Raw genomic sequence first — 107271 nt, forward strand, 5'->3', positions numbered from 1 at the left:
TAAGACTGAATGAGGTTGGACCGCAAGTGATGTGGTGTGCCCTTCTCCTTATGATTTCCCTGCTGTGCAATATTATGTTATTTTAATCAAATACCGCGGTGCCTTTAAACATATTAAAATACACTCATATGACAGCTCCTCAAGTGGCCTGTTCATGAAGAGAGACGATGCATTCTATGGTCAGAGTGCAGACATTAGGACCACTCTTTAAGATTTGCTTTATAATTTGTTGCTCTTGTTGTTTGTAACAACTGAACGTTGCTAACAGATGCTCTACATCTCTTATATCAATCAACAGGTGTCAGTTGTGCTGTAGAGAAATAGATACATTAGAGAAATAGATAAACTAACTTTACTTTACTAACCTTACTTAAAATTATGATTATTGTTTTTTAAATAAAAAGTAAAATGCAGGTGTAATTAAGAAAATGGTTTGTCCATAATTATACCTGTTTACCACTAAGAGTGTGTTGGTGTGCCTGGTCAGACTAAATGTGATAACATTTTAAAGCACAAACATAATTGAATGAATCATGTTTTATCCATAGAAATAAGTGTATGCATGTTTTAAGCACAAAACTGACTGTGCACACATCAAGGAGGCCGCAGGTTTCACATTTTTTATGGAAATCTTTTATGAGGAAGGATAGGGGTTCCACACTTGTTCGGTCGAATGTTTTGTTGAGAAACACCAAATGTGAAGCAGCCTTAATGCCAACGTTAAAGTTTTTACAATGTCTTCTCTATACAATAGGTGCACATGTTAGCTATGGGATGGTTATAGTGTTAAGTAACTAAATATAACTGAAAAGCACAGAAGAAAATGGTAAATGATGTTTTTCATGTTGTTCAGACTGTGTTTTGGCACCATTTTCTGAGTGGTGGATTCTTCCAGAGGAACGTTCATTTTGTCAGCTCATTTAATTTATGGTGCTGACTTTGATTTATTTAATCGACAATTTTGGTTTGCTTGTGTCATTTACATATGCATTGAATACATGAATCAAATCAAAATCAACTCTCCCCAAAATTGGATTATCAATATAACTCAGCCTTTCAAATCATATCAAACACATCACGCACAGCAGATAGAGAGAGAGAGGAATAGAGAAAAGGGCAAACGGAACAGACGGAAAACAAAAGGGCTGAGAGGAGTTGCAGCGCAGACGCTCAGTGGAACGACTGAGCCACTGGATGCAAACCCACTTAGGATTGATCACAAATAGGAGATAATCAATTCAACCCCAATTGAATTCACATCAAGCAGAAGGGAAAGGCATTTCAACAGAGCAGCAGAGGCATGTTTCTCCTCCACCATTGATGGTGTGTTTGACTCACATTTGTCATGTCAAGACCTTGTGGAGAATTCCTACCGATTATGCAGTAAAAATCCATAGCTTTCTGCTCCCCTGCCGTTTCTTGAAAATCTCTGCTGTCATTTTTTTTTTCTTGTCGTTTCTCATCTGCAGGGCTTTGTCCTCGGTGCAGTGCGGAGTCACCTGGGGTATCGGGCATTTATGATGACTATACAATCAGTAGTGGACTTAACACACACACACACACACACACACAGGCATCTCCTGATGGACACACAAGCGCTGTTCCATTGATCCACTAATCTAGTGGGGTGGGGAAACGCAGACTCTCATTTAGTTAAAATCATTACCCCTCCCATAAGATAGATAGAGATGAAGGGATTTAGAGAGAAGGGAGAAAACAGTGAGGTGGGAAAAGAGGAGAGGGCAGATGAGGTGACAGGAAAATATGAGAAAAGGAGGGAGGGAGGGGATGAAGGATGAAGAGTTAGAATAGCATGACAGGCAGTCCTAAATTTAGCATTTGCCATTTCTGCTGCACAGAACATCACTTTCTGTTTCTCCCTCTAACTATATTCTGCTGTTCTCTCTGTCCCTTTCCCTCATTCCTAGTTCAGATCACACACATACAAACACACACACACACACACACACACACACACACACACACACACACACACACACACACACACACACACTCCTGCACACACTGCAAAGAGATGTGTTCAAGGGAAGTCTTTTTGGCGGTCGATAGCACTTGGCGAGTGATCTATCGACGGAGTGGGAGCGTGTGAGAGATGAGTTCAATATACTTCAATTTAGGTCCACTTGCTTTAATTACTTCCACCCTGTGTGTGTGTGTGTGTGTGTGTGTGTGTGTGTGTGTGTGTGTACCCCTAGAGGCTGAGTGGTGTTAGACTACCCGTGACGGCTGATAATAAAAATACAGCTTTGGCCATTATTGAATTCAGGGTCTGCTGAGTATTTAGGAGCGTCCTGGGGTTTGTGACCCCTCGAGGTGTGAATTTATTTCAAGAATATGGTAATTTTTTTAATCATATATGTCCATTTCATACTGTTTGTGACAGCTTTATTCTGTGGCGTTCCTCCAGTCATGAAGAACATGGACTAGGTCCAGGCTGGCCGTCCTAAATAAATGGCCGCTTTCATGCTGTTGATGACTCCTGAAGGACTACGATATATGAAATGCTGGAATGGCCAAGTTGTAAAGGCATTGTGCTCAAGTCCATCAAGAGACAGGTGTTTTTTTGTTCTTGTCCATTATCCAAACCGCTTATCATTTTCAGGGTTGCGGGAGCACTGACGTTGGGTGAAGGCAGGGTTCACCCTGGACAGGTTGCCAGTTTATCCCATTCACACATATAGGGACAGACAACCTATCACGCTCACATTCACACAGAGGGGAGTCTCCAATTGTCTTTGTAGGAGGAAGCCGGAGAACCCAGAGGGAACCCACGCTGCCATGGGGAGAAGAAGCAAACTCCAGAAGAAGGAGACCCCATATGAGCTCACAGTGCTAGCCACTCCACCGCTGTGCAGCCCCTGTTTATTGTTCCAGTTGGCTGTTGTGCCCAAGCCCTATGACCATTGTGTCTCTCAGAACCAAAGACAGAAGTAATGGGACATTTTTGACTTTGTCCCAAAGCCTCTGAGACATAGGGTTGCTGTAGCAGTTTGTAAGGCGGATCAACCGTAAGAAAAAGTTCCAAATTGCATCTCACGCTTACTGACACAGGCAACAATTATGTCCTCTACATTTCTGTTTCTGTAGAGTTAAATAAATACATTATATTGTGTTGACTTGAGTTGAAAGGTAGTCCTGACTTTTGTATTATTACAGAAACAAATCCAGGCTCTACATATTAGTGTTGACCACGTTAAATTCAATATAATATAGTACACCGTGTACATATTCTTCCCTATTTTATCTCTCACGGTATCTATCAAACTCCTTCACCGTACCTCTCCTCATCTGGCATGTTTATGGATGTTTCTGCTCCTATTAAGAATTTAAGAGTGAATTTGTCCGTGAATCCATAGCATTGAGCGAACATGTCGGCTGTGAAGCAGCACAAATGATTTTTCACTGCAAGGGTTGGTGAACCACAGGGGAATAAGGGTCTGCTGTCGCATCTCTAAACCCATCAGTTCCCTCTACCTCTTTCTCTGCACTTTCACTCACTCTCAAATTGTCGTTTCACTGCCAGTGATCTCGTAAGAATCACAGGAAGTTTGAAAAGAAAAAGCTGCTAAAACAGTTGAATGCAGAAATGTGGGCAATATCCATAACGTTATCTTTTCAAGTTCCACAATGCTGATCGCATGTTAGCTAGCTGATGTTCGCATGTTAACATGCTGATGTTCGCATGTGATCAAGTCACTGCAGTGCTAAAGTGGAGCCTCAGAAAGCTGCAAGCGTGTCTGTAGATTCTTGGTATTGTTTCATTATGAACAGGTCTAATTCATTATCATTTATTATACTGCGATATTAAATAATATACAAAAAAATGTGTGCATCTTACTTGACATCTTTTCTTCCCTCAATCATGTGTCGTTCTGGAATGAGAGGCCAGAGATTTCACTCAGTGCAACTAGAGGAAATGAAAGTCTCTCTCCACGTCAAGAGGAAGCCCAGCTCTATCAGCTTAAGTGGATTCATTCTGCTTGAGTTCAACGTCACAATGAGCATTTCCTGAGCAGGTTTTTTTTTTTTCAAACAATCTCAACACCTGCAGGTTCAACTGAGTTTGCTGTCGCACCCAACATAATTCAGTCAGCTAAATTAATTAAAGTTATAACTGCAGTTCATGTAAAACCCTTGCACCACCAATTATGGACTGTTGATATGTTTACACGACTTAAAAGGGAATTCTTTTTTTAGTGCTGGCACTGTTTTGTGACCTTAGGCCAATGAAAATCTTAATTGCAACACACATTAGAAACTAAACTAAACTCGTGACTGTTATGATCATCTAAGAAACAAACTTTGTTGTTTTTTTAAAGAAAAATACAACATTATCCTGGAATATGAAAGAACTAGCTTTCGTTCTCTGCCCAATTTGATTCCATGTTGTTTGTAATTTGTGGTTTGTGGATTTAAGCTGAAGACAGTGGTTAGATGGGTATTTGACATGGACTCCGTACGGTGCCTTCTGCTCAACAACATGCAGTACGGCAGCTTCTGAACTGTCGATGATAACAGGGTTGAAAATATGTGCACCGGTGTGAATCTTTCATCTGCAATATGTCAGGTAACACTCTTTCATTGAAACAGACCAAGAGAAAATAGCAAGAGGGTTTGGAGGTGCACTTGATTTATTCTAGCCCGTGGTGTGGTTTGACTTGTACATGGTTGTGTCTTCTGGATAATGTAACCCTAATCTAACCCTAACCCTAACCCTGGTCAACTAGGTAAGAACAAGTTAGAAACACATTAACTCAGAATCACTTTATTAAGCTGCAAAATTTATTTTTACTTTGTCTACAGGGCATTTTGGGTTGGGCGACCAGCAAACAGTGGTTTGAGCTAAAAGAAACTGCGTGCTGCAGGTTGATGAGAGAGAGCAACACATTCTCATTCCAACCGACTTTGTCCGACCCATCGACGTCACTTTCTAGTGAACACGTGGTTGAAGTTGTAAATTAAAACACTTGTGTACATTTCGACAAAAAATGGTTCAGGGAAAATATAATAGCCTATAAATTATCTTCATAACTGTTTGGAAAACACGCCATAAACATCCATAACGTCAAAATAACTCTAAACTCTCAGATACTTACCTCCTGCTGTTTGTTTGACCGAGTTAACACTGCAAAGCTGTTGATAGCTCTGTGGTACATTTCCACAAGCGGTATATTTCATCCATTGTTGACGTAAAATATTGTTTAAAAAAAAACATTTTAATATATTTTAAGCAGCAAAATGTGGAAGTACAAACGTGGTACATTATATTGCTGCAAACGAGGGGGATGCTTTGTCATACAATGCATTTGACTCACGAAGAGACTTCATGTGGTGCCAACAGTCGACATCAAGTTTTTTAAGGTGATCCTTCCCTTCAAGTTCAAGTGCACTCATGACCCATGAGCTTTCTTAAAACAAAGCACACATGGATTATCTTCAAAGGCATTGGGCGTGTACTGTAGGGAAGTTTTTTAATTGACATATTTGATCTCTGTGTATTGGTATTGTCGTGTGCAACTCCAAGATTCTAGTAGGTTGAAATGTTCATTGTGTGTGTTTGAACAGTGTCTCGCTGCATAACATGGATAGGTTCAAGAGGTTAAGTCATTTGTTTGTCAGTCCAAAGTTGGACGAGTTCATAGCTGTCTAATATGTCTAAGAATTTGGAAAGGACACATAGTTTTCTTTTTGTCTGAATTCACCACAGCTGAGTCATTCACACAGCACCATTAATCTCATGCACAGAATAGTGATGACAGACTGGGCGCGCATGTCTTAAGTGTGTGTCTGTGTGTGTGTGCGCGTGTGTGTGTGTCTGCGTGTGTTGACGACGGCAGGAAGAACACCTGTGTGGACGTAGATAGGTACCAGCAGAGATCACTAACTTCTCCACCTGCCTGTTGAGGAAAGCACTCACACACTTTATGGCACATAAAAGGGACAGTGGCTAAACATTGTTGAAATAGTTTTTGAACGGATAAAACCAATTAGTGAATTTAAAAGGGCCTTCACTGTTGCTTGTGTAGCATTTGACTATAATGTTCTTGCTAATTGAGAGGTTGAATACTTATCATGGAGCTATTATTGGACTTCAAATGAACAGGAAAGATGCAACAAAGAGGTGAAATGATTAAAAGAGAAGATGGTATTTTCCCTCATCTACTTCTTTTGCTCTGGTTATCTCTGCATGGACCCTTACCTGCTGGATCCAAAAGTGGAGATCTAACCAGTCGATGGAAAACCCCACTGAGGACAGACAGAGAGTGAAGAGAGGGGGTGGATGGTGGAGATACAACAACACACGCGCGCACACACACACACACACACACACACACACACACACACACACACACACACACACACACACACACACACACACACGCAAGCCTTCACACATCAGTCAGACAGCCCTCTAGTCAGGAGAACCCCTGGCTCACCTTCACACAGATTCACAGATCACACACACACACACACACACACACACACACACACACACACACACACACACACACACACACACACACACACACACAGAGAAGTTGTACTGACATGAATCTACGCAGTCACTTTGACTCACATAAACATGCCTCCCCCTCCCTGCAAACACACATACACACACACACACGCGCACACACACACACACACACACACACACACACACACACACACACACACACACACACACACACACACACACACACACACACTTCAAAGGAAGATTGTAACCTGACAGGCCAGTAACACTAAGAACCCACATGCAGCTTTTTTTTTCTAATTCTTCCTCTCAGAAACCCACCTGTTTCTTACAAACTTTCAAGTCATACCTCTCTCCTTCTCTTGCCTGGCTTTAAGATCACTGTGTTTGTGTGTGTGTGTGTGTGTGTGCGTATGTGTGTGTGTGTGTGTCTGACATACACTCAGTCAGAGTATGCATGCTGGTACTCAAGCGCTGTCTGTCTGATGTTCTCTCTGGCTCATCCTGCACTATACGCCCTTATCAGAGGATAGCACACACACGCTGACCCATGTCTTAACGAGACACAATGTAGCCATGCTCCTGCCTGCACAACTGGGCAGATGTGAACCGCAGCTCTCTGTCATCTTATCTGAAACATGTTGCCAAGCGGATGAGCCTATATGCTGGCACCGACCTGGCAGTAGCTCCTTGATGTGAAATGCAGCTGGAGACATGAAACAATTTGAGACAAATCTGACAGAGCTGGTGTTTCCCCAGTGTCAGGCAAACACAGGCCAGATGTTGACGAGTAGAGGCTGACAGATAACACCGAGATCTGCGTCAGTACTCTGTGAGGTCAGTCTTTGTTTTTCGCTCCAATCCCCAGTATGCAGGGGTTCTTTGGGTGTCACAGTAGGGGGTCCAAGCATTGTGCTTCACTCACGTAACCCCATGAAGCCTGTTAGAGCACTTATCCTGTGCAAAGGAGAAAGTAGAACAAAGGTTACTTCACATTTCGTGGGGGTGAATTCCTACATCACACATGGTCCCCAGGTAATTCTAGTGCTTTTGGTGCGCCAAAGTAATTCAAAAGATTGACAAGTTACTGAGCTCTGGTAACTGAATCATGCTTACTCCGGTTTCACTCCGGTTTCACTCCGCTTTACCTTAATCTGATTGTTAGAATACCGACAAACGGATGCACTGACAAATAGACACGCACACACAGACACACACAAATCAAGCCCCGTTTAGTAGCTTTAGTTCTGCAACTTCTGATCATACCACTGGCTTATTATCAGCAGATTGAGTTTGCGCAGTTGTCAAAGAATGATCTTTTCCCATGTAGTTAAGGTTTCAACGTCTTTCAAGCTTTCAGTTCTCGCAACGCAGATATGGAGTTAACTGTATAATGACACTTTGTCGTACTTTTTCAAACAATGGGTCCATAATTCCCCACATTTGTAGTGGCAGCATTGTTTATTTACTACATCGCTGGCCCATACAGTGAAGTATTTGACATAGCTTTGTTTGGATGCTAAATTTACAGAAGTAAAGTTTCACTTTCAGCCTTGAACTTGGACTTGGACATAAAACATTGCAGATATCAGCTCTGCAGTCCCAATCCTAAATGAGGCTTTTACTAATGCAACTTGTAACTACATAAAATGGTGTACTTCACTAGTAATATTATTATTGGTTTTGGAAGTAACTCAACATATTGCTATTGCTCTTACAACAGCACCATGCATACATCCAAATGGAAAAAAAAATCCAAAGCTTGACAGCCCTCAGTTACATTTGCTAAACTGTGATTGGAAAATCACTGCAAGAGGGAATGTTTAGTGAATTCTAGATGATTCTCCCCATTTTATCTGTTGCGTCTAGATGGTAATCTTAATGTCCAACCGCGAACGTCTCAGCAGAGTTTAACAGATCAGAGGCCGCCATCGAGACATGACTGAATTACCAAGTTTCCTTAAATGATCAAAAGCTGCTAACTGGACCTCATGAGATTGTTTTCAACTGCTGTTAACGTAACACAGAGCTGCCTTCGGCAGGCTGCAAAACTATTATCCTCTTGTTTCTCGTACTGTGGTGTCTTTTTTGGCCTTAATCATTTCCTAACTCTAGCGCCCCGCTTTCTGTCCCTGTAGACGTTTTTCTCTCACCTATGTTAGAGTGACATCTGATCATTTCAGTCTCAGTTGTCATAAGAAGACGGGATGACTCACCTACGGCAGGCGGGTGAAGAGCAAGATGAAGGGATTGTAAAGGGGAGGATGAAAGAGTGTAGTGCACTCGGCCTGCCAGTCACTTTTCTAATTGCAGTGTCTGTCGTAGGAAGCGCGAGCTGTCTCTTTACGTTGATGACTTCATGTTATTTTTCTCCACCTTTCCCATGACTGCCGTCATATCTCTTTCAGTTGGAGCATACTTTTAAGTATTTGTCACCTCTCCCTCAGTCTTTATTTGCAGAAGTCTCTCTTTCTCCTCCCTGTGTTTGAGTGAGACGTTCTGACAGTCATTCAGTTCAAATTAGTTATAAAGATTCCCCATGATAACCCTGGAAACACGCCCTCTTTTTAGAATTAAACCAATTTTTGTTTATTCTTGAAAGTATTCAGTGAAACTAAGCTTTTAGTAACACAGTCAGTGTTTGTCTCTCACTAAAAGTATTTATTAAAGGACAGTTTGATCTAAAATTCATAGTTTCAGTGTCACAGAATTCCAGATCATGGGGGAATTTGTATTTTATGTTTGTAGTTTTTTTTCTTTTTCATTCAGTATGATGGTTCATAAACCAACTTTACAACAAGGATGAGGCTACCGTCACAAATGGATGGTAATTTAGGCATTGTTGCTATAGTAGAGTGAGAAAAGGCTAAACTTACTACCCTAGACATTTATTCTTATTGTTGTTTTTTTTACTATAGGAGCCCTGAATTACAACATGATGCTGTCGAAACCTTGTAACATCTAACTTTATTAAGGCATATTGGTGGTCCACAGTCCATGTCAGCAATAGCTAAAGAAAGTTACTCTGTGAGCAGAATTGGACAGAAACATTCAGAAACATTACTTATTTACCCTTTGAATCCAGGCTGTTGCCGTACAAAAAATAGGTGAAGTGCACTGACTCTATTCTTTAGACTTTATGAGTATTGTCACCGGGACAAGTACGACAATCTTATCTCAGTAACATCATACATGGAGCCTGCAATGTGCAGATTAGTGCAGTGTATACTACTATATGTGTCTGCATACATAAAGGGGAACTAAAGTGGTGTAGCTTGTTTACTGAGCTGGTATAAACTATTGACGCTTGACTAAAGTTAGAGTATCTCTATCTCTACAGCTTTAAGGTTAAAGGCTTGTTGGTCCAACAACAGCTTCAATTAAGCAGACAACCAGATAAAATAATCAGCCCGGATATCCATATGATGAATGGACATATTGCAATAGTGTCCTAGTTTTCTTCATCGCTGACCCATATGAGTTTTTTCTTCATTGAACATAAACTCTGGGAACTGATATGATATACTGGGAGGATGGAAAACAGCAGTTTATACTATAAAGACACAACAAAGAAGAAACATTTCATGGCTTGTTCTGGATATCTTTTTTTATTTGATCTCATACCTGTAAAAATATATTCTTAAAATAAATAAATATATGAAATAAATATATGTATGTCCTAGGAAACAAAAACTTATAAATAAGAATACAATCTCTCAACAGGTTTGTAAAGGTGTCCCGTGCTCGTTTGACCGCAGGCATTGGAAGAACAACAGAAACCCTCCACTGGGTTCTAGAATGCATCTCAGAGTTCCAACAGAACACGCAGTATTCCGCCAAAGGACACCACCGAAGAAGTCCTTACAAAACTCCATTGGATCCGCTATTTTTTTTTTTTTTACTTGTTCCTCACACGCTTCGTAGAAAAGTCATATGTTCTGAGCAGCATCTCTCTTTGGAGCAGTTTCAAAGGAGAATCCTTCTGAGCCATTCCCTAGCTCTTAGATTTGTTTCCCACAACAAACGTGGCTGATTTCCAGTGCATGAAACTACCTTTTAGTGTAAACCAGCCAGTGGATTAAACATCTCATTTACTTAGCAGCTACAGTAGTGTTTTGAATCAAATTAACTGAAAACAGTGGAATGGACAAGACTCAGCCACAGCGGTAAAAAGCAATGTACTAGCAGCCAGTTGTTTATCTCGCTTATTAATTCCCACACTTTTGTCCTCTTGAACATGCATTTTTGGACTTGCAGGAAAACTTAAACAAATCCAAAACTCATCTGTTTACCCGTTGCCTCTGCATATAGCCAATAAAGGGGCTATATTAGGGGCCCAGATGTCTGTTGGGCCTTCACATCTTCCACAGAAGATCCCTGGTGCTAACTCCCCGGCTAGTGTGGTTCATAGAGGGTCTATTTCCTTCCTCCATGCCATTGATGCGGAGTGTTGATTTGGCACACTTTTCATGATCCCCAGATCAACAGGATCTTCCAGCTTCCTCAAGAAGGGGTTAGGAGCGCTTGGGTTGCCTTTCAGCTCAGAGTGTCTCTGACCGGGTCATGTGACGCCCCGTCAGTCTCAGCTCTGTCCCAGTATGTCCCGGTATAGCTCCGGTACTCTATCCGGGTCTACAGGCCTGGGTAGGAAGTGTGTGAACCTCTGATGTCGCCTCGATCTCGTTCCATCCCGGGACGACCCATCTTTGTTCAACGCAACAAAGTAAAATGCCCCTTTTTCTCCATGCCGGTAGATGTTGGAGGCGTAGGTGTTGTACCAGTTTTCTTCAAATTGCTCCTTAAAAACGGATTCTGCAGACAGCTTCTCCTGCAGAAAGAAAAACAAGCAGAGGAAAATCTGAGTATAGTGAAGCAAAATATGTCACCTTTTGGCAATGGATTACAAATCGGATATGTTGAGAATTGGTACAATACAGTCTAATTTGTGTGTAGTCAACAGTGTGTGTACTCACCGATCCATACAGTTCTCCTTTGCTGTTCATGGCGAGGTAGAGGCTGCTGTCCACCCCTCTGATGCTAACCAGTCCCACAGCTAGACTGATGAACTCCAAAATACCTGCACACACACATTATTCGACATTACATGACCTTGTCACACCGTTATCACAATAAACACATAACATGGCTTTCGTCCAGCAAAGATTTGCTCCATTGCTGTTTGTGCAATACCATGTATTTGTAAGATCATAATGGTAAAAGGCGTGCGTGAAATTTAACATATTTGAGGAAGGATCGACTGACTAAGACTCAACAATACAGTAAATAGGTCTATGTGTATCCACACCAGCTGACTCTGACAAGCGAGGCTGGATGTCTGGAATGGCCTCTGGCATGAAGTTCCACCAAGTGTCAATTGGAATAAATCAAGTGCCAGAAGTGCTACAGTCTGCTGCACTAAAATAAATCTCTCTCAATCTAATTTTAAGGAGGAAAAGTGGTAAAAAAATAAATAAAAAAGTAAGTGCAAACATGAAATGCTCAAAGCAATGTCCCATCTGGAAAGCTTATCTTGCATTATAACATCCACTGTTAGCATATACTACAGTTCAGGGTTATAGCAGCAGCTGCCATCACAGTGGGCTACTCCATGTGCTATCAGCATTTGATATAGTAACCTGGATGGATTTTTAATCTCTCTCTCTCTCTCTCTCTCTCTCTCTCTCTCTCTCTCTCTCTCTCTCTCTCTCTCTCTCTCTCTCTCTCTCTCTCTATTCAGTGCCTCTACTACATGGGTACCCGTCAGTCTGCTGCATCTTACAAATAACCTCTGAATTCTACAGCAGGTTATCACTACAAATAATACAATAATAATAATAGTAGTAGTAGTAGGTTTATTTGTGAAGGGCTGTGTACCGAATCGGCTGTGGTCCTTCCTGGTGCCCTGCACGGTGCCGTCGGGACGGATCTCCAGGTGGAAGCCGGTCCTGCAGTAAAGCTGCCGCCTCCTCAGAATCCCCTGCAGATGACTTAGGTCCGTCAGGCTGCGGGACAGCCTTTCCGCGGACACCAAGTGGTCCGCCTGCTGCCCCTGTGCCCCCATCATCAGTCCGGTCACCGAGTTGTAGTCCATCGCCCCGGCTGGCGTGAGAACGAAATGAGAGCCAACGGGAGCCGGAGCGGCGCCCGCGGGGCCAAAGCTGTCCACAAATCCGTTGACGAAGCCCCCAACCTGCGCCGCTGCCCCCATCACAGATGAGACAGCCGATCGGATTCACAGCACGGGAGCTTTCCAAGTCGAGATCCAAGTGATGAGCAGAGAGGAGAACCTCGGTACGAACCAGCGAACGAGGGGACAGCCCGTGATGGGAAGGAAAAGAAAAGTTGGACGTGCTGGCAGAGAAAATACCCAATGAGTGCGCGTTTTGGCGCAGTCAGAACCGTTTGGTCATCTAATTGAGATTTAAGTCCTGCGCTGTATCTTGATGTATCTCCGGTTGCAGCAGCCAGTCCCCTTCTCCCCTCTTCTACTCTGCTATTTATCCCTCTCCTCTCTCCGCTGCCTCTATCCTCCTCACCTCGGGATACTCCCCTTTGCTCCGGAGCACTTCAGGGTTTCCTCTCTCTCTCTCTCTCTCTCTCTCTCTCTCTCTCTCTCTCTCTCTCTCTCTCTCTCTCTCTCTCTCTCTCTCTCTCTCTCTCTCTCCACTTCAGCCCTTTATTTCTGCAGTACCCTCCGCTCTCTCCTCCAGCGGCAGCATGTTGCGCAGTGAAATCAGCACGCTGCACTCAACACCTACAGCATAGCATATCGCGCAGTTCTCTCCCTTGCGAAATTCCCCCCCGAGTTGCTTTTTTTTTTAATGCAAATGCCACCCGTTCTGTACTCTCTTTACGGCTCATGCGTTCACGGTTCTCAGTGCCCCATCATCAGCCCTCTGCTCACCGTTCCCCTGTCTCACCTTTGATGTTCAGTCTCAGTGCACAGAGCGCAGGGACTTGGAGAGGAAAGGAAAAACTACTTATACAAATTAGCATCAGAGGCGTGTGTGTGTGTGCGTGCGTGTGTGTGTGTGTGCGCGCGCGCGTGTGTCAAACAGCATGAAAGTGATATTGCCATTACCCTAAACGCTTTACAGCCCCACGCCTCCTTAACGAAATGACTCAGGTGCGGCTAGAGAGAGAGGAAAGCCCCCATTTGCGTAATTTTCGCACTCGGCTGTTGATTTATTGCCCCCTCGTTTTATGTAAGCCAGCCGCACGTTAACAGCGCCCGCACAGACACAAACATACACACGCACCCACACACACCTGTGCAAACGACATCACTTGACTGTCAATCCCTTCATTGATCTTTCCACATGGGCTTTGAACAGCGCAGGAGCCCATATATCCTTAATTGTGGTCTTAAAAAGACGAATCAAAGACACAGAGGCTTCAAAGTACAGAGATCTTGTAAGGGGATCAGGCAATAGCAACCAGAAGAAGGGAATATACCTGTTTGAACTGCGAGCTGAGATAATACCCCAACACTTGACACTTGAAGGGCTTCAGAATTTCTTTATTCAAATAAATTGATTTTTTGTAACAAATACACATCTTTATATTGATCATAACTTTAAACATGTTCCATTGGCCATGTATACTAGCATCATGCTGGTCACCTGGAACTCATTGCAGACAAACGATCCTTCAAAAAAACATTGCCCATCATCACGATTTTATTTTGGATTGGTTACTTTGAATCAGACTTATCTTTAAATCTGAATCTACATAAATATCGAATGTGGGATTTTGCTCGGGGTCAACCCGAAGTGCAGCCGATATACTATATATATGTTTGATTAGACTAAACAGTGGCACAAGGGCCCATGTTCGAGTCTATATGTGGCATTGATTTTGGCAGCTATAGAGACACGCGCTCGTGCACACGAAACACACGCGCACACACAGCTGCCCCCTCCGTTGGGAATTGCGTTGATAAATGAGTTGAAGGTGCAGAGGTGTTTTGTGTGCGCGCCATACGCCGGTCATTTTGTACTGCGTCGATACTGCATGACAAGGACGTGGCACCTTTTAAAAAAAAACAACTTTTGTACACATCTATTTTATTACATATATATATATATATAATTTCGAGAATGTAGTCGCGTGCATGTGTGACAGATGGATAAACTGAGTGGGCATCTCTGTGTGTGGCGTGCTTCCTCCTCCCTCTTTCCCTCGCTTCATTATTATTTATGACCGAAAAAAGGAACTTTTCTTTCAAAGGGTACAAAATCGATCGGAATCGCCGCAGGCTGATCAGATCCTGATGCATTGGATATCGACCTGGCCACGGTGAAGGTGTCAACTATACAGCGCCACATTTCCACTCGTGCTTACAAAGGTTAATGCAAACAGTTCCCAGGGTAACGTGGTTTGCTTTAAAACACATTTTATGTTGGTTTACGGTCCTGTTATAGTTTGTGGCGTTGGATAGAGTGAAGCAGACAGTCATAGCTGGAGGAGGAGCCCCCCCCCCCTCACACACACACACACACACACACACACACACACACACACACACACACACACACACACACACACACACACACACACACACACACACACATAAATTACAACCTAATCGAATGCCTGGATAATGGAATAACTGAATAAGTAGCCTTGAGGTTATTAATGCAAGTGGTCCATGGGTCGGGAACTCCAGGGGTCCTTGAGAGACAAATTCTGAAAGCCCCAAAACGTAGACTCTTATTTAATATGCCTCTAGAAAATGCATGAGCATTTGAGTTCCACTTTTATGTCCCCAGATAGGTTAAAAAAAAATCCAGCACACAACAAAGCCTTTTTACCTTGATTATGCAAACAAATGAGGGCGTGCATGAGCTAATGGGTTGCAAGGGCTCTGTTGTATACGTGCGATTGACAGATTGTATGCAATAATCAATATTTAATACAATTTTCACAGGTCGGTTATAATTCTATATTAATAATTTTACATTTTTTCCTCCATCAGTCAACCAATTAGTCACCAGGCTAATCTCGTTTTGATTTAGACCAAAGTAGAAACGAATGAACAATTGTAGGGCTTAATGTGTGCCCTTTAAAGGATGAATATGTAGGTTTTGATACTCATAGTTTGATCTGTTTTTAACGTTTGGCTAAATTGTGCTGTGAGAACTATCCGCATGCTTCATGTGTGAACAAGTGACAAGCCCATGTGTTCAACTTCTTTCCTTTATTCTTTCGGCATCAAAGTAATAAGAAAAGCCCCATCAGGTTAACATAGTCTCTCATGTGAAGACTTAAATGAAGAGTTCATCTTTGATATTCGTTTGATATCTGCTCTACATTGGCTTCCTTGAACCTGAACTTCCCACTGGAAATTGGATACCACACTGACCCTCAATAAAAAGTGAAGATTGACAAATGTTGATATCGTTGGTCACTTAGTTTCCCCCTTATGTAACCCAAGATGTCTTTCAAGTTCATTCCAAGACTCACTTCCTGTGAGGTATTCAAACTAATAGACTATAATGTGCTCCTGCTCACTGCTTTTGAATGTGATTTAAATGAGATTTTATATGTACAGCATGTCGGTTCAGGGGTTTCGGAAGGATTAGCCTTGTCAATGGTTCAAAGTACATTATCAGAAATGTTTTGGTGGTATAGCCTATACTTTTCATCCATTGCATTTTTCCGACAGCCATTCTGGTTATTTATTTGGAGAACATCTGTACATTGAATGCAAGAGTTATATAGGCCACTTATAAAAGAGTAATAGTCGATTCCTATTTTTTTATAAAGCACATCTTTGTTTAGTCTGTTTCTTTCACCACTCGTGGATAATGTGGTAAAATGGGATCTCCAGTCGATGAATCACTTGTTCACTTTTCATTTTAGACTAATTCTAATTGACCACGCTGCAAATAAATCGCTCACTCTCACTCTTTGCTCAGCGAAGCATCAAATCACCTCCACTCCTGTGTGGGACAATGCACAGCATCTACGGTGCCCGCAGATCTCGCGATGAAATCGAGGAAACGCGATACTTTTTCCGCTGCCCGCAAAGTTATAATCAACCAGCAGCACAGCGGCAGCAGCAACAACAGCAGCAATGGCCGCTTTCCGCAGAGTGGCAGCGCTGGCCGGTAAGCTAAACATCTGGTCGGCGGCGAGACACGAGCTTGTCGGCGGTCATACGACCGGAGGAGGAAGGACACGGAGGTGTCTGGCGGCCGGGATGTGTCTCGCGTCGGGAGGCGCCGTGGCGCTTTACTTCTACAACGACATGCCGAGCTGCAGAGGCAGGAAGAGGATGGGGAGTCACAGCATCAGCGGATTGCTCCCAGTCGTCCCCACCGTGGAGGCCAAAGAGAAGGTAGGACGCTGCGCTGAGGCGCGTGAGGCCGACAACAAACAAGGCTTTGGGTTGGCAGGATATGTGTTTTGTCCTCAGTGTTGACATGGAGGCCACGGTGTGGAGAAGTGTGGAGTAAAAACGACAGACCGCCGAGAAAAAAAAGGGCAAAGAGCGCTTTCGTGTTTTCACATCTCCTTCCACTAAAAGTAGACCCACGTCATCCCTGTTAGACGGGCCTTCTTGTGTTTTGTAGCCACGGTGTGCGGCTGGCAGTTTTTTATGTTTCCTTTTGGATGGATACACTGTGTCATTCATTCCCAACACGCCCAGTGGAAACAGTGAGGAAACTGTTTGGCGACAGGACGATGTGCGCGCGCAGATGCAGGAATGGCGCTCTCCGTATGAGCTGGTGCTGAAATGACAGAAGGTTGAGACTGTAAAATAAAATACATCCCCACGTTTCTAGTTCTAACTAATGTAGTAGTTAGTTTAATGTTGAATGCAGCAAGATACGAAACAAATCAAAGTGGTTTCCAGTGGTGGACAAAAAGTACTCATAAGTATTAAGTATTCATACCAAACATTGACAAGTTTTGTGTAAAATGTACTACTTTTAGCACCAAAATAAATCAGAAATGAAAACCAAATATTAAGGTTACAAGTTAAGTAGAAGTAAGCATTTCAGAAGTTTATCTTATGTTCTTATTGTTGTTATTAATATTACATTAACTAATCACATTAACATGTAAACATGTGTTTAAAAAATATGATAATCCAAGACATTACATAGTGCAAGTGCAGTCAATATATAGGGGTAAAATATAACAAATATAAAATACAGAATAAATGCTATAAATCTCGGTTTGACAGGTTGTGAGAACGATAGTTTAGTAAGATACATATTTGGCCTGTATGTTGGAACAATGTTTATTTCCTATTTTTGGGCTTATAATACACCTTTTAGTCATTAGTTATTTCAAGTTAAAGATGATATAGTTGAGACATAATAAAAAAAGCTAAAGTGGTCTATCATATTTAAGGGAATCCTCTAGTTTGTAATTGAAACAACACAGAGACAACAACATACTTATTATATTCAGAGCACATTAACATCAAAAAGCATATACATATGGCAAAAACTTAAGAGTGACATTAGATGACATTTGTTGATTTACGAATCAGCTGCTTTAAGATCAGTCGTGATGCCCCGATCAAGATATTTTGGGCCCATTCCTGATCCAAGTCCAAGTGATATTGGGTGTCTGCCAAAAAAAAAGTCTAATCTGATGCCATTGTTGACCTGCATGAACACATATAAGCTAATATTTGATACGATAGTAATTAAGTTTAGAATATGATTGATTACATATATGTCTCACACTTTGAATAACAGCTTGTTTCTGTAGGCCTACTGAAATAAACAGACACCCGTGGTTTATCGGAGGGTAGTAAATCAATCTAGAACGTATCGTAAATTAAATCAATAATGTAAAGTATAGGTTATAAGTTTGGGTCTTCTAAATCGCCAGGGATAAAAGAGTTGCCTGCAAGGGCACTGGGATGAAGGTGAAGTAGCTAGTTTAGAAGCAGGAGAGACTATAAGGAGACAGACAGGATACCTGACTGGAGAATATGGTGTCAAGTGGGAAAAGGGAAACACAGCTTTTTGTTACTCAGTTAGTAAAGGGAGCCTACACGGATATGGAGGGATAAGGCTTAAATAAATTGTGAGAACTCACGTGCAGGGTAGGAGAACAAAGCTGCAGGGAAACACACGTTTTACAAGCTTGAAAACAAGGTTGAAAAACAAGAAAACCATCTGCCAGAAAACAAGAGTGGGTCAGTTGAGTCTCCAGAGACCTGCAATCAGGGGACTCACGAGCGAGACCTGCTTTCTCTGGGGAACACATGCCTGAGATGGACAAGACCAAACATAGTTTATGTTTGACAAGATCCAAAAAAATAATCATGTCTGGATTCTGAATCATTAGCAGACAGTGACTTGTGGCAGGTTGTGTGATTGGCAGTCTGGACTCTAGAGAATCACATGAGGAGACAATAGGAAGAAAATTAGTACCTTCCACCTGCGGACTAACTGTCAGCTGTGGTAGGTAAAAGTTGTTATACTAACAATTATATATATATATATATATATATATATATATATATATATATATATATATATATATATATATATATATATATATATATAAATATATATATATATATATATATATATATATATATATATATATATATATATATATATATATATATATATATAGTAAGTATAGTACGTTGTATATATATTAATATAAGGAAAACCTTGCCTGACCTTTTATCAAGCAACTATTACCTACCACAGCTAACAGTTACTCTGCAGGTGCAAGGTACTAATTTTCTTCCCTTAGCAATTGAGACTATAAAGTCACGTTTACAGTGTTTACTAAGGTAATGAATCAAGTGAGAAGTAGGGTCATTTTTTCATAAACTTTTTTTGCAACCGGAGACTTTGTGGCCTCGTGGCTATTATGGAGAATGCAAGTTTAAGGCACTTACGCATTAACTTGATTTTTCAGACCCGGATGCTGCTGACTGGCTCAGATGAACATACGACCTGTTGGGAATCTCAACATGAGGAAAAGCCACGTGGCTTGAATACCACTCATCTTGGAGGCACAGACTCAGCGTGAAGCAGGAGTTTAAGGAACAGCAACACGCTTTTGGCAAATCGTGTAGCATTGATCTACACTTGCCACTTAAGAGGCAAGATTAACATCAGACTTATAGTATCAGAAAAGAGGAAACTGCTAATTGCTATTTGTATTTGTATAATACCTATAGTGATTTGAAAACAGAGCTGACTGATGGATTTCTGACACGTCAGGAGCTAGGACCTCAGCTGGCTAGATTTGACTTTTATTTGACTGACATTAAATCATTAAAATAGGAGAGAACACAGGCGGGTTCGGACAGTTTAGCTCTGAGAAAACCGAGGAAATGTACTAAAAGCTGCGGCTGTGAACACTGAGTTGCTTGAGGGAGAATCACCTGGAGCATCTGCTATGCAGTCTGGAGAACAAGACGAGGCGACAGGAACAGATGTAGTTGGGGCTAAATGGCATTATAACTACACCAGAACACAGTGTACTACACTGTCATTGTAAATCACTGCCACTTAATTATTTTTATATTCCCCCCCCAATTATATGTATTTTTGCATTGCTTTTAACATCATGTTGTGCAGCATGGCATGTGAATCTAGCTGCCTTTACAGAACTTTCTAAACTTCATTCATTAGTGAGAGCCAAGGCCATGGGCGCCTGTGCTCATACACTTGATTACAGTGCATTCCTATGAAGCCGAGTGCTCATCTCCTATTCATGCCTTCAAAAGCCCCCTCGGTGAAGAGAGCATCAAAGCTTTATGAATGAATCCGTGCGCTCATTAGCATGTTAGCTGAGCTGAGCAGGAACCTGGGTGTGCTGGGCCCTGCGGCCAAACAGGTTTAATTTTGGAAACCTCTCTGCTAATTACACAGCTTCATGCAGCACAATCTGTTGGCGTAGCAGCTCTCCGACGCTGCAGCTCATCAAGTTGAAGCCCTCGATCCCCACAGCGAAAGAGAGAGAGAGAGAGAGAGAGAGAGAGAGAGAGAGAGAGAGAGAGAGAGAGAGAGAAAGAGAGAAAGAGAGAGAGAGATGCTAATCAAGTAGAAAATAGTGACACATTTGTGTGTGTGTGTGTGTGTGTGTGTGTAAGAGAGATTGTACTGCGCCAGAGGTGCTGACTGTTTATAATCTCAGAGAGCTAAATGGAGAGAGTCGATGCCAAGAATAGATGGAGCTCCTCATTATCTAGGTTCAAAAGCAGTGAAGACGCACAAGCTGTTTATATTCTGTTTATACACATCTTTGCACCTATCACTCTGTGGATTATTTAAATTTGCTGGTAAATAGTACAAATATGTTTTATCTTTATTATGGCCTGCACTTTTCACATCAGTAACTATGTTCATAGGTGCAGTAATGTTGTACAAACTCTTTTTCTCTTTTGATTAAAGAAAACACAGGACAACATGGTAATATTTTGTTTTGCCTGTTGTTTTTATGCAGGAACGTCCATTTGACTTTGAGGAGGGGGACGTGTACATGTCGTCCCATGAGCATCGCTTCCGCATGTTCAGCTCGGTGGAGTATGACGGGCAGCTCTACATGACTCCACAGAACTTCATCGAGTCGGTCACCATGAGCCAACCCAGAAGTATGTTTGCTGTTCCCATGTTGTGTAGAGACGCTTTCCTGTCCCAAAGTATCTTTAAACGTCAGTCAGAAAACAAGTCAAGAGTGTTACTTTGAGAGAAATGCCATTCTCTGATTGCATCCAAGCCATTTCCCTTTGACGTAGTTATACAGGTATTATTATGACTGTGGTCTCATTTTCACCTGCACCATTACATGCGGCTTATTTCTAGACTGTATCAAGATTTTAAGTGATTACAGTTGACATGTGACATCATGCATTCAATTTCCCTTTACCTCAAAGTACAGGCTTCAATCACAATCTTACAACGTTCATTTTACTGAGCATTTGTGTTGGTTGAATCCAAATATAAAATGTTGTATTTTAGATTTTGTATGAAGGCTTTATTTAGTTGTAAAACTACATTTGTTAAAATACTCAATCATACTTGTTATTGGTTTGTCAATAGCCATCTCTGATCTATAATTAACGTCCCAATATGGATCTCAGTGTCCTATCTATTTTTGATTTATTGAATCCAAGTTTTAAAACACTTTACTGAGTTTTAAGCACGTCTTCGCTGTTTCTGTCAGCGTGCTGCCAGTCGTAACAGATCAGTCCCAGCCAGTCAGCCTCAAAGCAGATGGCTTTACAGCAGTTGTTTAGTCTGTGGTTAATGTTAGTCAGGCACACCCTCACACATACACACAGACACACTAGACTCATCCACATTCCAGTTGCTCATATTTACCTTCATCTTAACCAGTAAATACCAAAATTAGACACTTAACTTGTTTTTTACTTCATGAAAACTGGCTTCAAAATGCCCCTACAAGTTGAGGTTATCACAAACACCGAAATAGCAACTCCGTTCTTCAGCTGGTATGCGATTGCATTGCGTGCAGACTGTGCACCTGTATGTGTGTGTTTACATCAGCCCTGGCTCACTGACACACGATACAGCCGCATATACCCTCTCAGCAGCCGACATCCTCTAATGCCCCCTTTGAAGTTGAATTAGATGAACTTTGTTGTATAAAACAGAACAAAAGTAGTGTGTGCTTTTACGGGGACATTCCACATACTACAAAGACGAGCACGGGGCACTTTAGACGGTACAAATGGGCCTGTGATGATGACAGTGTATATACAGTGAGTGTGTCTGTGTGTGTTGGTGTGTGTGTTTTGTGACTGTACTCGGCACATTAAGACCCATTTCTAGATCATACAGATGCTATCTGATCAAGCCCACCCAAACTCTCTTCTCCTTTTTCCCTTCTTCTTCTCTCCTCTTTTGTCTGGTTCCCTGGCAGACAAGAGGCCCTGGAGGTCCCTGGTCAAACAGGTGGGAGACACACTCTTCATACTTCTTTCTTCTGCTGTTGCAGGCATCTGTTGCATGTTTCATCTGTTGCAGACGCTGCAAAGTTAAAATGTATATATTTTTTAATGTAAGTGTAGAAGTTTCTACATGTACAGTAGCAGTAATGCATGATTGCTTGTCATTAACAGTTTCATTGTCACTATATGTATAAAAAAAGAGCAGATTCGAGTGGCCTCCACCCTGCATTAGACGACAGAGCCGTCCAGGTGTTTATAATGTGATATACAGTGTCTCCAGGGCACCCGGATCCCTTCTCTTTTTGAGCACTTTATTTTGTAAGAATCTTTAATTAAAAATAATCAAACTTACTTTTATATGAATGTACAACTTCTGAACCTCTCATTTGGCACAAATCAGGTGCTTTTATCTCCTATTAACACAACTTTGTTTGTTTGTCAGTGGTGCTGACTGTAATCAAATGTATTAATAGTATGTCAAGAGTTTTCCATTGACTGTATACATACAGGAAATCAGAGTTTACCCTATTTATCAGTGTGAAATCTTAATTCAATCTTATTTCATACAATCTGTGGAGTTTTTTTCTGAAAAGTTATGTTTACATCTTTTTAACCAAACTATCAGTTTATCAGACAATGTGGTGCAACACATGTTTTCCATGCAATTTCCTTTATAAGAAACTATTGCTCCATATTCTAAAACCTGTATGCTTTTTCATCCATGTTTACATCAACTAGCAGTCATATTGTCCACCTTCTCCGAGTGTTACCTCTACCATTTGTTTATCAGCAGGAAATGTTTTCATGCATGCAGTACACATTTGCATGACTGCGCTGTGCAGTAGTACAGAGGTTACCAATGTACAAGCAACGGAATGGCACAGCACATGTTGTGTTATGAAAATAAATATAAAATGGCACTCCACATGTAACATATATTTACAATACACTTTTCACATGATTGAAAGAAAATAACTTGTCATATACAATACTAGAACGAATGTCAAGATGGATAGTTTTGTTATGAATCCCTTCCCTCTTTCCAAGGCACGATACCTTCCCTCTCTCTGTTTCTGTCATGATTTGAAGTGTGAACATGAAGCTCTGTGGTTGTATGATGTATGTTAGGCAACTCACTTGTAAATTCTGTATTTTTGTGGCAGGAGCTGGAGAAGATTTTGTCTGAAACTCCCCCGGTGTGGAGAGGTTCCTCCAAATTGTTTCGCAACCTGAGAGAACGAGGTCGGAGAGAACACACATGCACACACACAAAACCAGAGCAAAGGCCCCTTGAGTACATTTTCACTCTCTCACAAACACACATATAGTACTCAGATACTAGCAAGGTCAGTGAATGTCAGTGGATTAAGCTTTGGTTATTGAAGTTTAATTTGCTGTATAGATATATTAAATATCCTTGTTTCACTATAACTTGTGAACAATTGAAAGTTTCTCTTGATATGAGGAGTAAATAAGGATCAGTTCTATGAATTCTACAGAATTCTTGCAGTTTTCAAGTGCACAGATATCAGGTTTTACCTACTGATGTGTGACTAAATAGTGGTTGTGAGCGTGTGTGTGTGTGTGTGTGTGTGTGTGTGTGTGTGTGTGTGTGTGTGTGTGTGTGTGTGCGCGCGTGTCACTGTTGGTGTCTCTAATCCGGGGTCGGAGCCATGCTGTCCTTTCTTATAGCCAAACAACCTGCTGAAAAAACTAAAAATAAACCTCCGCTCCTTTCCTCTCCTCTTCTCTCCACCTGATTGCATATTAGAAAATAACAAATCTTACAGCACCAAAGACAGAGAGAGCGGGAGAGAAGCTCCCCCTAATTAATGTGTTTGCATCAGCGTGGAACCACGCAGCCTGTGAGTGAATCCCCATAGAGATAATATAACACACTCACTGGGAGATGCTAAATATAACATTCCCTCTCTCCTCTCCCATGATAATGTGTTAAACCTTCCAGCTAATGTTGTGTCTTACATTTACACTTCAGGGTGCATTGGCCTTATGCTAATTCTTTTTTTTAATTCACCGACAAGACACGGGAGACAAGAAATTGAATAAAGAGATGCAGAAAAGAAAAGGAGGCAGAAAAAAAGAAAGAGGACGAAAAAAAGACAAGAGAGTTCAAATTAGACACGTAAAAGCGGAGTTGGGACACAGAGAGAAATTGAAGAAGTAGTACAAAGTAGAGGGATGAATGAAAGAGCAGGAAAGAGAGAAAGTCTATAAACCTATCCTTCATAGCAAGAGGAAGACAGTTACATATAGTGCATGTCTATTCAAATTGCTAGTGGCAGACTGCCAAGACCACACACACAGACACACACACACACACACACACACACACACACACACACACACACACACACGCACACATACATACATGGGAAAGCAGTCTCCCGTAACACTCAAGCGAGTCACCCTGAACTATCTGAAGGATCAGACAGAAAGCGAAAAAGAGGAAGAGAGAGAAAGAGGGAGAGAGATGAGATGGAGCTCCAAAGATTCCTAAATGGGCCTGAGGCAAGAAGGGATCACCTCCTAAAACATTTTTCACTTGCTTATCCAAACACAGACACATACACATGCACACACCCCTGGCAAACCTATGTCTTTACGTTGGACACTGGGGGTGTAGAAAAAGAAACGGTGTGTGGCCGAATGGCTGATGGCAGCTGAGCTCCAGAAGACACATTTTAAGATGCTATCTTCATGAAAGGAAGGATTATGTGCGTTAGTGTGTGTGTCAGGAGGCCTATGGTCTTTGAACATCTGTAAACATTGTGTGTGTGTGTGTGTGTGTGTGTGTGTGTGTGTGTGTGTGTGACCTTTTCTTTAACTCCCTCTGTCTTGGTCTCATTAGGCATCATCTCATACACAGAGTACCTGTTCCTGCTCTGCATCTTGACAAGTGAGTCAATTCAGTCTCTCAACACACGTTCCTTCACTTCATCTCATCTTCTGCTTCCTTGATTATCTTTCTCCCACGTTAGTGTTGCAGTATGCTGTGCTTATTTTGGGAACTTAGCTTTTTTTTTTTTAGCTATGGTATATGATACGAACTAAACTCAAGCCCACCCAGGACATAATGAGAGGCCATTGTGACAAAACATCCGGTGGTATTCCCTTTACCGTTGGGGTAAGCAAGAAATTGAGAGCGAGAGAGAAGATTAAAAAATACACCTATAACCTTTCAATACTTGAATGTTGGTAAATTTATTAAACAAACAATAAAAAAAAAATGCTGCACTCATTTCTCTCTGAGAACATCAATTATCTGCATTGAATACCGATATTGTATACAATGCATTGTATAAGATATGCCCCCATTACATGGTTCTGCTCTTTCCCCCCTCAAAATCAAGACTTTTAGTATTTTTCTCCTCTGTAAATGATCAAGAAAAGGGAGTGTTACGTACACTGAAGGCGACCAATGCTCATTAATAAGAGAGGTATTTAATGACTGCTGTTAGATTGTATTGAATCAAAAAAAAAAAAAGAAAAACATTGGTTAATTTTCTACATAAAGTAAATAAATACATAAAGGGAGCTCAATCGATCAATAGCTATACCTGATATCTAAAAAAAATAGGGTGGTATAGAAGAATGTAAACAAAGTGCATCGTCCATACAGATTTAACCACCCGCCTCATCTCCCTCCTTTCTAGCCTATATGCCATTCTTCACATTGCCATTTTCCTGGTTTAGCATTGCCTTCAATACACACACACATGCGCACACTCAGCCTATGTGCTCTCCCCTGTTCTCCAGAACCCCATGCTGGCTTCAAGATTGCTTTCAATATGTTTGATGCAGACGGCAACCAGATGGTGGACAAGAGGGAGTTCTTGGTGGTGAGTCTCTGACACTGAGAGAAAATCCATCCCATTGCTGAATTAATTTGCTATTATTAACATCACGTTTCACTCCCATGGCAAAAGGACGAGCTCGGGATATTAAAGATACCGAGAATTAGTGACTATCAGTGAAACAGGGATTCATGTTTTTATGTACCTTCGATCCCCAGTGACTTAAGATGAAGCTGCCTTTTGTTACATTTAAAGCATTTTGAAGGATTATTTTCAGTTACCTTTGTTGGAGACAGTGTATACATCGTAATAGCATTTCTTTAGATTAAAATCTATAAAGGCTACTACATGTGTCTACTTTCCTCTGTGGGATGGGACCAACAGATTTTCTAATAAAAACACTGCTGCAGGCAGGAAGTGATCAGAATCCCTGTGGGGGCTGGTGGGAGTGGGATGGTATATCAGCAGGAGTGGGAGGTAATGGTTGATGATCCTGTGGGAGTGGGCAGGTGCCGGACTGAAAAAAAATTAAAATTACCAGATTGAGGGTTTGGCAAGGCTATGATTTTTTCTAAATCATACTTTGAATTCAACCAAAAACACAACATCTGTTGTTAAATGAAAGGGATTATTAATTTAACCTCAAATGAACAACACCAGGCACTTTTTGTGATCAAGTAGTCCTGGAGATATGTCTTTATAAATTATACTGCAGTGTTTGATTTAGTGCTGTGGGTAAAACTGTCATTATAAATTCAAATTAATAATTCAAATTAATTAAAATAGACTGTTTAAGCTGAAAATAAACTGTTTTTTAAATTAAGAACATCTAATTGTACTTACAGCTGCAGTTTTCTGCCAGATGTGTTTCAGCATTGAGTTACCTTTTTACCAACATTCTCTTAATCACGTTGATTAAATGCCAATGCTTGAGTGATATTCAGACATACAGTGCAAAGGTGTACAACTCTGTGAACTCAGTAAATGTTTATGACTGTTGAAGTTATGTTTCATACAGGACTTTGAATCTGGCTTTGAATTGTCAAGAAGACCCTAATTGTCTCTTACGTTTCAGCTTCAGGAGATCTTCCGGAAGAAAAATGAAAAGAGAGGGAGGAAAGGAGATGCTGAGAAGTCAGCTCAGTTGGTAAGAAAGTTGGTAACACAGACAGAGGGTGTATGTTTGTGTGTAAAGAGAGATTGATTTGTAAGGAGATCACTCTGATAGCTGCCAACACTGAAACAACCACTAAGTCTGTATGGACATGGACTTCAGTAATGCTGCTATCATCAGCAGGGTGAACTTGAAAGAAGAAGAAGATCCACAATGTCTTGGAGGTTAATATTACAGTAAAAAGTTACTTCCTTCTTAAAATGTCATTTCAATAAATCCATGTGTGTAGAACAACACTGAAGGTGCAACACGGCCGCTGTGTCAAACTATCCATGTGGACGTATTGAAAATGACTCATCATCCCAAGTTAATTGTCATCTGTATTCACACAGATTTTAATTAAAGTTAGCTACACCCTTCATGTTTGAGTGCATGCTGCATAAAATAAATTGTTTTTGGATAACGTGGTATCTCCTCTGTTCTTACTATGTACTTGTTGGATTGGATACACTCCTAAAATAATTTGTTTACTTCTGGGATTTGTTTTGGAGCAACACATCTCATTGCTTTACTACACTGATGTGCACTGATACACTTGTTGTGTGTATATCTGTCAGCTTGGCTACCTGTGAAGTGTACATTTAAAAGCCTACTTTAAATAATAATCCCAAAAGAAGAATTGGTCAGACCAGGTGAATATTAGCTTTTTTTTTTTTACAAATATATCAATACTGGTATATGGGTCGGCTAATATCGAGAAAAAAATTGTGATAATTTACAAATAGTGATGCCATTACTATTAGAAGTGACAATCTTGGTTCTTTAAAAAAACTACTTTATAAGGGAGCCTAAGTCTTCATGTAAAATATAAATATGGGTTTATGTAGAATTGTTTTACTTAATAAAAACAGATATTTCATTGTTAAAAGCCATTATGGACTGTGTCTTTGAATTCTCAGTCATGAATTAGTCATTTATGTGTCTTATAGATATCTCCTGGTCAAACTTTGAGCTCACAAGAGGTCATATGTGTATTTTTTTAACTTTCGTTCGAACAAGTTCCTTGACAGTGAGTCTCACACAGCATGTCATACAATATTATGTGTGGTTATAATAACCATACAAAAATAACAATATGTAATACAAGTGTTTACTAAATACAAAGAAAACACAAATGACAGTCTGATAACATTTATGAAGTTAATTTTAAAATAAATGGGACACTTTCCCTCACACACAGTTACATACAAACCACCTTATGGACGTGCAGGGCACAGTGTTGTAATGCAAAGTGAGTGTTGTTGTAAAATGTGATCACAGAAGTGTTGAAAATGAGTCGTCCCTCTGCAGAGCGTATCCACGGCTTCTCTGCATGTACTAACATGTCTTTTACCTTCTCTCTTCCTCCCTCCTCCTCTGTGACTGCATGCTCTGTCCTCCTCTTTCACGTGTCTCTCTCTCTGTGTGTGTTAGAGCATGCAGCTCTATGGATATCAGGTTGCCCCCATGAACAGCGTATGTATCCAAAACCACAAACCTGTAGTCTCCTTTCTGCTCATCTTTAGGTGGTTAAGAAATTGATGGAAAGTTGAACAGAGGGACAGAAAACTAGCTGTTTCTATCAGATAGGTTACTATGCTACATGGTTTATTTAAAAAGAAGAAAGTCGTTTAGTTAACAATTTTGTAAGATAATAAAACTACAATGGGAACTTAAGCATAGTGGTCATAAAAGGCTAAAGAGTTATGGTAGACAGATATTGTATGAACAATATTGCAGAATATCTAGAACCTCCTCTGTTCTCTGTCGTGACCTGTAGTTGTTCAAAATTCGCACAAACAATATATTGCTTCGTCTGTCAAATTATGGTTGTATGGTACAATATACATTGAAACAATAATATATCGGGGATTTTTCGGTATATAATAGCTTCATGTTAGAGACAAGTGTCACTGACAGATTCTCCAAATTAATCTCATAATCCAACACCAGTTTCAGTACCTGCTGGGTAACGGGATAATCATGTAACATTGTCCCTGTGTTGTTGGGAATATTTTTTCTTATTGGGATGTTTGGGGTTAGGGTAAATGTCAATGATATTGGGATACTCAGGGTTCTGTTTAATGCCTCTGTCTGCCACTTTTGGGTCCTGACCTGGTCTTTGAAAAAGCCTTGACCCTGTCCCAGTCCTCATGACCCTTTGTTGTCAGTAAAACATAAACTGTAGACTTCTTCAAAGGATGAATGGATAGAAAGAATAAGCGGAATAGAGAGAGACTTCCTTCAAGACAGGGTGTCCATCTGTCGGGTCAGCTGGGTGATTGATCGAGGGAGGATGGCAGAGGGCTGGATGAATGGAGAGAGGGATGGCAGCAGAGGAGTAATAGATTTAAGGGGTCAGGAGAGATGAACTCTTACAAAAAGAGAGTGATGTGATTTAGAATGACTTGAGGCACTCTGACGCTCTAAAGACAACCAGACACTGTCCAATTCAAACAGTTTCAGGACGTGTGCTGTTTGTTTGGCAGTGTGTGTGTGTTCCTGTTGGGGGTTTTGTTAATGCACAGAGAGAGCAGAAGATTTTTATTTAGCGGAAGGTCTTGTCTACGGACAGAATGTGGCTCCTATTGTGCGTGCAGTATCACATGCGTAAACAGGTTACGACATTTGTCTGCCGAGTTTTATGGCATCCAAAGTGGAACATGTGAATTCAATGCGGACCGAATTTGGCGGCATCTAGCAGTGAGGTTGCAGATTGCGACCAACTGGAACTTCACCCAGCGAATGGCCCAATTTAGAGCCACTGTTTGTATTGTCTATTGTTGGCTACTGTAGAAACATGGCAATAAAGCTGGAAACCAAGATCAACACGATGATAATAATGGAATTTGGACACTGCATTATGCAAATGTCTTATATTTTCCTGAAGTTACAATGACAACCACTGTAGACGGGTTTCCCAAACTGAGTGGTAATTCTAATTTACTAATGGAGATGGAATACAGTAAAACACATCAAAGAGAAGTGTCTGCAGTCTCCCAGCCACCAGTCTCTATAAGGACTATGAGTGGTCTTTCTCTCTATATCTCACACACACACACACACACACACACACACACACACACACACACACACACACACACACACACACACACACACACACACACACTCTCTCTTCATCCTGTCACTGCTGTGATGGATAGCTGCATTGTCACTGTGAAGTTAGGATCTGTGCAGGGTCATTTTAAAATGGCTGCTGCTGCGTTCTCCCTGGAGAGACAGGCGAGGTGGGTGGTCAGGAGCCCGGCACCGTGGGTGTCTTTTATAAATGACGGACACGCTCTGAACAGGAGCAGCGTGTCAGCTGGTGCACTTTCATTAATGCATATAAGATATACTATGTTATTATATTACGTAATAATTGTGCATTCAGAGAGAATTTTGATATGCAAGATTTATTTGTTAAAATTTGGCTTGTGCTTAGTGTTGATTCAACTCAAAAGGCAAAGTAACGAATTTTTAGTAATTTGGATATAATGGACTTACAGAAGATTATTCATAGATACCTGAGGGTGATAGTTGAAATCGGACCCTTCCTTCCTTCATTCCAATTTTGTTTGACACAAATGTTGGATCATTACATTAAGTGGATTTTAGAACAATATATTGAATCGATGACAGAAAATGAACTCTACACATTAAAATTGTCTTTCTTTATCCCTTGTTGTATTAGTCATTTTCTAATACATAGCATTTTATCAATGTAGGGTGAGGAAATAATTTACAGGGTCTGTAGTCTGCTATTTGTTTTAACTGTAATACCATAATATGCACCTCAATGAGTCCAGAGGCCAGATCAGACTTACTTTGATTAAGTATTGCGTAAATAACGCTGAATGTGACACTGTTTATGAATACTCAGTATTTGTACTATATGATGTAGTGATTTAAAAGATCTTCAGGAAGTCACCTTCGTGAATGTGTTTGTGTATTTTGAGATTTGAAGAAGTGAATATTGGAAGCTGAAGTTTACTTCTTGAAGTGCTGGACTTGTAGGTGAACTGACCCTGGTCCTGCTTGACCGCTCCTACAGGTGCTAAAAAAAGACAGTCAGGAGTTTGTGGCGCGGAGTTACTGGGACGTTCTGAGGCGAAGTGCCAGTCAAGTCCTCTTTTCTGACCTGGCGGAGGTACACAGATCCATCTGTCCTCTGTCCCTACATCCCTCCGTTCTTCCTCCTTCACTTTTCCTCTTCAGTTCCCTGTAGTAAATGTTCATCCTCCAATGAGCACCGTAGAAGCAGAATAATGAAGCCACATCAAGCCTGGCCAGAATAAGACCAGACATGTTTCAAAGTATAAGCTTTAAAGGCCCTAATTTTTGACTTTTGCAGCAATCACATTAACTACTCATAATAATATGGACCAAAAGATATTTTTTTTAAACGCTATTTTACATTTTTGTCATGGCTGAAAGACAAGCAACCAAAACTAACACTAACACTTCTGGTTTGGCTTGATATTTGTAATTTTCATAGATTGGCCTTTTCATCTTTCTTTCTTCCTTTCTTTCCCAAACATTACTTTGTATATCTATATAATTTAGATGACCATCTGCCATCTGACCGCCGTTCCTCCATTCCCTTTTCCCATTTGAGATCATTTCTGTTTGGATGAGCTCTAAAATACTTCCTTGCACTGAACACAATATATTCATCTAATTGAGATATTTTAAAACTGAAAGAAAATTCTGGTCAAAAACAAATATGTCTGGAATAACTAGAGGCTCCTCCAAATTTTTCAAGAGTCTTCACAATTTCATTGTGTCACTCAGTTATTCCTGATCAACTAATACTGATACCTTGTTTATTTTTGTTATTGTTGATTCTTATTTCTAAATAATTTAATCCACTTTATTGATGTGTTGCTATTGATCCATTATGGAGATGACAGATACTGCAATGTGTGTATTCTGATAACATGTTCTGTTTCTCACTTCCTTCTGTGATTTAGTCTCTTTGTTATGCTTTTGTTTGTGTATCTGTGCCTTGTTATCTGTGCTGTGGTGTGGCTCGTGTCGCAGCTTTGGTATCAAAGCATTCTCACTTTACACCGCAACATGTTCAATGTGACTGTTGTAATGATATGAAGACTGCCGGCCGAGCACGCATACAAATCCCCGGCTCATGATAGCACCACACAGTTTAATATTCATTTGAGTCATTTTGAGTATGATTGACTTGGACAGAACTTATGGAAAAGCAAGACCAAGAGTCTACAGTGATGCTGGCAGCTCTGTGAGGCTGTACGCATAGCAGTGCTTTGAGTTGAATGCTAACACACTAACATTAATTATGCTAACATGTTCATATTTAACAGGCAGTTAGTTGTAAACAAAGCATTTTCAAGGCAACCCATCCAATATTTCTGTCAGTCGGATTCTTCCTCTGGGGGACCATAAATATCAAAAAAATTGAACCGCAATCCAGTTGTTGAGATATTTTAGTCTGGGCAAACGTGGTGGACAAACCAACAGGCATGCAGATATTACCAGCTCCAGGGCCATCACTAAAAATCGGGACAAAAAAATAATAATAGTTTTTGCAAATCGTACATTTTGCCATGTTTATGTACAACGCAAATTGTCTCTCCGATATGTCCAACACAAGGTCAAGCTGCTGGTAATGATTACTAGCTGATAGCGCTAGCAGGCTAAGTGACTAATGACAGGCTACGGGCTGCGCTGGCAGCGGAAGCTGAGGTGGAGATAATGACAGTGGAGCATAATGGGACTGACCTTGTATTTACACCGAGCAGCCTTTCATCTCCCGGGATGTCAGACGGACAGAACAGACACAATCAGACAGAGGGGGGAGGACGGGAGGAAGAAACTAATCGGAAGACAAACAGGGACATGAAAAGTTTAAGGAATTAAAACATATGAATACATTGAACAAAAAGTGAGACATGGGTCCACAAATAAAAGCAAAGGGGATAAATAAGGCAGAAAGAAAATGTTTAAATTGTGTATAAAGAAAAGAGAGAGAAAAAAACAACACAGATCAGATAAGTTTGAAAACCTGAGGGGTGAGAAAAAAAAGGGAAGAGATAAAATCAGAGAGACAACAAACAGGTGAGAGAGGCTCAAAAGAAGATGACACAGGTCAGCGGAGAGAACAAATGTCAAGGAACAAAGTGGGTGGGGGGGGAGAAGAAGTTCGGAAATGCATTTAGGGGAAAAGAAAGAAGCAGGTTGTATTTAAAGAAAGATGTGTTTACTCAACAGATTAGTCACCATTATAGCTCTTTCCTTTTGTCTGGAGAAGGAGGGGCTGACTGACAGGCTGAGAAGGAGGGCGGGAAGGAAAGAGCGAATCACCTCTGTGTTTGTCAGGTATGAGGAGAAAGGAAATAAGTGCAGGACAAGAGGGAAAGAAGTGATGGGAGGAGGGACGAAAGAGAAAGAGAGGAGGTGTGGGAAAGGGTTTGCAGGGAGAAAGAGGAGCATGGCTTTGATTTCGCCCTGCAAAGTCTGACTGACTGAGCTGAAGTCTGACAATGAGCTCTTCCTCCAAGGTATATTACTCACCGATAGGGAGGATGAGGAAGACCGTTTAGTGTTTACATCAGTAATTACTGTTTTTACCTTCAGCTTCATGATCAAAGCCTGTTGAAGCTCACAGATGGACAAAGAGACACATGCATACACCAGGTGTTGGCTCGTGCCTTGTGGGCGGGGTAACTATTACGTCTTCATGGGGATGATGAGCTCACACCACTGCTGCCACACTTCCAGGAATGATAAGCTTGTTATGATCCGTTCTGCGTTACGTCTTTTTCGAGGTTAGGCTGACGTTTGTTTTACCGAAGATGAAACGAATTCTAAAATTTGACAAAAAGGGAGAAAAATGTCACAACTTCCGTTCAGTGAGAGAGAAATCCCCGCCTGTGTTTAGTGATGAACCCACAGAGGTTTACCTCTCGACTCTGCGGTTTCCCACAGCTCCACAAAGTGCTTTTGCTCCATTCAGCTGTTTAATATTATTCATGCAAATCTTTTCTTCATAAAATCTAGCACCAGTTCGATGGTTTCGTGTAGATTTAGTGTTTTGGTTTCATCAGCCTTGCTTTCAACAGCGGTAGGCAGCTGTTTACAATGAAAAAGCTCAGATAAAGCGACTGTCCGAGACCTGCCGTGGACCGAACAGCAGGCACGGCGACTCGCTGGTGAACATAGTGGAGCGTTTACCAGCTAAAGTGACGGACATTTCCCCCACAAATTGCTGGGGAACGTAACGGCGTTCAGGGAGAGTGAACATTGGCGTTCAGACACACTAACTCCAGTTCTCCATGACAACTTTATGAGGTGATAACATGTCAATGTTGTGTTACCGCCTTGTTCTGCTCCCATCAAATGGCAGAAACTTGTCATAATCATGTTAATGCAGCTTTGAAGCAACAGGGGGAATAAAACAGTTGGTTCATAGCATGTAAATGGAGACAGGGATTAGACACTGATATATTCATGAGGAACCTTTCTTATCACATATGTCTGTTTTCAAAAGACGGACAACGTGACTGGCAGTCGCCTGTCTCTTTTCACCGAAAGAGCAAAACAAAGTGTGTAAGATTATGGAAAGAATAGGAGGGGGATATGTTGAGAGGAGGGAAGAGAGGCAGAGGAACACCACCTGGATGCTGTCTAGATGTATGAACAGCTCATGTGTCATCGAGACATCAGTAATGTGTCAGGTAAAAGATAAGAGAGTAAAAAAAAGTATTTTTGTACTGTTTGTCCGTAATCAGAGGCCTAATGAAAAGACCCTCAAATAAGCGAGACACCGAAAACAAGACACTGAAATTATACGTCTGTGACTGTTTCAGTTTGTCTGTGTTTATTTAAAGGAAGTCCTCCTCATCACAGACTGAAAGGCCAGACTGCAACGCAAAATCAGATCTTCACTAAAACAGGGTTTTCTTTCAATGCTTGTTTCCCAGAAGACATTTTTATTCAGTGACTTGTCATGTCAAATACAGTTGGATTTTCTTTTTGTTTCATTAGTGCCTTAATCTATTACGCCTCACTGTTGGCCAAAAGCATGCAAAACTGAGACCCATATTGTGGTCTACTCTAGATAGCTGCTCTAAATGTTTATATAATATACTTTTGACAGTGGTTGGCAGTTTACTAATCATATATCTCAGTGGTTCCTCGCCTGGAAAAAATCTGATCAACAAGTGAAGAAAGAAGAGGAAAAACTCTTCTCTTCCCCGTTAGATTAGTTTTAGTAAATCACTGTTAGGTCAAAGTCCTCACCCGGCATAGCAATATTTCACTTTTGATGAGAGATCTTGAGTTGTGTGTATATCCAAGACACAGAGGAGGAAGAACTGATCTGTTAAATGCTTTACATTTTAGAAACTAATGGAGATTTTGGCAGATTAACACAGCCAGTTCCACCATTATAATAGAAACATATTCTCCCGATTCCCTCGTAACTTGTCTTTGGAACGTAACTTGAAAACTAAACCATATGTTTCCTCTCCATCTTTATCCCTGCACGTCAGTTATAGTCATTCTCAAATTTATAAAAGGATGAACACATTTTTTGTTGTTGTCACAACCAACGACTACAACATCTGTGAAAGATGTGAATCTGTGCCGTTTGCTTTTTGTAAAACTGTCATCTTGTTTGACATTTTCCTCTTGTCCCACGTCGGCTTTTAGGATTTTACTCTTGAGGTAGAACCACGAATGGCATCGTGGCAGTGATGATGATAATAATGTTGATGATGGAAATGGCATAAATGCTCTTCCTCTTTACATGAGGCATGAGATTCCAGCCAATCTTATGTCTGCATATACCTCAGCATGGCAGTGGATTGGACGGGGTGTCGGAGGGGGGGTGGGGCATGGCAGGAAGAGAGAGAGAAAATAAGATGGCCGTCTGACGTCCTCTCTTTCTGGCTGAGTCTTTTCTGGAACTGCTCAAAAGCACAGTCACCTTTTTCTGAGATACATATGTTAGCGAGCGTAAACATAGGAACACAGTGACGTACATGCTCTTAGAACTTAGAAGTTAGAAAATGTTGTGCAACAGATTATAGCATGACAGCAATACATGACAGAATATGTTCCCAATGACCAGGATCATTCTGTAAACACACACTGTAATATGCAAAGAGAGTAAATATACAAGAAGGGAGAAAGAAAAAAAAAAAAATGCAAAGTTGCAAATACGACACTATGATTCTTGTCCGTTGACAGAAAAAGGTGGATTCGGCTCACGTTTTCCGCATTTGTGCTTATGTGGGTTTCGTTCCGTGCTGCTGTTTGAGGTTGTGTGCGGGTGTGTGTCAATGTGGCATTAGCAGGGAAGTGCATGGGATGTGGAGGCTTTATTGTGTCTGTGTGTGTTCGGCAGCTGAGTGTCATGTGTTCGTCTGTCTTCCTCGTGTGTTCTTTGCCTCTTCTCTGTTTCTCTCTGTCGACTACACCCTCCCACTTTGTTGAACATTTGCATGCCTCTGTTTCCGTCGTCTCGCTGTGTCTTTTTGTGTTCTGAGCACTGTGTGTCTTCGCCAGACCAGTAGTGGTCTGTGTTTTATGCTGCTGAGGCAATACTCCTCGTCAGTCTAGGCAGCATGGAAACAATCGCTGTTTCCCTCTCATTATTTTTCCATACTTTGCTTTCAAACATAAGGACTATCAGGACTGTTAGTATTAAAATGGACATACACGTTCTGTCCATTTCACCCAATTTCCCCAATTGACCGGCTCATTTCTATACTTTATCGTACTGAAAGCTTTGGTAGTGACATGTTTCCACCATATTTAATGAGCTGAAGCTGCCTGTTATTTATCAAAGTGATACCCGTAGAGGTTAAACCTAAACATTGTTGCTGCCTAGACTGCTATGTTTGATGTTGTGATGGCGGCTGACTGTTTGTCTGAGCTGATCCGTTTGACTGACAGTTTGTTGCTGCTCCTCTGGCGCACGTTCTGCAGCAGAAACCTGCTTCCTTGCTAGCCCGGCATCGCGGTTGCCATGTTGGATTGACGATGGACTCACTGCTTCTCCTCAGATCACGATACTTGGTGTTCATTGATTAGTCACTCATTGAGCCTCTCTTTCTTGTTCGTCCTTGTCTGATGATTCATAGCGAGCGGATGAAAGTATCACGATTGACACCACGCTTTTGGTCCATTTCTTTGGGAAGAAAGGGAAGGCAGAGCTTACATTTGATGACTTCTACAGGTACTCAACCATACACGGTGGACAGCATAAAATGCATGCCAATGCTGACAACAATATTAATAAAATTACAACATTGTAACGTGTTTCTTCTGATAAAGCTTTGGGTCAAATATGTTTCTTCTCCTTCCCTTCCTTTTGCAGGTTCATGGATAATCTTCAAACTGAGGTGTTAGAAATTGAGTTTCTGACCTACTCTAAAGGGATGACCACCATCAGTGAAGAAGACTTTGCCAAAATCCTGCTTCGCTTCACCAATGTGGAAAACATCAGCGCCTACCTGGAGAACGTCCGCCGTTGTATACCTGATGAGAAGGTACGCGTCAAACATGCACGCTGTTCTTTAATGGCAGATGGACCGAGGCGAAAACAGCTGTGCAAACGTTTGTAAATACACAAGATCTTAATTTGAGTTCATGTTTACTGATTGTGTGTGGATGTATCTGCATAATGTGAAGTCATTTATGTTTGGATAACGTGGATAAAGGTACATTAACACTATCATGTATGCTGTAGGTTTTTTGAATGTTTATGATAACAATGGAAACTATCCGTCGCACCTTTAGTGCGTTTTGGGAATCAATGGCTCCGTTAAGGATGTCAAAGTGCTAATTAGTTTACAGTAAAAAAAAACGGGCTAGTCTTTCCTAAATCTAAATTTACCTTCATTTCTTCTCTTCTTCTCTGCTTTATGAGTGCTCCCGCACTCCAGGGACCTACAGCCTCCATAATTTCCCACCACTATCTATGCCTGAAGCTGTTGTGGCTCTCCACACTTCAGCGCTTCACTGCCTCACACGACCATACACACACACACACACACCCACACAAACACACTCGACTGCACTTTCAACAACATGTGAATGTCTTATCTACCTATCTATATATTTATTTTCACATTGGCATGTCGTCCTTATGCAACCCAACTCTATTTCTGTCCCTTCCTTCTTTCCTTTTCATGCTGTGGAAGAAGCAGGAGGTTGGTCTCGGCTTCATACGCTACGCAACCTGCAGTTACAGTCTGTCAATCTAATCTGCAATTTAGTTACTTCTTTGTTTACACATTGAAGGGAAGATAAACAGCTAACTAGTCATTTTTCTCTGTATCTGTTTTAATCTGCATCTTTTCGTGATAACCTGCAAAGACTGCATTTTCATATGTGTCTCGATCTATGGATTTGTTTTTATGTATAACGTTTTTTATTAAACTAGCCGTTATCAGTTGGATCTTGATGCACAACAGAGAGCATGGGCCGGTTACGGCTACTTGTTGAATGGCTTAAGCACTGTTACTGTATGCAACTGGGTTATGAAACACTGCAAGAAGGTTTGAAATTGTCCATGTCATGCACACACAATCCTGTCATTAATGACCTTCTATGTCATTAATAGAACTTTTTCATGAAATCTCTCAGTCACTGATTGATAGTATGAGTTATGTTATGGTCAGCTATTATTTTTTGTTTATTAAGGTAAGTTCATATTTCAGACAACAGATTGGATGTGCCTTGAATGCTGAATGCACGCCTGTTCACGTCCCTTTGGATGGCAGTCTGTGCTCAAACACTCATTACATTCATTTTTAAGCTTCTCTTTCTCCAGCGAGCAACGTTTTCATCAACACTTTTCCCTAAAGTCATTTTGTTGCCATGTGTTTTTTTCCGCTATTGCAGGGAATCACCTTTGACGAGTTCAGATCATTCTTCCAGTTTCTCAACAACCTTGAGGACTTTGCCATTGCCATGCAGATGTACAATTTTGCCTCCCGCTCCATTGGACAAGGTAGGAAGAGGGGCAGGGGCTACAGGCCCGGAGGGTCTGAGCTCACACACACAGCTTGTGTCTTTTTTCCCTCTAGCTTGTACAAAATGAAGTGGCTGAAATGATTCAAAAGGTTTTTCACTCTCTCTCTCTCCTACCAGATGAGTTTGCAAGAGCGGTGTATGTGGCCACTGGGCTGAAGCTGACGCGGCACCTTGTGCACACCATCTTCAAGATCTTTGACGTGGATCATGACGACCAGCTCTCCTACAAGGAGTTCATCGGCATAATGAAGGACCGGCTGCACAGGGGAGCAAGGGTGAGGAACTGTGTGTGACAGAAACAGAAGGATTGTTGCCAGTTGAGAAAAAGCTCCTCGTCTTGAACCCCGTGACTTAAAACAATAAATAGACAGCTGGGGCTCAGGAGATGAAGCCTGAGCGGAATATCGACAAGATATTGAACCCCAAATGGCTCCTGACGAATGTGGCTAAGTATTAGATGTCATCCTGGTAAGCAGGTGACACCTTTATGTAAAAGTTGTAGGTCTGATTACAGCAGTCAAAATACCAAAATGTGGAGCATTACCTATAAATCTTAAAACTATTTGTTAAAGTTCATGTTTAAAAAAAGAGCTCATGTTTTTATTCTGATAAAGATCATCCAGTGAAAGAATGCCGGCTGTTTGAAAGATTGTTTTTATTCATTGTGAGGATTAAAATATACATGGGGATTTTAAAACAGCAATGGCCCTTCTACCATTGTAAAAAGGCAATTACAGGAAATGAATAATGCGGCCAAAATGGAGTCACAAGAGAAAGGGCTCATGTGCACTGGCGTCTGCAAAGACGTCACTGAATAGAATAATAAACTGATAAAAGACCTGAAGTCAATTTGAATGAAACAGGGATGCAAAGACATCTAAATATTGACATGGTTATGGCCATGTAGCGTGACAGTTTTTAGGACAAATCTGGAAACAGCATCTTGAATTGATAAAAAAACAAAAAAACAACTGTAAATCACCTTGAGCGACTTCCTGGTGTTGTTACCAAGGATGGATCCTGCCCTCTAGTGGTGTACTGCGAAACAATACAAGAGCATCATTTACATCAGGAGCGAGACACACTGAGGTGTCAGGTGGGTACAAGTTAACAGTTTGCATGATATGCCACAAACATCACTAACATTGCACACAACAGTGAGTCGTTGGATGTATGACCTCTTTGGCTCCTTTGAATGCTTTCTTGGCCTCACAGTTTTGCTTATTAACAGTGTTCTCTCTTTCTCTCCCTCTCTCTTTGCTTTGCTTTCATCCTCAATCTCCTCTGTTGTGCCATCGTTCTAACCTCTCCTGTGTTACAACACACCATCTCTTATCTTCCCTGCATCTCCCTGCGTTTTCCTTTCTTCCTCTTTGCATCTTTTTCTCTGTGATGATCTCGAACCACTAACCTCTCAGGGCTATAAATCTGTGGAGCGCGCCACCTCTTTTAAATCCTGTCTGAAGAAGGAGCTGGCAAGCAGATAAGTAACACCCACAACATAACATCGGACACCGTTCTCATCATTTTAAATGTATATCTGGAGTTGATGTAAAAACATTTTAAACATGTTAATCACCTATTGGGACATGACAACAACATCAGCAAAAATTATAATCCTCATCCTTTCCTCTCTAACTTGTCTTGCTGCAAGGAAGTAACGGCATATGTATATTTGTCATAACCATTACTTTCCCATGAACTGGCAACGTTTTAAGGTCACTACACAGTGTGCCAGTCGGTGCGTACAGAGTTGCAACAGTGGATTCCTCAATGTCGTCATTCTGGAGAATCCTGAATGTGTGCAAAGCCTTAAAATGACTTCAGTTTTTTTTTAACCTATTCAATAATGTCCCCTCCCTTTAACACTTTCATTAAAGGAACAGGATGAGATAAAGGAAACACCTTTAAGTTTCTATTAGCGTGTGACTGGAATTTTTGTAGCTACAGTATCACAGTTTGATTCTGCCTCCCTTTGCTCGGTGTTTACCAGGTGAAGACCCGGCACCACACCTCCTTCTCTGGCTGTGTTCGCTCGGGGGCCAGACGACAAGTGCAGCAGCTCTGGAGGAGGTACAAGGAGAAGCTGTAGTGGAGGAGAGGAGAGAGAAAGAAAGAAAGAAGGCAGAAGAAATATGAAGGAAGTGTGATGATGGAATGAATCAAACGGATCTCTTCATAGTCAGTGTTAGCGACACGGCAGAACTCCATTGGTCCTCCAAAGCAGATAATAACTACAAGCATGGCCGCACAGCAGACTGATGCTCTGCATGATGATAACACGCAGCATCCCTCCTTGTTTTCTTCTTCATCAATGGCCAGTATGAGTTATCGTATACAACAACAATACATAGATTAGACCTAACTTACCAAGCATGGCACCTCCACAACAGTTAGTCGAACTGAAACTAGTGTTTCTATTTTGGTTAAGTCTTTTTTTAAATTAAGCTAGAAAAAGTTGAAAATAGCCTACTTATTCTGAACAGCCGATATGTGGAAGGTATCGATTTATAACGATATTATTGTGATATAACTAAGCAAAATACGTCATTTTTTTAAGTTCTATCAACAAATGATATTTTAACTTATACATGACATTTTACATGAATATAATATAATAACTATGTATGCCTTTTTATGTAAGAATATTTAGCTGCACTGCTGCACTTCAAACTGTAACAACAGTAATTAAATAACAAAAAATATTTTTGTTAATGATCACGTTATCTTATGTTATTTAAAAAATAATATTTACATACAGCAGAACACTAAAAATTGAAGAATCGCATGAAGAGTCTTAATCTGAGTATTTTTTTCACTTATGGATCACATCCTGCAAATATAGTTGTTGCTTTTTTATGCCCTAAGAGTGTTTATAAACACCATTGCTGTGGTATATGATCCTAATACTACTACAGTACTTGGATTGTTTTCGACCTGGATGTAGAAGAATAAAACGTGAAGGACAGGGGAAGATATATTTTTTTTATATTGTAATTTCAATATTTGATATAATATGAATATTTTATTTTAAACGTAACGGAATTATAAAACATGTACATTTATTATGTTAATACGAAATGTGATTTATAACCCTGTCTTTAATGTTGTAATATATTATAAATCATTGAATATCATTTTTGAATTTGTTGTGAAATATGAAATATTTTGAATAAATGAAGGAAGGAGTAGGAAATGAAAAGTTATTCCTCATAAGTTTAGTTATAATCATTATGTTTGCAGTAATGTATGTATTTGTTGTGTCAGTGAAGCTGATAAATTTATTCGCATGAATAAACTATTTTAAGAAGATGTGAGAAGGCCGTGGTGTTCACTGAGCATGCGCAACCAGTTATGCATACTTTTTAATCGACGAGGACAAACATACTGTACAAAATACGTTGTGCTCGCTAACCTTCTCGGAAAAGTTCCATTGATTTTATCTAACGTGTGTTTGCCTGAGATTAATTAAAAATAATCTCACCTAGTATTGTTTTTAAAGTTGACTTTGGTTATAATCTTTTAGAATATCAGCTTAAGTAAAGTTCAGTAAAGTCAAGTTTGAAAGAAAATAACATTAGTGTTATTACTGCTCATGTACAACATAGCATACACACTTGGTGGAGTTCTTGTTTAAAGTGAGCTTTTTTCTTCGCAGTAAAACAGATGACAGTAGCGGTATTTTACGGCGAAAACGAATGCAGGGTCCTATAGCGTCTCTCCATGTGTCTGGTGGGAGAGACCGAGATGCAAGGAAAAGAGGAAAGTGAGGGAGCTTCCTTCCCAAAGAACCCCTGAGCTGACTCAAGTATGCACTTTAATCAGTGTAGCTAAATGTGACCTCCTAAATATTTCAGTTTATATTGCAAATGAACAAATGCTCTGGTCACATTTCAGATAGTGTTTTTTAAAACTGTTTAAAAAAATGTAGCCTGTGGCAGCCTTGGATGCTCACGAATCGGGTCCCATGGCTGTATCTAAGTCTACAGGTTCAAAGGTGGCCAGGCTTTGACAGTCAGAGGCCTGAAGCTTGGAAATACCCTCCATGTGGAGCTCAGAGTGGTTAGTGCATCCTTAAGATCACTGAATATCTCCTAAAGGGCTTTTTTTCATGAGGCCAGCAGCTTTTTACGAAGTTATACTTGTATTTCTTCTTATCTTTGCAATTGGTAAACCATATATTTTGCATTCACTTAAGAGCATCACATTGTAGAATTACAGTAATCATAATTCAAAGTCATATTAGTATGGCTCTAAGAGAACAAGCAACTTGTATCAAGAGATTTAGTTCATATTTTATATTATGTAGGGGAACAGAAGTGTTTGGTTGACCATAATCAAGTATGAGATCTATCCTTTGACGTTGTCTTTTTTGTAAATTATGTTTATTCTCGAAAGCACAGCCCAAAATCAAACATTGCACATGCATTTTTCAAATTTCTCCCTCTCCATCGTTCCCCACTCAAGATTCCTCCAACACAGAACATATTGATATCTTCGGGATATACATCCTTTTACAGTTGGTGTGTTCAAAATGTTCTCATACACTGGACGAGGAAAAGTGAACACCTCAGACTTCGGTTTCCTGTCAGTTCACCTGACACGATATCACAAAACTCTGATATTCATATTTGCCTTCCTGGTCGTCCGTTATTCGTACAATTATGATACACCTGTGCCGCTACTGTCATACAGTTTTAACCACTTTTACACGCCTGAAAGCAGATAAATACAGGCATATCAGCCCAAAGAACCACATGTTGCAGGCTTTTTTTACTCGATTGAATGAAGCATTTTACAAGGTCGACGCCTCCGGAAACCACTAAAGCGAGGTTGATCAGGGATTGAGCTGTAAACGGAACTAATGTCTTTGCCATGTTTCTGGCAGGGCCTTTACAACCGACGCACGATTCAGCGTATCGTTTAAAGTCTAACGCTCCTTTTTACACTTTAACATATTTCTGTCCTGTGACTGTATGACTATAAGAGTCCAAACAGTCCGCCCACTTGTAAAGATTATCGTACAATTCTTTATTATGTCAACAAACAAAGAAAATTAATGCAATACTGTGACTCAATTCGCAATGCATTGTGGGTCTCCTGCTATTACGCTTCAACATTTTATAAGAAGCGTAGCAGAGAGTTTAGATAAAAGTTATGCTGGCACAGTTTTCTTACTGTTGTACATTGTTTACGACTCATTTGCCTGTTTTGGTGTATTATAATGTCGAACAATAAGAACCATGAGTGAAAATACTTGTCGTGTGAAAGACATTCTGTTTTCACCCGTCTCCAAAATTAAGACTATACTTTCAGGGATCATTTCTATAGTTTATGACTTGCGAAATGTGTTTCTAAACTGTTTGGTCTCGCTATCCACGATGATGAGATGCGATATTTCCCACTGAGCCCGAAGCGGGCACAGAGAAGTGATTCAGTTCACACGCTCTGTGCCATTGATGACCGTTCTTTACTTCCTAGTGGAGTTTAGAGGTGGGGAATATGGACAGAGTGGTTACCGACATGTGTTCAAAAGTTAAAGTATCTAACGGGCAATCACGGGTGATTAGTCTACAACTGTTTGAGAGTAATCTGAACCGCAATATTATCAATGACTAAGCATTGTGATGAAGCTTGTATACTGCTGTCTGACGACCTCCTGTTAATGCGTGGTGTTTCTTTGTGTTTCCATGATTTAGATTTTAGGACTATGAAATGTAGTTTATTGTAACTTTTATTTTCTCCCTTTACCATTGATCTTCATGCATTTTATATGAAATAAGGCCTTTATCTCAAGTTTATGAGCTGGTTGTATCACATTTGTGATGTAAAAGTTCTGCAGTGATTGGCTGAGCAACACTGTCAATTACATAAAATCCAACACAGTGCTCAAGACTGCTTAAGATACAGAAGATGTTACTACGCTAACAGAGATCCAGCTATGCTTATGGATGAACAGAGAGACTAAACGGTTTTAAAACGCATTTCTTAAGTAAAAAACTACGTAAATGTTCCCAACGTCACGTACAGTCATTAATCAGAAAATGTCAAACAGGCTATATTAAAGCCTCATTAACAATCATAGTTTAGTTAAAGTAACTCAAAATATTACAAGGCGTTGTACTGTCAATTTGCAAGAACTATGGTATAATGTGATATTAACATGTTCCGATAACCACTCAGTCCATATTTTCCACCTCTTTACTCCACAATGAAATAAAGAGCGGTCATCAATGGCACAGAGCGTGTGAACTGAATCACTTCTCTGTGCCTGCTTTGAGTTCAGTGGGAAATATCACAACTCATCATCGTGGATAGCGAGACTTAACCATTTGGAAACACATTTCTCAAGTCAAAAACTATAGAAATGATCCCTGAAAGTATAGTCTTACTTTCACAGAGGGTGAAAAGTGAATCTGCTTCTCGGGAAACTTACTATTACTGAGGGTTCCCTGAATTGCCATTAATAAACTTGTCCAGTTGCTAAATGTCGTTCAGCCATGTGTTTTTATGTAAATGACAGTGTTGCTCAGCCAATCATTGCAGAACTTTGACATCACAAAAGTGATACAACCAGCTAATAAACTTGAGAGAAAGGCCGAATTGATATAAAATGCATGAAAGTCAACGGTAAAGTGAGAAAATAAAAGTTACAATAAACTGCATTTAATAGAGGTTCTAAATATTGGAAACACACAAAGCCACATATAGCCATTAATCAGAAGAAGTTAGAGAGTCTTTATTAAAGCCCATTAACCATCAAAGCAGAGTACAAATTGCTTATTTAGTTTACTCAATATATTGATATGAATTATTTGCAAGAACTATGGCATAATATGATATTAACATGTTCTGATAACCACTCTGTCCATACTTTCCACCTCTTTACTCCACAAAGAAGTAAAGAACAGCCATCAATGGCACAGTATGTGTGAACTGAATCACTTCTCTGTGTCTGCTTTGAGCTCTGTGGGAAATATCACATCTCACCATTGTGGATCGCAAGACCAACTAATTTAGAAACACATTTCTGAAGTTAAGAACTACAGAAATGATCTCTGACATGATAGTCTCAAATCTGTAATGTGTGAAAACAGAATGTCTTTCACACAACAACTATTGTCACTCATGGTTCTTGTTGTTCGACATTATTATTCACCAAAACAGGCAAATGAGTCGTAAACAAAGTACAACAGAAGAAGTCAAGCTTTATCAAAGCTCACTAACCCTCAAAGCAGAGTACAACTTGCTAGTTTAGTTTACTCAATATATTGATATAAATTTGTACTGTTACTTTGCAAGAACTATGGTATATAATGATAGTAAACTGGCGTTTCCCCCTTTAGAAATGTCTTAAAACACCAAAATGTGCTTTTCTGCAAAAAACGTGTTGATTTGTAATCACTGTAATATAAATGTAAATTTGTTGTATTCTGATCAGTCATGCTATGAAAATAAAAAATGAATCATCAGCCTACCGCTCTACTCATTCCTGTTTATTCATTGTTGCTTTGAGCAGGTTATAGCATACTGTTTCAGTCAAAATTAGTTACGATGTTATTGCCATAATTATTATTTTTCGGCGATGCATCTTTTTTTAGTGGGCCTATGTGTTTGTCCTGTAAAAACATAACATTTAGAAAACGTTTAAAAGTTTATAAAATAATTAAACTACTAACTCATAATATAAATACAAAAAAATATCCAATTAATATAATGTATTTTCTATCTGAGATATAGAAAGCTAAAATTAATATGGAAATTGAAAATCTAATTATTTTCGTTTTGATCGATAGCCAATAAAAAATAAACCATTTTTGTTTCATTTTAAAGATATATTTTATTTTGAAAACCGGAAGTTCTGCTTTGCGTAGACTGCTGCGTGACGTAATACGTAAATAAGTTGCTCAAGCTTCTGCTGCTTTCTCGGAAGGTTGTTTTGTTGTCTTCCTTCAGCCATAATTATCTCTCGCCTCAGTAATATTAATGACAATGCTAAAATTACAGACAAACTCTTCGTGATAAAACGGAAGTGACATCGTATTGGACACATTCGGACATGACATCTGACTTTGTAACGTAACTACAAAGTGAACCCCGTGCGGAAAACAAACCGAGTCGTCAGTCAGCTAACAGGGGTTAGCACCTCAAATCTCCGCACCGTGTGCCGTTCACGCTCATTTTCTCTTCCATTTCGTCCTCGTTTGTAGTCGACCTTTACATCCTGTCACCAGGTTCAGTCTGTGGTTTCGCCAGGAGAGGATGAACTGGCTTTTCCCCCTGTCCAAAGGCTCCGGACCTCTCGCTCCCCTGAACAGCCTCCAGCAACAAAGACAGCGGCAGATCGAGTCCCTAAAAGCCGCTCATCCGAGGTAAAGTGAACGACCAACCCGGGGCTGTTGGTTAGCTTTTTAAGCCCAACGCTGGTTTGTGAAACTCTGGTCCGAATATACATTCGGACATTACATTCGGACCACTTTAATAACGTAAATCAATCAAATGTGTTGACGAGGTGTCCTTACACAGCTCATGTTTACTTAGCATAGCTAGCCGCCAGGCTCTCAGCTGAGTCAGAGGAGCACATTACTGGTTATAGCATCGTGCTTCGTTCACATTATCCCCTGCGTTTCTGTAAATACGTCGACATCATACACGTGATTTGATATTGACCCACAACCCCTGCTTGGACGTGCCCTCGCGTGGTCTCTGGCTCGCGTCTCCTCGTAGCGAACAAGCTAGCTGGCTCGCTAATGAAGTCAGCCTGTGACAGTTGCGGAGTCTATTTGTGTGGATGATGGCACGCGGTGTAGCCGTTTGGCCCTGTCCTGTGGCCATTCCGGTGTTTACCACGACAACCTATCACGCATTTGGTTCCAGGAGGAGCTTGCTAATTATACGTGCCGATTAAAGTCTTAGCCTTTGTTTACTGAGAAGCTCTGTCTCCTCAGTGAAGCGGTGACTGCCAACAACACAACAGACTGTTCTTTTAGTTAATATCGTGTGAGCCAGATGCATTTAATCATGGTAATCCCCCCTGATGTAAAGTATGTGTGTGACACAGTAATGGGATTACACACTGCGAAGGAGACATTTGTTTCCCACAGATGTGAAGCTCATGGGAGTAAAAAGGCTAATGTACTGTGGAGAACGCTGCTCGTGACATGGCAGTGCTGAAGGAATAAATGGATGGGAGAAGAGGATTCATACTTTTTAAAGGACTATACTTGTAAGGCCAGGGCTGCTTGACATGCAACTGTCTTTTGTAGGGGCAAATCATGCAGGATATGTAGTGTAAGAGGTATACATGAATTTTAAGACTGATATTAATTTCAGTACCAATATCCACCTTATTGGTCATAGTAACTTTCTTTCGTTCTATTTCTTTGAAATTGACAAAACCTATTTGAATTGATGAATACAGTAAAGCAAACACTAATTGCATAAAGTAATGCTGGTTGGTCATTGCCATGTCTTGGTAATGCAGTAAGACAAGTATGTATCAGCTTTACAATATATTTAACAATACACTTGGAGGTAGAGGTAATGGTTGTGTGTAGGCATCAAAATCCTTTTTTTTACTGAGAAGTAGAGGCATTATGTGATGATAAATATCGCCAGGCAGCTCTCTGACTATTTCTCTTTCTAAACCAGCGGTATGTTTATTTGCATTGATGGTAGACAGGCAATATGTTTTCTTAATGTTCCGGTGACTACAAATGCAAGAGTTCTGATTATATGTTTCTGTTTCCCAAACAGCCTCGCAGAGATCCAGAAGGATGTGGAGTACAGAATACCATTCACAGTCAACAACTCCACCATTAGTGTTAACATGTGAGTACATATCTTTGCCCAAACAGTCAGAGTGACTGTCCTCGTTTGGAAAACTAAGAAACCACGTGATATACTTCTCATAATTTTATATGTATTTATTTAAAAGTTTGAATAGTTGAAATTACAAAAGCCTCATAAAAACGAACAAATGTTTTACATGAGGTTGAATCACTATTGTTATTCCCCTTTTTAATAATATTTAGTTCCATTTCCAAACAAGCATGAAGACATGCATGGATTTAAATGTGTTGTTTTGAGGCCTCACACATTTCTATGCCAGTGTAGAGTTGAAGATTCGGAGGCAACAGCATCATTCCATATGTTCACAAGACAGTAAGGGAAGAACGCCGGAAAGGGCACTTAGCAAACAAAGCAACATGTCTCTCTGTCTTTACTCCCCACAGCAGGAACTGGTCACATTTAGTTTGCTCATTAGAGCTATTGGTAAAAGACTTTCCCATAATCCATCCGGTGGCTGCCAATTTAAAGAACATCGTGGCTCTGTGAACACACTTTTTCTCAACGCGATCGGAAAAAATGTCGACGTGTGTCAATAATTTTTTTGACGCGTTTGGTGTGAACACACCATCACACTCCCATAAAACCGTATTACTATATTGATCACATGTTTTTCAAATGATGTATCAAGTTACTTTCACTTTTGAAAGCTGAATCTCTTCTCTTTCCTCTAGACTGCTGCCTCCTCAGTTCCCCCAAGAGAAGCCGGTGGTCAGTGTCTACCCCCCAGTTGGTCATCATCTAGTGGACAGCAATAATGGCACCATGATCACTAGCTCCCTCATCACTAACGTAAGTCGTTGTCTAGGCTCTCTTGTTTCGGTTATTTGAGGAGCTTTCAGAATTGTTCAAGGGGTTTAGGTGGATCAAGTGGTCACAGCAAAGCCACAATTGGCATAGTTGTGCACTGAGGAGATTGCAGTGGTGCATGCTGATGTGGACACTAAGAGAGACGTCCGCTTTACAGAGATACACCGATACTGACGACGTATCATGCTGATACCGACTCAAATCAATGGCTTGGGTATTCGCTAGCATTATTTGAATGAATAACAATTCAGTACATTTATGTAAAATTAAACCTTCATTTCTTAATGCGTTATGTAAATAGAAACACAGCACCCGGCCAGTATCACTGTGGCAGCAGTATGGTGGGATGAAAGGAAAAGCATTAGCTCATAGCTGTATCCAAAATATTTAATTCAGACTAAAACTGAAACAAGTGACTCAAAGTAAGGTAGTTTCCACGGCCAAAACAGTCGGTATTTGTCAGATTTAGGCACATGTGAGTTGTGAAGAAAATCTGTGTGCTCACAACAAAGAACCTGCCCTCTAACTGGTTTTCCTTCTCTCGATTTTCCTGGTTTTAATTAAGAAAATCCATTTATTTTATTCAACTTGTAATGCTTCAGTTACAAAGTGTTATTCTCACTTGATTTGAAACATTTTCCTTGTTGCGTATGTTGCAGTTTGGGATGCACTCAGATCTGGGTAAGGTCATTCAGAGTCTGCTGGACGAGTTCTGGAAGAGTCCTCCTGCCTTGATGGCCACGGGCACTGCTGGCTTTCCATAGTGAGTTTCACTTTCAGTTTTACATTCATGGACACTTCAGTTGTCTCTCAGTGCTTTCTTATTATGCCTCATTACAAGCATTTTTTTCATTTTAATATTTTTTCCATGTTTTTTGTATTATTGGGTCAATACAGTAAGAAAGTAGCCCTAAAATGCAGTTGATCATTACAATACAAATTTGGGACAATACCATTTTTTTCACTTCCAAAGAAATTGTGTAAAATGTTCGGAAACATTGATTAAGCTGTATCCCAAGTTCCTCACTATGAAGCTGGTCAATTAACTTATCATGGTAAATAAAAGTAATAAAGTAAGCTTGTAAAAATATTTCCCCTTTGTCTGATTTCCTGTCAAAAATAAATGTGTAATTCTTACGTCAAATAATGATATTTACTCCCCTGTTCACGCAGCAATATGTACAAGCAGTCAGGCATGGCGCCTTACCCCACTCAAGCATATCACTATGGTCCTCACCATGCGGGCCCCAGTCACACGCCGCCTCCTGGTCCAGGCCCCGCTCCAGCTCTCATGCCTCACCCGGGGGTTGATGGGCCGCCTCGAGTTCCAGCCCCATACGGCCTGATTTCTGACCTGCCACTGCCTGTTCCCACTGGAGACTGCCAGGTAAAAGGATAACGGATATGTTCAGGTAGCGAGTCAAGCATCGAGTCAAGCATGGACAGTTTGCAAAGCGTTGTGTTCATCAACCTCTATATACATGAATTGTAAAAGCGGGAGTGTGATAGCCCAGGATCCTCCAGGCAAAGCTCTCAGTATTGATGCCTTTCCTCTCAAGTGATTGCCCGGGTTCAGTTTAATCTAGTGTTGACATAAATTCCTTGAAGAATATGACTTGCTGATACTACTGCTGTGTTTTTTTTTAGGCTGGACTGAACGGACACATGTACAAGATGCCTGAGATACCTGAGTCTTTTTCTGAACTCTGTGACTTGAAGTAATGTATTTCCAAATCCTGTCAACTTAAACATATTTTATATTTTCTGAGACATTGTGTCAGAATTGTTTTAGTGTCAGGGGAACATTCTGTTGTACCCATTAATGCCTTTGTTCTCTAACATACTGCTGTACTTCTACCCATTTTTACCTCCTCCTAGTCTAACCCAGTTGTCAGACATGTCTGAAAACGAGGATGTGTTACTGGAGTTCTTTGTGACTTTGCCACAACTGAAACAGGTCACAAGTGATAAAGAGGAGCTGGTTACCAATATAGTGGACACAGCAAGTAAGTTCCTCTTCTGCAGCTCGACAAAAGGTCTTGACGGTCAATCATGAAGAAGAAGTGTACGTTTAGATGAGCGTTACAAAGATGTGTGCATCTCTGTTTGTCATTGACAGAGAAAAACCTTCAGATGGAGCCGCAGCTGGAAGGAAAACGACAAGAAATGCTCTACAAGGTCAGATATTACATCCAGTCTCTTGTGCTCTCTTTCAAACAGACACACACTACAAACACTTGCATGCTATTGTCTCGCAGCTTGTGATGCCTGTTTTTGTCCGTTGACAGTACGAACAGCTGACTCAGATGAAGCTGGCCTTTGAAACAAGAATGCAGAGGCAGCATGATCTCAGTGAGGTAAGAGGCTACACCAGTGATACTCGGCTCGGAATTCACAATGAAAGTTAATTGATATACGAGAAGATTTTTTTAATTTCACGTTTAATATGAATAAGGGTGCATTCAAAAATGTACATAATAGACTAAAGGAATGTGTCCAACATATAAACCCCTCCCGTGTTGAGGATCTTTTTCTACTAGACGGGATTATTCTTTTCCTCTCAGTCAACCAAAAGACTCCATTGTTTTACTTTGGCAGACACTTCTTGAAATGTTTGTCTTTTTGTTTTTTTTTCTTTTGTTTTTTTTTATCCCCACTAGAGTTGCAGTCTTAATACTCTACAAGCTCGTTTAAAAGTTGCGGCCCACCAGGCTGAGGAGGAGTCGGAGGAGACGGCTGAAAACTTCCTGGAGGGACGCGCAGACATCGACGAATTCCTGTCCAGCTTCATGGAGAAGAGAACAGTAAGAAGTGCTGTATTTTTGTTAGAAATGTTCAGGATATATTGTCTTTTTTGAGTGTGATCCGAATTTATAGTTACATTTTAAAATGCTGTGACTGTTTGTGTGTTAATCCACAGCTTTGCCACAGCAGAAGGGCCAAAGAGGAAAAATTGCAACAGTCCATCAACACACATGGACCGTTTCCTACCAGCCACTAAAACACAAGGTACAAATCACATATGACTGCTATTTTTCTCTTTGTGGAGGGAAACTGGTGGTTCTCGGCTGACTGTTTCCCAACCGGCAGGACTCGTGGTTGCCCTTCTATATTTTTTCATCAAAGAAAAACACTTTGTTGTCATCTCTTCATTCTCCTTCTTGCATTTCGTCCTCAGGTGTGGTGTTTTCTCAGCCAACTGCTGCCAACTTAAAGGATAAAGACATTTGATCGGACAAAAAGCACACAGAGTCAACAATGGGCACTTTGGAGAAATGAGACAGTGATAGCAACGATGCGCTAAAAAAAAAGCCCACTGTGCCCAGATCTGAGCTAAAAATACTGTTGGATAAGTTGATTGTGTGAGAGCAAGACAGAAAATCTGTTGAGTCCCGACAAGAGGCCAAAACTGGGAGGGGGAGTGACACATGCCTTGCTTTCCCAACCACATTACTAAGGATTGATCACACCGTGGAAAAATGTCTATTGCACATGCTGTTTGTTCAGTTTTGACTTGACAGTAATGATGAGTTTTGTTTCTTTTTTTCTAAATTTATGTCACAAGGCTCAATAAGAGCAACACATGCACCTGATCAGAGTTATTGCTGATGTGAACTCTTCGGGAAGAAAGTACAAATTGTAAAGGACAGGACTCCCAAATTATTATTTTTTCATGCGGTGAGCAAGTAATACTTAAAATGCTAATGTAGGTGTCTATACTTCCATCTCTGAGATCATTGTCAAGACCTTGCTTTCTCATTCCAGAAAGGCCCTGGAGGACAGACAAAAGAACAACCTTTGCCTTATACTGTTAACATGGATTGATTGTTCTAGATGTCTAGATGAAACTCAGCAGTGTTTTGTAATTAAACAACTCAAATGTGAGATTCTCCAACAAAAGATAAGCAAGGACGAGGCTGTGTTGTCAGGAGAGCAGTGGTGGAGTTTATCAAGTTGGTGTGTTTGCCCCTTAAGTAATGACGTGAACCCAACTTTGATATCCTTTGTTTGCACAAACAGTAATAATTTGATTCAATTTCAGTACTCTAATTTGCATACTGTTTTAAACAGCGCAATCATTTTAATGACTGTACCTGAGAATTGGAGTCAACATAATCCAAATATCAAACCTGGTTACTGGTCTTTTGAAAAAACTTTTTTTTTTCTGGTTTAGGATTGTGGGGGGGAGAATAAAATGTTTCCTGGAGGTTGACCACCTTAACAAGCGGGTTATGTAAACTGAATTTATTGGGATATCAAAAAAGCATATAAAAGGTTTGCCTTTCAAATGGAACGAGGTATTAGTGTACATGGCAACACACTGGTCATGATGAACACCATGATGAAAACCTGTCTATTTTATGACACTCTGTGAACTTGAAATGGTTGACTGACTCTTAACAGAAGAGCCTCAGAGGATTTGGGATAATGTTAAGTAATATTGGGGTTACATGCTGCAGTAAAACATGATGACATTGGATACTGTATTTAAATAATGTTAATAATAAGCTATATTGTAATCAAAGACTCAGACACCTTGTACTATATGTTCTTATTTAATTTGTTAGTGTAATAAAGCATTTAGAATAAATCTTGTTTGCCATATGACGATCACTATTAGCACTCTAACCTTTTTGGGCACCGCTGAACTATTGATTTAGATGTATTTATTGATAGCAAAAATACTGTAACACTTGATGCATTGTCTTATTAGTAATTTATTAAGTTCAGGATAAGTACAATCAACACACTCCTGTGTTAATCTCATGACAAGCAAGATACTATGAACACTCCAAATGTACTGTTACACTTCATTATCACTTTCAAAATGGACATTTCACAGCTTAAACGTGTGATCCACCGTATAGCACAGGAGTCACTTTTAAAAACAGAGTTCACCTATAGATTGCAATGCTAAGTTGCAGTAGTCTCTGCCCCATTACAGCTACTTGATACACACAGCTGGGTCTGGTTTAATACAGACAGGGCTGCAGAGGCATACTGATTGGACAATACTCAGCAGGTGTTACTCTTGTATGAAAAAATTATGCCAATAAAATAGCAGCCACCTAGCCAAAGCTCAACAGCTGAACTGAACTTTGCTATACCAATCAAGTTGTAATCTTTCCAAAAGGACTTCCTGGTGTGTGCTACAAGTCATGCGAGCCAAAACGGATACTGTATTTGTCCTGATTATTATTATTATTATTATTATTATTATTATTATTATTATTATTATTATTATTATTATTATTATGTGCAACTGTCCCTGGGCAGAGTCAGTCAGGCTTCTGCCAGAGACTTTAATAGAACATAATGACAACACTCCTCATGGACATCCAACCTTTTTTACATTAATTTACGGATGGAAACTGTATTTTTATAGGATAAATTAAAGTATCCTGTATGCTCGTTTCCCAGAGGAGGTTGGAGCTCTGCGACTAAAGCATCATATCAGAGAATTGTCAAGATGTTGAGTTTATATTTCTGTTCATGTAAACATGGGCGAAAAAACGCGTACAGCAACAATATGTTCAGAGTTTGGCGAGAGACCTTATTTATTTTTTGGATTTTGACTTGTGTGCGGCACAATTGTGCACTGCAGGGGGCGGTAACTCACCGCATATGACAACTACCGGAAGTAGACACGAAGAGAAGAAGAAGAAAATAAAACTAACCGAAAGCTTTGATCAGAGGCTGAAGGATTCTAGGTAAAGTTATCTTGACTTATTTAGACTATAGAAGCTAGTTTAGAAGCAAGTTATTTAAACTGCAATTCTCTGTAAAGCTCATCTGTAAATATTGTTAGTTAACCGTGAACCGACAAAATCTCCACTTCGGCGCCGTTTAGAATCAGTTTACGGTGAACGATTAGCGGTTAGCTAACGGTTGTTTATGCACTTGTTGGCGCAATAGCTAACGTCGGATAGCTTGCTAACAATATATGTAAGTGAAGCCTAATGCACACGTTCAACTTTAGTTGGCCACTGACGTTACGTGAGGTGGTTGCTCCACGGTCTTCATTTTTTTTTTAGAAACATGTCAAATTACTTTTCAGTTGGGTTGTTAACGTCATGTGTGCTTAAAAAAATCCCTATATGTTGACTTGTGAGTATAACACTGCATCTGTTAACATCTGTTTGCCTGCCTCAGTCAGGAGACATGTCGAGACAGATGGGAGACAGCCATCGACGGTTTCTACAGACCATGATGGCTAATGGCATCGTTGATGAACAAGGCGCAAGGACGCTCTATCAGTATTGTTGTGACACCCACAACAGTGAGTCAACTTGTATACAGTTTGTAACGTGATTGACCCAGAATGAGTTGAGCTCACCTCTGTTTCAGGACGTTGTAATGTAGTAAATATTATGCTTTTTAAGTCATAGTCCTTTGTCTACTTTGCATTTTCACCATTAAGTTAAATTCTATGTTTCCACCAACTTGAGGAAAATGTTGAATTAGACAGACATTGAATTCTCCATAATAACGAATGTATTTGCTTCTCCCTGGCAATTTGCTCTATGTACACTGTATATTTGTATGTTTTAATGGTGTGTTGAGTTATTTGTATTGTTTGCACATTTGCTTTACTTGGGAGAAGCCAAAGAAACATTTCTACTCCGTTGAACATTTTCAATATGGGTTGAAAAGCACAAGAGATAATTTGAGGAGTCAGGGGAATTGCAAATAGATACTTCTTGATACTCACATCTTTTCTTTCTTTTTTGCAGCACCGCACGCCCCTGACAAACTGGATGATTTCATTGATGCCATCAATTCAAAGCTGCAGCCTCTGTTCATGCAGATTAGAAAAGGGATGTCCGAAGACAATGGCCACCAGTTCTACGCCTTGGTAAGTGGGTTTATGTCTTCTACTGGGACTGCATTTTCAGGTCTGTAGGGATGTGAAGCCCAACTGTCATTTATTTTAATTTGCTTCGCCCGCATGTTCTGCAAAGTCAAACATACACAAAGACATATTTTAATCAAGGACAACTATTGATCATATAACAGTATTCGACCAATTAAAATGTTACATCTAAAAACAAGTGACAAAGTCTGTTTCTAAGCTTTTTTTTCCAGCAGCTGCTTTAATTTGACTGTAGGATTGATTGGGACTGTTTGAGAATCACATTATGTCATGATAATTTATTATTAATGGTCACAAAATGAATCAACACTTTTTTAAATTAGGACCACCTTCCCAAATAAATGTAAAAAAAAAAAAACATGACATACTTGGTTCTAATATGTGTTGTACCACAGTCAGCTGTAATGACCACAAGTGATAGTTGAGTCCGCAACTATCACTGCCAGTTATTATGAATCCAAATGTAATGTATTCAGGGTCGTATTTCATCACCAGACACTTTGGAGCTTTTTCTGACACAGGGTTGTCAACATCACTTTTTAATTTCAAAAGCGATCAATTTTGTGTCGCTGCATCCACAGGACTGTTGTATCGCTCGTTCTTCTCTACCTAATGATGAGTTTTGATTGTTGAGGTGATATTCAGATGTAACTGATAATTAAAATTGTGTTTTGTTAAAAAAAAAACAAAAAAAAAACCAATCTTTGTAATTTTCGAAACACATATTTTTTATTTATTTAATCTAACCATTTGGCAGTACCTCCACAGCCCACTGGATGGTGCTCGGCTGCCCATCAGTGGTCCCCATTCCAGTGGTCATAAAGAGATGTGTTAAACCACTCGGATGCGTTGTTAATCCCTGTTTTATTTGAACACTGTCCAGGTGAACATGGCTGAGACTGACGTCACCAGAATGTCGTCTGATTATGCCGACAATGAGCTGGAGCTGTTTAGGAAAACGGTGAGTTGAATTTACAGAAGCAAATCCTGCATATCGACATTTTGTAATCACTTTTTTTCAGCACCGCCCTGACCGATATTTTAAAAGTTAGGGCTATAATGGAAATAAAAATAGAAAATTCAGATGACTGTTATGCTCTTGTCTTGCCCAGTACTGCTATTTACACTGTGTCCTGACAAAATAGATGTAATGCAAACCAGTAACAGTCTTATAATAAAATACTACCTTTGTAGTAGTGTATATCTCATATCGGGTAAATTGAAGAAAAAAAGGGAGCTTCCACCGCCCAAAATATAACTTCACTAAAATAAGGAAAAGTAGCTGGCATAGTGAGAGTTTGAATCTTTAGTCCAAAAGAGTCCAAACACCCAAATTAGTTGGACTGTTAATTTTATCCAGTTTTCAATGTCTGATTTTAGCACAAGGGAAAATGAAAAGATGTTCGGGCCCTGCCTTCTTCTGTGTGTTTCATGACTAACTTTGAGTTGCTCTGATTCAGATGGACCTGATCGTGGGCTCTGAGAGTGGCACGGCCTCCTCCACTGACATTCTGAACAGCGCCGACACCATGACCACCAAAAAGCTGAAGAAGAGCGAGACGGAGCACCTTTTGAACCGACTAGTGCATGACAAATGGCTAAATGAGGTAAAGCACAGTGATTCCAACAGGATGTCAAAATACAATTCAGGATATGTTCTCTCTGCTCCATTTTCTACAAACTGTGAACTCTATTTTTGTTTGGACAAAAAGCTATGTTTTAACATCGAGTAAGCATTTTTATAGCATTTGTAGCTTTGATCTATGTTTGTAATGTGGCTTTTTTTTAATTAATTAAAATCACATTCACTACCCACGTAAGGCTACTGAAATCTTCCCTTTGCAGTAATATTTAACACTTCTTGCTATTTGTTTGTTTATTCTGTGTGTAATTGATTTCTGTTCATTAATGTAGAAACGGGGTGAATACACTTTATCCACCAGATGTATTATAGAGATGGAGCCATACATTCGTACAATGTATCAGGATCAAGTCAAAGTGTGCCACATCTGTCATAACACCGCCTTACAGGTAAATGTTTCCTCTCTTTCTGTTAGTTTTTATAAATTGTATGCCCTGGGATAAATTTATGAATAAAATATATAAGATTTAGTTCTGTCATTTGGAAACTCTTAATACTATTTCCCTGTACTTCAGTAGTAGCAATTCTTTTCATTGGAAGGAAAAGATGCTTTTTTTTGCGAAAAATATTTTTTATTTGAAGGCTTCTATATTGTTACACTAATAACATTCATAATGAATGATCTTCTCTCCACCAATTTCATAATTTAAAGGTAGTGGCTTAACATATATCTTTTTTTTTCTCATATGAGTAAAAAAGTCAAATCAAATGTTTTAATTAAATAAATAAAACCAATTAGATAATTGTATTAGTTTAAGTTGTCTGAAAAAGCGAATGAGAAATCAAAGTAATAATACTTATAATTTAAAGAAGCAAATCACGTGGGAAGTCGCACAGACTTGCTCTTGAGTAACAACATGAATATGAATGACTAATAATTGTCTTTTCATATTGTGACTGTGTGTTTCTACAGTGCAATAGTTTCATATGTAAAGGTTATCTGTCTGTTTTTATCTTGTATTGATGTCGGTCACTTTTGCACTGATCTTAACAAAAATGATTACACAATATTAATCTGAGAATCTTTTCCCCCAGTGCCAAATTTGTGAGAATCCTAGTTGTGGAATAAAAATACACAATCCATGTGTGGCCAGATACTTCAAAGGAAGATCAGAGCCGCGGTGTCCAGCTTGTGATGACTTTTGGCCACATGAAATCCCTGGTATTTATTGTTTAATTATCCACATATTTGACCTACCATAATTAAATAAAAGCACATTTACATGTACAACATGCTTCCTAAAAACATCCTCTTTGATTTACCTTTTAAGACCATGAAGTATATTAGACTTGTTTGAGACAAGAATACATAGAATGAGAATGAATAGATTTATGAATGGCAAGTGACGAGAACAAGAAAAAGCTGCTGTCTGCTTGTCTGTTTCATATCTTGTTTGTTCTGTCCGCTACAGAAGTCAGACGACCCCAGTCCCAGTCGAAGTCCAGAAAATGAGGATTTCAGCATCAAACGTTTTTTTTGTTAAACTTGTTTTGGTTTTAACAACTTTGTATTAAACCAACCTGTAAATATACATTTATCTGTAGTTATTTTTACAAAAAATAAATGAAAGAATTTCAATCAAATGTCATTGTGTTTATTTAAACAACACCATCATCATCATCATCATCATCATAAACCAAAAAAAATAAAAATTTCTCATTCTCTATTTTTTTACACAATATATCTGCATCTGAATAGTTGTTTTTGTTCTTTCTCTGCAGAGTAATTGTCCTTCCATACAGGTCCTTTATGAGACACAGGTCCTTTATGAGACACAGCTCATTTATTCAAAACATAAAGCTTCTTGAGATGTAATGTTAAAACATTTATTGTTCTTAATCTCTACAGCACATGCATCTTGTGTCATCCAATTTAACTCTTTCCGACTAGATTGTTAATCTGATATAAACCAGGCTTTAATATAACAAGAATATAAAAGGGGAGATATATATATATCAAAGTCTGCTTTTAAACATTTCCTTAAAGTGGTTATGATTTGGGCATTAGTTTGACATTGCTGCTGAATCCTGATGTGTATGATTCACACATTACTTAAATAATTATGTGTTCAAGTGAAATTTCTGAGACAATATACATTTTCACCCAGTTTGACTATATCCTCAATACTCAGTTAGGACAAAATGATGTTGCTAAATTCCAAATTGTGCCTTTTATTATCTTCTAATGACATTATTTTACATCAAGTCCTCATGCAGTAACAATGCTGTGGGCATTAACAAAGCCCAAACCACGCTAGAGAACCTGTTGGAGGACTGTTCAGGCTCAGAATTAATGCTAAACAACATGCTGTCATAGATAAGTAGTCACGGGATGTATTATTTCTGTCTTTCTTTATTTTGCAAGGACAATGGACACTAATCAACAGTCAAACTGTAAGTGAGACAGTTAGAGAGGCTGATTTCCATCTGCTGTGCCTGGCCAGATTTTTTTCATGGCAGCCTGAAATTACAATATTTCAAATAACATAATGCAACTAAGATTTGTCGACAGACAGACAGTAACATATAGACAAAACTAATTCATATCAAAGCATAATAAAAGTGTACTATACAGTATAATCGCATATAAAACTGGAGGCACATAAAATACATCAACACTAAACAAGACAAATACACATATACACCAAATAAGCAGGCAGGATAGACTGTACATTAATGCTTGCACACCTGATTGGCAACAAGTTATTTCTTAAGGTTGTGTTTGATTGTTTTGTATGTTTCTTTTGTGCATATGTGTGTTAGAAGAGCATCCCACAAGTTTGCTGAATTCACAGAAAATGCATATTTGCTCAAATAACTTGACCTGAAATGCCACAATGTCGCAAAAAAAAAAAAGAAGTGTGGAGTCACTTCATATTATATTTGCCTGAGAGGAATTCTGCTCAAGTATCTTCAGGGTGACAATTGACTTGATAGCTTTTCTAAACCACGGATAGAAAAAGGCATAAATGAGTGGGTTCAAACAAGAGTTAAAAAACAACAACCAGGACACAAAGGCCCAAGAGGAAGCACTGTTTGAGATGTCCTGACCTGCGAGAGAGGGGTAGTAGTACGGACAGAAACTCAATAAAAACACCAGTATGACAACACCCAAAGTCCTGGCTGCTTTCCTCTCTGATTTCTTTGCGGTGACTGTGCGTGCACCGGCCGCCGTGACGTGGGCCTGCACGGCGCGCGCCTGAGACACAGCCACCGTAAACACTCTCATGTACAGAATGAGGATGACCGAGCAGGGCCCGACAAACGTGAACACCAGGTCGACCGTGCCGGAGACATAGTCAATCACCACTACGCACTCCCCGGAGCAGGAGTTGTGTTTGTCTGGCTGCCCGAGGTGGTCCTTCAGCACGAGCCCGTTGAAGAGGAACGAGCCGGCCCAGCACAGACACACGGACAGCTCGATTCTGCCGCGAGTGATTTTGCTGGGGTACTGCAGAGGGTAACAAATGGCGACAAAGCGATCGATCGAGATGAGCACCATGTTCCCCACAGAGGCGGAGGTGAGAGTGAAGCCGATAATGTACGACAGGGCGCACATGAGGTCGCCCAACAACCAGCAGGCTTCTATGAACCGCACCGTTTCCAGCGGCATGACCACCAGCCCGACGAGGAGGTCTGACGTGGCCAAGGAGAGCAGCAGCAGGTTGGTGGGCGTGTGGAGCTGCCTGAAGTGGGAGATTGAGATGATGACCAGCAGGTTGAGAGCGACAGTGAGCACGGCGACGGAGGAGAGCAGCGTGTAGAGGAGGACGGTCTCGGAGCGAGGACGCATTACACCGCTGCAGGAGGAGTTCAGGAGCTGAGGGTAGCAGAGCTCTGCTGCCTGCAGGCCGGCCATCATGCAGTGCTCAAGAGGAGGCGACAACCTGAACCTGCTGAGCTCCAGCAGCTCTCTGAACGCACAAGACATGGTGCAGTTCACTTATCTTTGACGCCACCCCACCCTTCCTCAACTCCTCATCCTCCCCTCATCCTCCCTTCCTCCTCATCTGCTTTTTTGTCAGTCTATTCCACCCATCCACCTTTCTTTCCCCCAGGTGATATGATGCAGCACATGAGTTTCATGCAACGGATGGAAAGCCTTTCTCTAAACTGTAAGACGTTGTTAAAGTTGTGTTAAAGCCACACCGAGCCCCGGCAATAGCAGTAGCTTGGTTTTCAAAGTAAAATTGAAAAGGCCTCTGAGGCCGACCGGCTCTCAGAGTCTCTGGTTGGGGTCATTTGCTGCCTCTGGGCTCTTTAGTTTAGTCTCACATGAGATTGTTGATATTTAGTGATCAGGACAGTTATCTGTTAGATGGTTCGGCCCGTAGGACCTTGAGGATTGTGACTACGCAGCAGTAGCACAGTTTTATCAGGATGTGGAACTCAGTTCACTTCAAAATATTTTCCTATCATCTCAGTGTGTGTGTGTGTGTGCTTCTGCAGCTGTGTGTATAGCTGCAAAAGTGTAATTCAACATGTATTTGCCATTTGCACCTTAAAAAGTACATTGGAATCCAGTTGAAGGAGTCCGTTTAAGAGGAAAACAAAGAAAAAGACACAGAGGTATTGAGATAAATTTAAAAAAAGCAGCATTTAAAGTTAACAAATAATAAAAACTCTGCATGAACAAGAAATGCACGCTGAAACAAATTAAGTCATTGAGTTTTTAAGTCTGTTCCTTATGCTCGCCCCGTTATTCAAACATTACTGTGCATTTTATTGTTGTGGTTCATGTAAAGCTGCAGCTATCGATTATTGTAGTAATCAAGTATACCAGCGATTATTGGATTGAGTAAACGGCTAAAAAATAGTGTGGGCCTCCATAATTAGCCAAGTAGCACTGTGCTACCCACCTGCTGCCATCATTAGCTGCTCTCATGCTGCTTTTAACACGTATGTGTTCAATTCAGTCTGTTCATAGTTGATGACCAGCCCTGCCAACCCGCGTCCGGCCGGGTATAATAATACATTTTTATTTGTATAGGTATAAAAGGTACTCTAGGCACTTTACATGGTAACGACAAACAATTAAGGCAACAATAAAAACAAGAAAAATGACAATAGTGATGAAAAACAGGTTAAAAGCAGATTTAAATAGATGGCTTTTAAGTGCTGTCTTAAAGTGGGCTCTTTTTAATAATCAAGCTTCTTGAGGAATGGTTTCAGCCCTAGTACTAAGTCTTTTTAATGCTGTTTTTTATTAGTGCTATACAAAGATAATTTAAAATTATTAATATATAACATAGGCATTAATAGAATGCATTTGACAAGCCTCAGTATTTAAAGCACGGGGGTAAATAAAATGAACAAAAGCTGGATTCCATCCGGCTTCTTTAGTTTCAGGGCCCCGGTGATGTGCACGCTGACTCACTTCCACTGTCATGGAGCCATCGACAATGTTCATTAGTAACACTTTGTTTTCACAAACTTTCTTCCCCGCTGAGGTCATGGCTCGCATGTGTAAAGGTGATACGGTTGCATCATGTGTTGATGTTAAAATGTGTTTATTAACACCTTCGAATGGAATTCACCTGTGGATTACCGTGCTATCAGACATTATTACAAAGTGTGAACACGTCCCTCCGGTACACAACACAGCTAGCAACCATTACACTTTTTTTTTTGTTACATAGAGACCAATTTATTCTCTGAGGCACTGATAAGTTTGAGTTCATGTGTTTGTATCATCTATACAAAACTTAATAAATTCTGCACAATTTTTATTCGTTTTACTCCACAACAGCAGGCACTTTTTATTCTCACCACACTTCAATGAACTGATTGTTGTAAAATATAATATGAATATAATAATAGATTTTTATATAATACATCTATAAATATTTTATTTTCCCATAAAATGCAGCAAGTCCAGGTTAGTACACCTTTTGTCTAGTGTTTTTTTGTTGTACTCCGCTCATTAAGTTTAAAGCCAATAATTGTTCAGAGTTAGGGTGCTTGTCAGCGGGTGAAACAACCTCAGTTTCATCCTGGTCTTGGAACGAGCTTCATCAGTTTTTGTCTCCATTTTTGTATCTGCGCGTTTACGATCTCCCACCCAGAGGTTGAGGCCCATAAACTTCCCTCACACAGCAAAATAAGTACAGGCCGAGGTCGGGTCTCTGCAAATTTGTGCCACGCTCGTCTATCTTGATGAGCATGGCACAATTATTGCCATGATCATCCATATAGAAATTGTCGCCCCCCCTCCTCCAGAGCCCACGCAGCTGCAGGGCCGTGGGCCACCACTCCTACATGCACGCTTTACTTCTTTAAACTTGGAACATCTCTCGGTGGCGCAGCAGCGGCGTCTCCCTGCCACCCTTTGCAGCTAGAGGGTAAAGTGTTCTTTGCCCAACACTTGTCCAACCAAAAGCTGCTGTTCTCCGCATCCTCTGCTCGTTGTGTCGTTGCCTTCTTCAGCTTCCCTCCTGTCACTCCTGCATCCCTCAGCAGCAGCGTGGCCGACAGCCCGATAAATCCAAACCATCCAACCTCTACGACATCCAGCCAGCCTCTTAGCACTCAGCACACAGCACTTGAGTACTTCTTCTTCCTCAATCCCTTCCTCCGATGGTACTGTGAGCTCAATGAAGTGTACAGTGTTTGTCATCGTGGACCACGCTACTGTGTCAGCACGGAGAGACATTGTGAGAATCGTGTTGCCTTCAGGGCATTTTCAATTTCATTTTTGGTTAATTAATGGTTGTTCATTTCAAGTTTTTAATAACATCCCGTTCCGGTTGAATGGTGTACGGTTCCAGTATGGCATGCTCCTGAATCCGCTTGCATCCATCCACTGGGAAGCATCCTGGAGGCAACGCCGTGAGTGCTGTAATGTATAAATATGCAATGTATATTTATATTTACTACTGTGAAATGTTATGTTAAGAATGTAGACGGAATGTTTGTATTGTCTTTGTTTGCAGTTTTCACCAGCATGATAGAGGGAAAAGAGTAAATGGGTGAAACTGTCATGGTTTGAGTTTTGTTTCCTGTTTTATTTTGTAGTCTTACGTCACCTGTGTCTCTGCACTTCTAGTGATTGTCTAAGATTGTCGGTCTCCCTGGTTCCTGATTGTTGATTCCCTGCACCTGTGCTGCCCTCGTTGTGTCCACCTGTTGCTCGTTACCCCCATCCAGTATTTAAACCCCATTTGTCTCCTTGTCGGTTGGTGCTGTGTATCCTGTGGCACGTTTTTGGAGTAAATATTAATTGAACTGTTTATGGATTTTGGGTCCTTCCTCCGTCCCCTTGACAGAAACTTACTACAACTCTGTCTTCATTGATTGCAGTTTAACTCTGTGTTTAGTCCTGAGTTTCAACACACAATGCACGAGACCACTACAGGCGCTGTTTGTTAAGCTTGACTCATATTCCACTCCTAGCAGTAGCGCCTTGGTGTTTCTCTATGGTGCTTCTACCCCCTCCACGTGTCCTGACAAAGTGGGTGTGCTGTTCCACCGGTGGTGAACATCCCCTGCTTTTTTATCTGTAACCCTCGGCCAGCTATTTCAGCACCTTGTCACGGCACCACCTGTGGAAAACGCCAACTTTCAACCTGAGGCTTGCATTGGAAGTGTTGCAGAGCAAGCAGCGTTCATTGTCCCTGAACCACTGGCGGGGGTTATAAGGACAGCAAAACATGTCGCATGTTAAGCTGGTAGAGATATGAGTCTGACCAATTGATTTTCCACTTGACAACCTCTTCCCGGGTTGTCCAGTCTCCTTTTCGGATACGATCTTGTCGCACTTTTCCTCCATTTTCATCATTTCACACACCATCTCCTTTCTTGCTTTCCATTTGTCCTCGGACCAGAAGCGTGGCGTCTAGGTCACCTTAGTTTTGCCCTTCTTGGGCCCCACCAACGAGAGCGAGAATCTTTTGACATAAGTATTATCTCAGTTTTGATAAGAAATAATTCATAAAACATTAGCATCTGTAGTGCGTAGCAAAACCTTCAACAAAAGCATCATGGGTACAAAACACTGATCGGAAAATGACTTCTCCGTCAACAATACCTGATATCTAAATCTTCAACAAAGCATTCACTCATTATTGATATCTTGATGTTAATGTATTTGTTAAACATCTTTTACAACATTCAACATGAATTAAACATGTATCAATGTCTTGAATGTGTTGAATTTTCATATTCAATTCAGTTTATTTTGTATAGCCCAAAATCACAAATACAAGATTTGCCTCAGAGGGCTTTACAATCTGTACACATAACATCCCTGTCCTCAGGACCTCACATCGGATCAGGAAAAAACTCCCCAAAATAAAAATAGTAAAAACCCTTTCACAGGGAAAAAAGGGAAGAAACCTTCAGGAGCAACAGAGGAGGATCCCTCTCCCTGGATGGACAGAAGCAATAGATGTCATGTGACCAGAATAAGCAACGTAACATGAATGTGACATATCAACAGACTATAATTTGTTTATAATCAAATGTCCATTCATCTGATGAAGAAAACGCGTGCTGTGTTACATCGTTCTTGTCGTGATGCGGTGTTGCCATCTGTTGGTGATGAATAGGTCCACCACTAGAGTTGCGTCACACCGTGAACGTGTGTTGCAGTTCACATCCGATAGCCAAACCTGCAGCAACAGGTCAGGAGACAGAAACTCAATCTCTCTGTTGTTGGGCTCAGTTTCTACCGGAGTGGTTATGTGGCCAGTCAGACACTAGGTGGCCCTGTTGGTAAAGCATTTGACAATTTAAAAAAAGAAAATAAAACTACAGTAGCTTTGACAACGGACGAAACAGCATTTCTGTTGTATGAAGACAATATATTAAGTTTTCCATCATCTCATGCTCAGCGTGTCACTTTTATGTTCAGATACTTCATGTTACATTTTTATTTTAACCTCCTTATCCTAAGTGTTATGTCAACCAGACTAACCAAAATGATGTACTCACTGTGTCTTGTTACAGTTAAAAAAAACTAAAGTCAATGACTGCTGCTCACATGTTCAGCAAACGGGAGGTGGAGAGTAAATGAATCGGAACAGTTTGTTTTCTTAAGTGAAACTATTTTGTCATTTGTAAGTGGGAAAAAGAGGATTTATATGTCAGACTCCAAGAAAATCAAATAAATGCGAAAAAATTAGGATCAAGAAAAAATACTGTTTTTGTATTCTGAGACAGTAATACATATTATTGTCATGAAGGTTTAAAATCCCTGTAAAGAAAAGGAAAACTTCCTGTGTTGGTCCGCCACAAAAGTGACAAATAAAATAGAAGCCGCAATACTCACACTTGTCTGCGTTTTTATGATCTTCCATCTTTTCACTGTTTTGAGTTTTGAGTGTTACCAAATAACGCCGAAAATAATGACGGCAATAGCCACCTTGGTTTTCTTTTAATAGTGGTGTGAGCATACTGTTTGAACAAGGAGTGAGAAAGAAACAGAATGATAGGATATATTTACAGAGTGTTACATTATGCAGTGAGAGGAGGGTGATGTTGTTTAATACATGAGTTTTGTGTTGAGAAGAGAAGGTGCTTGGTGCTCCGCTGAGCCAGAGAAGAGATGGTTGAAGTTCGGATGGCAGAGCAGAGCCGAGTCCTGCTGCCGATCTCTTTGAGTCTTATCTCTCCATCAGGTTGGAAACTTTAGATCTAAAGGTTTCTTTATATGCTGTATAATAGCCTTTACAGATGTGCTATAAACTGTATGTATGTATTCTTTACAGTCTCAAAGCTTTTTTTTTACACGCAGATTATTTAATAAACTTTAAACAAAACTTCCCCCAAAACGTATTTAAATATCAGCAAACTAAAACATTACAAAATGCGTATTTGTGTTAATTCAAGGTAGTTAAAGTGCTTGTTGTCACTTGGATTGTCAACTGGATTCAAATGAAATATTGTGGTCTTCATTTTACGTCGCCAACCAAAGTTAACGGCTGTAAGAAAACATTGGAGACACAAGGAAGCACTGTGCTGGCATTGTTTTTGGTGAACACTAACCCCATCTGTTCTTCTTTTTCCTTCAACCACATCCTCACCGCTCGGCCTCAAATAAAACAACACAAAAGCTTTAAAACTACAGTGAGTTGAAATGCTGGTACTTAGGGTTAGTTAAATTAAACAACTTTAGGAAATGACTGTCTGTTTTCTGTTGGTGATCACGTCTGATTAAATGTATCCATTTAGATGATTTCAGCAAGGAAAAAAAGTTATTTTTATTTCACTTCAAATGTTCACATGCACTTTAACAATTTGAACCAATTTACTGCAAAAATACTTTTGGTACTCTTGGGTATCTTTTCTCTTCTATGTCCTGTGAAAGCTTTTAGACCTCTAAATTACCAATAATGACGTCTGCCTCCATCAATCATTTGTATTAGATTGTATTTTTATTTTTAATGCTTTATATGAAACAAATGTGACAAATGCAAATATTGATATGGTTATAAGGGATATTTTAACTAAATTAAACAGATACAAACACATATAACCATAAGTTTAATTGATTTATCAATATTTTTTTTTAGTTTTTTTAGGTCGTAGGAGTAATATATATTTGAAATACAAAATTTGAATTTGTGAAAGGTTCACAAACAAACAAGCCCAAACATTACCACGCCTGGTTTCACCCAGTTTTCCTTCCATGCACCGCAACCAAATTGATTCTCATTTTAATTATGTTGACCCAGACTCCGTCTCTCTTCTTCTCTGACAACAAAACCAGCGCAGGCCGGCAGTCTGCCTCTCACACTGTGAGGATGACACCTCCGTCTCCTTACAGAGGAACTAGTCGAGGATCCACTTTGATGTCACTCCCCCGCAAAGGAAAGGTCAAAATAATAAATGTAGGCCCAATTGATGGGTTGGCAGGGGGGCGCGGGGGTTTCAGTGCTGATTTTTGGACGAGCGCTCCCCTAAAGGCATAATGAATTCATACAGTCAGCCACGGCCAAAGAGGAAAACAGCATGGGTCCTCTTTCCATGAAAAGGTTGATCTAAATCTGCAGACGAGCCTGGCTCCTTCTTCCCACTCATTCTCCACACACATCACCCTCCCCTCTTCTCTCCCTCTCTCTCTTTCTCTCTCAGCGTATGCTTGTCTCACACTCACATACGCACACACGTATGAATACATACTCAAAAATACATCTCTTCTCTTTGACACGCACCTCTGCATATGCATCGCCTCCTCCTCACCTTCACTTAAGGGAGCTGAACCGCATCACCATGGAACAAAAACCTCTCCGTAAGACGCTGCCCTAAACGCTTCCTCACAGCAAGAAACTTTTGACTCAAGAGTTAATAACCCATAAATACACAAATGCTTGAATATGTCTTTGAAGATTCCTCAGGTCATCTGGGTCACGGGATATCTGTTGGTATGTCAAAGGCAACCGAGCTCTGCCGTGTTTGCTGGCCTTTGATCTACAAAGTCGTGTTTTGTAGCTTGAGAACTTTATTTGAAATTAGGAGAACTATTTAAATCTGTCACTTAAGTTAAAGAAGCAATACCAGAAACACTCTATGACAAGTTCAATTTAATGCATAATGCTAAAAAAAAAAAAAAAGTACAGAGGTTTGTAGCAGCAAAATGGTGCAAAAAGAATCAACAATAAAAGTGATTATTATTCAGAATGAAGCGAGTTGTATATTCTTTTTATTTAGCATTCATAATAAGCATGTAATATTTGGTCTATAAAATGCTGTATTGTAGTTGTAAGCAGATATACATGTTGGTGTGGATTCTGTTGTATAAACATATTTTGAATAACAATATAATAAACACTGTTGTTGTACTATTAAATATGTCTTATAGGACAAGTTAAATTAGTGACACATACTGTGTGTATATGTGTTAATAAACACACTGATAAAATATCCCTCTGCTTATTTCATGTTATTCAATGATTATAATTATGAATGCTAAACGTGTACCGAGCAACTAAAGCTACTCAATACATGTGAAGTAAAAAGTGCAACATTTCTCTCGCAAACGTCTCAACAAGTGTTTAGCAGTATAGTGTAAAGGGAACAGCTCAAAGCTGACCTTAAGTCCAGAACCTCTATGCAACATGACTTTACCTCCAGCAGAAACTTGCTGCTCTTCTAAAATAGTTTTGTTTTCTAATTTAGAGGCATAAAAGTGAATGTGAGGGAATGAATCTTGCATTGTCACTGTATATTTAGTTTGGGTTGACCATACGACTCATTTGCATGCTGCCTCTTGGTTATTTTATCTGGATGAATAATTACGTCAGTGTCTATCAGTCATGTTGCCATGTGCACACGTCAAATTATAATTATGACGCGCGCTCCAATTCAAAGTCAACCAACTATGTGGCTATTCATTCACAATGTGTTTCCTCTCGGCGACGAACCGTAGACCTCGAGGCTCTGTCTTACCGCATTGACGACAAACACCCAGATAAACCGAGATATGGCTGTTTCCCGCACACAAAACGCAATTTCCTGATCAGCCACAACCCCATGTGCTCCGCGGTGGGATGCGCATTCACACCGAGCTGCGCTGCATGCCAGCTTCCTCCGGAGCACCGAAGCGCTGAATACATGCGCAGTGCTGCCGTGAATCACACATCACCACGACAACCGACGGTCACACCGACCCCCCCCCCTCCTCCCCCTCCCTCTCCTCCTCTCCCCCGCCCCCAGCAGCATCACTGAGGTCCGATCTCGTCCACCGGCGACAAGCGAGCACTGAACACCACCGTGAGTTTATATTCTCCTTTCTTCTTCTACGTTTCTGTGTGCACGGCCGTTATTGTGTGCGTCAGACACACAGACACACACACGTGTGTGTGTGTGTGTGTGTGTGTGTGTGTGTGTGTGTGTGTGTGTGTGTGTGTGTGTGTGTGTGTGTGTGCGGGTCGAGAGCTACTGTGTACCGCTGCGTAATTCTCCCTACAGGACAGTGCCATGACGTGATGAAGTGAATTAGTGCCGCAGATTCATGATTTTTTTTTTCCCCATCTGCTTTAGTGAATGAAAGGACGAGCGTCGCATCTTTATTGTGTGTGTGTGTGTGTGTGTGTGTGTGTGTGTGTGTGTGTGTGTGTGTGTGTGTGTGTGTGTGTGTGTGTGTGCGTGTGGCAGGGACTGCGTTGTCGTTTGCGCTATCGCCACGTTACATAAACGGCTTCAATTAAATACGCATGTCGCCTATTGATTGTCCTGCGGGCTTATGGACACATTGATTAAGTCCGAAGCTCATTAAACGTAAGCCTCATGTCCAAAAAAATGTTGAGTTTGACATTTAAGATAATAAAAGTAAGTAGAAACAGCCTGATTAGATAGAGCATTAGTTCTCTCTCTCTCTCTCTCTCTCTCTCTCTCTCTCTCTCTCTCTCTCTCTCTCTCTCTCTCTCTCTCTCTCTCTCTCTCTGTTCTGCTGTTGCATCCCTGGTTCCTGGTCACACAGCCTGTATCTCTTGTCTCAGCAGTCTTCGATGCAGCAGGTTCAGATATGCATGGCCAGTGGACCCTGAAGAACTTGAGAGGCTCAGGCATAAACAGCCCGCTCTTACCTATTCCTCACACAGCACGTCTCCACCGTCACAAAGCTGCATCCTGCCTATCCTGTTAAAAGTCCTGTTAAATTGTCAAGTAAATGCCAGATTGTGGGCCATAATTGTTTTAATTGTGGGTACAATGTGGATTCAAAAGATGTCATTTGCAGCTCTCTACTGCTGGACTCATTTCCTGTCAGAGTGTGGGAACACTGAGTGTTTGACAGCAGCACCCGGCTCATTTGTTAATCACAGATTCAGGATGATTCATCGTACCCACACTTCCCTCTTACTGTTGGGAGGAAAAAAATGGTCGTCAGCACAGATGACCACTTTTGCCACCCACTCACCAGGGACACCAAGGAGGCTATAGGTCTTGAGTATTATACTCGCTTAAATCTCTCTTTTTTTTAATCCGTTGATGATGCTCTTTAACTGCATGGAAATAAAACTAAAAAGAACAGGTTCTTTATCAAGATACATCTTTGTCCCCCATATTGCACCACTATTATCTTTTTCACTTAATGACTTTAGCAGGCCATGTGTGTTTTCAGCAGCTTTCGTAAACAATCCTGCATCTCCTTGATCAAAAACACTTTCCCAGTGCATCAGGGACGTCTCCCGCTGCATATAGAAACTGTAGCTCTTTGCCTCCTGGTGAGTGTATCATTATTGTGAGTCACTGGCGTCATCGGGGCCTGTGGGGTCCTTGGCTGAGGGAAGGTGTTGTGTTGCATTGTGTGAATGAGAGAAGTGGATCCTCACCTCTTCCCTCCACATTTAGATGATCATTTGATCGAGGAGAGAAAATAGAATCCTGATCAGAGCAGAGAGGCGTTCGGCGCCGTGTTTTTACACGCCGATTCTAAACATTAAAGATAAGAGTTTGGAGGAAGCGATGGGGCTGATATATATATATATATATATATATATATATATATATACATATATATATATATATATATATATATATATATATATATATATATATATGTTTTTAAAACATGTTTACTTTAGATTGTTGTCTTGCATAAAATCCTCTGAGGATGTCTGAAGTCACTTACACCACCACTTCAAACCATATAAATGCAGTTCCACTTCCATAATAAATACATTTTTATTCCCTTCTAGGGAATACACAGACATTTTGGACCATATGCATACTTGATTTGTTGCTGAGAGTTAGACGAGAAGATTCATATAAGTCTCATATTTGTAGCTACTGCACGTTAGCTTGTTTAGTTTGGCGTGAAGACCGGAAACTAGGGAACACGCTACATTTGCTTTGTTTAAATGTAACGAAATCCACCTGCACCTCTGGTACAAAACCTAAAGTGTTAAAACCGCAGGTTTGTTTTTTTCTACTTGAGGTCATCTGCCAGACGACGTCTTTTGGCTCTGAGCAATTGCCACGCAGCCAGCAAAGACTCCAGGAAGTCACTGCGCGAGGACATACAATTATCCAGCATAACCTGGATATTTGTAATTCAGAATTGTTATTTTTGACCATTATTCATTGATCGTGTTTCGTTTAACAAGCTAGCAAGTCAAAGAGTCGACAGCTGAGGACAACATCAGCATGCCAACATAAATACTCTCAACGACAATGTAACCAAGAAGATCTTAATTTTGAACAGGTGAAAATATTCATCCTGAGGTTAATATGAATCTTTGTCCAAGATGTCACGTTAATACATCCAACCAACAGTCTGACATTGCATACCAATCTTAATTCTTTTGGTATCAGACCCACTTTTTTAAAATCAGATTCTACTCTTTCTGTAGTCTATATTCCTCTTGTCCTTAAATACAGTCTATGGTCCTGTCCTGTTTCTCCTCATCACACTGTCACCGTCTCCATCTTCTTTTGTGCCCTGGCAGTGTCCTCGATTTTGAGCTACAAGCAGCGCTGTCATATTTGGTTACAAGGCGCGCAGTTTGAGCCGGTTTGACCTGAGCTGTCTGTCCCTGCTCTCCAGATCTGTCCAGGCATTTTCAGACACCTAAGCAGCCATGGTGAAGCTCGGCAGCAATCTGTCTGACAAACTGGAGAAGCAGCCGTCTGGGGACGACGGCTTTGATAACATCCCCCTCATCACACCCCTGGAGGTCAACCAGCTCCAGCAGCCGTTCGCAGACAAGGTAAGAGCGGCCTCTTAGGTCAGTGTTTGTGAGTCTGTTGATGTCCCTACCTACTTGTGTTTTAAAAAAAAACAACCTAAAATACAGTGATTCGTGGTTGTTCGTGGTGGACGACAACAAACCATGATTGATGCTTCAGTGCATTACAGAAATAGTAACAGATGACGAGTCGCTGCACACATCTGGACAAACACCATTAAAACTCACGTGGGGACACTTACCTTCCAAGCACCGGCCCCAACAGTGAAACTGCTGTGTTCACCTCTCGTTACCTACCACGGCAGGTTAAAACCTTGGCATCAGCCCACGCAATGCGGGCACCTTTTGAATGCATAATGCAAGAGAAAGGCGCTCACGTTCATTTTTTTTTTTGTCGGATGAAACACTCAGTAGCACAGGATGTTCCACAGGCTGATTAGATGTTGCTGAAACATTAACATAAAAAAAACACTTTGTACCTCCCAAATGTGTTTTTAAGGCATTGATTAAATGGGTCTGCTTTTGCAAATGATGCTTGTGTATTTTTAGACATGGGAAATTGTATTTTGAATGGGTGACACACACACACACACCCACACACACACACACACACACACCCACACACACACACACACACACACACACACACACACACACACACACACACACACACACACACTGTGTTGAACACTGGGAACAACCATAATGTAAAAGAAATCACAGATTTGTAGGTCCATAAGAGTCACTGTAATAGTGTGTTGTTTCTGCTTCAGGTCATTGTGAAGACGTCGACACGGTATCAGCTGCAGCAGAAGAAGAACAAGCTGTACCTGCCCAATATCAAGAAGCTGAATATCAACTTCTACAGCGATGTTTCAGACAAAGCCAAGGTACAACAGCAACCCGACGTCTGTGAGTCGGCTTATGTTCCAGACCAAAAAACAACAATGGAGCGATCACTTACAAAGTTACAAGTATTAATCGTGTATCCGAAGCGCCATGTACTAAACTACAGACGCCATCATGGAGCTGAAAAAATATTGAATAGAAATGTTTCCTATGGAATTCAGATTTTTTTTTCATATGCTGTGGCAGACCATTTATTTCAGTCACACAATAAAACACAATAATAAAATTGTTTTTTTTTAATAATGGCTGATGTTTGGCAGATGTTTGCCATGATACCTTGATCACACATACGCTGGTTTATTTTCAGTCAATCCCACAAGCAGTACTTTCTTGTTTCCAAATGTGTATTAAAATACTCCCTAACAAACTCACTTAATCTTCCTGTTTGAGTAGCGTTTGCAACTAAATAGCGTTGCTGGTTTGCAAAAATATTGAACAATTTTTCAAATTGGATTTAATATTTTCAATATTAGATTTTGTATCTCTCTTCGATTAATGGAATTGAGGCTGAGAGCCAGGCACAGAGTTAAGAAGCCAGAAAGTATCAAGAGACGACGTTTGGTCTTTTCACAGAATGTGTTAGCAAAAACCAAATGATATTGCCAGCCTTATTCTTTTTTAGTATTGAAGGCCCTTGTGTGTGTGTGTGTGTGTGTGTGTGTGTGTGTGTGTGTGTGTGTGTGTGTGTGTGTGTGTGTGTGTGTGTGTGTTGTTGCTCAGATCACAGGTCTGATCCTCATCACTTTGGCCTTCCTGACCAGCCTGCTCCTCCTGCTAATGTACAAAGCCATGTGGTACGACCAACTTACCTGCCCAGAAGGTTTTATCCTCAAGGTAGGCAACGTGAACACACACACACACACACACACACACACACACACACACACACACACACACACAAACATAGATGAACTCACATAGTTATTACATCGCTGCTTAGCATATGTAATTTTTTTTATTTAATTTTCACCATCCGTGCAGAAAATTGAATGTACATTAACTGTGTGTCTGCAGACAAGCGCCACACACAGATGCAGACACATTGATTTTCATGATTAAGGAAGTGAAATTGAATCTTCCTTGCAGTGCAGCAGAGAAGAGCAGAGCTAACCCATGTATTAGTCTCGTCCTTCGATAGCACAGACTTCTTATTTCATTATCCAGGCCGTAGTAGTCTGTGCGTCACCCACTCAAAGGGCACTTACACAGTCTACCGCGCAGCTGGTGTTTTGTTTCTCGGCACACCCTCGCATCACTCACTTTGGGAGGATTCTCTAAAAACTGGAGCTGGAAACTCAAACTCATTATCTCCCAACGACACCTTGGAGGCATCGTGTAGCGAGCCACCGCTGCCACGCATGTTAGTTAAAGAGCCCGGCTGTCTCACATAAGAAATGAGAGGAGGAGGGAGCCACAGAGCCCGCTTTCTGGTCAGGCAGAGATTGGGACGCCCGCCTGTGAATCGGAGGGGTCTTTAATTAGGGCTGAGCGTGACTAAACTGTGATTAAAGGCTTAACAGTGAGGGGGGAAGCAAAGAAGGGAAGGGGGAGGGAGGGAGGGAGACCTTCCGGCAAGGCTTTTGAAGTTTTTGCCGGTTACAGTTGCTTTCAGCATTTTTTTTCTTCTCCTGTTAATGCGTTGTTGGAGACATAAAAAAAAAGAGGAGTGAGGATGGAGGGAGGCAAAATCACTGCCGTGCTTTTGAGAGGTTCGACTCCTCACTGAGAGGGAAGGTCAGCGAGTGGATCCTCGGAGGAGAAGCGCTTGTGAGGTCAACACAACGTCCATAACATAACATTAACAGGATGGGCGCTCAGTTTGTTTGATTGACTTCACCAACGTTGTCTCGTACACACTCACCCTCCTCAAAAACAAGTACATTTGACTTTAAAGATGTTGCACGTCAGGGTTTTAAATTGACCTTACAACCGTTGTGTATTAGTACTGTAAACGTTGATCGGGACGGTCAACACTGCCAGCACCATCTGAAAGAACTTGGCTTTAGTGCTCCTCTGAAAAGCTTCTTCAGCTGAGGTGTAGTTTTAGGAACTTTTCCCCAAAGGACGCAAAGACAAACTTAAATTGTGACAATCGGTATCGCACGACATTAAGTTTCCACAGGTCAGGAGTTACATCACAATACAGTCTCACATGACTTTACACAGAGACCTCTATTAATATACAATATAATATAGAATAAACAAATCGTGAGAACTGTCGGTAACACTTTACAATAAGGAACTCAACAATGTTACCAAGGAACCAATGAGGAACTAGCTGCTAGCAAACTATGCAGTTACTCATACAATTATATAAAAGGCACTTAACCAATAACAAATTATTACTTCGATATTACCCAGTATAATTTCTCTTTTCTATTTTGTGTCCATTAGTTTGGTTTCCATTTTTTTGTTTTTGTAAAGATTATCTTTTAGAACAAAACCTGAAAGTATCAGCTTAAATGTTGAGGAAGAATCCAATGGCAACTGATTGAAAGTCAATGGAAAGTAATCCAACTGGCTTTTTGTCCAGTGAACCAGTCCGACGGTAACTTTCTGTTGACCGACAACAATTTGCCATCCTTCCAGATCTATTTAGGGGTAATAATTAAGTCATGATACGTTATTGGTTTAGAGCCATTTAGAGCATTACGAATGAATGAAAAGTACTTTATTAATCTCCAAGGAGAAATTTTTTCAAGGAGAAATTTTATTAAGAAGTAATCAAGAACTATGCATTAGGTAAAGCACCATTGTACATGTTCACAGATAAACATGAACAATGAATTGCCTATTAGTTCATTAACGGTTGTTTCCCAAATTATTAATCATGAGACACTATATAATTTGATTAGTAGTTACTTTCAACTATCTGTTAACTAGTTGTTTACCAGCAGTTAGTTCCTCATGTGTTGGTAATTACTAAACATAGTGTTACCTTTTGTAAAATATCAACACATATTCAAGTCACTATTAACATATTGATGATTTACAATTTACTAGGACTCAAACAATGTATGCACCCTTTCAGTCTCCTGAAATGTCCTCATGTACTGATAAAAGAGTGGTAATCATAATTACTGAAGCAAAAATAACCCCAAAGTGATGAATTTCAGGAACAAATATGCCGTCTATGTTGACCTGCTGTATGGACCCATGTTGTTTACATCAGAGCAGTTTGTCAGCTTGAAACCAACAACGACGTGTTTGTCCTTCTGCGGTAACAGCAGAAGCATTGCACCCCGGCAGCTCTGGAGATGTACTACACAGAGCAGCAGCAGGAAGAAGAGCCGGGCGTCCGTGGCGGGGCCAACAGCGGGCTGTACGCCGCCCTCAGCCACCTCAACCAGGTCAAGAGGACCGGGCCGGAGCTGCCAATGCCATGGCTACCAGTCATCAGCGCTTTGAAGGAGGCCGAGGCGGCCGAACAAGGCAGTGAGCAGCTGAAAGGAGTGCAGGAGGAAGAGGAGTGACGGGTCTGACCGAAACGCTGGCATGAAAGGGAGGAAGTGGTTATGGGGAAGTAGAGTAGATGCATTTTTGATTGTATTGGTTCAGGAATTTAATTTCCTTTCCTCCTTTCGTTAATACTGGTGCTCCCAAACCATGAAGGTGTCTGTATAACTACTGGAAATGTACATCAGCGCCGTAAACCTCATGTTTACTCAACTTCAATCCACTTATATCCGTTAATTTTTGTATTACAGTCTAATACCCAACTTTGTGTGTGAGTGTGTGTACGCGCGTGTGTGTGAGTGAGTGTGTGTGTGTGTGTGTGCGTGTGGTGAGATGTTGTGGTTAGGGGCAGGAATGTTATTAAAGTGTTGGAGAATGTGCCTGACTTTTACAGTGTTACTGAGGCGTGAGTAATCGCCGCCATCTGCATTCAGTGTGTGTATGTACACTGTAAATGCTCACATGAGCGCATATGTATTGCATGCATGTTTGTGTGCATGTGTGCGTGTGTGTGTGTGTGCATTACGTACATACACTGTATGATTTTGTGTACTCTTCTGCGAGAGTTGGAGGTGTGAGAAGAGAAGCGAAGCGAGAGCTCAGACTGAGAAGTGAAGATAACAAGTTTTTAATGAGATCACTGCGAGTTTCTCCTCATCACTGCGTCTCGTTATCTCGCTGTCTATTGCTTTATTTTCAGAGGGGAATGTATGAAATCATCAGCAAATGTGCTCACACTTTCAACATTAAGACAAGGAACTATAATTGACCATTTTAATGTTGTGTCGAAAATTGAGATTTCGCGTGCGATTATCTGGAAACGGTAAATTGCAGTTCTGTTAGTGTTTTAAAGAGACTCACGCGGCTTTGGAGAGCATCAAACTATTCAAAATCTACTGGAAAAACAACAACCTCATTGTCATGATGGGGTATTGTGTGTAGAAATGAGTTGCCAAACAAGTCCATTTTCACAATTATAACTTAAATCTATAACGCAATAAAGTTTGCAACATGTAAAACGGGCATGAAAATGTTCTGAAGCCACTGTACATCTCTTCATTATGTGACATGATGATGTTAGCAAACTACTGTTAACTTATTACTACAAAAAATATGTACGTTTCAATAATGCTGTATTTCCATGTGTGGAAGATGATTGTAAAAACTAGCAAATTATGAGTTTTGTTACTAGATTTTGTTTTTGATGTGCGTTGCTGTAAGTATTCTGTACTGCGTGCACTGAAAATGAACATTGACAACATGTACAGTTTAACCACAGCGTTGACTCATCATATATGAATGTATGAAGTAGCTGCTCTAATCATGCAGTAGATGTAATCAGTGCTCATGATGTACTACCTAAAAGCTTCTATTGTCTTCACATGTTTCTATTTATTTCATTAACAAATCTCCGTGTCTTTTATTTGGTGTCTTTCCAACATAAAGTTGTGTTTGTAAATCTTGCTTTGTTAAAGATAAAGAGTTCCTTTCCAATCCATTGCACATTCACTTTTAAAGGGAACAAGTTATGTGGATATTGTGTTTCTTCCTCTGTCACAATTCTCTCTCAAATCTTAAGTACCTGCCACACTGATTTTGATCTACCTTTTTTCTCTTTTCCAAACGGTGACATTCTCATTTTGGATCCAAACTCTTCGTGTGAGTGTGTGAGATCACAGCACAGCTTGTCCTCTGGCTTCAAGTGCCAAACATTTACATCAGAGCCATCTGCTCTGATGTCACTGACTGAACAGAAATAAATGACTGAAGTGTCTCATTCACAACTGGACCCGTTGATTTACATATATTGCCTCTGATGACCTTAAATAATGGGAACTGATGAAATATTAGCAGTTGTATTGAACAGAAACCATTCATTTTGTGTTTTTCAACCAACAGCAACACACTTATAGAGCAGAGTCCGCGGTGGAAGGACGTGAAGGACACACTGTAAGCTTTTATTTACTACTCAAGTCCTCTCCTTCGGTGCAGTTAGGAGGTACTTTAATTTAATTATTCTATTTCATACCACTTTCTATATTCGGGAAAAACGTAATGAATTTTTTTTACGGTAAAAGGGTGACACATTTTAAAAAGTAATCCATTACAGTGAATAGACCTGAGTTCATGTTATATTATTATTATTGGATTATTAACATTACTTTTACTTGTAAGTAGTATTTTAACGTCGCAGCTGGACCACACGATATGATATCCTATGATGATGAGTTTACGGTACTGTTAATAGTACTGTTGTCCAGTAGTCAAATACATTTTGTGGAGTAAACCTACCTCCGAAATGAAATATCCATCCATCCATTATCTGAACCGCTTATCCTCATTAGGGTCGCGGGGCGCTGGAGCCGATCCCAGCTGTCAAAGGGCGAAGGCAGAGTTCACCCTGGACAAGTCGCCAGTCCATCACAGGGCAAATATAAAGTAATTAAATCAAAAATAATCAGTACTTATAGTACTTGATTACATGTATTTAATTTACTTTTGGGACTTGCAGTAAAGCACATTTTAACTAAATATAAAACGTTCTAACTTAATTTTGGTAAACATTTTGTACAACATTCTAACTCATTCTTTTTTTTTTTTTTTTTTTTAGCAACATTTGCTCCTCAGAGTCTGGTTTGAAGGAGGAAAAAAACACAGCAAAATCAAAATGTACAGCTCCTTTTACACTCTGTTGCTCAAAGATGATCAGTATGCATAGAATTCAAAATATGAGTCCTTCCTCCCCAAGCGTTGGTTTAGCAATTCAAAGCCAAGCCACATCCTCCCTCTCTCTCTCTCTCTCTCTCTCTCTCTCTCTCTCTCTCTCTCTCTCTCTCTCTCTCTCTCTCTCTCTCTCTCTCTCTCTCTCTCTCTCTCTGCTGGGTTCACTGCTGTGAGCCTGTCTGCATCTCATTTACACTCACATATTTTCACACCATCGCTCAAACCCAGGGATGTGTGGCTTGGATTTTGTGTGTGTGTGTGTGTGTGTGTGTGTGTGTGTGTGTGTGTGTGTGTGTGTGTGAGAGCAAGAGAAATAGAATCATGTGTGTTTGCTAAAGTTTTCGTGCACGTGCCTTTGTGTTGCACACGTACATATTTGTGTGTGTGAGTGTGTGTGTGTTTGTGTGTGTGTGTGTGTGTGTGTGTGTGTGTGTGTGTGAGAGCCCATGCTTAGCTTGTTAATTAAATCTACATTATGCTGTTTAGCCTTTAGGCTCTTTTTTCTCCCCACTGTTACTGGGTGACATACTTTACACGCAGTTGGCCCAGGGCATGGAACTGAATAATGTGTTAAAAAAATATTTATTAGGGCATTTACAGATTCCATGCCTGGTCAAAGCATAACATGTTGTGCCAAAAAAAAGGCTTAGATTCAGGGCCGGGGGAAAATCACGTAAAATCAGCCGAGTAGTCACGTAAAGGCCGCCAAGCCCCATTTTCCTGCTTTATAGCGTCAACAGATCTGAACAGTAAAATAGCAGGTTGACTTTTTAATTTGTCCTGACCGTTCGGGGTCTCCCTCCCCCGCAGAAGACTGCGAGGGAGGGCAGAGTCATTTAGCCGCTGATGACATCCCACGAGCATCAAAGTCTTCTGTGCCCCGATGCCACTCAAATGTTGGAGAGGAAGAACGGAGCTTTGTGGTGATTTAAATACTGCTAAGAGGTGTAGGATGGAGCGTCCTCTTAAAACTGTGGCATTCTTTTAACACAACAGAATATACAATAACAAGATGGGTACTGTAGGCCGAGAGCCGAGGAAGGAGATGAAAGCAAAGAGGAAGGTAGGTTAGAGAGCAAAGCCCATATTTATCAAATAAATTAAAAATAATATTAGGGATTAAAGTGAAGGAGAAAATCTTTCACTTTTACTCCTGCTCACCACCTTATTTTGGAAAATATGCATATTTTTCCTTCTAGCGTGGGGAGTTAGATGACAAGAATCTTGCCACTCTCTTGTCTCTACATTAATTATGAACCTGTAGCCTGCACCTAGTTAGCTTAGCTTCACATATCATTGAAACAGGAGAAAACAGCTGGCGATACAAACTGTACGAAAACTTTAGCTGAAGCTATATAGAAATCAAGGTAGTTTTATCATTTGCATTTAATTTGAAGGTTTGAAAGGGTACTTTATTATTTATCCGGTTTGCGATCACCTCAATGTGCAAAATGTGTATTTTATTTCACAAAGTTAAACTTCAGTGAACTTTGACTGGCCTTAACTAATAGCAGTGTGTGTGTGGTTGACCCCACTTTGCACTTCCTCCTTTCAGCGTGAGTATTACCTCCTTCGTCTGCATTCGCGCATGTGTGACTGTGCCTTCCACGTTATTAAGAATCCCACTGCTTTTCCTGGTAAGACCCGCTGCATAGCAGTCGATCGCTAGAATTAGCGGGCGTCCATGCTCACAAAAGGTACCTGCAACCCGATTTGCTCGGGACCAATGTGCTATCCCTGGCCACACAAAGTCAGTGCCTAATCTCAATTAATCGTCACTGCTTCAACCGGCTATACAGGATGCATGTTGCCATTAAATGCGACGGGATTGAAAATGAGATGTGCCCTGCATGTGGTAAATCATTTGATTACTTAAGAGTTGCTCTTAAATGTTACTCCTACACTTAACTGTAAGTATATCAATAAATCTTATGCTTTATACTCTCGCACAAAAAAAAAACTAAAACCTCCAAGTTGGCCCTTTAGAGCATTTTTAAGTGTACTAAAATGTAATTAAGTTTGATGAATAGGAAGAGAAAGCAAAGAAGCGAAAAGGAGACAGCAGAGGGATGGAAGAAAAAGCAGAAGAAAAGATGAACAAGAGAGAAAGAGCAGATGAGAGGCGGCCAGGCCTGGGAAGAGAAGGCGGGGGGTGAGGGTTTGGGTAGAAGAAGAGGAGGCGGTGGAGGCCAAGAGGCCTGGAGGTGGCGGTGGAGGAGGAGGGTGAATCCAGGCTGACCCCTGTGTCTGTGTGTGTTGTTGTGTGTCTCAGTGGGTTTCCTCTGCCCTGGCGCCAGCTGGAAATGCCTCCACTAAGCAGAGGCAGTACACACATCATCCTCCATTCACCCCCATTCAGTCCCCTTTGATGAGAGTAACACTATACATGCCCAGCGCGCCTCACAGATCCTATCAAGCTGCTGTTTAAAGGGCAGGAGCGAGGGCCGGGGCAGCTGATCATAACTTATCGTGTGTTCGGACGCACTGTCATCCAGTTTCGTTGCCCTGCGGAGCAAATAAAAGAGCGGACAATTGAAGAGGTTTTGTAATTGGAGTGATGTTGTTGTTACAGTGGTGGAGGTTTCGTGAGGTACGCTGCCACCTAGAGGTCATCTCCCACGGTTGCAGAGAGGAATGCGGTCTTTCTCTGCTTATTTTGAACCACAGTCAGATGAGCATAATTTAAGTGGATTATGTTTTCTAAAAGGCCATTAGAGTCAGTAAAAGGCTGATGTGGAGACATCCTAATACCCCTCTTGTTTCACTTTACAAGGGTATTATATCCTGTTGACTACACCTTGAGTACCTGCTGTCGGATTAGTCACAGTTGCTCTTTAAAGTTGATCCTCGTGATGGTCTTTTTAAAATGACTCAATGGCCATGAAATTAGTCATTAGTTTGTTATCCTGCCGTGATGTTGCCCTATTGCAACAACAACCTCGCCAGTAAACAATTATCCGACCGACACGGCGAGGTAAAGGCCCAAATCTGCAGCCCAGACATGCCGTGAGGAAGAAAAACAAACGGCTTTGCTTAGCTTAGCTTTGGTTTGCTTTGTTCTGGCCATTACGGAGCCGAAATATTGTCATTACTCATAGACCAAATCGTTTTACGACATCCTGCAATTAAACTTTAAGGTAATAGATTAATGAGACAAATGGAGTTTGAATGCTGGAAGTTGGTTTCTATTAAAGATGGTATCGCTGGGAGAAGTGAACTGTTATATGCTTACACACACACACACACACACACACACGCACTGTTTTCTTTCCCCCTTTCTCTCTCCCGACACAGACACACACACACACACACACACACACACACACACACACACACACACACACACACACACACAGAACAGACTGGTTTGATTTAGGTTTGCGGTCCCCTCCCGGTGCAGCCTCAGAGCCTCAGACAGGCAGCGAGGACCAGAGCGCAGTGAACTCCAGTTCAGCCTGAGCCCGGCTGTCTCTGCTAAGCTTCAAGTTGAAACCCTCCAAATTGGGTTTAATCTGTGTTTTGCTTTGCCAATTATCGACCCGCAGAGCAGCATGGCAAATAGGGATGAATGAGCTTTAGATGGGCCTGGTTGAGAGGAAGGTCACGGTGTGATTAATGGTTATCTGTTGAATCCCTGACTCGGTCAGCTAATACGTAGCACGAGATGAGTTATCAGAAAATCCTCAGAAGTAATGTAGAGCATGACGCAGCACGAACGCAGTTTGGATCTTTGAGTTTAAAAATGTATGTCACACTGTTCCTATAAACCCAAAGTGGATTTACCATACAGTCCAGTTGTTTATCAATCAACATGATTCCTAAACGTATCCAGACAAGAGGTCTGGTTTCTGTGTCATGTAATACCAGCGCTGTGGTATCAGTAGTTTTATGAAGATGAAGATACTGTCTGTGAGCCTACAGTTCATTAAAATAACTGTAATTGCTCTCCGTTCACAGGGGAGCACTTAAGAAAAACAGAGTAACATCTTATTTTGAACTTTGGACTATTTATAACCTGACCTTGTTGGAAAAGTTGTGCTTTTAATTTTGTTTTCCAAATTTCCCTCTGATTTCAAAGTAACTCATCACGAGGAGCCCGTGACTTCTCTTCTCTTCTTTTTTTTGTCAAGCAAGATCTCCAAAATCGTAATTCTTAAAAATAATTGATTATGTTATCAAGGAAATCTAAATCTTTTTTTATGAAAATGTGGTGTTTTCAAATAACTTGCCATTGCAATGAAGTGGTGTCTGATGAATGTTGTATTATGAAATATGCTTTTGGAGGCACATGCTACAGACATCAAAGCCTCTGCTGCTTTGGTGTTGACTAATCTTTTAAAAACATGTCTCTTGTGTGTCAAATGTATTAAAGTGCCACACTAAACAACTGGACTGTCCCTTTAAATCAGACCCACCTGTTTTTGTAACTGTATTATTGTGAAATAACTAATAAGAGCTGGAACCTAGAATTATTTTCATTGGCAAATACTGTCGAGATCATTTCGATTTAGAACATGTCAGATCATGAAAAATGCATCACAGTGTGTTGTTCCCAAGGGGTTGCAATCAAATGTTTGGATCTATTTCAATCAAATTTGAAGTTTATGATCACAGAAAACAAAGAAAAGAAATAAATCCTCACAATTAGGAGGCTGTAACTGGATTTATTTTTACAATTTTGCTTGGAAAATTACTGATGAAAAAACTAGATTAGTAGATGATGATCTACTAATCAACTATAATCCATCATGAAAAAAAACATTAGTGATGGAGCAGGTTTATCTCTTTGTTTGCGGTTTATATATGTTCTGCCTGTGTGAAAATATATGCACAATATACATAAACTTGAATAATGTTACACATGAATGAAAAAGCAGTATTCATATACCACTTATAATGTCCCTAAAGTCGCTGCTGCAAAATCATGTTTCATGAGTACAATAATCATATTCCTCAATTGTAACTTATAATACATGATAATCAGGTGACAATCAGGTTGATAACAATAGTAATATACTGACAAAAACTGAATTAGGGCTTATCATCATAATCTTCCAAATTAATCTAATCGAATTGCCCTTGCTTTCTCTTCATGACCATATAGCAGACAAGTCTGCCAGTCCAGACCAGTAAACAGGGGTTTGGCTAAAAGGGTCTAGGACCCTGACAACATCTCACAACCCCCAACCAGTTTCTAATCTTTGACATGTTCCAGGGATCCCGCCAGTATCTGGGCTTCCCGAAAAAATGGCGTCACAGCCAGAGAAGCACGGCAACATGCTCCAAAACCAATTGTTCATTTATTTCTCTCTAACATTTTTGAAGGTCCATAGTGTTATCACTGTCTCATTGTCATTATTACTAACTGTGTTGTCATCACAGACCAAGCCACACTCACCTGTCCTCTGGTCAACCCTCCCATCTGATCTGCTCTCCCCCCCCAGCTCTCAGCTTCTTCCCATTTCACTGATTCAGTAGTGTATATACCGATCCACTTTTAGTGGTCAGTTACCAGGTTGTCTTTTACCAAGGCTAAAGTGTTTGTTAATTACCTGAGTTCGATCCTGATCCAGATCCTGATCTTGATTCCAATACTGTTTTCCATTTACTGAGCCCTGTTCGATCTCCCGGATGCTGATTCCTATACTCCCTGCCTGGTTAGTTTGCCTCTTTCATATTACTTTCCTGGTTACTGTTTATTTCTTACTAATAATAACCCTTCTGGATCTTTTGGATATTGGACTTTACCTGTGTGTGTTTTGAATCATGCATATGGGTTCTCACTTGTTCTGTTTCATGAGACTGTTACAGTTTCAAGCTGGGTAGGGTAACTAGTTTTGTATTAGTGTTTGACAGGATATGAGGGTATTTAGTTGGGTGTTGTGTGGCTAGCAAACACCACGAACATAGTCTAAAGCGGTTCAACTGACATTGGTTTGTCCAAGCAAATACTAGATATGCCTTTTATTCAAACTGTTTTGACTGTTACTTAAATTTATTTTATTTTTTTTAATTCAGCTTAATGCTAACCAAGCTAGCCATTGCATTATTAACTATCTTGAGCTACTGTATTGCTAACACGCTTCCCCCCACCCTCACAAGTTTTCCGCCGAGGACTGTTCTTCATCGAAATACTTTACGCTCTTGTTGCAGGCGGGAAAGTAAAGTACATTGATATCTCCAGATAGTATGCCAATCACAGCACAGTAGTACTAGCCAATCACAGCACAGTATGGCAGGACTAGGGTTTTGGGTCCATTATGAATCCCACAAGTCTTCTTGGCAAGACCTGCCTGTCTTAGGTGGAGACAGTTGTTTCAGGTTAGGCATCAACCTCAAGTAGTTAGGGTCAGAATAGCCCATTGGTCAGCGCGTAGCATCTGAACAAATCAGGCTACCACCTCGGCATGGACACCTGGCCGAGCTTAGCATCTTGAATGCTTCTCGTCAAGAAGAGATCCATAATAACGTGTCAGAGGCATTCTTCAACACCATCAGCCGGGCGTCCGCTGTCCAGTGACGGTATTATGTAAGACTTCAGTGAACAGACAGAAAAGACACATATGCTGACATATTTACCAGAATCCCTCAGTGGGGTGACTCACTCACACACTGAGCCGCCTGACAGCAAACCCCACTGAGGTTCATATGAAGCTGACACAGAGCGGCTCAATCACTCACCGCATAGTAGCGAAGAACAACCTTGGTTTTCTGTTATTAGGCTATGGTATATACATTATATACTATAATTTCACCACTGGATCTTCTTGCACATGTTGTGTTATTAAAGTTATTCTTTTTTATTAAGGGAATAAAAATGTCACTATTAATTTGAGGTGGTATTCCTGGTATGTGGGTCTGGTTACATGGCGGCGCATGGAAGCCAAGACAAGAAACTCTTGTAAATAGATTTATGATATGTATGAGAGTATCTCTTGAGAAACAATCTTTGAACCAGAGTAGGATGGTTAATATTATACTTAACTACTTTAAAAAAAAGAAAAGAAAAAGGAATGTATTGTGTTCATTGCTTCACAGTGACCTTATTCTTGACATGTTTTCACCCCTTTCTTAATTTGACAGTGGTCATAACTGCAGAAAAAAAACTAAGAAATATGTCCAGAAAACCACAATGAATTTGAAAATGATGATGAACAACTGTCAACAAATGATGACAGTCGCTATTAAAAACCAAACTGACCCTCTTGCCACAAACCTCTCTCTCGAGGGGGATAAGGGAAGCCAAGAATAAATTGCCTGTCTGTAGTCATTTGAATGCAACATTTAGCCGTGATTTATGTGAAGGCAGAAAAGCATTATGAGAAAACATTTTCCAAGTGCAACAGCTTGCAGCAATTTACATTATATGGGGGGAAAACCGCTGAAACAAATATTTGACTGGCTTCCATAATGAAATGGATGTCGTTATACACACTGAATTGAGTCAAAGGCTCGGTAATGAACGCATGGCTTCACCGAAGGTCCTCTTTGCGCTCTTGTAGTAAACATTTTACTGATGCTACAGGGGCCTCGGATGAAAGTTATTAGAGCCATAATTCTCCCAGCAGGCCAAGAGGTACAAAGATAATTCTCATGTAGAGCGGGAAGATACGCTTGAGGGAAATGCATGCTATGTTTGTATCAGTGACAGAAAGATTAGGATTAAGCAAAAATAGATTTTGCTCGTCTGATTAGTGTGCTGTCTTTATTTTTTTTTACAGCATATTTCTGAGCAACTTAATGCTAGAACACATTACATGCAAGTTTTTTTTTTTTTTAATTTTTGCAACATTCAGCTTCCAAGCAGAAATTAACACATTGCATCATGCAAAGAAAACATATTTCCTTTTGGTTTTATCAACAATTTAAAACACATGAAGATATCGACAGTGTTTTTTTTTTGCAGTGGGCTTTTTTTTCTCAGTTTAAACTCTATTCCTAAGAAGTAACTCTAGATAAAGATAATGATTTTTATCTGTACATAATAAAATCTCCATATTTGGACCAAGTCTACGGTTTGCATGTTATATGTTCACGAGGAGATTTACTTCAAAACACGATTTCCATATTGCCAAGAAACCTAATTCCCCCCAAAACATTATAATAAACACAATGAATATTGATCTATATTCATATATATGACTAACAAGCTCCATGCTATGAGATGGATGAATTAAAGTTTGATGAACGACACAATAAATTCAATATTCCAATGTTTGTTAAAAGTCCCGCAAACTCGCCGCGACAAACAGCATTTTATTTACGTTTTGTACAGTTGTGTGTTTTGCGCTTGTCAGGGTGCTACAAAGCGTGCTACAATAGTGAAGAAACACTGCTCCATGAGATATCCACAGTGTAGAAATTAGGCTTGTTGGTGTAGGCTCTTAGATACAGCCACCAGATGGCCCAGATTGCGCTGGTGAAAGTCACTCCAATTTGACTAATATGGCTCCATGTTCGGCCCAAGCTTCCCAGCAGATCTGGATAGCGTTGTCTCAGGATGTTGGGAGTGGATCGCGTTCCTCTGCTACTACCCTGTTTGCTATAGAAAGTACAGTTAAACTTCCAGTGCGAGTCATCTTACAACTGTCTTTAAGTGATGAGACGATAACTTACAGATGGTTGAAACTTGTGTCCACCCTGTCCCTGAGCAGCACATCACGACGCATAAACAAAACCACACACACACACACACACAAACTCACACATTCACAAGGGAGCATGCAGATCTACAGCGCTCTTCGTCCACAGGCGAGAAGACATGAACACAACACTCTAATTAATATGTCACAGGGAAAATATTTTAATGACTTACAAATGGGGGTGACTGTACTCTGCCCTGTGCCATTTATTTACAGTGAGACTGAGACTTACTGGCATGAGGCAGCACATACAGCAAATTCTTAGACATCTAAATTAGAGGGGGCCCGAAGTGTCGTGGCTTCAGATACATGTGTGTAACCCCTGTGGTCTCAGAGCCCCCTCCTTCAAATTTGCGTCTTCCCTAATCAGTGCCAAATGGAGTTTTTTCTTCTTCTTCCTTTTACCCCAGTTTGGGCGATCCAGCAAGAGGGAGGAAGGAAGTCATTGTATTCAATGAGAGCCTTCCATTTTTATTTTTTTACAGACGCGTCACATTGAGGGCCCCCCCACACACATAAACGCAGCAACTCTTACAATTACCGACGCTTTCATGTGTCCCAGTCAGCGGTCGGTGGGGAGGGAGGGCCAATTGCTTATAATTAAGAGGTATTTGTTTGGGAGCTGCAGGGTGCTAAATTCTTCATACACATGGCACTTTTTTTTGTCATATTAGCAGCACTGTAGGACACAAACTCCAGAGTAAATGCAGTACAAAGACATACAGCTCAAGGGTCAACCCAAGATAGTCTTTTTCTGAGATACAACTGTAATTGTGAAATATTGATGAGATTTAGGAATATAATTCAAATTGTTTTTGCACATTTCAGTAAAAACACATCGTCAGAGGTCCTATTTAAAGTAAACACGTTGAATCGGAGGTCATTACTGCACTTTTAATCTCATTTGCACCTAATGCCACAGTAAAAGATTTCCACACTTCACCAAGCATATGCTAGTGATTATTAATTAGTGTTTTGCCTGCATTTTAGGTAATAAGAGAAAGAACCAGTAAAATTGTGAGTCCTCATACCCAAGGCAAATGCTTACAATTAAAGTTTACAATGTGTTTGTTTTTCAATAGGTTTTTAACGTTTAGCTGATGCAACAACTTGGCAGACGGAGGCTCAGAGCAGCGAGAGTTCCTCCTGCTAGATACACAGAGCTGCAGCGAGGCTGCATGAGGGAGATCGATGTTGAAGGATGATGCTCCTGCGAATGTCCTCCTCTAGCATCGAGGTGAGCAGGAGGAGGGAACAGTGGCAGAAACGACAGTTTATTGATGAAAATATCTCCTTAGCTTAACTAGAAACCCTTCCATTTTAGTACACCGAAATAAAAACTTGTCTGGGATTTAAAAAAGTTAGAGCTGTGCCCCACAGAAGTGTTTATATCCTGTTGCACTGTGAGCTCAAGTGGCAATAAAGTAATAACTTAAATAAAAATGATATGTTGCGCTTCAAAGGGTGGCTATATTTCAGATAATGTTTTAGGCAACAGATTCTCAGTATTCAACTGGAAATGATGTATATATTAACACCCATGTATTGTTTGTGTAAGGTTATGTCTGGTGATATGCAATATGTTCTCATTGGATAGACAAAGTAACAGTCTGTCTGTGTAACAATAGCTTTATTTATCCTTCGGCTCTATTGTCTTAGAGCTCCATTGTTGTTAAAAAAAATGAAGAAATAAACATTTTGAGCCATACCGCCGCACTGCCTCAAATCACACACACGGACTCAATCCACTAAACACCGTCCTGCTGCCAAACTGTAAACACTCACTTTTCCACCAAACGTGAATAAACATGCAACTGCAATTATTCTCCAAGAAATATACTAATTTCTCCTTTTTACGTAATGTTTGCTACAAATTACAATGACCAGCTGTTTTATGAAATTATATATATTTTCAACTTTTTTCCAATTAACATCTTCAATTGGGGATGAGCATCACAGACCGACTTAAGAAGTTGGGAAGTATTGAGAGTTGGACTGTTGCTGGAATTTGTTGACTAGAAGAACAAAATGCAGCCTCCTTCTTCAAACCACAAACACATTGATGGATCCACTCAAACGTATTATTATTACTAAACCTGCATGTATGTTGTGAACGGTTTATCCTGCTGTGAACACTGAGCCTTTTTCAGCTGATGTCTGAACCTGGTCGACAGTATAAACGGGGGGGGGGGGGCTCATCTTTAGGGGCAACGCAGTCATTCAGCTGATTGACAGAAAAGAAGTCTAATTATCCAAAGCAACACTCTGTTCGGCAGTATTGTGTGTGTTTCTCTGTGTGTGTGTGTGTGTGTGTGTGTGTGTGTGTGTGTGTGTGTGTGTGTGTGTGTGTGTGTGTGAGTGTGAGAGTGTGTGGGGGTATTACTACCATAGCACTGTCATTTGGCCCTGCTGACATGGCAGAAAACCGTCTGGGTCACAGAGTCAGCTGGCACCAGAGCTAATGGGCCTGGCCTCTGTGTGTGTGTGTGTGTGTGTGTGTGTGTGTGTGTGTGTGTGTGTGTGTGTGTGTGTGTGTGTGTGGACGCACTAATGGTTTTGTTGCATGCACGTCTATTCAAATTAATCGTGTGTGTGTGCATGCAGATACACATTGATACACTTCTGGGCCTAGAGAGTGTGTGTTTGGCTGTGTGTGGCTGTGTGTGTGTGTGTGTGTGTGTGTGTGTGTGTGTGTGTCCCTCCTCGGCCCCCCAGCTCTGCTCTCCGTCCACAATGAGCCGTGCTCTGAAACATGGAGCCGCGTGATGACAGGCCGATCGGCGGGGGACAATGCGCTGTAATTTGTGAGGGGCCTTGCCGCGAGAGGAATGATGGGTAATTAAGAGGAAGACACTGAGAGACACGGCGGGGGCTTGGTGACAGGCGACAGGCCATTGGCTGTGTGTACCGACATCCAACAAACCCTTCTCTGGTTCTCCCATAACAGACTGCTCCCAGCTCTGTTTCACACACACACACACACACACACACACACACACACACACACACACACACACACACACACACACACACACACACACACAAACACGTACCCTGCTGTCCCACTACTACATACCACATACTGATACTAACTGTGTTTGTATGTTGTGTTTTCAAAAAGTATATTAAATAACTTTAAGGATAATTCCAGTTTATCACAACTTAGTTTGTATTTACAAAGCTTTGGCCATCAGTTATAAGATTGTGCTCACCACATCATTGTAACATTGCTTTAGGGACAAAAAAACAACCAGCTTTCTATTAGTAATGCCCTACTTTCTTAAAACTTTTAGCCTCAAATGTTACTTTCTGTGTAGTGTTGACAAAGATTATTGCGTACAACGTCATGCTCAATAAAGAGCTACTCGCTTCTGGAAAACACCCCTCAAGTGTCAGTTTATTCGGTACACAGGATTAATACAACAATCCAACCTTTGTGAAGGAGAGGTTTGGTTGAAACCGTTTTAAGGAAGTGTTATTTAAGTGTTAATTAGTTGTGTGTTACTTTGAGGTGTTTCTAATATTTTGTCCATCAAATTTGACAGTAGCTGTCTACCCAAACAATTGAAAAAATTGCGAGAGAAAACCATTTTAAACTTCATTAAAAATGACTTCATTAAAAAGACTAATAAGCATTTTCTTCTCCAGAGTGAGACCATAAGATAAATGAGTAGATGTCACGGGCTCCCTGTGCTGCTAACTCCACTTCATCTTTTTACCAGACCTCCTATCTCCAGGCTCGACAGCGACATGTGTAGAAGGTCACCCGCCGTTGACGAACAATTACCGTCTGTTCGAAGGGAACAAGTAACACCTGCGAATGTGAAGGAATCCCGTGTGCGTATGTATTAATGCATGCTGATGTGTGAACACAGTGAACACATGCAAGTGTCATGCTGTTGTCAGACATGAGCAGGGAGGAAGGAAATGCCAGGAAAGAGTAACCAGGTCAAACATCATTAGAAAGGAGAGAAAAAGTGTTTCTTTGAATGATGATAAATAGTTACTGATAAATGTGAGTGAAGGACACTGAGTGAAAACAACATCAAACAACATCAAAACCATCAAATGTGGCATCACATCATCGACACACATCTGCGCCGTTTAGGAAAAATCCCCCAAACACTATATCTTTCTTAGCTTTTTGATAACAGTGTCGTGGGAATTTAAGTTTTACTTTGAAGATAAATATCCAGAATTTATACCTTCAGTTTTTTTTGTGTTTTTAAATTATTTTTTTTTTATCTTAAAGCGTCTCCAAAAAAAACTGTGTTTGAAATCCAATACCTGTGAAGAGAGGCATTTTGCTTCTCCGAACATCTCTCACATTTTCTCTCTCCTTCGCATTTTTTCTCTTCCGCTGCAAACCTTTTCATCTTTCGGTGGTTTTCACCGCATTACTACAGGGACCATAAACCGCAGGACCAGATCTTCAAGGTACATAGACTCCATTCCCACAGACCTCAAAAACCCAAATCAGCCCATGTCTGCACATCCCTCCCTCACAGCTCCATCGCAGCATGTAAATCAGCAGAGCTCACTGGCGGCCCCATTGAATAAATGTGCTGGAGTCGCTGACTAATTGATAGCGTTACAATCTGCACTGGTTCATAGTGGCGCTGAATTGAAAACACCAGGGGAGGAAGACAGGGGGATGCTAGTAGTGAAGGCGGGGAGGAGAGAGACAGAGAAAAGGGGGATGTCGGGAGGAGGCAGACAAAGGGAGGGAGAGGAAGAGGTTTTGATGATAGAGAAAAAGGGAGGAGGGAGAAAGAAGAGGGAATAGGATGCTGTTAAGAAAAAGGGAGGAAATGCTGCTGTGGAAGAAGTTCAATCAGAGCAGTACCTTATGTCTTTACAAAAAGTGTTTCAAATTAAACCAAATGTTTGTCAGAAGGTTTCAGGACAAGCGTTTCCTGGTCTGATCAGCTGAAAGGCTTTAGGCCACAAGAATGTTAAAATGTTCGTTTTTGGGAAACTGTTGTTAATCATTGCCATCCAATATGAGATGTGAGCATTTTCGGTCCTAATGCCCGACAAGACGATATCGTCTAGTTTCTTAAGGATTTAATGTGCTGATCAAGAACAACAATGACCAGGACATCTTTGTTGTAAGTCATTCTCCGTCTCTCTCTTTCCTCATTTATTGTCTCTCTGTTAACTTTCTGAACACACCTTTTAAAAAAGTCCCTGGAGGCGTAGATAATGGGCCAAAACAAAATGAAAAAAAATATAGGCGTTCTCTTAGATATAGACAGAGGGAAAGAAAGAGATAGAGAAAGAGAGCGGGATGAGGAGGAGGAGGGGGGTGTTGTCTTTGATCTCAGTGCATGTCTGCCATGCTGTTTTCCTTCAAGGTTTCCTGGTAAGTTTCAGTAGACACCAGCGGGTCCACTCTAAGGGATCGGATGCTAATGGATCAGTTAAAGGGGCCTATGCTTTATGGCCGGGCTAAGTGTTATCATCTGGGGTTAAAGACACTGACCATGGAGCAAGCTCCTGCCAGATAGCCGCTCCTCTGGGGGATTACAGTAGGCCCTTTGCCAAAGTAAGGAGGCAATTGATGGAAAGTGGTGCTCATTCTTTGTTTTGTTTTGGTTCATTTATCTCACTTAGATCTCTTTCTTCTATCATTTTTTTTTTTTTAACTTTCTCCCTGTTTCTCTCCAACTTTTCTCTCGCTCTCTCCACAGACACACATCAGGGAATACCTCTGTAAAGCTTCCTGAACGCTGTTTGAAACCATTTGTCAGTTGCACAGGACAGAAAGCTGACGATGGATTCCAGAGGTTGGGGTGACCCCTTTCATACGGCAGTTTATCCGTGGGACCTGTCAGGGCCGACCGCTTCAAATAGGACGCAGGGCCCGTCAGATAAGGATCACAGAGACAGAGACGTGCCTCCTAAAGTGATCATTCTGCGTCTGTGTTTTTGTTCAACGAGCGGGCCGAGGGCTGGATTGACAGCTCACAGCCACGCTCTAATTGAAAGTGATAGATTCAGTCATTAAGTTAATTGTCAGCTGGTTTTGATCAGGACCTGTCACACTCACTCAGAGATTTCATGGCATAATTTTTGTAGCCAATTGGAAAAGTGAATACCAGGTCTGTGCGTGCGTGCCGGACCTTTCAGTTGTGGCTTTTCCTCACGTCATGTTAACAGAGCGCGTTGTGCCAATGTGTCGCTACTGACGCATACACTACATGGATCAGTGAGCCAGGTGCAGCCCATTTCTGTTTTCATTAACTTCATGTGTTAGTTTTTGCAAATATAGGACATATTAGTTCCCAACGAATGAACTGATCCCACTTACCTGAAGAGAAGGCCTGATATATCTTACTCCTCTGTACTGTGTCGTTGTCCAAAAATATGAAAAACAGGTCATAGAGCCCCACTGTTACACTGGGAGACATCTACCCTCGGTATTGGTATTAAATCGTAGTTTATTTTGGGTCCACATATGCTGTCCTGCTTTTGGAAATACTCACTAAAGCCCCAAATGTGTGTGTGTGTATTTATCCCCAGCTGAACAATCCTCAAAAACAAAAGCATAGCAGCGTCCCTCCGGTTCCCCCTAAGGTAAACACCGTTAGCTCCGTCAGCACTTACCACCGTAGTTTGCACTGTTGGCGCCGTTAGCACCGTTAGCAGCGAGCGGCCGACTCAGCCATCACCATGTTGAGAGCAGTTGAAAAGCAATAAAACTGTTCCAAAGCTCGCATTTTTGGTGCCTTTACATGTTAAGGGTTGGTTCGACCCAAATTACAAAACAAGTTTCTGACACATCTACACAGGCATCTTGTAATATAAGTTACAACTGGAAATATTTTCGACAGACAAAAATAGTATTTGTTGAAAGCAATTACTATGCACCAGTACATTTCAAAGCTGTGAGCTGTGAGCACCACAAGAAAAGCTCCACTCACTCCAACTATGAGTGTAATTATCTGCACAGCTCGATGTGTATTCGAGTTTTAAATCGGCTGTTCCAGACCACCAAGTTAAAGGAAAAGCAGTTTACTACTTTTCAAGATATCTTTCTTCCACGCGCGTGTCACTTAAAATGCATTGAGAAAAAAAAACCCAAAGCAAACCACCTGTACAGTGACCAAGCTGTTTCTTTATTTGACAAACCGTCAATCAGGAAATGTTGCTGTCTGAACCTGAGAAAGTCCTTGTCACACACCAAAACTTCTCAGTCGAGTAGAAGAGGGGACCAGTCGTAAAATAGGCAATAACACGTGTTTCAAATTGGCCATTGGTTATAGATTGGTTTACAAGGCTGGCTGGTTATCAGCCCAGTGGCATTTCCCCGTGTTGATAAAGCACCAGGGAGTTGTGGGTCAATTAGTTTGCCACAGCAAAAATTCCTGCAGACAGCCAATTAAAGCTCTTTGCCTTTAGTCACGAAGCCCAGTCTTCCTGTTGACGGCTCACGCAGTTATTCTGAGCCTCCGGCAGCTCCTCACTCTCGCCGGTGTAAAACCTTACTCTCAGTCCAGTGCTATTAAGAGGGCGCTTTAGGAGATCTCCATAGTTAACCGAAATGACTTTGGGAAAAAGCTAAAGCATGTGTGTTTGCAGGGTTATTCGGTGCAACGCAGTGATTGAGCTCCTTATTTTCTGCTTTTAAGTGACTGGAAAGTGTATGCAAAAAGATAAACAAATCATTTAAGGAAATAAACAAAATCAAAAAGGGTAAAACGAGTTCATCTGTTCAAAGGAGCAGTCAGTGCTCAGGGATGATTGGAGTGTAGGCCAAAGTGGTGCCGTGTAGACAAAAGACGACAGATGATTGCAGGGAATCAATTTTCCATTCTGCTCGGCCCGTCTTCGTCACACAAGGGCCTCGGAGAGAAAAACTGCCCTCCGTAACGAGGGAGATAAACTTTTATCCTTCTCCTTCTGCTTCTGAGTAAAAATCAAAACAAAAAAGGACTCGCTGTCACAAGCTTTTATAATGAAGTCTTCAGTACACGTACGGGCTGCAAATTGTTGTTCTTTTGTGACGTGATGCAAACGGAGCGTGACCGTAAACACTGGTCCATTGTGGGATGTCAGCGAAAAGAGGTTTGTGAAGAGCAGCAGCTGAGTCACAAGTGTGTGTGTGTGCGTGTGTTTGCGTGTGTGTGTGTGTGTGCGTGTGTGTGTGTGTGATGAACTATAAAAATTACCACTAAGCTCTGGCGATCGTCATCATCATGCTGATAAAACCAGACACATAAAGACACACTTTTTATTTTGTTGTTGCCTTTTTGTGCAAATACAAACTTACAAACAAAACAAAATCATCTATTTGCAGAAAGTGTAAAACTTCAAAGATGAACCACATAATTTGATCAGATTCAGTCACACACTTGAGAGCAGTGCGTCTGTCTGTGTGCCAGGGGCCTCAAATAAAACAGAGTTGGTTCCTGGGATCGCTATCGCACTCGCGGCTAGGACGACATGCACAACCACTTATAATCACTTATGACAAGTCTATAGACACGGCGGGCGTCAGCTGATCCACGCCGACAGGCACAAGAAGCGGCACCCCGGGAGAATCCCCCTTTAAAGCCCAATTATCCCGTGGAGCCGGTGTCGTTTCAAAAAGGCCAACAGTAGAAGATGTTGGCCCCTGATAAGGGACACATGTGTTCCATCACACTTAATTTAAGCAGGGTTTCCTGAAAAAGAAACAACCCTGGAGCAATATGACAAAACAAACAGATTTAAGTACATAACAACTGTATTTGTAATAGGAACGTTTTTCATGGTGCATGGAAATTGCATTTCGTGGGGGAATATTTCTTTTTGAAAAAGTCAGCTCAGCTCAGCTCAGCTCAGCACAGCACAGCACAGCACAGCGTGGTGAATGCGTTTTTTTTAAATTTCTTTTTTTACTGGACATCATTCTGGAGAGCGCACCATGACGATAGGTTTCCAAACCTTCCCAAATTTGATTACAGGTCTGCAAAAACCTCAAACAATGCCGTGGCAAGCGTGCACAGTCACAAGCCAAAGTCCTTCTCTGTTTTTCCCCCTTCCCTTCTCTTTCTTTTCATCCCTATGATCTGAAGTTATGGAATAAAGACATAAGTCATGTGTTTTAACAGGAAACACGCAGAACAAATTTACAGCAAAAAAAAAAAGAAAAGCTAAGCTCCTGGAAGAAAAATATAAATCTTGATTGTGTGCAACGTAAACAAAAAAAAGCAGCACATAGTGGCTTTAATTTTTGGAAGAGTTTGTCAAATACATGTTTGGCAATTACATCATCTTCTGTTTTTGGATGCACATAAAAAAAGTTTGCCTTTCAGAAACATTTTAAAGAACCAAAACAAGAAAAAGAAGCCTAAGCTGTAATGACATTGCTGCCATTCTATTCCCAGGATCCGTAGGATGTATTTAGCATTTACAATTTCTCATTTATGGGGATATTATTACTTCTCTGGCACTGTGCCCCGTTTTTTTTTTAGAATCTCTTCCTTTAATGTTAAATCATGTGGACATTAAAGTCTTTCCTTGACTTACAAGACATGACATCTGTGGAAACATACAACCCAGGTCAAAGATGGAGCTCGTTAAAGGATTGCACACAACCACAAATTCACAGAGAGAAAAGGGGATAAAGAGAAAAAAAATGTTTAGTTAACTTAGACTTCAGTCGTCGGGGAAGCTCGGCTTTGTAACTTGCCGCTGGATATGAGAGACAAAGACAGTTTTGTGCAGACCGCTCAATAAGGCTGCCCTGTCGTACTCAGTTTATCACGGGAAAATTGTGTTTGTTATCGACAATGGCTTTTAACAAGCACCACAAGCAAGGAAGGGATATGATTTGAAGGAGATAAAACCTCAGAATAACGTACACTATACTTTTCTCTCTCTGATGTTAAATTAAGACCATGTTTTTTGAAAAGGTCAAATATGATTAAGCGCTGCTGCGTGCAGCTATTTGATCACAAACTCTTTTCCCCTGTGTTCAGTGGCACTGCAATATTGGCTCTTTTCTCTTTTTCTATCAAGCTAATCCTCCTTTCTTCCTCATGACTTAGGTATTCATAGTCCACCTTGAATCATTGCTAAACAAACTAATGTAAAACACACTTAATACGCATCATCCAGCCAATGATTCTCCCCTACAGAGTACAAAGTATCTCAAATTGACTTGCTAAGTCTTCACAGCGTCCACAGCCAGCAGTCACCCAGGCATAACTACAGCTAACTATTTGTCTCATTAACTGCAGTTTGTATCCAATTAAACCAAGTCAGGGGGACACTTAATGACTCCACAGACGAACAAATTACAGAGTTTATATTGCAATCTTTAATTAGACTTTACTAGCCGCTCCAGATTTGGAAAAGTTATTTAAAAGTCGTATTTTTCCGTAGAAATCCAAGTAGACGAGGCTGCAGCTCCTCGACACACGTTTACACATCCCAGAACGGGCCAATAATCCCGTTCGCTTCATTTGGAGCCTTTCCCTCTCCCCCTATCTGCTAAATTGCCCAACATCATGATGCAATTTGGGTTTTTTAATCACCGCTTTAGCAGTTACAGCGCGGCTGTCCGATTTCCTGTAACAAAAGTGTGTAGCGCCATTAGCGCGAGTAATTCCACACAGCAGGCCTCCAGTTGTGCATGTGATCGGACGAGAAGAAAACAACAGGCTTCACAACGGAAAACCTGAGCTAATGTCTTCGATCGTCCCACCTTGTTGTGGTTGTTCTCCAAAGGCAATTACATCGTGTAGCCGTTATGGGGGAGAAATGCCCATAGATGGGAGATAATTTCTCGTCTGTGTTGCTCTATTGAGGGTGTGGAGTTGTGCGAGCTCACGCTAGATTTCAGGTGTGTTTAAAGTTACACCGTCTCATCTGCCGAAGTCTGCGACAGTCCCATAAGATTTCCCAAAATGGGTCTGGAGGAGTGCTGGAAAGTTATTGCAAGGTCAGCGGTGAGTCATGGAGCTGATGGCAGACTGCTGGGGCGTGTGGTGCAGCGCTGGGATAGTTTGCTACTGTGTCATCGCGACATTAAGGGATGTCAAGGTCGGGCTTTTTAAGTGTTCCCACAAAGGATCCCCTCTTCTCTCTGCACTGGCCTGCACAAGCCATTTTGTGGACAACCACGCACCTATAGTAAAGTGTATTTTTACATATACGCAGGGCCATATGCCTGACAACATGGAGGCTAACCTCACCGTTTTGGCTACGTCGCAGAAGTCAAACAAGCAAAGCCACGCAGCGGGTCAGATATTGAAATTCATGCACTTACAGAGTGAAAAGAAAAACAGAGAGAATTCTTGTCCTGTTTTAAACTTTGTCTTATATAAATGTAGCCGAGACAGGGGTGATATCTGATAAAATAGATCAAAATTACATTATTGGCTTTTATAGCCCACTGAAAACATAGCCCAAAGGTATGCTTTTTGGCAGAGAGCAGCTCGTAATATGTCTAAGAATTGTTACCATCTGGCTTGACTGCAGGGAATGCTTCTCTCTTAAAAAACCTCAAAGTCAAAATGATACAAGTAAAACGCAGCATTCATAACCAGGTTGGCTTTTTATGGACGGCTGTCCACATTGATTTGGCTCCACAGTGTCTTGAAGATAACTCGTGGTATTTAGAAGTAATCGTTTTTTCCTTCTTAAAATGAGTTTCACCATTTCTCGCTGACGCCATCTGAATACAGTAGAGTGTCTGAAGCCCGGCGATTTCTGCCGTTGGGAAAGTTGCTCGTTGTGAGATGTGTTACCGTTGTCCTAAACAGCATAATATACAGATAAGAAAGAAAACAGGTTTCAGTTTGAAGTTTGCCTGGTTTCATTGATACAACCTACCAAAAACACAAACATACATTACACAATTGTCTGGACAAGAGAATGTTATCCCCTGACATTTTAACCCCTCTTTTCTGCTACACCCTTCTAATCGCCCTCCTGTACACAGTTTCAGCCGCCATTACCTTATTATGAGATTACAATGTCAATGTGCTCAGAATTGTGACAATTACAGTAAGTGGTGGAGTAATTTTCGACATTAAATGGGGTCTTTGTGAGCTATGTTGCCGTGCCTGTCATAGGTTGAAGAGAGAAGGCATTCTGGCGTCAAGACAAATACATTCTCACAAGTTCAACACGTATAAAGATGCACATTTGTTGTATGTCAGAGTATTACGCCCATACTAATGCAGAGTTACATACTTGTATTAGCAAACACATTTAGAGTCACACTGACAAGCTGCCATGGAGCAGGAATCCCACAGTGTGTGTGTGTGTGTGTGTGTGTGTGTGTGTGTGTTTGTGTGTGTGTGAGTGCTGAGGCCTGTGGCATATGAAACATGAGTCCCTGTTTAGCAGTGTGAACCGTGGGGGAGATGGAAGGGGGAGGCTGTTTTCTCAATGCCTCCTTGACCTGTCACTATTGATGATGTGTGTATGTGCGCGGATCTGTGTGTGTATGCGTGTGCACGTGAGTGTGTGAGAATCCGGCAGACATCTACAGGGGGACAGCCCCCCCCTCGCCCTCCTCCCCCGCTGCCGATATCCTCTCATGCCACCACCTACTCCCCCCCCCCCCCCCCCACCCCCGCTCCTTCCCCACCTCTCGGCCTCCTCCCCTCTCCTGGCGCCCCGGTATGAGAGAGAAAGCTGTTGTTAATAAAAAGTTTTCAAAGAATGGGATGAAAAGGGAGGTGAAATTGAGCGGCCCCGGCCGTATTATTTCTTCTCCGTATGGGAGCTGGCCTCTCGCGGTCTCTCCGACGCTCTCGGACCGGGAGGGGGTCGCTGGCTCGGTGACCATTACTGCCCCGGGGCCAAAGCAAATGATTTGCCTCTCTGAGGCTTCAAAGGGGAGCAATTACACTTAAGTAACCAAATGAAAAGATAGCCCAGCTTGGCAGCAGTTTGGGGGAAACAGTGGAGGCCTTTGAGGGAAGAGGCACCACACCTCGGGAGTAATATGTAACAGCTCGCATCACAGAGAGAGAGAGAGAAAAAAAAGAGAGAGAAAGAAGAAGAAAATAAACAACAGAATATTCTGCCACTGGATTCAGAAGTAAATAGGAGCTGAAACATACCAAACCAAAAAAATAACAACATTTCGAGCGGTCTACCAATCCAGCGGCCATATTGTAACACTGATCCAACCACTGGCCACTTTGGCGATGATGTCACATAAACACTCTGTATACAACACTATACCGCGGAAAATTGGAGAGAAATTACTTATTCATTTTTTACAATTATGATTATTATTCAAATGTGCTGGTGTTTTGTATTTTCACCGCTTTGTTTACGGTTGATGAATCGAGACACAGACAGGAACACTGTTTGTTCAACGATGCTAGTGTTTGTTTGTTTGTTTGTTTGTGGAGGAGGTTTGTGGATACACAAACTTCTAAACAGTCTATGTGTACGTCCTGCATCCCATTGAGCTGGAGAAGATGACGCTGAAACCAGATATAAATCCTCCTGGTGCTGATTTAAGCTGCATGTGTGACACGATAAATAACATGAATTGCCATCTTGAGAACCATGAATGTTTGCTCCTGTGAGTGGCGCACATAAAGTTGGCCTCTCCCCGCCGATAAAAGACTTGAAAAAGGCTATTGAGTGAAGTGGAGACGGGGAGTTTGGTAGGGGAGCTCACCTGTGGAGAGGAGTCTATAGCCGCATAGAAGGCCCAACAGCTGCCAGGGTTGTAAGTCTAGGCACCTAGCAGAGCTGCAGAATGGGAAATGCAAGGCACTTTTTCAATGCACTGCCACTTAGTAACAGAAGGCATGTGCCAAACTTGCAGAATGAGAATAAAAACTCCCCCTTCGGAGTTCACTAAATATCAGCAGCGACTTTCTTTTTATCCCCTCCCCTCCTTTCTTCACCCCCCCTCCTTCTCTCTTTCTCTTTTCTCCCTCTCCTTTAGTCTATTATAATTCCTCCATAAAAGAACAATGGTTCACTGAAAGACCCCCAAACCACAGAGATATACCAACAATCGGTGGGGAGAGGGGAATTGGAGGATGGGGAGAGAGGGGCGGGGGGGGGACGTGGCTGAAGTGTGGAAGCCATCAATTACTGAGGGCCTAAAGTTAACATCCCAGCAGGATATGTGCATTTGAATGCAGATATGGGCAGGCTATGGGCAGCAGATGCCAAGCGGAGCGGTCAAAAGAGCACGCCGAGCTCATGAGAGGACATATGCAATGTGGGAGACTCTCGGCGCTCGACCCTCGCCGCGGAATCTACCGAAGAATAGAAAATTGAATTGAATGATGATTGTAGCGGAGGCTCAAAAGAGCCATTGTGTGGAACCAACTGGAATTGTGGGTTTGAAATGTGGCAAACAACTGACCTCTCACATAATGGATGCCAGCACACATGGCTGTGGCGCAGCCTCACACTGACGGTGGCGAGATCGCCGCGGATCTGTGGGTTGGCCGCCGCAACAAGTGGCCCGATGGTCTCCAGTTGGGTCCGGATCGCACCGTGAGTCTCCCACACGCACTGCCCTAACAGGATTTCCCTCCCCTCACCGTATCCCTCTATTCTGGCCGCTCAGCAAGACTCAGCCCTCTGGGCTTCCTGGTGCTGCGAATTTACACTAGCCTGCAGGCTACCTTCACAACCAGAACAGTGCAATTGTATTTTCAGGCTCATTAAGCAATAGCAGAAAAAAGGGGGAGCGCTTACCCCCCATCTACTTTCCCGTCCACGCTCTCTGTTCAGCGGGAGAGAAAGGGGGAGCGAGGAGGAGATAAATGGTGGGATAAAGAAATGGAGCAAAGGGCTAAATTATAGTTGTGTCTATCAGGTTGTTTGTATTTACTACATCTGTTGGTTTGGGAGCCGGGGATGAGGGAGGAGGTGGAGGAGGAGGAGGAGGAGGAAGAGAAGGAGGAGAGCTGCACAGTCGCTCCTCTCGATCTTCTGAGAACCAATCCGGCTGCTCGGTAGCGGCCCTATTCAGGATCAACCCATGCTTGTTTATTTGAAAGAGACCCCGCTTTTTAAACTTCCCACCCTCTCCATTGTTCGACGTCTCATGGGGAGGACTTTGAAATTGTAATCTCAGGATATTCAAACACACACATTTGTCCTGACCTTTGGTGACTGCAATAACATTATTACTATCAGACAGGCATTGCCAATTTGGATCTGCGCTGCATTCAAGCACTTTGACTCGAAAGCTTTTGTCAACTCACAAAAGATTGTTATGGCGAGTTGCACTGTGAATTAAGGGCTGAAACAAGTGGCAAACTTTTTTTGTCATTTAAAACTAAATTAACGGAAGTTATGGTCTGAGCAAATTTGGATTTACCCATGTTCTCAGAGTCGAAAGCAACAAATATGGAGAAACATGTATTTTACCCAAGAAATATCAGAAACTACAGAGTTAAGATTTCAATGTAATGAAATGAATTTTTTAGGGAGTTTTTCCACAATTCAATTTTACGAAGCACTGATATAAAAGGCATTGATAATTGGAAATGAACATAATGAACACATTTTATCTTGTGGAAAGACATTTTTTAATTATAAAACTCTTTCCTGTCATTATTGGTGTGACGATTATTGATTTATTCTCCTTTTAGGAGAAATAAAGAAGGACACATCTGCAAACGTATCAATGTAATCTATCTGCTAAGAACTATGAATTTCCCGGCGTTTAACTACAAAAAGAGAACAATCATCTCGGTTATTGAACATAATGAGTACATTACACAAAAAGAAGAAAATTGGTTGCGACAAATGTTCAATTTTCTCTCAGCCTGTTTAAATAACAGCTAATACAGTTTATGAGGTGCAACATATTTCTTATTGTACAGACCAAATTACTGTAATTTAAACAATAGTTGCCGGCTTTGGCCTCGCTGGGATTTGAAGCCAGTAGTAAAAGAGAAAATGAGATTGTGGCGACATTCTTCGGTTTGTGAATGAGACCACAGGGTAACCACACAAAGTTCCTCGTCCCCAGTCCTTAACCTAACTCGCCCACTCGCATTGTCTCTAGACTTTCCTCAAGAATGTGGATTTCTATGGCGGACGGCAAGCCAGACAAAATTGCCGATTGCATTGTCACCTCTTGTGGGTTTTCTCTATTGGCAGTAGAGTTCAGGAGGAACCCTCTCTTCAAAAACATGTGTTTTTGAGGAGTGGGAGATTGTGTTGTTTTTTTTTTTCAAATGTAGCCATCAGTATATGGGGAAACATTCATTTCAGCTTGAGCTTAAAATGCAAACGCAACCACGGCATTGGAAAGAAATGAACCCTGTTGTGTTTATGTTTGAGTTAAAAACAGCAGCTAAGAGACCACAGGACACTCCATCTCCTGATTGCCTTTTTACAGTCCACAAAACAAAGTTGTGATGAAGGCAGCTCGCTTCCTTTGCTTCAGCATGGTTGGACTATTTCCCTCGTTGCGCTGCATTCAAACACAGGCCGCTCTGATGCCACAAGAGGAAGTGGCTTTGGCAGAAAACGCCAAACCGGCGTTTAAGTGCCGGATTGAAGCGGGTTGTGATGTGGATTGGATCAACTTGTTAAGTCAAATGAAAGGTCAAGATATTTTTCCACAGCGTTCAACAGCCGCAAGAGATGCTATTTAAACTGCTGTTGAATGGAGAGTGCCGCGCTGCCACCTTACGTGAGGAAGGCACACGGGTCGAGGTGTTGACGCAGGCAGGAAATTAAAACAATGCACGGGAAGATAAACAGTTACCTCTTGCTTTCATGCCGAAATAAAGACTAAACTACCTTTACAGAAACGCCCCTTTCTTACAGAAGTGTGAGATCAGCGCGAGAGTGGCGCGTCGGGGCGATGCCGAGAGCGGCACACTCGCTTGTCCCCGTCTAGTCTGCGCCGTCATGTCAGCAAAGTGTCCATCTCGTTGAGGCCTGCAGCTGAAAGTCTTTGTGCCACCGTGGACACATCTCACAGGGATTGGGTTCCACAGCTCGCTCACTCCTCTAAATGATGGGTTTGTTTGTCAGAGGGCCTCGCCACAGCAGGGAATTCACACATTGTTGATGGAGGACAGACACCAGCTCACCTGGACTCCCACGAAGTCTGAGTTCATCCCGCTGGTGCACCTGAAGAGCACGGCCTTGACTGGGTCTTCTTATGAAAGAAAACAAACGCGTGACAGGAGATTTTATTCCCTCGCATGGTTTCTTTACCAACTCGCTAAGTGGTTTCAACGAAGAATCGGAGTATTGAAAACGGCCCGCGCACATACACGAGCAGAAGTCCTCGTTTCGGGTGCCAGCTGAGGGGGAAAAGTGCTTCGACCTTGAAGGGCAGATCTGCTTTCAAACTCACTAACATCTTTTGACACAGTTCACTCGCCTGCATGCT

At 41.0% G+C, this 107271-nt stretch overlaps 6 protein-coding genes and 3 non-coding genes across 13 annotated transcripts; 5 read left to right on the forward strand and 4 right to left on the reverse strand.

Annotated features, from left to right (window-relative positions):
* Window positions 1–10085: 10085 nt before the first annotated feature.
* LOC137795158 (fibroblast growth factor 20-like) lies at window positions 10086–13005 on the reverse strand. Its single transcript, XM_068592475.1, has 3 exons — window positions 12371–13005; window positions 11470–11573; window positions 10086–11324 (listed from the first exon to the last, which is right to left on the reverse strand). The coding sequence occupies exons 1-3, from the start codon at window positions 12702–12704 to the stop codon at window positions 11079–11081; spliced, it is 684 nt and encodes a 227-aa protein (XP_068448576.1). The 5' UTR covers window positions 12705–13005; the 3' UTR covers window positions 10086–11078.
* A 3523-nt stretch (window positions 13006–16528) lies between these two features.
* On the forward strand, window positions 16529–42691 carry micu3a (mitochondrial calcium uptake family, member 3a). 4 transcript variants are annotated; one of them, XM_068592313.1, is made up of 15 exons: window positions 16529–16838; window positions 20936–21083; window positions 22376–22407; window positions 23567–23645; window positions 25273–25320; window positions 26181–26263; window positions 27294–27365; window positions 28806–28847; window positions 31426–31521; window positions 37496–37590; window positions 37732–37903; window positions 39261–39369; window positions 39510–39667; window positions 40811–40875; window positions 41383–42691. In XM_068592313.1, exons 1-15 carry the CDS (start codon window positions 16575–16577, stop codon window positions 41387–41389), a joined length of 1470 nt encoding a protein of 489 aa, XP_068448414.1. In that variant the 5' UTR covers window positions 16529–16574; the 3' UTR covers window positions 41390–42691. The 4 variants fall into 4 exon arrangements, 3 of the variants coding, with proteins under 3 accessions (XP_068448414.1, XP_068448415.1, XP_068448416.1); XM_068592314.1 differs by having other exon boundaries at window positions 40811–42691; XM_068592315.1 differs by lacking the exons at window positions 28806–28847; window positions 31426–31521.
* Window positions 42692–44692: 2001 nt separating this feature from the next.
* On the forward strand, window positions 44693–44908 carry LOC137795287 (small nucleolar RNA U3). Its single transcript, XR_011078385.1, has one exon. It is a non-coding gene; the product is annotated as a small nucleolar RNA U3 (small nucleolar RNA).
* A 658-nt stretch (window positions 44909–45566) lies between these two features.
* LOC137795288 (small nucleolar RNA U3) lies at window positions 45567–45782 on the reverse strand. The gene has a single exon (XR_011078386.1). It is a non-coding gene; the product is annotated as a small nucleolar RNA U3 (small nucleolar RNA).
* A 468-nt stretch (window positions 45783–46250) lies between these two features.
* LOC137795289 (small nucleolar RNA U3) lies at window positions 46251–46471 on the reverse strand. Its single transcript, XR_011078387.1, has one exon. It is a non-coding gene; the product is annotated as a small nucleolar RNA U3 (small nucleolar RNA).
* An 835-nt stretch (window positions 46472–47306) lies between these two features.
* Window positions 47307–54623, forward strand: vps37a (VPS37A subunit of ESCRT-I). Its single transcript, XM_068592668.1, has 12 exons — window positions 47307–47764; window positions 49149–49223; window positions 49916–50033; window positions 50711–50814; window positions 51225–51438; window positions 51699–51769; window positions 51930–52057; window positions 52171–52229; window positions 52340–52408; window positions 52712–52855; window positions 52972–53060; window positions 53230–54623. The coding sequence occupies exons 1-11, from the start codon at window positions 47655–47657 to the stop codon at window positions 53050–53052; spliced, it is 1173 nt and encodes a 390-aa protein (XP_068448769.1). The 5' UTR covers window positions 47307–47654; the 3' UTR covers window positions 53053–53060; window positions 53230–54623.
* A 1048-nt stretch (window positions 54624–55671) lies between these two features.
* nsmce1 (NSE1 homolog, SMC5-SMC6 complex component) lies at window positions 55672–60151 on the forward strand. The gene is made up of 8 exons (XM_068592520.1): window positions 55672–55762; window positions 56205–56331; window positions 56786–56907; window positions 57809–57886; window positions 58386–58532; window positions 58840–58956; window positions 59603–59729; window positions 59980–60151. Exons 2-8 carry the CDS (start codon window positions 56214–56216, stop codon window positions 60018–60020), a joined length of 750 nt encoding a protein of 249 aa, XP_068448621.1. The 5' UTR covers window positions 55672–55762; window positions 56205–56213; the 3' UTR covers window positions 60021–60151.
* Window positions 60152–61439: 1288 nt separating this feature from the next.
* Window positions 61440–62429, reverse strand: LOC137795208 (trace amine-associated receptor 13c-like). Its single transcript, XM_068592554.1, has one exon. The coding sequence runs from the start codon at window positions 62427–62429 to the stop codon at window positions 61440–61442; it is 990 nt and encodes a 329-aa protein (XP_068448655.1).
* Window positions 62430–71188: 8759 nt separating this feature from the next.
* Window positions 71189–80155, forward strand: caly (calcyon neuron-specific vesicular protein). 2 transcript variants are annotated; one of them, XM_068592231.1, is made up of 5 exons: window positions 71189–71278; window positions 74055–74217; window positions 74970–75086; window positions 75826–75939; window positions 78333–80155. In XM_068592231.1, the coding sequence occupies exons 2-5, from the start codon at window positions 74089–74091 to the stop codon at window positions 78576–78578; spliced, it is 606 nt and encodes a 201-aa protein (XP_068448332.1). In that variant the 5' UTR covers window positions 71189–71278; window positions 74055–74088; the 3' UTR covers window positions 78579–80155. The 2 variants fall into 2 exon arrangements, with proteins under 2 accessions (XP_068448332.1, XP_068448333.1); XM_068592232.1 differs by having other exon boundaries at window positions 78336–80155.
* The last annotated feature ends 27116 nt before the right edge of the window (window positions 80156–107271 follow it).

Source organism: Clinocottus analis, unplaced genomic scaffold, assembly GCF_023055335.1.
Source record: "Clinocottus analis isolate CAN_PGR_092001 unplaced genomic scaffold, fCliAna1.0.p SCAF_27, whole genome shotgun sequence".
In the NCBI taxonomy this organism is placed as follows: domain Eukaryota; kingdom Metazoa; phylum Chordata; class Actinopteri; order Perciformes; family Cottidae; genus Clinocottus; species Clinocottus analis.

Bases quoted from the DNA above. Each gene is read 5' to 3' on its own strand.
- vps37a (XM_068592668.1), top strand. From the start codon at position 47,655: ATGAACTGGCTTTTCCCCCTGTCCAAAGGCTCCGGACCTCTCGCTCCC. The intron at 49,224-49,915 runs GTGAGTACATAT...TCTTTCCTCTAG, and splicing joins TCCACCATTAGTGTTAACAT to ACTGCTGCCTCCTCAGTTCC. The intron at 51,770-51,929 runs GTAATGTATTTC...ACCTCCTCCTAG, and splicing joins TCTGAACTCTGTGACTTGAA to TCTAACCCAGTTGTCAGACA.
- LOC137795158 (XM_068592475.1), bottom strand. From the start codon at position 12,704: ATGGGGGCAGCGGCGCAGGTTGGGGGCTTCGTCAACGGATTTGTGGAC. The intron at 11,574-12,370 runs GTACACAGCCCT...GTGTGTGTGCAG, and splicing joins GAAGGACCACAGCCGATTCG to GTATTTTGGAGTTCATCAGT. The intron at 11,325-11,469 runs GTGAGTACACAC...TTCTTTCTGCAG, and splicing joins AAGGAGAACTGTATGGATCG to GAGAAGCTGTCTGCAGAATC.
- caly (XM_068592231.1), top strand. From the start codon at position 74,089: ATGGTGAAGCTCGGCAGCAATCTGTCTGACAAACTGGAGAAGCAGCCG. The intron at 75,087-75,825 runs GTACAACAGCAA...GTTGTTGCTCAG, and splicing joins ATGTTTCAGACAAAGCCAAG to ATCACAGGTCTGATCCTCAT. The intron at 75,940-78,332 runs GTAGGCAACGTG...CTGCGGTAACAG, and splicing joins CAGAAGGTTTTATCCTCAAG to CAGAAGCATTGCACCCCGGC.
- LOC137795208 (XM_068592554.1), bottom strand. From the start codon at position 62,429: ATGATGGCCGGCCTGCAGGCAGCAGAGCTCTGCTACCCTCAGCTCCTG.
- nsmce1 (XM_068592520.1), top strand. From the start codon at position 56,214: ATGTCGAGACAGATGGGAGACAGCCATCGACGGTTTCTACAGACCATG. The intron at 56,332-56,785 runs GTGAGTCAACTT...TCTTTTTTGCAG, and splicing joins TTGTTGTGACACCCACAACA to CACCGCACGCCCCTGACAAA. The intron at 57,887-58,385 runs GTGAGTTGAATT...GCTCTGATTCAG, and splicing joins TGGAGCTGTTTAGGAAAACG to ATGGACCTGATCGTGGGCTC.
- micu3a (XM_068592313.1), top strand. From the start codon at position 16,575: ATGGCCGCTTTCCGCAGAGTGGCAGCGCTGGCCGGTAAGCTAAACATC. The intron at 22,408-23,566 runs GTGGGAGACACA...TTTTTGTGGCAG, and splicing joins GGAGGTCCCTGGTCAAACAG to GAGCTGGAGAAGATTTTGTC. The intron at 39,668-40,810 runs GTGAGGAACTGT...CTAACCTCTCAG, and splicing joins GGCTGCACAGGGGAGCAAGG to GGCTATAAATCTGTGGAGCG.